Source organism: Daucus carota, chromosome 4, assembly GCF_001625215.2.
Source record: "Daucus carota subsp. sativus chromosome 4, DH1 v3.0, whole genome shotgun sequence".
NCBI lineage: Eukaryota > Viridiplantae > Streptophyta > Magnoliopsida > Apiales > Apiaceae > Daucus > Daucus carota.
The window spans coordinates 48703729-48842809 of NC_030384.2; the positions used below are offsets into that span (position 1 = coordinate 48703729).

The 139081-nt window shown below is 36.3% G+C and overlaps 24 protein-coding genes, 3 long non-coding RNA genes and 2 other non-coding genes across 36 annotated transcripts; 16 read left to right on the plus strand and 13 right to left on the minus strand.

Annotated features, from left to right (window-relative positions):
* Positions 1-4794: 4794 nt before the first annotated feature.
* On the plus strand, positions 4795-8589 carry LOC108216822 (wax ester synthase/diacylglycerol acyltransferase 7). 2 transcript variants are annotated; one of them, XM_064092756.1, is made up of 5 exons: positions 4795-5228; positions 6360-6938; positions 7074-7448; positions 7979-8116; positions 8220-8357. In XM_064092756.1, the coding sequence occupies exons 1-5, from the start codon at positions 5046-5048 to the stop codon at positions 8223-8225; spliced, it is 1281 nt and encodes a 426-aa protein (XP_063948826.1). In that variant the 5' UTR covers positions 4795-5045; the 3' UTR covers positions 8226-8357. The 2 variants fall into 2 exon arrangements, with proteins under 2 accessions (XP_063948826.1, XP_063948825.1); XM_064092755.1 differs by having other exon boundaries at positions 4801-5228; positions 8204-8589.
* Positions 8590-9670: 1081 nt separating this feature from the next.
* LOC108219030 (G-type lectin S-receptor-like serine/threonine-protein kinase At2g19130) lies at positions 9671-12386 on the plus strand. Its single transcript, XM_064091468.1, has one exon. It carries the CDS (start codon positions 9768-9770, stop codon positions 12228-12230), a length of 2463 nt encoding a protein of 820 aa, XP_063947538.1. The 5' UTR covers positions 9671-9767; the 3' UTR covers positions 12231-12386.
* A 1365-nt stretch (positions 12387-13751) lies between these two features.
* On the plus strand, positions 13752-16695 carry LOC108219032 (G-type lectin S-receptor-like serine/threonine-protein kinase At2g19130). Its single transcript, XM_017392268.2, has one exon. It carries the CDS (start codon positions 13972-13974, stop codon positions 16381-16383), a length of 2412 nt encoding a protein of 803 aa, XP_017247757.2. The 5' UTR covers positions 13752-13971; the 3' UTR covers positions 16384-16695.
* A 134-nt stretch (positions 16696-16829) lies between these two features.
* Positions 16830-20291, plus strand: LOC108217508 (G-type lectin S-receptor-like serine/threonine-protein kinase At2g19130). The gene has a single exon (XM_064091469.1). It carries the CDS (start codon positions 18290-18292, stop codon positions 19616-19618), a length of 1329 nt encoding a protein of 442 aa, XP_063947539.1. The 5' UTR covers positions 16830-18289; the 3' UTR covers positions 19619-20291.
* LOC135152320 (G-type lectin S-receptor-like serine/threonine-protein kinase At2g19130) lies at positions 17209-18253 on the plus strand. Its single transcript, XM_064092223.1, has 2 exons — positions 17209-18093; positions 18164-18253. The coding sequence occupies exons 1-2, from the start codon at positions 17209-17211 to the stop codon at positions 18251-18253; spliced, it is 975 nt and encodes a 324-aa protein (XP_063948293.1).
* A 512-nt stretch (positions 20292-20803) lies between the features above and the next one.
* Positions 20804-25175, minus strand: LOC108219033 (uncharacterized). Its single transcript, XR_001806531.1, has 3 exons — positions 24913-25175; positions 24656-24733; positions 20804-21043 (listed from the first exon to the last, which is right to left on the minus strand). It is a non-coding gene; the product is annotated as an uncharacterized LOC108219033 (long non-coding RNA).
* On the plus strand, positions 21660-24482 carry LOC108219031 (G-type lectin S-receptor-like serine/threonine-protein kinase At2g19130). The gene has a single exon (XM_017392267.2). It carries the CDS (start codon positions 21763-21765, stop codon positions 24181-24183), a length of 2421 nt encoding a protein of 806 aa, XP_017247756.2. The 5' UTR covers positions 21660-21762; the 3' UTR covers positions 24184-24482.
* Positions 25176-26089: 914 nt separating the features above from the next.
* On the plus strand, positions 26090-28705 carry LOC135152383 (uncharacterized). The gene is made up of 5 exons (XR_010291476.1): positions 26090-26295; positions 26439-26509; positions 27851-28184; positions 28348-28434; positions 28619-28705. It is a non-coding gene; the product is annotated as an uncharacterized LOC135152383 (long non-coding RNA).
* Positions 28706-28830: 125 nt separating this feature from the next.
* Positions 28831-30729, plus strand: LOC135152321 (uncharacterized). Its single transcript, XM_064092224.1, has 6 exons — positions 28831-28907; positions 29092-29178; positions 29375-29461; positions 29658-29744; positions 29954-30597; positions 30700-30729. Exons 1-6 carry the CDS (start codon positions 28847-28849, stop codon positions 30727-30729), a joined length of 996 nt encoding a protein of 331 aa, XP_063948294.1. The 5' UTR covers positions 28831-28846.
* Positions 30730-33118: 2389 nt separating this feature from the next.
* LOC108216606 (G-type lectin S-receptor-like serine/threonine-protein kinase At2g19130) lies at positions 33119-35727 on the plus strand. The gene has a single exon (XM_017389414.2). The coding sequence runs from the start codon at positions 33176-33178 to the stop codon at positions 35612-35614; it is 2439 nt and encodes an 812-aa protein (XP_017244903.1). The 5' UTR covers positions 33119-33175; the 3' UTR covers positions 35615-35727.
* Positions 35728-36108: 381 nt separating this feature from the next.
* On the plus strand, positions 36109-36965 carry LOC108216607 (uncharacterized). Its single transcript, XM_017389416.2, has one exon. The coding sequence runs from the start codon at positions 36436-36438 to the stop codon at positions 36868-36870; it is 435 nt and encodes a 144-aa protein (XP_017244905.1). The 5' UTR covers positions 36109-36435; the 3' UTR covers positions 36871-36965.
* A 3750-nt stretch (positions 36966-40715) lies between these two features.
* Positions 40716-46157, plus strand: LOC135152322 (uncharacterized). The gene has a single exon (XM_064092225.1). It carries the CDS (start codon positions 40716-40718, stop codon positions 46155-46157), a length of 5442 nt encoding a protein of 1813 aa, XP_063948295.1.
* A 592-nt stretch (positions 46158-46749) lies between these two features.
* Positions 46750-50508, minus strand: LOC135152091 (uncharacterized). The gene is made up of 4 exons (XM_064091797.1): positions 49106-50508; positions 47926-48653; positions 47406-47833; positions 46750-47328 (listed from the first exon to the last, which is right to left on the minus strand). The coding sequence occupies exons 2-4, from the start codon at positions 48647-48649 to the stop codon at positions 46873-46875; spliced, it is 1608 nt and encodes a 535-aa protein (XP_063947867.1). The 5' UTR covers positions 48650-48653; positions 49106-50508; the 3' UTR covers positions 46750-46872.
* On the plus strand, positions 49969-50394 carry LOC108217511 (uncharacterized). The gene has a single exon (XM_017390339.1). It carries the CDS (start codon positions 49969-49971, stop codon positions 50392-50394), a length of 426 nt encoding a protein of 141 aa, XP_017245828.1.
* Positions 50509-53874: 3366 nt separating the features above from the next.
* Positions 53875-58998, plus strand: LOC108218866 (mannan endo-1,4-beta-mannosidase 2). Its single transcript, XM_017392008.2, has 5 exons — positions 53875-54807; positions 55264-55461; positions 57727-57849; positions 57966-58177; positions 58436-58998. The coding sequence occupies exons 1-5, from the start codon at positions 54445-54447 to the stop codon at positions 58830-58832; spliced, it is 1293 nt and encodes a 430-aa protein (XP_017247497.1). The 5' UTR covers positions 53875-54444; the 3' UTR covers positions 58833-58998.
* A 106-nt stretch (positions 58999-59104) lies between these two features.
* LOC108218867 (uncharacterized) lies at positions 59105-60052 on the minus strand. Its single transcript, XM_017392011.2, has one exon. It carries the CDS (start codon positions 59951-59953, stop codon positions 59339-59341), a length of 615 nt encoding a protein of 204 aa, XP_017247500.1. The 5' UTR covers positions 59954-60052; the 3' UTR covers positions 59105-59338.
* A 4221-nt stretch (positions 60053-64273) lies between these two features.
* Positions 64274-68231, plus strand: LOC108215580 (putative ubiquitin-conjugating enzyme E2 38). Its single transcript, XM_017388081.2, has 6 exons — positions 64274-64597; positions 65371-66051; positions 66180-66243; positions 66811-66950; positions 67040-67351; positions 67739-68231. Exons 1-6 carry the CDS (start codon positions 64505-64507, stop codon positions 67964-67966), a joined length of 1518 nt encoding a protein of 505 aa, XP_017243570.1. The 5' UTR covers positions 64274-64504; the 3' UTR covers positions 67967-68231.
* A 319-nt stretch (positions 68232-68550) lies between these two features.
* LOC108218029 (two pore calcium channel protein 1B) lies at positions 68551-72386 on the minus strand. The gene is made up of 7 exons (XM_017390952.2): positions 72229-72386; positions 71685-71831; positions 71432-71539; positions 71134-71229; positions 70606-70736; positions 70472-70532; positions 68551-70382 (listed from the first exon to the last, which is right to left on the minus strand). Exons 1-7 carry the CDS (start codon positions 72325-72327, stop codon positions 68808-68810), a joined length of 2217 nt encoding a protein of 738 aa, XP_017246441.1. The 5' UTR covers positions 72328-72386; the 3' UTR covers positions 68551-68807.
* Positions 72387-73230: 844 nt separating this feature from the next.
* On the minus strand, positions 73231-80091 carry LOC108219173 (two pore calcium channel protein 1B). 3 transcript variants are annotated; one of them, XM_064091777.1, is made up of 8 exons: positions 79841-80091; positions 78825-79654; positions 78064-78210; positions 77826-77933; positions 76717-76812; positions 75557-75687; positions 75179-75239; positions 73231-75044 (listed from the first exon to the last, which is right to left on the minus strand). In XM_064091777.1, exons 2-8 carry the CDS (start codon positions 78951-78953, stop codon positions 73410-73412), a joined length of 2307 nt encoding a protein of 768 aa, XP_063947847.1. In that variant the 5' UTR covers positions 78954-79654; positions 79841-80091; the 3' UTR covers positions 73231-73409. The 3 variants fall into 3 exon arrangements, with proteins under 3 accessions (XP_063947847.1, XP_017247963.1, XP_017247961.1); XM_017392474.2 differs by having other exon boundaries at positions 78825-79047; positions 79513-80091; XM_017392472.2 differs by having other exon boundaries at positions 78825-80091.
* Positions 80092-81110: 1019 nt separating this feature from the next.
* LOC108218449 (callose synthase 12) lies at positions 81111-87706 on the minus strand. Its single transcript, XM_017391380.2, has 2 exons — positions 82237-87706; positions 81111-81337 (listed from the first exon to the last, which is right to left on the minus strand). The coding sequence occupies exon 1, from the start codon at positions 87553-87555 to the stop codon at positions 82243-82245; it is 5313 nt and encodes a 1770-aa protein (XP_017246869.1). The 5' UTR covers positions 87556-87706; the 3' UTR covers positions 81111-81337; positions 82237-82242.
* On the minus strand, positions 84522-84602 carry LOC135152496 (small nucleolar RNA J33). The gene has a single exon (XR_010291671.1). It is a non-coding gene; the product is annotated as a small nucleolar RNA J33 (small nucleolar RNA).
* A 4710-nt stretch (positions 87707-92416) lies between the features above and the next one.
* Positions 92417-95922, minus strand: LOC108218651 (uncharacterized). The gene is made up of 3 exons (XM_017391688.2): positions 95614-95922; positions 94052-94339; positions 92417-93805 (listed from the first exon to the last, which is right to left on the minus strand). The coding sequence occupies exons 1-3, from the start codon at positions 95767-95769 to the stop codon at positions 92654-92656; spliced, it is 1596 nt and encodes a 531-aa protein (XP_017247177.1). The 5' UTR covers positions 95770-95922; the 3' UTR covers positions 92417-92653.
* Positions 95923-96790: 868 nt separating this feature from the next.
* LOC108218653 (uncharacterized) lies at positions 96791-97841 on the minus strand. Its single transcript, XR_010291416.1, has 3 exons — positions 97544-97841; positions 97352-97454; positions 96791-97269 (listed from the first exon to the last, which is right to left on the minus strand). It is a non-coding gene; the product is annotated as an uncharacterized LOC108218653 (transcript).
* A 1035-nt stretch (positions 97842-98876) lies between these two features.
* On the plus strand, positions 98877-100014 carry LOC108218652 (riboflavin synthase). Its single transcript, XM_017391689.2, has one exon. It carries the CDS (start codon positions 98984-98986, stop codon positions 99836-99838), a length of 855 nt encoding a protein of 284 aa, XP_017247178.1. The 5' UTR covers positions 98877-98983; the 3' UTR covers positions 99839-100014.
* A 7812-nt stretch (positions 100015-107826) lies between these two features.
* LOC135152105 (uncharacterized) lies at positions 107827-108749 on the plus strand. The gene is made up of 2 exons (XM_064091926.1): positions 107827-108017; positions 108270-108749. The coding sequence occupies exons 1-2, from the start codon at positions 107925-107927 to the stop codon at positions 108435-108437; spliced, it is 261 nt and encodes an 86-aa protein (XP_063947996.1). The 5' UTR covers positions 107827-107924; the 3' UTR covers positions 108438-108749.
* A 1675-nt stretch (positions 108750-110424) lies between these two features.
* Positions 110425-113056, minus strand: LOC108216529 (GPI-anchored protein LLG2). The gene is made up of 4 exons (XM_017389313.2): positions 112929-113056; positions 111567-111683; positions 111420-111476; positions 110425-111159 (listed from the first exon to the last, which is right to left on the minus strand). Exons 2-4 carry the CDS (start codon positions 111643-111645, stop codon positions 110792-110794), a joined length of 504 nt encoding a protein of 167 aa, XP_017244802.1. The 5' UTR covers positions 111646-111683; positions 112929-113056; the 3' UTR covers positions 110425-110791.
* LOC108216528 (pentatricopeptide repeat-containing protein At2g20710, mitochondrial) lies at positions 112768-115300 on the minus strand. The gene is made up of 2 exons (XM_017389311.2): positions 114886-115300; positions 112768-114213 (listed from the first exon to the last, which is right to left on the minus strand). Exons 1-2 carry the CDS (start codon positions 115162-115164, stop codon positions 112981-112983), a joined length of 1512 nt encoding a protein of 503 aa, XP_017244800.1. The 5' UTR covers positions 115165-115300; the 3' UTR covers positions 112768-112980.
* Positions 115301-121320: 6020 nt separating this feature from the next.
* LOC108215532 (uncharacterized) lies at positions 121321-124131 on the minus strand. Its single transcript, XM_017388012.2, has 4 exons — positions 122394-124131; positions 122024-122287; positions 121770-121889; positions 121321-121618 (listed from the first exon to the last, which is right to left on the minus strand). The coding sequence occupies exons 1-4, from the start codon at positions 123540-123542 to the stop codon at positions 121568-121570; spliced, it is 1584 nt and encodes a 527-aa protein (XP_017243501.1). The 5' UTR covers positions 123543-124131; the 3' UTR covers positions 121321-121567.
* Positions 124132-126857: 2726 nt separating this feature from the next.
* Positions 126858-136841, minus strand: LOC108218342 (uncharacterized). Of its 5 annotated transcripts, none has more exons than XR_010291194.1 (5): positions 135233-136841; positions 134088-135099; positions 133258-133388; positions 127334-130391; positions 126858-126993 (listed from the first exon to the last, which is right to left on the minus strand). It is a non-coding gene; the product is annotated as an uncharacterized LOC108218342 (long non-coding RNA). The 5 variants fall into 5 exon arrangements; XR_010291196.1 differs by having other exon boundaries at positions 127830-130391; positions 135233-136840; XR_010291197.1 differs by having other exon boundaries at positions 126869-126993; positions 127850-130391; positions 135233-136840.
* Between the last annotated feature and the right edge of the window lie 2240 nt (positions 136842-139081).

Sequence of the window (139081 nt, forward strand, 5' to 3'; positions counted from 1 at the left end):
TTGGGAATTTCATAGACAAATGATATATTGATGTGACCACTCTCATTTCTTTCAGTAACGGTCGCCCAATAATGGCATTGTGTGATGAGTCGTGATCCACAATCATAAAATCCATAACCTGAGTGGCTGAGCATGTTCCTTCTCCTAGAGTTACCGGGAGCCGGATTGTCCCTTTCACCTTTACAGCCTCTCCACCGAATCCATAGATGTAGACATCCTCAACTTTCATGTCCTTATCAGGGAGGCCAAGCTTTTGGTAGGTGCCATAATAAAGAATGTTGACAGAGCTACTTATCCCAAGGAGGACAACTCCCTAGACTACAAGGTAGGGTCTTCTTAATTTAACAATGAGATCTACTTGTGCTCAAGGGCGTCCCCCTAAACATAAAGTACCTCTCACTGCCCTTCACAATTATGACAGAATGGACTTTCCTTGGCAAGTGGGCGCGCCCAAAGATATGGCGCGCCCTATCTTTTGACAGGGTTATTTTGAGATTGGACTGATCTTGACTTTCTTGGCCCATGTAGATGCACTTGTATAGATCCAGCCCAATTGCTATTCTTCATAATTTTGCGTATAACAAATACATTTCTGGGTATATTTATTCGCTCAGCTCTATACGCCACAGAACTCCGATCCTTCACTCTCTGAGGGATGTTTAGTTGAAGAGTGGTAAGAAATCGGGTTAAAGTAGTGTGCGGGTGAGATATCATTTATAATATTATGTATTTAGTTGAGTGGTAACATTATTATGGCTGAACTAAAATATTTATGAGTTATTAATTGTAACTAATTTAAAATATTAATAAACTAATATTTATTATATTTTTGGTTCATTAATTTCATTTTATTTTAACACTTTTCATGTAACGATGTAAATAGAGACATAAATAAAAGAAAAAATGGTTATTCGCGAAATCCATATTTCATAATCATCTTTCCATGTCAACTAACTAAGGTAGTGTTTGGGGTTGCTGTTGCAGACAGCAACAGCAGCTTTTTGCTGAAAAGCAGGTGAAAAACTGTTTGGTAAATCAAAAAGCAGCTTTTAGCTGAAAAGCTGCTGTTAGAAAAATCAGGTCCCCCATGCTTTTGGAAAAAGCTGCTTTTCAGCTTTTGCAGAATGCTGTTATAGATTTCATTATAAAACCTCACCAAAAACATTATTTTTTTTATATTATAACTCAAAATAAGTAAATATCAAAAAATTACCAAACAGTTATCTGATTTATACAACATCACTTATTTTACCAGCACTTTTTCTGACAGCACAACAATTTTTAACAGCACTCCCAAACAGACTCTAAATAAACAGTTTAAACGAAATAAGCTATCCGACAGAGAAAAAAAAGAAAAGAAAAAAGAAACAATCCTCTTGTACACTAACATTTATTTATATAGGATTAGAAAATAACAAAGGTCTTTTTACTTGTTGTTGACCCCGCTCGTTCAACGCGTACAAAATTACATAACTCTGATACGCAATTGACAGTTGCATTTGATTGTTTAAAACCCATTTGTATAGACAGTAGTTCTGCTGAAGATTCAGGGAAAGACGGTTAAGCTAATGTGACTGGCTTAGAATGATGTTACTTGACACACTGACCAAATAAAATTGACGAAGCCACCTTATGCTTCTAATTTGAAGAAATTTCGAAGAAAATTCACCAAAAATACACCTAGACAATTATATGATCAGCATATGTGTGTGTGTGTTGAATGATATTAATAATGTATTTTAAATAAAATTGACGAAGCCACCTTATGCTTCTAATTTGAAGAAATTTCGAAGAAAATTCACCAAAAATACACCTAGACAATTATATGATCTGCATATACATGTGTGTGTTTGTTGAATGATATTAATAATGTATTTTACAAAAATTTGTTACATAAAAAAATTACTTTTCATAAATGTTAATGTTATATTATTATTTATAAAAAAAATTAAATGATATTTTAATCATCTAATCAGCACTTGTGGGGAAAAAAATTTCAAAGGCAACACCCAAGAGAAGATTCAGAAGGTTTGAGTTTTTAACACTTACTGTACGTTTTACTACCTTCTAGTTCTAGGAACAACTTTTGTTGTTCATGCAAGAAATTATATTTTGTTCCTATCCGAAAAGCCGATCCCAATAAATACGCGTACACTTTAGCAAAAAAAAAAAAAAAAAAAATAAATAAATACGCGTACACTTGAAATTCATAGCTACGAGAAGTCATGCATGCCCACTCCGATAAAATAAACAAATAAACGTGCATGAAAACTTAAAATCAGTTTATTTTGTAAATAATACTATAGTACGTATATAAATTTCAAAGCAGAAGATAACTGGTCTAATCGGTCGAGGTACCGATTCAGGAATTTATCGGAAATCGGGGATTAATCGGAAGGAAAATCGGGTTTATTTTAATATTAAAATATTATTTAATATTTAGTTATTATTATATTAGCTTTTTAGTAACTAATATATTTACGATATTCATAAACTCTATAATTATTCATATTTAAAGTAATATAATATTTTAATCTCTATAATTTATCATATATACTTCGATTAAGAAATATATGTAAGGATTAATCGGATTTCAAAAATCGAATCGGTGGCCGACCTTGCAGGGGATTTATCGGGGATTAATCGGTTAAATCGGGGATTTTTAGAACACTGACTGAGATATATAAATCTGTGAAGACGAAGCAATAAATAACATATAATAATGACTCTTGTTTAGCTTATCCTATTCACACATTTCGAAAAAAACAATAAGAGAAATGCTACCTTCTCCAAATTTAATCCCAATTTTTTCCTATTGACGCATACATATGATTAATTTTAACTGGGTGGTAAAGAGGATTTCATTCTTATTATTCCTGTTATTATTAGTCGAATTAATGGAACCAATCATATATTATCAATTAGATTTGGAAAAAAAAAATTGAGAATATTTTTTGGGTACCTACTACCTAGCAATTTTCAAATGATAAACATATGTTTTTCTTTTGACTTATTTATGCAAATAAAAAATATTAACTATCCATTAAATATTCAATACTAGTAGACAATATTCTATAAACATGATTTTTTTAAAAATAAGTCTTTATTTTCGACACCAAAGAAAAGAAACATAATTCTACTTGCAAGTTTGAAGAATTCAAGCACAACATATGGATCATTCTGATTACAAGAAACAAAGAAACGGAGTGACCCTAAAGTGAAGCGGTTATAAAAGCAAAACTTATAGGAGTCATTTTAATCAAGATTAATACTAACAATCAATATACTTATATAAAGGAGAAGCGAGGGGCGTGTAGGTGGCGCCTCTCACATCGCTCCGTTCGATTTTTCTAATTTTCTGGAATTTTTGGATGAAAAATATCAAAAATTAGAATTACCTTTTTTAGTTTCGGATATATTAGAAGCAAGTTTCGGAATCTGATTTTGTTTCAGATTATTTATGGAATATAGTAACTTGAAAGTTTTAATCTGATTTTGTTTCAGATTATTTATGGAATATAGTAACTTGAAAATTTTAATCTGATTTTGTTTCAGATTATTTAATTATGGGAAAGAGTAGCACACAAGTCTCTCTGCACCTATAAATACCCCTATAGGTTGTAGGGTTTTCGATTATCTAAACACAACCTGGGGTATAGGTTGTAGGGTTTTGGATTATCTAAACACAACCTACTCTTTTTCTCAATACCACGGTCCTACCTCTCTCTAGCGATAGTTCTCTTGCTCGATTTCTAATTCGGTGGTGTCGTTTTTCTACAACGATAAGTGAAAGCTGTTTATTCGCTATTAAAAAAATAAAAGTTGTTGCAAACAAAGTTAGTTATAGACCACTATGCAACATGGGAGAAGAATATAATCTTGACATGATATTGATGGATGATATCAATAATTTATTTATTTTTACGTAGAAACCCGCAGCTGATGGATGATATCAATAAATTAAACGTGTGTTTGTTGGTTATCCTTTTATAATATTTGTTTTGTTAACCGGACATGTTTGTTGTTAATTTTTTTATAATTTACTTTGTATAGAGGAAAATATTATTCATGCATTATCCGTTGGCTCCGTTCAAGCAACTTTTAAGTGCAACTTTTAAGTGAAGATTGTTTATACAGTATTATAAAATAATGGTTGTTACAAGCAAGGGTAGTTATAGACCACTGTCTCACGAATTTAAGTTAGATGTTTTTGTGCACAATCAATCCAAAAGAATTGGAGGAAGATGACCATGTAAGAACATGATTCAAAAAAAAAACACAAATAAAATTAAGATTCGTCATGCTTTAAATTGTTAATTACGTGTGGAAATTTATTTTCATTTTTTCACCATGAATTATAGTCCAATTTTGCAATTTTATATATTAGTATTGGTATTACATCAAGATTTTTATAATATAAAATTTATTTTATCCTACAAATATTAATTTTGAATCATTAATATATTTTTTATGAACAGCCATAAAATTATTGCATTCTACAAATATTAATATTAAATTATTTAATATAATTTTTATAGGCCGCCGCAACGCGCGGCTTTTCAACTAGTTGATATATATGAAACGGTAAGCCAGAGTTGCAAGGACAAGACAAACACAGTATCCGTTTCAAACTAACAACTCTTATAGTAATATTATATTTTAGTTTAAAAAAAACTAGTGATACAAAATTGTGCAAGTCAGTGGAGCAAAAACATAAAAACTTGGACTTCCATTGCCTCCTCATTTAAGTTTCATCGATAGCAAACAAAAAAGTTGCAGATGATTATGTTGAACAAGAAACTACCATTTCTTTGGTCATCGCTAGCTAGACCGTCCACACACGAAGCAGGAGCGAATGCACACATCACACTTGAATTCTACACTCTTTTATCCTCATGCCATGCCTATATAAATTAGCAACGCCTACACCCACAATTTCTCATATATTGCCTTTTACACTACACCTATAATTTACTCTTAGCCTAGAGCTAAAAGAGCTTATTTGGTTAAGAGCTGATAAATACTTTTTTATTTTTTTCATATTGATGGAGTTTTATGAAGATATGTTTGCTCCGGTGAGTCCCAGTGGACAGTACTTGAACAGCTCGGTGTTATCGCTCACTATAGTTGCGGTTTTGGAGTTTGAAGTTCCGATTCACGATTTACAGACCGTTTCGCTGCTCAAGAATCTGTTTATCCCCATCAACCAACGCTTTTCTTCTATTATGGTACATTCTTAATCAAGGCTACTTCACTCTCATAGCTACGTATACTTATACAAAGTATTAATCACATGCTTTCCTTGTTTTTAATCAATTACTATATGTGTTATTTTATTCAAATCAGTCACGGATGCAAATATTGCAGGCTATTAAGGTACCACCGATGATTAATTTCATATAAAATTATCAGTTTTCATCACTAGACTAGGCTATTAAGAATACTTATTATGCAAAAGAATGTTAGCTAGACTCTCGCATCTTTAAAGTAAACAGTGATGCAGGACGAAACCAACTTGCGTCAACTGAACGTGACTTTTTCATTTTCTGAGCTCATGCGCGCAGAGTTTAATTACTTTGTGCGTCTCTCAAATGCGCTAAACCTATACAAACTTTCGGGGGTAGTTGATACTGCAAGCTTTGGCGCACAGAGTGACATGCAAAATTTACTTAACTTTCTGTTTCTGTGTTACCAAAGTGATTAAAGGCCCCCGAAAGTTATACCTAAACTTCTTACAATGCCATTTTTTCTTTGATTTACGAACCTAAAATTAGGTCTAGCTTGCTCTGCTCTTAATTATTTACCGGCCAAACCAAAAACCTTAACCCGCAATTCAGTTGAATAATATAATATGCAATTAATTAACTTTAACTGATTTTGTATAAAACGTACACTCCTTTTCTTCCCCGAAAGGACACAAGACCTACCATCGATTATATATATTTTATTTTTATATTAGAATAACCTTTCTAGTTTGATATCTATAATTTTTTGTGCACTTGCATGTAAAAAATAAGTTTCGAAAATATCAGTTAAGTTAAAATATTATTTATGACCCACAAAAATATGAGCAGTGTACGTACCCTAAATTCTGTTTTCAATTTTTTTCCGTAAATGCCGTGACAAACAAAATGTACGTACCCTAAATTCTGTTTTCAATTTTTTTCCGTAAATGACGTGACAAACAAATTACTAGTATTAAAAATTTGAAAATATTTTTTGGATACTTAGGATTTTCCTAAAATATTACCCATTTTCAGCTACCCTTCATGCATGTATAATAGATAAAATTAAATTAAATTCATCATAGCTTGAGATAGTATTTTACGTTCACAAATTAAATATATTTGAGATTACAGGTGGGTGAAAAGAACGGCGCAAAGAAATGGAAGAAAGTTGAAGTGAACATCAAAGACCACGTTAGGGTTCCAATATTTCCCGCCGGAAAGTCACCGGAATATTACGAAAAATGTCTCCACGAATACCTATCCAGAATCTCCTTGGAGTCCCTTCCAGAACACCAGCCCCTATGGGAAGTTCACGTCCTTCCTTTCCCCACCACCAAAGCAGCCGGAAACCTAATCTTCAAGCTCCACCACTCCCTCGGCGACGGCTATTCTCTCATCGGAGCTCTTCTTTCGTGCCTCAAAAGAGCCGAGAATCCGGCTCTTCCTTTGACGTTCCCTGCGCGCCGAATATCGAAATCTCATGAAGGTGGCGACGTTAAAAGTATTATGAAGCGTGTGCCTCAAGTTTCGTCATGGATTTTGAACACTGTCATGGATTTTGCATGGAGTGTTCTGAAGAGCAGTGTGCTGAAAGATGACGTGTCGCCGATTCGTTCCGGCGACGTCGGATTGGAGCTTCTTCCCATGGATATTAGTACCATGGAGTTTGATTTGGATTATATCAAGCAAATCAAAACAAGCCTTAAAGTGGTAAAAATAAAACAAATTCATGCACTTTTTTTTTTTTTTTTACATATTGACTGTTTGGTTAATCTTATTTTTCAGAAATATCAGTTCCCTGAAATTTTATGACATTGTTATTATTTGTGACCTATGACTTAACAGACACTGAACGATGTGATCACCGGAGTGATCCTCCTCGGAACGAGGCTATACATGGAAGGTGAAGAGAAGAACTCAGGCGACGCGAATTCTACTGCATTGGTGTTACTTAACACCAGGAACGCGGAAGGCTATAAATCCATAAGTGAAATGGTTAAGCCCAAGGCTACAATGCCCTGGGGAAATCACTTTTCTTTCCTGCACGTTCCGCTCCCTAAATTAAGCAGTCCTTCTCCTGGTCACGATCCCTCCGCCAAATTCGATCCTCTTGATTTCGTGTATGCATCTCACCACATCATCAAACGAAAGAGGAACAATGCAGCTGCTTTGCTCACCGGCGGCTTACTGGATCATGTTCGAAAAATCAAAGGCCCTGAGGTACGTGCTTATTTTCAGAAACTTGAAAATATAATTCTCGGTCCCAAATTATATTTTCCTTGCATATCCTCGTCTACGGTTGGGTTACAAAATTTAAAGGGGCGTTTGGTTCATGATTAATGAGTCTGGTTAACAGGAATCGGAACCTCAACCCACGTGTTAGTGTTTCGATTAGCGGTATAAAATTAGAACCTATTTCTTACACTTTTCTGAGATACTCGTTCTCGTACCCCTCAATTTCATACCCAATCCCCATACCCATCCAAAGGCCCCTAAATATAATATGTATCAGTCTATCAGATTTGGGGGTAATTAAGTGAAACGAGAAGTCTATTTCTTCAACAGGACCAGAGTCGATCATTGGGTGGTATGTCAGAGTCGATAAGTATCTTGTACAAATTATACATGAAATTAATTAGTTTATGAAGACTAATTCACGACAAGTCCCACCTAATTGTGTAATTATGAAGATCTTATGTTTAATGGACACACTAAACTTTGTTAATTATTTTGGTAATAATGTGCGACAGACAACATCTAGATACATATATAATACAATGTCCAACTCGAGCATGGGCATCACCAACTTGATCGGACCACTGGAGCAAATGACTCTGGATGATCATCCCATCAGCGGCTTGTACTTCGCCGTGGCCGGCGTTCCTCAGGTACTTTTTTCGCTAAAAAATGTTCACTAAAAATACGATATGATTCGAACACTCGACATCTTTTTCTCGGATCTTATTAATCTGCAGAGTCTGGAAATAACAGTACTGAGTTACGTGGGAAAGCTGAGAATCACTATTGCAGTGGAGAAAGATTTTATTGATGTGAAGAAGCTCAAGTCCTGCATCCAGGGCTCCCTCGATACCATTTTCGAAGCTGCGGTTCCTATTTGAAATTAATTTGAAGTTGCTTATATATATACGAACAATTTGATAGTCACACCTCGAATGCTTTCAGCAATTATCCTGTTTAATTTGTTGTTACTTCATAAAGAGTGAAGTACTTTTAAATTCTTGATTTGGCATCCAAAATTTGCCCTAAATTGTGTAATTGTAAGTTGTTATATATTATATTGAACCGAGAACATTGTATCATAAATACTTATGCAGCTGATGCTTGCCCTTATATTCTTACATCTGCAATATATTTTTCAATACTTAGGTAGCAATTTTAAGTGTTAAAGATTAAATCGGTTCATTCTCTCATCCTTAATCCAACTAAAAGGTGTATATTGTTAATCTTACAAACTACGGTCCCGATTAAACTTCAAAATTGCTTAAATAATTCTTTCCTAGGTCCCGATTCTTAGTTAGAAATCAGTACTATCTCCGTCCCTTAATATTTTTCCTGTTTGCCTTTGACACGTTTGCCAACACACACTTTTAATCATTAATATCTTTAATTTTGTATTAATATTAAATATAAAAATTTCACCGTATTAAAGTACTCATAAATACGTATCTAACAAGATCACTCATAACTATATTTGGTCTTATAAATTATACGTAAATTAGTAATTTATCTCATGTTATGAACAGTTCCAACATCTCAAATAGGAAAAGAATTTAGAACCAAAGGGAGTAGTATTTATAAAAAAAAACTCAGTTGTCATCCAAAAACTAACAATTACATTTTCTCCTCCCTCCAATCCTAAATCCTGGTTCCGTCACGGGTCGTAGCGGAAAACTAGGGGAGGACATAAAAGCACATATAAAACCAGCTCTAAGGTACTGCATATAACACGACCGTGTACAGAGTACTCCGTTGCCATTAGTTTATGTACAAAAAAAAATGATTCGGATATCAATAGCTCATATTTAAGGGACTGGATCAACAAAAAAAGTGTATGTATATAATATTGATTCGTTTTCATTGACACATGCAGACCAAGTCTTGAGGCATCCCAATATAATTACATCAACTGAGTTCATTTAGTCAGAAATAAGGGTCATCTGCTCAATTTTCAACCTTGGAGCCTGCTTAACAGATGATTTTTAAACTATCTCCAGTCCATTTCCTTATTGTTCAAATGAAACAGCCTGCAAACTGAGAAAAAATGAGTACAATATGTCAACTCTTTGCTATAAAATAACAAACTGAGAAAAAATGAGTACAATATGTCAACTCTTTGCTATAAAATAACACACCACTTGCAGTAAAGTATGCGTGGTTGGGTTTCCTGACAATTTCGTCAAGATTTTATTGAAATTTACTGAAACTACATCATGAATTATGTTACAGAGTTTCTTTCAGGTTTAAATAATGGGTGTTAATTGACTTCAGAAGTTGTTGCTTGACTTTTGAGGTTCATAAATGGATATTGTCTTCATATATGTGCTTGTACCAGATCTCCTCCAGCATTATACTTCTGGAGTTTTATACAATATGTTCCTGGAGTCCAAGAAAACATCCTTGTATGGTTTGCTTATTTTTGTTCTTTTGTTTGAAACGTGTATTTGTGAAGGAACCGATCTTATCACCACAGGTCAGACTCTCTCTGGAAATGAAACAATATCATCCGCAAATGGGACATTTGAGCTAGGTTTCTTCACGCCAGGTAAGTCCCGGAACTATTACATTGGCATATGGTATAAAAATTCTGCTAATAAAACTGTTGTTTGGGTAGCGAATAGAAACCACCCTGTTTCAAATCCTTACAATTCAGAACTAAAGCTCTTCCCAAATGGAAATCTTGCTCTACTAAATGAGTCAAGAATTCAAATTTGGTCCTCAAATTCCACAGCAGAAAAAGATAATTCATCTTTAGCCATCCTTTTTGATAATGGAAATTTTATGACGCGGGATACTCAAGATTCGTCTAATATCATATGGCAAAGTTTTGATTATCCAACAGACAATTGGCTTCCGGGTGGTGGAAAGGTTGGATATAACAAAATTAAAAAGGAAAAGATTTATTTAACTCCTTGGAAAAATGCAGAAAATCCTGCCCCTAGTATTTTCTCACTTGAGGTGGAACCAAATGGAACGAGTCACAATTTGTTCTACAATAGAACAATACAATACTGGTCTACTGGAGACTGGACAGGAAAAAGTTTTGTCCTTGTTCCAGAAATTGACCGTAACCCTTTAATCTCAAATCTTCAATACATTACCAATGTCAATGAGAGTAAGTTCACATATGACATTGGTATTCCTAAAGTTCTCACGCGCTTTATGATTGACACGACGGGACAGCTGAAGCAGTTCATATTCCGAGATGGCCAATGGATTTCATATTGGACGCGGCCAGACCAATGTGAAGTTCTAAAGTATTGTGGTGCTTTTGGGATATGCAATCAGTTGAAAGCGCCTTTCTGTACTTGTTTGAAGGAGTATGAACCAAAGGTGTCAAAAAACTGGGCACTAGGCGATCATACTGATGGGTGCATTAGACCATCTTTTAGATGTGGAGTTGGAAAAGGAAAGGACAAGTTTTATTCAATAAAGAATATGCGATTTTCATTTCAGGATGCAGGGGATTCACACTCGTTGGATGTTGAGAGCGATAAAGAATGCAAGTCTGCTTGCTTGAGTGATTGTTCATGCACTGGTTATGTGTTTAATGGTGGTAAATGCGTGGTTTGGAATGGAGAGGTGTATAATTTACAAGAACTGGCTTCTGATGACAGCAGAGGAAGTGTTTTTCATGTTCGGATTACTAAATCTGGAAGTGACAGAAAGACTAGTGTTTGGATTGTTGTGGGAGCCATCGGAGGGTCCTTTATTTTGCTTGGCATGGTAGCAATGGTTATATTGCAGCTGAGGAAACAAAAAGTGGGAAGATATAATGGGGCAGAAGGGGATCTGACGTTATTCAAGTACAAAGACATCAGTAAATCTACCAAAGACTTCTCAGAAAAGCTGGGTGAAGGCGGGTTTGGAACAGTTTTCAGAGGGACTTTACCAAATTCCAGAGATATAGCAGTTAAAAGGCTGAAGAATTTGAAGCAAGGAGAGAAGCAGTTCCGCACAGAGGTGAGCACAATCGGGCAAATTCAACACATCAACCTTGTTCGCCTTCAAGGATTCTGCATAGAAGGTGAAAAAAGACTTTTAGTTTTTGATTACATGAAGAATGGTTCGCTTGAAAATCACTTGTTTCGCCAAAATTCTGATGTATTTCTAGATTGGAAAGCAAGGTACAACATCATGATTGGAACTGCTAGAGGATTAAATTATCTCCATGAAAAATGCAGGGATTGTATCATACATTGTGATATTAAGCCTGATAACATTTTGTTGGATGAAGAGTTTAATGCCAAAGTTGGTGATTTTGGCCTAGCCAAGCTTCTTGGCCGAGAATTCAGCCGTGTATTGACAACAATAAGAGGAACAAGAGGATATCTTGCACCAGAATGGATTTCAGGCGAGGCCATCACTGCAAAGGCTGATGTTTTCAGCTACGGAAACCTGTTGTTTGAGATCATATCAGGGAGGAGAAATAGGGATTTGTTAGATGATGGTGACTATTTTCCAGCTCTTGTTGCAGAGAAATTAAGCAAAGGGGAGGATGTACTGAACATGTTAGATCAAAAACTAGAAGGTGATGCAGACTCAAGTGAAGTGACCAGAGCTTGCAAAGTGGCTTGTTGGTGCATTCAAGATGATGAAAAGAATAGGCCAGCTATGGGGCTTGTGCTTCAGATTCTAGAGGGAATTTCAGAAGTTGGGATTCCACCGATTCCTCGGTTTCTCCAAGGTTTTATAGGGGATAATAAATTTCAGACCATAGTTTACCAGCATCAGACATTTGATACAACTACATACAATAGTTAGTTCTATGCAGGTTGAGATTCTCTTGCATAAATTAAGCGATGTAATTGCATCTCAGTTATCTTCCTGTTATATATTCATCTTTAGATTACAGGAACGACAAGAACTTTAAGTTGCAGTTTGCATAAATTTATCCAATATATAAAGGGGTGCATACAACTCTGAGAATCATTATAGTATTTTGTCAATGACTATATTATTATATATGGCAGCGAGTCAGGTGATAACAATCTATATGCGAGGACAGTGAGACCAATTGTTCTGCACTCCTTTAAAAAGTGTTGAACACATTATTCACTTTTTAAATACTGTATGTTCTACAGTAGAACAATATTGTTCTCACGCTGAAATGTGTTCTCCACAGAGCGCGACCCTATACATATTACTAATTAGTCTTACTGTTTTAGTACATTTTAAAATATATTTTCGGGGTATTACAACATTTGATATAAAGAATTTGGTAACATACCTAAGTTTCAAAGTCTTGTCCATAGATGATAGATTCCTTGCACAAACCCCACAGCCAGGAAGATAACACGATTCTCTTCAGAATTTCTGTTCATGCAGAAGGTGAATATTTTCAATTTTTTTCTGTACAGTTTTAAATTGTCGATATTTTTAAAATTATATACTAACCCATACCAGAATGCAGGTAACTTTATCAGCTAAACTACAACCATCAAATAACATGGACAACTATACATGATAGTTGATACTGAATGGAAGTTATGATTCTGCAGGGTACATTTTGCTATATATGAGAATATATTAAGGAAAAACAAACTACAATGTCACAGGGCATACCCAGGCAAGACAATCCACAGCAATTGAAGCAAAAATACCCAACTAATCATATTACAAACTTAGACAAGTCTCTAAAATAGACTCCTATTTTCTATAATTCAACTTATAAGTCAATTTTTTACTCATAAATTGTTTTTAGAACTTACAAAACTTATAGTTTTTATAGAGGTTTGGTTCTGAATTTAAAATTTTACAATAAAATTCATCCTTATATGTGCTACTATTTGGTCTTAAACCCTACTGAAACTTCGTTCTTCTTACATCCATGAAAGTCTTGCACTTTGTCTGTGTGTGTAGAAAGAGTGAAAAAACACATTGGGTTGATACAGGAAGTCTTTAGTGGAAAATCAAGAAAAGTGAGGAACATCCTTTCCTTAGACTATGCCACTCAGTTGAAGTATATCAAGTCTTGAGCTAAAAAACATAATTACCTCAACTATGAGGCATATTAGTCAAAGGAAAAGACATCTACATTATCTTCAACCTTAGAACATGCTTAATTAATAAAACTTACACTGCTTGACCTAATGCTCAAGTCTACTTCTTGAATGAAACAAATGAAACAGGCTGCAGACTTCGAAAATTTAAGCATCATTATGTCAATGATTCACTATATAGCAAGAGAAAAATTGATGTTTCAATACTTCTGTCATGATTCATAGGCATTCACAATCAAACGAAAATAAAAAGCCTAAACTAAATCATGACCACTGTGTTTTCAACTTTTCATCACCTTATATCAATATGGCTGAGAATAAAATTGGTTGACTCCCAGAGTCGACGAGTTGTTGGATGACTCCAAGATTTGTTGGTTGACTCCAGAGTTTATAAATATGTAGACAAATGCCTTCAGATCTGTATACCATATCTCTTGCAGTGTTCTTGTCTTATGCAAGACATTCTAAAAATTTAATAATATTGGTGTTTGCTTTCCCTTAAGATGTACTTGAAAACTAAGAGTACATACTTATATCTTCCTATTCTTTTCTCTTTTGTTCTTCTCTTTGAAACTCGCCTGTCTGAAGGAACCAATGTCATTGCCATCGGTCAGACTCTCTCTGGCAATAAGACAATAGTCTCGAAAGAAGGGACATTTGAACTAGGTTTCTTCACGCCAGGTAAGTCCCGAAACTACTACATTGGCATCTGGTATAAAGATTTTGCTAATAAAACTGTTGTTTGGGTAGCAAATCGGAACCACCCTATTTCCAATCCCTTTCATTCAGAACTAAAGCTCTTCCCAAATGGAAATCTTGCTCTACTAAATGAGGCAAGAATTCAAATTTGGTCCTCAAATTCCACAGCCAAAAAACATAATTCAACTTTAGCCATCCTTCTTGATAATGGAAATTTTGTGACACGAGACAGTCAAGAGTCCGCTAATATTATATGGCAGAGTTTTGATTATCCAACAGACACTTGGCTTCCGGGTGGGGGCAAAATTGGATACAACAAACTAAAAAAGGAAAATATTTATTTAAGTTCGTGGCGAAATGCAGAAGATCCTGCCCCTGGTCTTTTCTCATTCGAGGTGGAAACAAATGGAACAGCTCACATGTTGCTATACAATAGGACGAAAAGGTACTGGTATAGTGGTGAATGGACAGGAACAAGCTTTGTTCTTGCTCCAGAAATTCAGCGCAACCCTTATATCTCAAATTTTGGATATTTTTCCAGTGCGAATGAGAGCAAGTTCACTTACGACACTGATAATCCTAAGACCCTCACACGGTTTATGATCGACAAGACGGGGCAGTACAGACAGTTTGCGTGGAGAGAAAGTTTTCCAGAACGTCGATGGGTTGCAAATTGGCTGAGGCCAGAACAATGTGAAGTTCCAAATGTTTGTGGTGCTTTTGCAACATGCAATCAGTTGAAAGCGCCTTCTTGTACTTGTTTGCAAGGGTATGAACCGAGGGTGTCAAAGAATTGGGATTTAGGAGATTATACTGATGGCTGCATTAAAAGGGCTTTCAAATGTGGTGTTGGAGGAGAAGAGGACACGTTTTTGTCTATTAAAGCAACGCGATTTTCATTTCAAGATACAGGGGATTCATTGTCACTGGATGTTGAGAGTGACAAAGAATGCAAGTCTGCTTGCTTAAGAAATTGTTCATGCACTGCCTATGTGTTTGATGGTGATAAATGTGTGGTTTGGATCGGAGAGGTGTATAATCTTCAACAACTGGGTCCTGATGACAAAAGAGGTGGAGTGTTTCGTGTTCGGATAAAGAAATCTGGAAAAGGCAGCAAGATTAGTGTATGGATTGTTGTAGGCGCTGTTGGGGGATTCTTTGCTTTTCTTGGCATGGTAACAGTGGCTATATTGCAGCTGAGGAAATGGAAAGTGGGTAAATATAATGGGTCAGCAGGGGATCTGGTATTGTTCAAGTACAAAGACATCAAAAAATCTACCAAAGACTTCTCAGAAAAGCTGGGAGAAGGCGGTTTTGGGGCAGTTTTCAGGGGTTCTTTACCGGATTCCAGAGCGATAGCAGTTAAAAGGCTGAAGAATTCGAAGCAAGGAGAGAAGCAGTTCCGCGCAGAGGTGAGCACAATCGGGCAGATTCAACATATCAACCTTGTTCGCCTTCAAGGATTCTGCATAGAAGGTGAAAAAAGACTTTTAGTGTTTGATTACATGAAGAATGGTTCTCTTGAAAATCACTTGTTTCGCCAAAATTCCAATGTTTTTCTAGAATGGAAAGCAAGGTACAACATTATGATCGGAACTGCTAGAGGGTTAAATTATCTCCACGAGAAATGCAGGGACTGTATCATACATTGTGACATTAAGCCTGATAACATATTGTTGGATGATGAGTATAATGCCAAAGTTGCTGATTTCGGCCTAGCTAAGCTTCTTGGCCGAGAGTTTAGCCGAGTCTTGACAACAATAAGAGGAACACGAGGATATCTTGCACCAGAATGGATTTCAGGTGAGGCCATTACCGTAAAGGCGGATGTTTTTAGCTATGGAAAGCTTTTGTTTGAGATCATATCAGGGAGGAGAAATATGGAGTTGTTGGACGATGGTGACTATTTCCCGGCTCTAGTAGCAAAGAAATTAAGTGAAGGAGAAGAAGGGGTAATGCAATTCTTAGATCAAAAATTGCAAGGTGTAGCAGATCCAAGTGAAGTGCTTAGAGCCTGCAGAGTGGCTTGTTGGTGCATTCAAGATGATGAGAAGAATAGACCAAGTATGGGGCTTGTGATTCAGTTTCTAGAGGGAATTATAGAAATTGAAATTCCTCCATTCCCTCGGTTTCTCCATGGTTTTACGAAAGATACTGCAGATCACACCATTGTTTTTCATCAATGGACATCCGAAACAACTTCTTCTAGTAGTTAGAAACATGTTTCATCTTTGTTATTTGTCTTGTGAGATATTTATATCTTTAATTATAATGGTGGATGAACGTTAGATTGCAGGTTCAAAGTATTCATCTGAGAAGAAATGAGCAATAAACTTTCAATTTGATTTGTACGATCACCACATAGCTTTCACTAGTTGTGCACACTATATATCTTTTACAGAGGATCATAAGAATTATGGTCTTATAGTAGATATCATACATCGCTGACTACATTGGCTGTTTTTATAAGATTTGTACAGAACTTCTCAATATATATAGTAGTGGGTACAGAGAATTTGGTAATATACCATTGAAGAAATTTATTCGAGTCCCAGGACAGTTTGCCTCTGAAGTATTCTGCTACAGTGGAAGGTCTTTGTACAAAGAACCTGCAATGGGAACTGATTATCTACCACAATCAACATCAAGCAAAGCAAAGAGATTTGGTTCATTGGTTGTCAAGTCCAAAATGATGTACCTTTTAGTCATCTTGTGGCCTTTAAGAACAAAACCCCACTTGGTTAGACTAACATGCAACTCAGTTGAAGTATATACCTAGGCCAAAGTCAGGCAGGCTATATTTGAGGAGAGTGCCTCAAATGTCATTGCCAAGATATTTGCTTGCACCAAGAGGCAGACTTGTCAAAAGCAGAGATCCACCACTCATTTTCCAATAGCTGTTATTTGACTCCAACTTTATATATAACTTAATATTTTTATACTTCAACGTCTTATATTAGTAGCATTCTTCTGTTCTCTGTCATGTGTAACACATTTTGAATAAAAATCCACTTCTTGGTGTTTGTTTGTTCTTTGATAGGATGAAGCTGGAGAGAAAGAAAACATCCTTATACCTTCTTGCACTGCACCTTGCTCTTGTGTTTGAAACAATCACTTGTCAAAGACCCGATGTCATTGCCAGCGGTCAGACTCTTTCGGGCAACCATACGTTATCCTCCAAAGATGGCACATTTGAGCTTGGTTTCTTCACACCAGGTAAGTCCAGAAACTATTACATAGGCATATGGTATAAAAATTTTGTTGACAAAACTGTTGTGTGGGTGGCAAACAGAAACCACCCGGTCACCAATCCTTACGATTCAGAATTAAAACTCTTCCCAGATGGAAATCTTGCTCTACTGAATGAGTCAAAAATTCGAATTTGGTCCTCAAATTCCACTGCAAGAAAAGATAATGCAACTTTAGCCATACTTCTTAATAATGGAAATCTTTTGATCCGAGATGATCAAGATATTTCTGATATCATATGGCAAAGTTTCGATTACCCAACAGACACTTGGCTTCCGGGTGGTAAAATTGGGTATAACAAAAGAAAAAAGGAGAAGATCTATCTTACTTCGTGGCGAAATGCAGAAGATCCTGCTCCTAGTGTTTTCTCACTTGAGGTGGAAACTAATGAAACAAGTCTCGTATTAGTTTACAATAAGACTAAACAGTACTTCACTACTGGCTCATGGACGGGAAGATATTTTGTGTCTGTTCCAGAAATTCAGAGTAATCCTTATGTCTTAAATTTCGGATATATTTCTGATGTCAACGAGAGCAAGTTCACTTATGACCTTATCCCCAAGACCCTCACGCGGTTTATGATCGACGTGACAGGACAGTTTAGGCAGTTTGCATGGAGAGAAAATTACCCAGAACATCGATGGGGAGGGAACTGGTTGCGACCAGAACAATGTGAGGTTCCAAGATTTTGTGGTGCTTTTAGCACATGCAATCAATTAAAAGCACCTTCTTGTAATTGTTTGCAAGGATATGAACCGAAGTTGGCTGAGAGTTGGGCATTGGGAGATTATACGGATGGGTGCACTAGGATATCACCTCTGCATTGTAGTGATGTAGGGGAAGTAGAAGACACGTTTTTTTTTTCTGAAGGCAATGCGATTTTCAACCCAGGATACAGGGGATTCACGTTCTTTAGGCGTAAAGAGTGACAAAGAATGTAGGTCTGCTTGCTTGAGTAATTGTTCATGCACTGGTTATGTCTTTGATGATGGCAAATGCGTGGTTTGGGATGGAGAGGTGTATAATATCCAACAACTAGCTTCTGGTGACAACAGGGAAAGAGTTTTTCATGTTCGCGTCAAAGAGTCCGGAAAGACCAGCAAGATGAGGGTTTGGATTGTTATAGGAGCTGTTGGGGTCCTCTTTGTTTTGCTCGGCATAGTAACATTAGTTATCCTGCAGCTGATGAAACGGAAAGTAGGAAGGTATAATGGGGAGGCAGGGGATCTGATATTGTTCAAGTACAAAGACATCAAAAAGGCGACGAAGGAATTTTCAGAAAAACTGGGTGAAGGCGGATTTGGCTCGGTTTTTAAGGGTACTTTGCCAGACTCCAGAGGTATAGCAGTTAAAGTTCTTAAGAATTTGAGGCAAGGGGAGAAACAGTTCCGCGCAGAAGTGAGCACAATTGGGCAAATTCAACATATCAACCTTGTCCGCCTTAAAGGATTTTGCATAGAAGATGATAAAAGACTTTTAGTATTGGAATACATGAAGAATGGTTCTCTTGAACATCACTTGTTTCGCGAAAATTCTAATGTTTCTCTAGATTGGAAAGCAAGGTACAACATTATGATTGGAACTGCTAGAGGCTTGAAGTATCTCCATGAAAAGTGCAGGGATTGTATTATACATTGTGACATTAAGCCTGATAACATCTTGTTGGACGACGAGTTTAATGCCAAAGTTGGTGATTTTGGCCTAGCTAAGCTTATTGGCCGAGACTGTAGCCGAGTCTTGACAACAATAAGAGGAACAAGAGGATATCTTGCACCGGAATGGATTTCAGGCGAGGCCATCACTGCAAAGGCAGATGTCTTTAGCTACGGAAAGCTGTTGTTTGAGATCATATCAGGGAGGAGAAACATGGAGTTGTTAGATGATGGTGACTATTTTCCCGCTCTAGTTGCAGACAAAATAAGCAAAGGGGAAGAAGTATTGATGCAGTTCTTAGATCAAAAACTGAAAGGTAAAGCCAATTCAATTGAACTTACGCGAGCTTGCAAAGTAGCTTGTTGGTGCATTCAAGATGATGAGAAGAATAGGCCAACTATGGGGCTTGTGATTCAGATTCTAGAGGGAATTTCAGAAGTAGGGATTCCTCCATTTCCCTGGTTTCTCCGAGGTTTTGCAAAGGATAATGAATATCAAAGCATAGTTCACGAGCCTTATACATTCTACACAACTTCATCCAATAATTAGACATATCTGCATGTTTTATCAGCTATTCTACTTTGGCAAAGGCCTAGCCAAGCTTATATAGGGATTTCAGAAAGTTATGATTCCTGCATTTCCCTGTTTCTCCTAGTATTACGGAGATAGTATACACTAATTTATACCATCACTGTGCATTCAACAGAACTTCCATCAGTTAGATATATGCTTGTATATGTCCTATTTTCGCAAGAATTAGTAACAAACAAATTCTATTTACAAGTCGAATTGCTTCTGCGTGCATATAGCAATACAATTGCACCATCAGTCACCTTTCCTGTAAGATATCTTTCTGATTGCAATAAGAATTTCAGGCAGCGGGAAGTTAACACGCTTACCTATTAGCGGGTGTTTGGATCGTTAGCTGGAACAAGAATCGGGAATGAGAATAAAGAGTATGAAAATGCGGGGCATGGGAATGGGTATTCAAAGGAGAGTGTAAGGAATGACTTAGCCTCGAAGTGGAATTGGGTTCTCATTCCAAGTCACATAATTAATAATCCAGACACCAACAGATTGTGATTGTTTGGATTGGAATTCTCAATCCATGTCACAAATTTTATAATCCAAATACCAACAAATGGGTTTAAGATTTCAATTCCCGTTAACAGGAGATTCCGATTTACATTAACGGGGCTCATTAACTATGAACCAAACTCATTTGTCCAGCATAGTTTTTCTTAGTCCCTGATCACTGTATCTAAATGCTAAAGTAATCAACAGAGTTCATTTCGAGGAGGGGATAGGAATCCTGGTCTTCAGATCAGGGAATGAGCAACTTTCTTCAAGTCCAAAATGCTACTCCCTCTGTTTTTTTTATATGACGCTTGACTTTTTGCACACATCTCAATGTGCTTTGACCGGGCACTTAAATATATTATTTTTTAAATTTTCTTTTTCCGAATTAAACTATTTTTTACCTACTTTTATTCAAAACAAGAAAATTTAAAAAATAATAATTTTAAGGGCCCGGTCAAAGCACATTGAGATGTGTGCAAAAAGTCAAGCGTCATATAAAAAAAACAGAGGGAGTACTATTTTGGCAAACTCAAAGAAATTTATTATGTGCGAATAATTAACTAGGATGTTAAGCACCAGAAATTGAAGTAACATCCCAATATGTAATTTAATGACAATAACATATAATTTGCTACCACCTGTGCTGTTCAAAGATACTCCAAGAAATGTTCATATATTTATGACATATTGTAATATCAAATGTTATAAAAATTATAAAATCTGGAAGAAAAAAGAAAAAACTCTGGGAATAACAATTTCCAATATTTGTTATTGTCGGTAAAATTGAAGCCAGAGTAAGCAAAGAAGATAAAGCAGTCATATCCAAACCAGCATGCTAATCAACACTGCTGCACTAGTAGTAACTCCGAATTCTTGATTTATAAACACATCAACCTGAATAAGAAAAAGATGGTAACAAGATATACAACATCTGTGCCAGAGTGTTTGGCCCAGCTCAAGTCGCAATTAGTTTATTCAAAGTTATTAGTCAACTTTCATTCAAGTCATGATTTGACAAATTGAAAATCATAAATGTTTCAGTGACTCATTCAAATGTAGAACACTGGCCGACTAAGGCTGCTAAGGTAGTGTTTGCATGGGCTTAAAGTCGAGTTTTTGGACTTATAAGTAAGAAACGGTTTATTTTTTGTAAAGAATATTTCAATTCCGACTTATGAATCAGAGTCGAAGAAATTAAAAATCATAACTCTTTAAATGACTTATTTTTATTTTTGAAATTTTGATTTTACAAACATGTAAAGAATCATTTTAAAAGATGATTTATCCTAATTTATTATTATGTTAAATATATTATATACCCGATAAGTTGTAAATATCAAAAAATCAAAAAATTATATAAATGTATAGATTAAAAATTATTTTTTACTTATAAATAACTTTTAATTTATAAATAATAAGTACTCTTTTTAAATTTAGTCAAGCTGCCCTAATTCACTCAGCAAGTTGCAAAGCCCCTGTCTTTATACGTTGGAAAGTTCCTACAGTTTTATATACTACTGTACATATCCTTGCGATATCTCTCTTCTCACAGGTAACGCATTATTAACTTTTCTATCTCTCGTGTTTGTTTTCTTACAAGCAGGAGACCTAAAATGGGCTTGACCAAGAAAAGAACTCTGAATCTACTTGTGTCGCTCCTTTATGTTCTTTGCTTCCAACCTCATCTTCATGAAGGAACCGATGTCATTGCCAACGGTCAGACTCTCTCCGGCAACCAAACCATATCCTCGGAAGGTGGGATATTTGAACTAGGTTTCTTCACACCAGGTCGGTCCAAAAAATATTATATTGGTATATGGTATAAGAATTTTGGTAATAAAACTATTGTGTGGGTAGCAAATAGAAAGCACCCTGTTTTCAATCCTTTTGATTCTCAACTAAAACTATTCCCAAATGGAAATCTTGCTCTGTTGAATGAGTCAAGAATCCAAATTTGGTCCTCGAATTCTGCCGTGAAAAGATATAATTCATCCGTAGCCATCCTTCTTGACAGTGGAAATTTTGTTATACGAGATAATCAAGATTCCTCTGACATTATATGGCAAAGTTTTGATTACCCAACAGACACTTGGCTTCCGGGTGGTAAAATTGGATATAACAGATTAAAAAAGGAGAATATCTATCTTACTTCGTGGCGAAATGCTAAAGATCCTTCCCCTGGTCATTACTCACTTAAGGTGAACACAGATGCACTCGATGTTGAAGAATATTCACTTTTTAGCGATGGGACAGCACTATTTTCTTCAGGTGCATGGACAGGGTCGAATTTTGAGTTTGTTCCCGATTTCGACTGGAACCCTTTTATCTCAAATTTTACATATATTTCGGACGCCAATGAGAACGTGTTCACGTATGAAGTTGCTATTCCTAAAAGAGTCACGCGATTTATGATCGACACGGAAGGGAAACTTAAGCAGTTCGTGTGTCGGGGTGATTTCCCAGAATGCCACTGGGATCTGTTTTGGGACTGGCCAAACACAAAGTGTGATGTTATGAACTTTTGTGGTGCTTTTGGAACATGCAATGAGGGGAAAGTGTTTCCATGTGATTGTTTGCCAGGATATGAAAGAGTGTCGAATGATTGGAAAAATGAAAATTATAGTGATGGATGCATTAGGAAATCCCGTCTAGAATGTGGAGTTGGAGGAGGAAGTGAGGACACATTTTTATCTACAATCGTGCAATTTCCAAACTCATCATATACAGAAAACTCACCGTCTTTGGATGTTAAGAGTTATGAAGAATGCTGGTCTGCTTGTTTGAGAAATTGTACATGCACCGGCTACGTATATGACGCAGTTAGCGTTACATGTGTGATTTGGAATGGTGAGGTGTACAATGTCAAATTGACTTCTTTTACTTTTAACAGAATTATTTTCAATGTTCGGATTGCAAAGTCAGGAAAAGCTAGGAAGATTAGTGTTTGGATTTTTGTAGCAGCTTCAGGGGGGTTCATTATTTTGCTTGCTGCAGTAATATTATATATCTTGCAGCAGTGGAAACGAAAAATGGGAATATATGATGGGGCAGCAGAGGATTTGATGGTGTTCAAGTACAAGTATATTAGAAAATCAACCAAGAACTTCTCAGAAAAACTGGGTGAAGGCGGGTTTGGGTCAGTTTTCAAAGGCACTTTACCAAACTCCAGAGCTATAGCAGTTAAAAGGTTGAAGAATTTGAAGCAGGGAGAGAAGCAGTTCCGCGCAGAGGTGAGCACAATCGGGCAAATTCAACATATCAACCTTGTTCGCCTTCAAGGATTCTGCATAGAAGGTGAAAAAAGACTTTTGGTGTTTGATTACATGAAGAATGGTTCGCTTGAAAATCACTTGTTTCGCCAAAATTCCAATGTTTTTCTAGAATGGAAAGCAAGGTACAACATCATGATCGGAACTGCTAGAGGGTTGCATTATCTCCACGAAAAGTGCAGGGATTGTATCATACATTGTGATATTAAGCCTGATAACATTTTGTTGGATGATGAGTTTAATGCGAAAGTTGCTGATTTCGGCCTAGCCAAGCTTCTTGGCCGAGAGTTTAGCCGAGTCTTGACAACAATAAGAGGAACACGAGGATATCTTGCACCAGAATGGATTTCGGGTGAGGCCATCACTGTAAAAGCAGATGTTTTTAGCTACGGAAAGCTTTTGTTTGAGATCATATCAGGGAGGAGAAATATGGAGTTGTTAGATGATGGTGACTATTTCCCGGCTCTAGTTGCAAAGAAATTAAGTGAAGGAGAAGAAGCGGTAATGCAATTCTTGGATCAAAAATTGCAAGGTGAAGCAGATCCAAGCGAAGTGCTTAGAGCCTGCAGAGTGGCTTGTTGGTGCATTCAAGATGATGAGAAGAATAGACCAAGTATGGGGCTTGTGATTCAGTTTCTAGAGGGAATTATAGAAGTTGAGATTCCTCCATTTCCTCGGTTTCTCCATGGTTTTACAAAGGATACTGCAGATCACTCCATAATTTACGATCAATGGACATCTGAAACAACTTCATCTAGTAGATAGAAACATGTTTTTTATTTGTTGTTCCATTCTGGCAAAGACCACGAATGGGGATAATCATTCTGCTCAACAAAATTTCTGAAGTCAAGATTCCTCCACTTCCACGGTGTCCTCAACACTTCAGTGATTAGTATCAACCCGTGATTTAAGAGCACTACACATTCGACACAACTTCATCCAGTTGTTAGCTATGTGTTTGTGTTCGTTCTATTTTAGAGCAAGTTTTTTGTACTCCAATGACAATGACAGTTTAAGCACTTATTTTGGCAACACAAAAACCTCGAAAGATATTTCCTAATGGTTGCGCGAACACACACACATAAAACTTGAAGATAATAATAAAAGGAAACATCCCAATATTCATAATGATTACCAGATATCATATTTTGCTGACTACATCTGCTATTTATACAAGAGTTTACCGAACTTCTCAAAAGATATATTAGTAGTGAGTACAGAGAATTTAGCGGCATACCTAAAGTGCACTCTCTTGTCCATTCATCTCTTGCAAAACCACCACAACCAGGAGTGGAAAGAGTAATCTTGAAAACATCTGTGAGGGTAAAAAAAAATTGCATTACAAATCAGCAAGGTCTAGATTAAAAAGTGCAATTAAACTCAAACACGAGAAAATAAATGTCATGCACATTAACAAAAGATTATTTACCACAATTAACATCAAGACAAAGCAAAGAGATTTGTTGATTGGTTGTCAAGTCCAAAATGATGTACCTTTTAGTCATCTCGTGGCCTTGAAAAACAAAACCCCACTTACTTCGACTAACATGCATCTCAGTTGAAGTATATACCTAATACCTGGTTTTCAAGTTTAGCACAACTTCAAAAATCATCTTCGTATCTAGGGCTCTTAATCAAATTTTGGGGGGATTACCCGTACTATAAATTGTGTCAAGACATCCCAAGTGCTCATTGTCTTACTTCCCTGAGTTCCCTTGATTTTTGAAGAAAACCCTCCCCGTCCCTAATTCTTTTGACTCAGGATCTTAAACAGAATTTTGGGTATTCAATTATAATATTAAGTTATATCACAAATCTGTTGATAATCAATCAAAAATTAAAATTATGTTTGAAAATTCGATGTTGTTCAATTAATATTACTTGCTTTTGACCTGTGCGAAGCACGAGCGATTATATATTTCGTAATTTATTATTTATAATTTAAATTTTAATATTATTTGGGAATTGATAAATAAGCTCCATATCTTACTATTTAAGCTCCAATTTTAAAATTTATACCATATTTACCCATACTTTCTGCACATGTTTCCCTCATATTGTAGGTGTTAATGCATGAAAAAATAGAATTGGAGCTTAAATAGTAACATTTGGAGCTTATTTATCAATTCCCTTATTTTATTAGTATTTTAGTATTAATGGATTGAATTTTAATTAAATTGTATTATTCAACTGACTATATATATATATAGTACATTTAATCCGAATTTAATACACGTAGATTTAAAAATAAAAAAATCAGAAAATTCAAATATTTTCCAAACGTAGGCGATCGTGTAATCATCAATATATATATATAAAGGAGGATGCGGGCGTCTCTAGGATGGCTCGATTCAGTATTCTGATTTTTCTTGAATTTCAGAGAGAAAAAATATATTTATAATTCAAAAAATCAGGTTCCAGAATTCTAAAGGTAATACAATTCTTTTCTTATCGGATTCCAAAGGTAATACACTTCTTTTTTATCGAATTTTAAAGGTAATACAATTCTTTTTTATCGAATTCTAAAAGTAATAAAATTCTTTATATATTTATATATTGAAGATTTATAACATAACTAAAATTTTATCTTCAATTTTATTTTATTAAAGTTTCCACATAAATTTGTATCAAATATGTATACAAACTTATTTTTTCGCAGGGCCCGTCATTCTTCCTTTTTCTACTAATATTGTAATTTTGTCTACTTCATAATGTAGATTGAGGCATGTGATCCTGCAAGCGGTTCACTTTATTACTATAATGAAAAGTCTGGGATAAGTCAATGGGAAAGACCTGTTGATTCTTCTTTGAACTTGGAACCACCAGCTTCTTCGCCTGTTCCTGCCGATTGGCAAGTGCTATTTGATGAAACAACTGGTATGTGATGCACCTGGTCAGTTTTATTGGAATATGAATTTTAGATAATCTTTATGTGAGAAAATATTGATTGAAGAGACTTAAGTTTGCAGCAAGCATAGTCTAAAATCACCACCTGTTCCTACTCTACTTCTAATTTCTAGATGGATATAACTTGCTCTGACTTGGCACCGGAGATCACCTGCCACCGATTGCTCAACATTATAAAACACCCGTAAGTTTTCTGCTCATAATAATCTCTATGTTTTTCTCAATCAATTTAAAGGTTTGTTGAATGTTGGTTACTGCAAGCTGTTTGTGTAATTGTCTAGGTTAGCTTAATGTCTAGGTTAGCTTAACATTGATTATTTCCGGCCTCTGGGAATCGATTCTACAAGACAGTTTAACAGAAGTTTGGAACAAAGTGAGGATATTATTTGTTAAAAAGAGAGTTATTTATCTGAAATACATGATATGTTTAGTTCCTGCGATAACTCTAGCACACATGTATTTAAACACTAAAACAGGGATACCACAGGCCATACCAGAGGCCTCTCTATTTGTGTGATTCTGTAAGTCAGCAAAATCAAGTTTTTATTAACCTCGAAAAGATATTTACTAAAGACCGAGATGAATGTCGTAAAGAGGTAAAACCATATAGAACTATGGTCCATGTAGCTGCTATCTATTGATAATAACTACTTACACAATAGCACTCTATTTAAAAACTGAAAGGGACTAAGGAACCCGGCCTCCTATTATCCAGACACCCACTTACAGCTTCAAATCTAAAGCATTGATCATTTATTTTTTTGTATAAGCATATCCCTGTATATAATCTTTGTCTACAAAATAATGAATGTACACAAAAGCTGGTCAGAAGTCTCAAGCCGTATAAATGGATGACATCCTTATCTCATAAGGTAACCAACAAACGCTTTTCTGAGTTGAAAAGTTTCCGACCCACCTAATCAATCTTTCCAGTTTGCCTTTGCGCCTTGCAACAACCGTTCTTCCTTCACTTAATCCCTGAGAGTTCAGTAAAAGTGTGAGCAACCTTATTAGACTTCTAAATTATGAATCACAATCTCAAAGCTGATGTTTAAAATAAAAATAACTAGATAGAATCTTATGTACATATTATATTAGGCTTTATTTACATTATGTTCTTTAACAATTTATTCAACAGTTTAATCCCCAATGTCCGTTACTTGGTCAGTGATGTATCTGATTAATCTGTCATACCAATGCTGGCATATTAAGAAAAGAAGATCCTCTACTAATGATGCTCACAACTGCAGAAACTGAGCAAATACAACACTTCAGACAGGGCTCTGCCATGTGTCAGTTTTTAATTATTCTGAACTTTTAAGGTTTAAAAACTAAATGCTGCATCATGTACTCATAATAAATATTGTATTTTGACATGCCCATCGTGCCATGTTGTCATTCATGTTGTGTTGTGAAATTGCAATAGATCTTCCTGTTATTCGATTATATTGCTTGCTCAGTTATGATCAGTGTTACAGTATGGCAGAGCATTTTTCTGACCATATTTTTAGCTTATTTTTTACAGAATACGGAATTTTTACATTCAACTATGGATGGATATGATATCTCCACACAAACGCAACATTTGCGAAGACATATCTCAGCTTTAGCACGCCAAGAAAGGATTCTTAAAATGCAGATTAAGAAGCATCCATCACGTGCCAATCATAACAAAACGCTCATAGAGAAGAAGATATGCAAGCATTCACGATTTAGACGGAAAATTTCACTCATCCAGAATAGATTCAAAAATAACCTGCAACAACGCATCAGTTCCATGGATATAATTGTCAAATACTACACACGTACAATGAGGGCAATGATTCTTCAGACTCCTACTGAATCATTTGAAAGAAATGGTAAAGTCAACAAACTATAAATTTCTTTTCAGTTGCAAGCTTATATATTAACATAAAAAATTGTATAATTCTAGAAAATAATTGTAATAAAAATAATTATAAATAAATATCAGCATACATGAGCAGAACATATATTTAACTATCCTCTCCAAATTTTTAACAGATGATATTAGTCAAAAGTCTACCCCAATGGAAGTGAATTCTATACGGATTGAAGCAAATCCATCCAGGACTGCAAATAGATTCAATGGTCAGTTTTAAACAAGTTCTGTTGGTATTGTAGTTATTTATAAATTTCTTTTCGGTTGCAAGCTTATATGTGAACATATCTTTGTATAATTTTAGAAACTAATAGTCATAAAAATAACTATAAATGAATATAAACATACGTGATTAGAACGTGTATTAAAATATCCTCTTTAAATTTATTGCAGAAAATATTGGACAAAATTCTACCCAAAGGGAACTGGAGTCTACACTACCGAAAGCAAATACATCCAGGACTGCCCCTAGATTCAATGGTCAGTTTTAAATAATAATTCTAGAAAATAATAGTATAATAAAAATAACTATAAACAAATATCAGCATACAGGAGTAGGACATGTATTTAACAATCCTCTTCAAATTTTTAACAGATGACATTGGACAAAATTCTACCCCAATGGAAGTGGATTCTATACTGCCTGAAGCAAATCCATCTATGACTGCAAATAGATTCAATGGTCAGTTTTAAACAAGTTCTGTTGGTATTATAATTATTTATAAATTTCTTTTCGGTTGCAAGCTTATATGTGAATATATCTTTGTATAATTTTAGAAACTAATAGTCACAAAAATAACTATAAATGAATATAAACATACATGATTAGAACGTGTATTTAAGTATCCTCTTTAAATTTATTGCAGAAAATATTGGACAAAATTCTACCCAAATGGAACTGGAATCTACACTACTGGAAGCAGATACATCCAGGACTGCACATAGATTCAATGGTCAGTTTAAACAAGTTTTTTAACCGGTCTTTGCGGCCATTTATTATAGTTATTGAATGTATGCTCTTGCTTCTGTATCACATATAGTACCCAATATTATTAAATGTAATATAAAAATATTGATGTATCTACAAGTTTTTTTGTAATTCAATTTGTAGTCTAATTTAATTAAGTATCCTCTTTAAATTTATTGCAGAAAATATTGGACGAAATTCTACCCAAATGGAACTGGAGTCTACACTACCGGAAGCAGATACATCCGAGACTGCACATAGATTCAATGGTCAGTTTAAACAAGTTTTTTAACCGGTCTTTGCAGCCATTTATTATAGTTATTGAATGTATGCTCTTGCTTCTGTATCACATATAGTACCCAATATTATTAAATGTAATATAAAAATATTGATGTATCTACAAGTTTTTTTGTAATTCAATTTGTAGGCTAATTTAATTAAGTATCCTCTTTAAATTTATTGCAGAAAATATTGGACAAAATTCTACCCAAATGGAACTGGAGTCTACACTACCGGAAGCAAATACATCCGAGACTGCACATAGATTCAATGGTCAGTTTAAACAAGTTTTTTAACCGGTCTTTGCAGCCATTTATTATAGTTATTGAATGTATGCTCTTGATTCTATATCACATATAGTACCCAATATTATTAAATGTAATATAAAAATACTGATGTATCTACAAGTTTTTTTGTAATTCAATTTGTAGGCTAATTTAATTAACATGTACTCATAATATTCTCATTCCATCAATCAACAGGGGTTTACAAAAAGCCATGGAACTTTGGACCACCTACATATGTATGCACATATTGTGGTGCCATGTTATGGTATGAAGAACGGATTGAAGAAACACGCACTCATTTACAACCAAAGTTTACATTTTGTTGCATGGAAGGACGTGTGCAGATACCATTACTTAGGCAACCACCAGAATTACTCAAGTACTTGCAATCACCTGAATCTGGAAAGAAGGGAATCAAATTCATGGAAAACATAAGGGCTTATAACTGCATGTTTGCAATGACATCTTTGGGAGTCCGAGTCGACAGTGCTATAAATAGAAGGAGAGGTCCGTTTGTGTTTCGAGCAAGTGGTGTAAATATTCATTTTATTGGTTCATTAATCCCGGAAAAAGATCAACGACCAAAATATGCACAGCTCTATATCTACGACACTGAAAATGAAGTTAGAAATAGAATAGCAACAATGCAAAAGAATGGTCCCAATGAAGACATTGATGAAGAAATTGTCTCTCAAATATCTAGAATGCTGGATGAAAAAAATCATTTGGTTGAATCCTTCAGGAAGGCTCGAGACAGATATAAAAATGGACCAGAAACTTCCTTTCAATTGCGAATTCCTGGCAGAGCGGCTCAAACTGATTTTGATCTAAATTATACTGTAATATTCAATTTTATCATAAAAATAAAAATTATGGATTAATATTGTTTTTGACGGGAGGGCAGTTCGAACTAATTTTATTATTAGTATTGTGTTTGACAGGATGACCATTTCAAAAGAATTTTATACTGATTATAATATTTTTTTATTGGTGTGTTTGACCAAAAGATGACTCAAAATAATTTTTATGCTATTATAATATTAATTCGCATCAAAATTTATAACGCCGGCGCGAAGCGCGGCTTTATTCACTAGTACATTTAAAAGGTTCAATAATCTAATCAATCGAATTTCAAACATAATTTTGTAATTTTGGTTTTTTTTACAACAATAACTTTTAAGATTCGAGTTAGAAAGAGTTATGTAATGGTTCGTGTTTATATTGAAATAGAACACCTTAAAGTTAAAAAGATTTATCTGAAGATTCTTGTTAAAAAAAGATATTCAAAATTATAGATTTATAATTTTATTTATAACATCATTATAATTTTTTTAATGAAATATTATATGATAATGTATTGTTATGAGTGTTTTTAGTATTTGAAACTGTTTAACGATATCATACTAATAAACTTCACATTTGTAGATTTGTAGTACCAAAAGGAGAGTACTAAATCAAAAAATATATCTAAAATCTTGGACTACAAACTATACCATGTTGACTTATTATAGTATAGTATAGATTTAAAATCCATTAAAATGGTGCTTAAATGCTGATTCATTGATATTCAATTAGAATTGTTTAAAATCCATTAAAATTTCATAACATTCAAATACTTATAGGTATTTTTAAACTTAATAAAATGATGAATTTTATAGAATTGTTTAGAGTATTTTAAGATATTTTAAATCTCATCATAATCCTTGAAATTTTAAAACATTGTGCTTAAATTCTAAATTATTTGCATTAATCCTACAATATCTTATTTAGAATTCGCTTAGAACGAAATCAAATACATACCATTAAAATTCATAAAATATATTAAATATATTAAAATTCCGGTTCCATGCCCCTGTATTACTTATCATGCTAGTATAACTTAGTGGAAATTACTATCGCCGCATTTTATATGGAATTTCATAAAATTGTCCAACTTTTCAAGATTAGTTTAATTTTTGTATTCTAAAATAATGATGTTTGTTAATTTTTTTAAAGGATGGTCAGATTTTATATTCATTTAATGAAAGAGTGGCTATTTATCAGGTTACAAATTGACATGAGTCATTCCTTTAAAAGACAAAAATAAAATTTGACCATCAATTTATGAATTTAAAATTTCAATCACTTTTTTGAAATTCAGTGAAAAATATAGTTATCACTCAGTATTTTAATAAAATATCTTATGAAATTATATTCTTCACTATTTGTTCGATATATAATTATAAATAAATTATCAATATAAACAAATTTGAACGGTAAAAATATCCGCCAAAATCAGACAGCTATGAGGATGTTTGGTGAGACTTATTATAAACTCACCTTTTGGACTTCTAAGTGAAAATAGCTTATTTGTATCATTCGTATAACGAATACATAAACTAATTTCTGATTTATAATTTAGTATTTGATGGGTTGAAAATTTTAACCTTTTTTAATAACCTATTCCACTTTGTATCTATAAATATGTATAGGACCACTTTAAAAAAATAATTTATAATAATTAATTATTGCATTAATAATTTATTATATCTCAATAAATTATAAATATCAAAAATTTTTGTTAACTTCCAAAAATTATCTATAATTCTCTTCGAACTACTTGGGGGCTAGATTAGTCTACGGTCTACCATCTACGTGTGGAAACAAGGCACTAGTGATGAATTGGAGGCATAAAATTCAAATGTGGAGCTTTCTTGTGGTGTGCGCGCGGAGAAGTATGAAAATGTTTATTAAAGGGCCAAACTTTGGTAAGTTTAAAATAATTATTTTTTGCTTTAAGTATAAAAAATAAATAAAAGTCAGAATCAAGTTAATGTTTATAAATAATTAAATTATTTAGGAAATAATCAGAAGTCCTGAAACAAAGTCTCTAGTAATCCTAACTTCTTTTGAGTGCTTCTTTATTTTTTATACAAACGTGCAAATGAGTGTTTCCAATTTATAAATCCAGAAGTCGGCTTATAATTGTCAGCCAAACACCACCTAAATATTATTCTTTTGTAAGTTAATTTGTGATTTATGAAACATAATGCGAGAAGTTCAAAATTCTAACTCTTTTAGTAATTTATTTTTATTTTTGAAAATTTGAGTTTACAAATATGTAAAGAATCATTTTAAAAGATAATTTATCACTTTTTATTATTATATTAAAAATATTTATATTCTATAAATTAAAAATATCAAAAATTGTACATACAAATAAATTAAAATAATTTTTAACTTATAAAGAACTCCTAAATTATAAATAATTAATTATTTTCAAGTAAATCAAACCGCCCTAATTCACTCCAAAAGTTCCAAGTCAACAAGGAGTTTAAGTTCCCGGCCTTTATACGTTGGAAATGAGTTCCTTCACTTTTATATACTACCACATTTTCTTGCGATCATACATATTCTCTTCTCGCAGGTAAGGCATTAATGACTTTTCTACGCTGCTCTGGTGTATGTTTTCTTACAAGCAGGAGACCTCAGATGGGCTTGACCAAAAAAACAACTCTGAATCTACTTGTTTTGCTCCTTTCTGTCCTTTGCTTTGAACCTCATCTTCATGAAGGAGCCGATGTCATTGGCATCGGTCAGACTCTCTCCGGCAACCAAACGATATCCTCTAAAGGTGAGACATTTGAACTAGGTTTCTTCACACCAGGTCAGTCCAAAAAATATTATATTGGTATATGGTATAAGAATTTTGGTAATAAAACTGTTGTGTGGGTAGCAAATAGAAACCACCCTGTTTTCAATCCTTATGATTCTCAACTGAAACTATTCCCAAATGGAAATCTTGCTCTGTTGAATGACTCAAGAATCCAAATTTGGTCCTCGAATTCTACCGTGAAAAGATATAATTCATCTGTAGCGATCCTTCTTGACAGTGGAAATTTTGTTATACGAGATAATCAAGATTCCTCTGATATTATATGGCAAAGTTTCGATTACCCAACAGACACCTGGCTTCCGGGTGGTAAAATTGGCTATAACTTCAATATAAAAAAGGAAAAGATTTATTTAACTTCGTGGCGAAATGCTGAAGATCCTGCCCCTGGTCGTTACTCACTTGAGCTGAACTCAGGTGCACTCGGGGTTCAAGATTATAAACTTTATGGCGATATGACATCTTCTTCAGGTGCATGGAGAGGATTGGATTATGAGTTATTTCCCGATTTTATCTCAAATTTTACGTATACTTCGGACGCTAATGAGAACGTGTTCACGTATGAAGTTGCTATTCCAAAAAGAGTCACGCGATTTATGATCGACACGGAAGGGAAAGTTAAGCAGTTCGTGTGTCGGGGTGATTTCCCGGCATGTCACTGGGATCTGCTTTGGGACTGGCCAAACACAAAGTGTGATGTTTTGTACTTTTGTGGTACTTTTGAAACATGCAATGAGGGGAAAGTGTTTCCATGTGATTGTTTGCCAGGATATGAAAGAGTGTGGGATGGAGATTATAGTAGCTGCATTAGGAAATCCCGTCTAGAATGTGGTGTTGGAGGAGGAAGTGAGGACACATTTTTATCTATTATTGTGCAATATCCATCCTCATCATCTACAAAATACTCACACTTTTTGTATGTTAAGAGTGATGAAGAATGCGAGTCTGCCTGTTTGAGGACTTGTACATGCACCGGCTACTACTACGTATCAGACGGTAAATGTGTGATTATGAATGACGAGGTTTACAATATCAAATTGCCTTCTGTTGATATGTATGGAATTTCTTATAGAGTTCGGATTGCAAAGTCTGGAAAAGCAAGCAAGACTAGTGTTTGGATTGTTGTAGCAGCTTCAGGGGGGTTCATTATTTTGCTTGCTGCAGTAATATTATATATCTTGCAGCAGTGGAAACGAAAAATGGGAATATATGATGGGGCAGCAGAGGATTTGATGGTGTTCAAGTACAAGTATATCAGAAAATCAACCAAGAACTTCTCAGAAAAGCTGGGGGAAGGCGGGTTTGGGTCAGTTTTGAAAGGCACTTTACCAAACTCCAAAGCTATAGCAGTTAAAATGCTAAAGAATTTGAAGCAGGGAGAGAAGCAGTTCCGTGCAGAGGTGAGCAAAATCGGGCAAATTCAACATATCAACCTTGTTCGCCTTCAAGGATTCTGCATACAAGGTGAAAAAAGACTTTTGGTGTTTGATTACATGAAGAATGGTTCGCTTGAAAATCACTTGTTTCGCCAAAATTCCAATGTTTTTCTAGATTGGAAAGCAAGGTACAACATTATGATCGGAACTGCTAGAGGGTTAAATTATCTCCACGAGAAATGCAGGGACTGTATCATACATTGTGACATTAAGCCTGATAACATATTGTTGGATGATGAGTATAATGCCAGAATTGCTGATTTCGGCCTAGCCAAGCTTCTTGGCCGAGAGTTTAGCCGAGTGTTGACAACAATAAGAGGAACACGAGGATATCTTGCACCAGAATGGATTTCGGGTGAGGCCATCACGGTAAAAGCAGATGTTTTTAGCTATGGAAAGCTTCTGTTTGAGATCATATCAGGGAGGAGGAACATGGAGTTGTTAGATGATGGTGACTACTTCCCCGCTCTAATTGCAGACAAAATAAGTAAGGGCGAAGAAGTACTAATGCAGTTCTTAGATCATAAATTGGAAGGTAAAGCAGATTCGAACGAAGTAACGAGAGCATGCAAAGTGGCTTGTTGGTGCATTCAAGATGATGAGAAGAATAGGCCGACTATGGGACTTGTGATTCAGATACTCGAAGGAATCTCAGAAGTCGAAAATCCTCCATTTCCTCAGTTTCTCCGAGGTTTTACCAAGTATAATCAAACTGAATCCATAGTTTACCAGCACTTCACATCCAGCGCAACTTCATCGGAAGGCTAGATCGATGTTTGTTTTTGTTTTTCTATCTTAGCAAAAATGATAGCATAACTATTTCCAGTATGCAAGTTGATTTTGCGTAATATAACAATAAAGTTGGACCTCTGTTATCTTTCTTCAAGTATTCATCACTACGAGTGAATTTTAGATGCTGGAGACCATGAATCATCCAAGACAAAAGAGGTGATACGCTCACTGTATGGAAAATTTAGCTGTAAAAATAATTTGCGGGAGGGGATGTATTAAAAATTGAATAACCAGATTTAATTTGTAGGATGAGTCCCTACCACACAATAATGATAATTCTTAAATTAGTAATAAATTTTTATTAATTATAATTTTATTAATAATAATGACCCTCGTCACAAAAAATTTCACCAACAAAAAACTTTCATCTAAAAATACTCATTATTTAGTGCGACTAGAAAGACTTTGAATAAATATGCATTAAATTTGGTGCAAGTTGGCAGCGAGAAATAGTGGGTCAAGTGTATGTAATAATGCAACACACGCATCCAATTTCACATTTCCCAACGCCATCTTACATCCTGTCATCCCACGAATCCCCTCGTGAACGCCCCTCTGCATAATCTCCCATCCCCACCTCAGATCATTCGTAAATCCATCTTTCATCATGGCTAATATGCTTCTTCAAATTCGGTAAACAAATTTATCACACATTGTGCAGAGCCAAGATTCTAAATCCGCATCACTATTTCTTTCATAATTTTTGTAACAACTCGAGCTTCAAGTTGTTCAGACAATCACCAACTTATATTATACTCTCCGTCTCTTTTTAGTTGTCACGTTCAACATCGTATTCAATGAATTCTTCTGGCTTCTTCGTAATATGCCTGCTCCATTCGGCATTATCAGTATCTTGCGGCGCGCTCATAATGTTTTATCTGAACGAAATATCCGCATTCGGTCACGGCACTGAAACCGCTTCGAAACTCATGGGATCAACGCCGCATGATCAGCTATTGAAGCAGATCTCCGACTCGTTCGCGGGGCTGCTTCTTGTGGCGATGGGATTTTTGCTCTTCATGGTTGCGTTTGTCAAGGACAGGGAGTTTCAGAACTTCTTTGCGAAAGGGTGTGTGCTTGTTCATGTTTCGATGGCTCTGTGGAGAGTGTTCTTCGAGAGGAGGCTCGAAGAGTTGGCTCATGCGTGGCCGAGACAGCTGGTTGGGGATTTTTTGCTGGCGCTTTCGTGGGTTTTCTTTCTTGCGTACTCTTGGAGGGAGAAGTATGATTAGATTAGATCGACTTGACAATGTAAATGCATTGTGAGCTCCTGTGTTTCGAGTTGTATATTGATGTTTTTACGAATAAATTATGTTCTTGCATTCTATATTTTTGATCGATGTGATTAGGGATTTACGGGTTTTTTTTGGTTGTGCTCGAGAACAATGTTATATGTCGAATTATAGATGTGGATTTAAATTTAAATAATATTAAATAAATAATAACTAATTAGTTCTTTAAATATTTACCGGTCGTACAAAATTTTATTTTTTTCATCGTCAAACCGAACTGAACAGACTTCCAACTTTTGCAACCTCACTGTTATCGACGGACATGGTGGAGTGAAAATGGATGGGAGCATACACAGACAAAAAAAAAAAAGGTGCAACACTTGTATGGTAATGAAGTGCATTTTAAATAAAACTGCATCAACTCCAATACAATGCTATAGTTGGTTCTATTGCTATATTATAGCATCAGAAGTAAAGAAACTTAACTCCAAATGGATGCTATATTTGGATGCATCCTTGGTTCTATATTTGAAACCAAAGATGGATCCATTCATGTTGCCACATCATCAATAACTAGATGCATCCTTGGAGGGAATAATAAAATGTATAGAAGTTAGGTAAAAGTTAATGAGTTGGTTAAATTTGAAACTAATTATAGAACTTAATATTTGAATGCAAGTTTTATTTTAACACTTTTTGGTGTTATATTATAACAATAACAATAGATATATAACATTTAGCATTGGACTTGCTCTTAGATCTGAACTTGCTTTGCTATAGTGATCAAGATTATCTCATCTTCTTCTTCTTCTTTTGCTGAATTACTTCATCTTGATTACTGGTGTCAGTGATTGTAGTCGTCTGGTGTTGTCTAGTCCATTCAAGGCCCAGCAATATCTGCTACACAATGGCAGCTATCAAGCGGCTCATTAAAGATCTGTGAGGATGATATGTTGATCCAACTCAACTCGCTCATCAATTCACGGACCAAGTCGGACATGGCTAAAATCTAAAATCGGAGTATTTCATTTAATATTGTACTTCAATAAATATAATGTTCGCTATTGTTAATGAATCTAGGTTAATCTGAGGTTTTCATTTAACTTGATGAACAATTATGTTTGAACTCGAGCTCGTTAACGGTTCCGAGTTGAACCGAGCATTAATAAATGAATTCAAACTCGTTCGAGTTCGGGTCTGCTCCGAGCAGTCAAGCTTAGATTACAGCCCTCGTACAGAGGCTTCAGGATCATGACATAAGCCTGCAATAATATATCGGAAGTGGGCCTCCCCGGTTTCACCATGATATGCAGGAGAGAGTGAATAATACATGGGATTTGGTTGTTCAGTCGGAAACAGGGAATCTTCAGCGGACGATGAAGAAAAGGAAAAGAAAGGTTTGGCCAAAAAAAGATGTTCTTCACACAACTCAATCCAAACACAAAGCAAGATAGATTGATTGCTTTGGTCCAAAAGTCCAAAACCATGTACCTTGTGCTCATATCGTAGACTCTTTCAACTGCTCCCTCTTAGATTCACGCAATTTTATTTTCACCCCCTTTCATCCTTTCTCTCAGACAATATTTACTGTTATTACCGCGTACAATCACTGTTCTCTGTTCCCCGAAGTTACAGTCCAACTTATGTCAACAGCGATTGAACATCACGTTCCGTTGGAGAGTGCAAAATTTTAATTAGGAGTAAATCATTAAAATATAAAATGATTGTCATTTATGATGAATTTACAAAAATTGTTATTTAATTTATAAATCAATGACTAATTTTGATTTTTAGTATAAATTAATAGTTATTTTTCTAAAAGAAGAAAATAATACTTGTCTATTGGAGTAACAGTTAATTTTAAATTTTTATCATTAAGTTGGTGTAAAATATGATCGCCCCTCTCGAAACTTAATTTATTATCCCGATAAAAAAATATTAAGACTACGTTTGGAGTCCAAATATAAGTGTGCGAGATTAATTATTACGTTCGTTGAACGTTACAGCAGAAACCGAGTAGGAACATTCCTAAATCCTCAACTCATTATGATAATGTATCTCGAATATAGACCGTGTTTTTTTTAACTAAAATAGTTGAAAGTTCAAACATTGTTTATTAATTTTATAATAACGTTAAGTATGGGGCTAGACTATGTCAACGGTCGACGACTTGTGTCAAGATTTCCTCCTCTCTGATTTTCGGTTGTTGCGGCGTTGCCGTCCGTCTTGAAAGTTGAATATCAGCTCTTAAGACTAATTTATGTCACTGTTGGTGGCCTTCGTCTTTATTCGAAATCAATTTGAATCATTAAGGTTCTTTTAATAAACATATTTTTTTAATATATATAATTTTTCTAAAAAAAAATTACATTGTCCATGTGAACCAAAGTTATAATAGCATTTTATAATATGTCGTTAAATTGAACACGTAATACATACATAAAATTTGCTGAATTTGTAAGATGTTTTGTTTCGATAATAATGACTATATTGATTGACAATGTTTTAAAATTATTATGTTATTATTATAATTTTGAATTACTAAAAATATATCTAATATTTTAATATGATAATAGATTATGCGGCATTTGTTGCACTTCGACAAATTTATTCATTCACAGGGTATAACCAAAATGATAGATAAGGGAAGTGTAGCGTTGACGTGTAAGATTTCATATATTTTTTTTATAAAAAATGCTACATGCACATACTCTAAAAAAGTGTTTTCAGATATTTTTTCCAAATCTAATAGATAATGTATGATTGATTTCACTTGGCTAATAATAATGGACTCCGTATACATATAAACTGTCCAAGTAAAATTAAATATGCGTCTGTAAGTTAGAAAAAAATTGAACTGTCCAATCAAAATTAAATATGCGTCGGTAAGTTAGAAAAAAATATTGAGAACATAATTTTGAATACGTGCTATTATATATATTTTTTTATATTCTAACTTGTCTTTTAATCAAGAATATTGCAAGATTCAAGTTGCTCTCAACAACTTACAATAATCAACATTCTTAAATTCCAACAAATTCTCCATAAATAATCGTAGTTAAGGACGGCAACAAGACAACTGAATCCAACCCTCTTTTATAAAATAAAGACCATGACTACTGAACATAGATAAATTTTTGGAAGCATTTCCTTTTTCAAATTGAAAAATCAGTTTCTTATATTATTCAATCGTTTTTTTCGGTTGCTTAATTTTACATGTACAGGAACTTATTATGCACGTGTTGAAGGCTGAGCGTGGTCTTAGACTCTTATATCATGCTATGCGATTATTCAATACACACACAGACACCTAGTTCATCAAACAGTGCCAAAAAAACACAGCCGAGCAGAAAATAAAGAGCACCAAAATCAATCATATTTTTCACCATGGCACAAATTATCACAAAACAAGATGTTGGGTTATAAGCCTTTCGGCCCAATCCATTACGGCCCAAAGCAGGTCCAGCCCACCGTTTGAACTTAAACGTTACTATGGCAACGGTCGAGGCGAGAGAATCCCGCCTCCTTTACTCATCATAACTTCCCTCCCGCATCGGGCGGGAACGTTACATAGCAGGGCTCCTCCTCCTCCTATAAAAAGTGGGTAAATCAGTGGTAAAATTCATTCACAACTTTATACATTCTTACATACTCGCTTGCAGTTCTCTAAACCCTTCCTAGAGCCACTAATTTATTCTCACACCGGAGGTGAATCGGGGGGACAAACCCTCGCATTCTTCTCTGTTTCAGGTCATACTTCGGCTTTGGTATCCGGCAGAACTTTGGCTCTAACATTGGCGCCGTCTGTGGGACACTGCAAGTAGAATTTCTCATAAATCAACACCATGACAAACACCACCGAACAAACCACTGGAAATACCTCCAACCCAAACCCAGGTTTCGACTTTGGCAATAGTCCCGAAGGGCTGTTGCCCACCCCCGAAGAACAACAGCAGATGCTGTTGAAATGGCGAGAAGAGCAGGCTGCTAAAGCCCAATCTTCCAAGACCAAGGAGCAAGAAGCTGCCCGACTAGCCAAGAAGAGGGAAGCCGACGAACTCCGGCTGAAGGCCCTCCAGCTACAAAGGGAAGAGATTGAGCTCCAAGAGAGAGCCCTCCGAGAGGCCTTGGAGGCCGAAGGAGATCGAGTGCCGGAAGGCGAAGGAAATAAGAAGAGGAATCGGGAAGACCAAGACGGGTCTTCGGACTCCGAGTCGCATTCCCGAGGGCCTCGTCACAGGCATGTCACACCTTCGGATACCGAAGGAGAGGAAGGTCCCCACGTTAGGGACCGACTTCGCCGAATGGAGAAGGCCATGTTTGGGGACAAGACGTTGACCCATGAGCCAGTGATAGTCGAGGAGATCGAGCAATATCGGCCGCCCCCGGGTAGACAGTTCCCGAAGATGAATGAATTTAACGGGAAGGGCGACCCGATCGATCACTGCGACAAATACGAGTCCCTGATGACTGGAATGGGACATTGTGACATCATGCTATGCAAGATGTTTAAGACCTACCTGAAGGGATCCGCTACGATGTGGTACCGATCCCTACGACCAAGGTCGGTCAGTTCTTATGATCAATTGAAACGCAAGTTTTTGAGGCACTACTCTCACTTGTGCCGAAGAGAGAAGGATACAGAAGCCCTAATTCATTGCCGACAGAGACCCAATGAGGAGTTGGGCGACTACTTGGCCAGGTTCAAGGAAGAAGCTGGGATGGTCACTAATCTGGATAAGGTGAAGGCTGCAGGGTTCCTGACGGCCGGTCTGGATCCGGTGAAGGGTAAGAAGCTCCGATCATCTTTGTATGATATACCCCCTAAATCGCTGAATGACATCTATTTGCGGGGAGAAAGCATCAGAAGGAAGATGGAATCCATCGGGGGACACAAGAGCGATCGGAAAGATGATCGGTACAGTTCCCGTTCGGACGGCAGGGGAAAAAGGAATGATAGCCACCGAGGCAGGAGAGATGAAAGGGATGAAAAGCTGGATCGGGGGGCCGAACGAAGGAGAGATAGAGACAGCACTGTGTTCACTCCTCTGAATACATCTGTCTCCAAGATTCTTAACGAAATTAAAGGAAAACCAGGATTCGTTCGGCCGCCGAAGATGAAGATCCCAGATTACAAGAAAAACTCTGATAAGTATTGCGACTATCATCGTGACAACGGGCACAATACCGATGAATGCTACCACCTGAAGAAGTTAATAGAGAGGATGGTCAAGGCTGGAGATTTGAACCAGTATGTTAAGGATCTGAGGGATCGGTTGGGTCCCAAAGAAGATAAAGGGAAGGCGCCCGAAGAAGGTGAGAGGTACAGAGGTGAGGTCCGAACGATTTTCGGGGGAACAATTCTGGACCGAAGTAGCAAAACGGCTAAGAAGAAGTACGCCCGACAGGTCTACAACCTCTATAGCATCAACTCCACCAAACAGTCGTATCCTATAATGTTTTCACAAGAAGATTATGAGGATGTTATGCTGCCGCACGAGGATCCGTTGGTCATTAATCCCGTGATCGGCCAAAACAAGATCTGGAAGGTTCTGGTTGACGGGGGAAGTTCTGTTAACGTCCTCTACTACAACACCTACCAGAAGATGAACCTGGAAGGCAAGCAGATCGATACCTGCTATGAGGCACCCCTCTATGGCTTCGGCAATCAGCCGGTCCCGATCGAAGGTACGATCCACTTGCCCCTATTGCTCGGTAAATCCCCTTATACTGTGGAAAAACAGGTCAAGTTTTATGTGGTCCGAGTTGAGAGTCCCTTCAATGCCATCTTGGGGAGACCTGTTCTCACTGCTTTCGAAGCCATTGCCTCTATTCCCCATCTTAAGTTGAAGTTCCCGACCGAAAAGGGGGTGGGAGAGATGAGAGGTGATCAGAAGGCAGCTAGGATCATTATGCTGGAAGACTTGGAGAAAGAAAAGGATCTAGGTGGCGCCGAAGGAAACAAACGGCGCCGAACCGAAGATGGTCCTGGGGGCAGCGGCCATGCCCTCCATATTGAGTTGGAGAAGTTTGGAAATGATCTCTCAAACCCGATAGCCGAACCGGGCACCGAAACCGAAGAGGTGGAATTATATGCAGGGTGCTCGGGAAAAATGGTTCGGATCGGTAAAGATATGGAGCCAGGGTTGAAGGAAAAAGTGATTGATGTGGTCCGTCGCTACCATGATGTCTTTGCCTGGGGACCCGAGGATATGCCAGGGTTGGATGAGTCGATCGCTCGGCACAGGCTAAATGTTCATCCTCAGGCTGTGCCCGTGAAGCAGAAGAAGAGGAACTTCGCGGTGGAGAGGCAAAAAGTGATTGAGGCCGAAGTGGAGAAGTTACTGGAGGCCAAGTTCATCGAAGAAATCGAGTATCCAGAGTGGTTGGCAAATGTGGTGGTGGTCAAAAAGTCAAACAACAAGTGGAGAATGTGTGTCGATTATACCGACCTCAACAAGAATTGCCCGAAGGATCACTATCCTTTGCCGAACATCGATCAGCTGATAGATGCCACCTCTGGCTATCAAATACTCAGCTTTTTGGATGCATTCTCAGGGTATCATCAGATCGCCATGGATGCCGAGGATATTCCGAAGACAGCATTCATCACCCCGAAGGGAACCTATGCTTACATCAAGATGCCCTTCGGCCTGAAAAATGCGGGGGCCACTTTTCAAAGGATGGTGAACAAAGTCTTCGCCGATCAGATAGGCCGAAACATGGAATGTTACGTAGATGATATGATAGTGAAGTCCTTATTTCAAGATCACGCCGATGACCTCAAGGAATGCTTCGAGACCCTAAGACGGAACAACATGAAGATCAACCCCGCCAAGTGCACCTTCGGGGTTTGTAGTGGCAAGTTCCTAGGGTACATGGTCAGCGCAAGGGGGATCGAGGCGAATCCCGAGAAGATAAAGGCAGTGATAGAAATGGAAGCCCCGAAGACCATTCGGGACATTCAGAAGCTAACGGGGCGACTGGCAGCCCTCCGAAGGTTCATCTCTCGGTCGGCAGAAAAGGCGCTCCCCTTCTTTGAAGTTTTGAAGGGAGCCAAGAATTTTGAGTGGGGGCCGAACTGCATAAAGGCCTTCGAAGAAATAAAGGAATATCTGGTTAAAGCCCCTCTGCTGCTGAGGCCCGATCCGAAGGAGACCCTCCAGTTGTACTTGGCAGTAAGTGACCGAACCCTTGGTGCGGTCTTGGTAAAGGAGCACGAGAAAAACCAACATCCGGTCTTCTATGTGTCTCATATGCTGAGGGATGCCGAAACCCGATACCCGAATGCCGAGAAGTTCGCATATGGGCTGGTCATGGCCTCGCGAAAATTGCGACACTATTTTCAAGGGCGAACGATACAAGTGGTCACCGACCAACCTCTGAAGAAGATTCTCAGCCGACCGGAGGCTTCGGGCAGAGTCGTCGCCTGGTCTGTAGAATTGGGGGAATACGACTTAGAGTATGTTCCCCGAACAGCCATTAAAGCCCAAGCCTTGGTTGACTTCATGGTAGAGTGCCGTTTTTCCGGGCCGACGGACTTGGAACCGAAGGAACAGCTCATTCGGACTCCTGGTAGGTGGAAGTTGTTTGTGGATGGGTCGGTGGCCGGGTCAAAATGTGGGGCCGGATTGATCCTTTCTAGTCCCGATGGATTTGAGATTTGTCAAGCCATCCGGTTCACTTTCCCTTTGACCAACAATGAGGCCGAGTACGAAGCCCTCTTGGCAGGAGTGGGTCTAGCCAAAAATCTGGAGGTAAGGCACTTGAGGGCTTTCAGCGACTCCATGCTGGTTGTCAAGCACTTTTCTGGGGAGTATGAACAGAAAGAGCCCCGAACGAAGGCTTACGCCGCTAAAGTACGCGAACAAACTCAGTTTTTCGAAACATTTGAATTGAGCGCCATCGGTCGGGAAGACAATGGCCGCGCCGATGCTCTCTCTCGATTAGCCTCGGCCGAAACACAGAATTTGACGGGGTCCATCTACTTGACGGAGGTAAAAATGCCTTCGGTCGACAAGAAAGCTTGCCTGGAAATTCATCAAGGCATAAATTGGATGACCCCCATCAGAGCATACTTGGAAAAAGGGTTCTTGCCCTTAGAGAAGAAGGAAGCCCAAAAGATAAAGTACCGAGCAGCTAGCTACACACTGATCGGGGGCCGACTCTTTAGGCGATCAGTCTCTCAGCCGCTGCTCCGATGCTTAGATCCAGAAGAACAACTTCTAGCCCTGGAGACAGTTCATGAAGGCATCTGCGGCGAGCACCTGGCCGGCCGATCCCTAGCCCTAAAGATACTCCGACAGGGATTCTTTTGGCCGACCATCAGAGAAGATGCAGCCAACTATTCAAAGAAATGCCGACAGTGTCAAATCCACAGCAATGTTCCGAAGCAACCCCCGGAAGAAATGACTTCGGTCCTCAGCCCAATCCCTTTCTCCATGTGGGCCATCGACATAGTCGGAATCCTACCAACCAGCACCCGGCAAGCCAAACATTGCATAGTGGCCATTGACTACATGACAAAGTGGGTCGAAGCCCGACCGCTCTCAGCTATCACCGAACAGGCTGCCAAGAAATTCTTCCTGGAGCAGATAATTGTGAGGTTTGGCATACCGATGGTGTGTGTGTCCGATAACGGCACCCAGTTTGTTGGGAAAAAGTTCAAGGAATTCTTGGCCAGCTTCGGCATTCAACAGAGGTTCAGCTCGGTCGGTCACCCCCAAGGAAACGGGGCGATCGAGGCAGCAAACAAGATCATCTTCCACGGAATCAAGAAGCGCCTTGGAGAAGCTAAGGGACTATGGGCCGAAGAGCTCCCTTGGGTCCTGTGGGCATACCGAACCACTCCTCGCTCTTCGACAGGAGAAACCCCATTTCGGTTAGCTTACGGGACCGACTCGCTTGTCCCGGTTGAGGTTGGCCTGGAATCTTACCGAACCCAGGTCTTCAATCCTGATACCAATGAATATGGCCTCCGAGGCAACCTGGATCTCTTAGAAGAAGAAAGAGAAGCCGCCCATCAGAGGAACGTCCGATACCAACAGCAAGCATCTCAATATTATGATTCGGGTATCCGAAAACGTTCTTTCAGAGTTGGGGACATGGTTCTCCGAGACTTGGCTACTTCCATGCCGACGAAGCAAGGAAAGCTTATGCCAAACTGGGAAGGCCCCCACACTGTTGTTGAGATAGTTCGGCCGGGAACGTACAAACTTGCCACTCCAGATGGAAGCCCCATTAAGAACACCTGGCATGCTTCCCAGCTCCGGAAATATTATCAGTAAGGCTTCCCGCCCGAATATTTTACTTTCAGTAATACATTACAATTATGTAATTGTTTCCTTTCCAATGAATAAAAACTCCTACTTCAAATTTTTTGAGTAATTTCAACTTGTTTAACACTCCGACCGATCCCGTAACTAGGGGCAACCTGATCAAAATTACGGGACCAAAGGAGTTATCCTTGATTTAACTTAATATTTGCACGATTGTTTTTATCTACAATGGGGCCGATCGAATACATAACTTAAAGATAATAACAATCCCCAAATATTGGGGGATCGAGGCATTGTGCTGAAGCCAATTTTTAAGGCTAAAGACGCACATTTCCGAATTCAATTAGTGTGTATCGAGATTTGTCGGTCAGACGTAAAACTGAGACCGAACGGTCAAAGACGTACATATAAAAAAAAAAATATATATATATCGAACATGTATTGAAACCCTTCGGTTTAAGACATACATACAGTCGCAAAAAAGCTTACTGGTCGGCCTAAAGGTTGCGACAACAAAAGTATGGAGACCGACCGGTCGAAGACATACACTATCTAAGACATACATCAGAAACAAAAACATGTATGGAGATAAAACCAAGTATGAAAAGCAAGCCCGAAGGCAAAATTAATTAGAAGCCCGAAGGCGAAATATTTATACAAAGCCCGAAGGCAGATCGTTTTTACAAATAATGGCCCGAAGGCCAATGAAAGTACAAAATTAGAATTACTCCGAGTAGTCAGTCTCGGGATCGGATGAAACAACAAGGGGTTCGTCCGGATCCTCACGGCCGACCGGATCAGAAGCTCCTTCGTCCAAAAGTAACTTGTGATCCAAGCCTTCCTTGTGAGCCCGACGGACCGCCTCGTCATATCCAATGTCGAGGAACCGATCCTCGGTCTTCTCAAGAAGCTTCCTCGTCTTCTTCTCCTTCTTTCGGGCAGCCTTCAACGCCAGGTTGCGGCGCTGAACCCTCCTGGTCAGAGTATCGACTTGCCCCTTCAGACGGCCTTCCGACTCCCGAAGGTCCTTCAGGTCCTGGTGGGCAGCATCCAGCTCCGTCTTCAGGGCCGCCAGGGTATCTTCAGCTAGATTGGCTCGAATAGTAAGGGCGTTCACCCCAGCCATCTGCTTCTGCATGTCCTGGACCTTATCAGTCACCGCCGCCGCCCAAGGAGAAGCCTGCACATAAATGGACAAGTTAAAAAAGATATACCGGGCCCATAAAGTGGAAGGGACTAAAGGATGAGAACACTTACCAGAGATAGGAAGCACATCAGCTGCTCGCACGCTTGCAGAGCAGTCGCCGACTCATAGGTCCCCCGGTCGGCCGGCAACATTTGCGATCGGCAGAGATCGCCCGCAACTTCCTTGATCCGATCAGGAGCCTGGATCGCAATCGAATCGGTCGCCAAAACCGACCACTCCGGAATGTAAGGCCGGACCTCCGATGAACCGTCCGGCCTGTTCCTCTTCCTAGAGGCTTCGGCGGCCGGAATCTCCACCACCTCGGAGGCTTTCTCAACCGTCCCCTCCGCACGACCAACCTCCGGGGTCTTCTCCTTCGCCACATCCGCCTGGACTATGGCACCAACTGTTGTTTCGCCGCGGGCCTTTGCTTCGGCCTCCTTCTTTGCCGCCATGGCCTTCGCCGTCTTCCTCTTCAGGGCTTCGGTTCGGGAAGACACTGCACAAAGAAGACAGCGTTAAAACAATAAACAGGTACAAATCAAGTGATCAACTATCGAGGGAAAAGCAAAGAAGAAATAGAAAGACTACCGTCACTACCCCAAAGAGTGAAGAGCCACTCCTTCTCCCGACTGGTCGACAGCAGAATCCGGTTCGGCTCCTGGACTTTGTTCAATTTCTCAAAGTCCTCCAGGTCCTTACCGACCAGAGGGGGAGTGGTGATGATGGAGGGGTCTACCTCCCTCCACAGAGAGAACTTGTGGATCGAGTGACCCCCCAGGTAGAACCACCGTTCGTGGGTACCCTTGTTGCTCGAGTTGGTTTCACACCAATTCGGTCGGCCGGTCTTGCGGCCGATGGTATAAAAGCCATTGCTCTTGGCGTTTTTCTTGAAATCATGATGATTCCAGAAGAGAGCTGGCCGAGGAGACACGCCGGCCATCAGACACCGATGCTGGAATACGTTTATGTACGTAAATCCGTTCGGGTCCAACTGGCCTAAGGCGATCCCCGTCTGCTTCAGAAGTTTCTTCAGCAGGGGGAGCATCGGGAGCCGAAAGCCGCACTTAAAGGCGTTTTCGGAGATGCCCACACACTTGTGCCCTTCTTCCGACTCAGGTGTTTGGTAGATACAATCGCTCTCTATGGCTGGATAAATATCCCACGACCGATGTATCTGGTACTTTATCCGAAACGACTTCAGATCCGCTTCGGTCAGTAAGGAAGGAAAGTTGGCCATAGGAAACTTCAGCACATCGCTAAAGTGATCCGCGGCCGAATAAGACGTCCCGACTATGTCACCCGACCGATCCATTTGCCTGCAAACGAGAGAAGGCAAACATGAGCCATGTACTCGGAAAGAAAGAAAAAGAAGAAAAAGAAGCAAGCCCGAGTACAGAGGGCCGAATCGGGTCGGGCCAGCAGGACTCGACTAACCTAACCCTAGAAAGCCGACTCAGGCAACAAACATTCAAAACTCAAACAAGAATTAAAGCACAAATAACACAATAAGTGGAGGAAGCGACGGCGACAAGTCACCGGTTATAAACTCAGAGACCGCCGGAAAACCCCTACTGCGATCCTGATCTACGACTACCAGTACAATGCAAGCACATAACAAGAACAAAAAACCCCCCAAAAATCGGTAAGCCGGCGGGACAACTCCTACCAGGAAAGAAAATACGCAAAGCAACAAAATACAGTGCACTAACATCTAGCAGCATCCTAAACATAAAGGATGATAACTGACAAAGAGGGGAGAACAACTTACTTGTCGTAGAAGAGATGTGGAGAAAACGGGTGAAAGAAGCCGGAAAAAGAACCACCGCCGGTTAACAACTATCGCCTGGGAGCAAGAAGCTTGAGAGAATGGAGAGTTGAGAGGAAAACAAGAGGATATTGGAAATATGAAAAGAAACGGGTGGTAATGATTTGTATTTATAAACGAATTGTGAAAAGGCGCGCCCTATTAATGGCACCCTTTGGAATGCACGGCCCAGATTCAGCGCGTATCTCGAGGCCACGCCATCCGGCGCCCAAACGACACCACGCGTCCATCGGACCAAGCATTTTGAAATCAGACCGAAACAACTGCTCAGCTCCCACTACAGCCTCACCCTGTCGGTCGGTCAAAGACAACTTAGGCTTCGGCCGCGTTTGAAACCCGACCGAAGCCTGGGGACATGTTGGGTTATAAGCCTTTCGGCCCAATCCATTACGGCCCAAAGCAGGTCCAGCCCACCGTTTGAACTTAAACGTTACTATGGCAACGGTCGAGGCGAGAGAATCCCGCCTCCTTTACTCATCATAACTTCCCTCCCGCATCGGGCGGGAACGTTACATAGCAGGGCTCCTCCTCCTCCTATAAAAAGTGGGTAAATCAGTGGTAAAATTCATTCACAACTTTATACATTCTTACATACTCGCTTGCAGTTCTCTAAACCCTTCCTAGAGCCACTAATTTATTCTCACACCGGAGGTGAATCGGGGGGACAAACCCTCGCATTCTTCTCTGTTTCAGGTCATACTTCGGCTTTGGTATCCGGCAGAACTTTGGCTCTAACACAAGATAAACCCACAACACAACAATCTCCATGTTCGATCACAAACAATCAAACCATGTTCATAAGAATCATGAGCAAGCGAAGAACATGGGCCTTTCTATTCGTTTCCGTATATTCATTACTCTTATCTTCTTCTTGGAATCTCCTCAAATCCGTGCTTTCTTGGTACGACTCTTCTGCTTCGAATTCGGGTAACGCATTTGGGTGGCCCGCGTTGTACGCTTCTGTGGCTTTGGGTGCTATTTTTGGCCTTCTTGCAATGGCTGCTGCGCTGGCCGTGGCAGTTCCGGCCACGCTGATGACGTGGATAACTGTGCTTGTTTTGTTGACTTTTTGTGGCAAGCCGAGGAAAGCTTTGGTCGTTGAGGGCAAGAAGTTGACTGGCGAAATTTCTCGTCTTGTGCTGAGAGTTTTGATTAGAGAAGGCAAGTTCGTAGCGGCTGTTTGTGCTGTTTTGGGCTATTTTGCTCTCGTTCGGAATATCAAAGAATCGTGATCAGCTCTAGTGTTACATATATATTTTTTTTTTAATGTAGTAGGATTTGACTATATGTTTGTAACTAATTAATACATAAAAGTAACAATTATAGAATTCGGGAATTCGACGTTTTTTTTTCTTTTTTTTGAACAATTTAAAAGTGTTCCTAACAGTAAAATTCGGATTCTGGGATAATATGAAGATATTGTGTGACCGTTTGAGTAAACTTAAAATAAGTGTTTTTTTGCTTGAAATAGATAAATGGAGTAGAAGTTAGAAGTAAGATAAGATGATTAAAGTGTTCGTAACAATAAAAACAGTACGAATAAATTTTTCTAATTTATAAACCGAAATTTCCGGCTTAAAAATGGCTGCCAACCACGGATGGCAATTGAGTTGGGTTTGATTTTGTTTTTACCTTTACTCGGGATCTAACGAAAAATAGGATTCCAAAATTCAATAAGTAGATCGAATGATGTAAAAAGCAGGTAAGCAAACATAATAACGTAGCAGCAAAGAGTGTGTACCAAATAGGCTTAAATTTTACTTCACCATTGAAGTTTGTCATAAAATACACAGTAACCATTTAACTTTCAAAAAGTCCGGTTCGATCATTAGAGTTTATGGTTGTGTATATTTCGACAATTGAGGGAATATTTTAGACCAGACCGGGAGAGAGTGGAGTGTACCTGCGGGTAGAGAGAGTGAGTGGTAGATTGCTAGGTAGAGACTTATGTCAGCTCTTTCTTTCTGTATCTTCGATTCTTCGTGTATACATGCAATAACGCGAAGTTTAGCAGCAACTTCAGCTAGAGCTCTTTTCCTCTCTCCACATTATTTTATTTTCAATATTCCATTTTTAATAATTTATAAATAAAAATTATATGAACAGAAATTTTAGTTATAATCAGATGAACTCATAGAAATAATTCAAGTTCCATCCAAAAAATTTATTAATGTCGAAATTACACTCCTTTTTTTGAAAGAACACTCCTTAAATCTCCGAATAACATATATTGTATCATATAAAAATTTAAATTAATAATTATAAATCTGGTTCATAGTTCTAATGTTATATAATCTCACAGTCAAAAGATTGCAAATGTGATGAGAAGCAAGAGTTTACAAGGCCGTGTAAAAAATTGCTACAGTAAAAATTACGCTTTTTAATATTTTCGGTTTTTAATTTTATTTGTTTGAATTCACAAATTCCTAAAATGAAAAACTGTAATTTTCCTTTTTAGATATTTTATTGTATTTTTTTCAAATGTATCTTTTATCTTAATTTATTATTATTATTAGACAAAGTGAGTATTTTTAAGCAAATTTTTATCCATAAGCTTTGTAATTTATTTTGCAAATTTCAACTAAATTTGTAACTATTATATTTCATCTTAAAAAATTGTCACTCATAGTGAAGTAATCATAATGAGAATAAAGATCTTAAAATAATTTTATGATGTTTTCTTTGAGATTAAAACAAAATTAATTATTATTAAATAATTACTCATAAATAAAGCTACATAAAATAGATATGTATAAACACTGTTTATGGTTCTTATGTTTCTTCTCGATTACAACCCACTATTTTATTCAATTTTTAAATATCATATCATCAAGCTCATTCATGATTCATTTTCATTGAACCGCGAGTGGAGTACACACCCTCCGATTCACACACACGATGACCATTTGTTATAGTCTGGTAATCTGTAGTGTGCAAGCTATCGAGTTTTTTACTTTAATGGCTGCTGTGTATAAACTCGCAAAGTTTGATGGTTTTCTTAAAAATAAGCCTACCAAATATCATTGGACTGTTTGGACCACAGTGGCGTTTTCTCTCTTGTAGTATAGTGGAGAGCATCATGAGCTTGTCTGATCTTTACCGAACAGACTTTGCGTTACTTTTTGTAATTTACAAGTGTGTTTTCCATTATCGTTTTGATCAAAATAATGTTCTGGATAAATTATGAATGTTTTGGTATTATTATATATAAGTTATATAAGTTATGAGTTGTGAGTAAAATATTCTCATATCTTTATATTATTTTGAAATTCATCTGTCCAAGAAACACAACGCTGAATAATAATATATTTGTAGTTAGTTGAGAAAAAAATTGTAATTACTATTTATTTATGATACTTTCTATATTTCCTAAATTTAGGTGATTATGAATTTCAGAGTATCAAGCTCAATTCTATAAATTTTAACTAGTTATTGTGGCCAATTAATCGAAATGCTCTTAGATTCTAATTTCATTAGTTTTCGAGATTTCAATAAAATATCGTGTATCGAAAAAGAAAGGGGGACAAAGTACAAATAACGGATATGGTTATTCCAAAATCCAAAATGAGCCACGTATAACTTCAAAACTATAATCCCGAGTCCCGACAACCCAGCTTTAAAAAAAGGCCAACATAATTCACTACATTGGGCCATTTTGTTCCAGAGTGGACCAAATTATAAGAGCTGATCCAGTGGTGGCTAGAGACTGGATCACGAGATCCACAGTCCATGCTTGTCATAATTTCTAAAATAAATAAATAGAGAAGCCTCTAATAATATTTTCTTAATAGAAAAATATTAGGCGCAACGTCGCACAAGCAAGGGACCAAACGCCAACCACGGGTCCTGACTCGTGATGTTTATTTGATTTGTGAAGTTGAACTATAATACAAGTCTTGAGTATAAGACTCGTCCGAACCATCTAATCTGCATATATATACATCAAGGAAAGTTCATCTTCTCCATGCATTTTTCTGAGAAATATAGGGGTTTGTCTTATTTAAAAAAAATATTTACAATTTATAATAAATGATGAATGTTCAAAAATAAATGAACGAGACAACAGAAAATAATAGTATAAGTTACACAAACAATCATCATTATGCATTAAGGTAAAAACCCTTATTTTGAGATTAAATTGTGCTTTAGGTTAAATTCATTTATAATGTCCCTATGGTTCATAATCACTGTCATGACATGCTAACCAATGAAAAAGAAAGACGATAATGTACTAAACATAGTAACAGAAACAAAGGATCCGAGGGATGGTCCATGTAATTAAATAAAACATAGTAATCGACTTCTTAGATTTACTTAATTATAATAAAAGTTTCAAAGTCTTCAAGAAAATCCAAGTGACTAAGAAACATCAGATCTTATTAGAGCATCTCCAAGAGCCTCCTTGTTGGCTCCTAAATATAATATAAAAAATGTGGCTCTTAGCAATTTAGGAGAAAGTTAAGAGTGTAAACTCCAACAATACTCTCTATATCTCTTCTCTATTTCATATTTTATTCATATATTGGGCTCCACTACAACAAAAGAGAGTGAAAGATGGAGGTGAATTGGAGGGAAAGATTTTTTTATTGTAAAAAAATAAGTTAGGAGCCATGTGGTGGCTCTTAACTTTGAGGAGAGAGGAGAGAGAAACAAGAGGCTCTTAAGATTTAAGAGCCACTTAAGAGTCTCTTGGAGCAACATTTTTCCTCTCCCTCCTCAAATCTCAAGTTAGGAGCCTAAATGAAGAGCCTCTTGGAGATGCTCTTAGCAGCTATCATCATTTGAATATTACCATCTCACCTATTCAACCTTAGAGTCTTCACCCAATTAAGTTTTATAGGTATTGTGTATTGTGTTGTCATATGTTAGGTGTACTTTCTCATCTATCTGGGCTCACCCCACCTCAAAAGTCTCGATTTTGACGTTATAATCTTCATTTTTGTTACGTTTTAATCATTTCTAGCTCAGAAATTCACATTCTCTGGCCCCCTTTATTTTTTTCTATTTTTATAGACCTAGTTGGTCCTGGAAATGGTGCAGATTTAGCTGAATGGGCGTTTGATTTTTGGAGTTTAGTTGTGTTTTCTTGTTGTTTTTGGCTGCTTTGTGTTGATTTGGGATCTGGGTTTGCTCAAAGATTTTGTTTTTATGTGGGTTTTCCGTTGATTTTGGAACTATATAGATCCAAGGCTCAAACCCTAATGAGTTCTTGAAAGTTTTTCTTTTTTGAGTTTTTAGGTCAAAGGGTCTCCAAGATTTCTTGTTTGTAAAGAATAGGGAAAATGGTGGCAGGAAATAATCTGTTTTACCCAATTGTTGGATTTGCATCATGTGTTGCTTTTATATACATGTCTTTTGGGGACTTGTGGGTTGATATTCATGGTGAAGCTGAGCAGCCGTTGAGTTTTGTGGAAAGAAATGGGACACATTTTATGTTGGACGGCAGGATATTTTACATTAATGGGTGGAATTCATACTGGTTTATGGACCATGCTGTGAATTCGTATAGCAAACCAAGAATCAAGCAAATGTTGCAAGCAGGTGCGAAGATGGGTCTCACGGTGTGTCGAACTTGGGCTTTTAATGATGGTGACTACAATGCACTCCAGATTTCCCCTGGTCAATTTGATGAGCAAGTATTCAGGGTAAATATTTGTGTATCTACTGTTGATTAAATGTGTTTTACTTATTTGAATGTTACTTTCCAATATGTGGTGCACTAATAATTTATATATGTGTTAAGGGGTATGTTAAAAATTTGTTTCTCTGCAACTTGGGAATGTGTAATATGATTTAATCTTAATTTTTGGAGTAACGAAAGATTGTTAAAATTATATTACATCATTTGTTTGGAGTTATTTTTAAAAATCCATACCACTATACCAGCAGTAATTTTTGGATTTGTTGCTGTTGTCGGATAACCATCCTGTGCTTTTAAAATGACATAAGGTATTAACAGCAGTTTCTAACTTCCATGACGTGTCAATTCTGATGGAGGTTTCATTTCATTTAACTGTTATTTGGACCAACTGTATATATGTCCCACTAATTGTCAAAATAGCTATAAAAGAATGTTGCTCAATGCTTAAATATTTTTGCAGGCCCTAGATTATGTCATTGCAGAAGCCAAGCAACAAAAGATCAGGCTTCTGCTTGCTATAGTCAATAACTTACAAGCTTATGGAGGCAAGACTCAATATGTTAAGTGGGCATGGGAAGAAGGCCTTGGTTTAAGTGCCTCTAATGATTCGTTCTTCTATGATCCATCCATTCGTCGTTATTTTAAACACTATATCAAGGTAATATTTTGTTTTATATCATTCTTCATTATATTTAATTGTTACTCTGTACTATTTAAGTCACTACTAATTAATCAAATGATATAAATAAAGCGCACACGCGCGCGCACACACACACACACACATATATATATTGTATTTAAGTTCCTAGTATTTCCCCTGCGAGTTGTGTTTGATGCGTATATTATATCCATGTTACTGCTAGTATAAGCTTAAGAATTTAGGTGCTATTGCTAAAATTTGAATGTGATTTAAAACATCAATTTAGTGGGGTTCAAATTCTAATTACAGTTAATCTAAGATTATAACATCAGATCTTCCACAAAGATGTCATAGCTAGATTACACAAATTCCTGGTATATGGAATTGGATCACTTAATTTTATTCCCACATTGGCACATTGCAAATATGATACCAAAGTGGCGCTTCAGTACTAATAGAGTCAAATGAAGGTTTTGTAGCTATTGACTTGGTGACAGTGAATGGGAGTAATTACATGCATGTGCAGATTTTACCATCACTATATGTTTACAAATGCAGTTTCGCATTTAAATATCTGTGTATCATGAAACTTTCTTCTTTTAGATGCCAAAGTTGACCGGAACTTCAACATTCGGTAAAGGATTTTTCCTCTAATAAATTGTTTCGCTACTGAATGTACTTGGCTTCTCAAATGTCCATGTAATCTCTAGCAGAGCCATTACTTTCCAGAAGAAAGTGTATATATAATCTCCCTTTAATCTTTATGCACCTTTATTGTCGATAAAGACGCTGCATCACTGCATATTAAGGCATATTTCTCAACTAAGCATATAAACCAAATTAACATATAGGCACTGCATCTCAGAATCGAACACAGAGAAATAATAAGATTTGTGTGGCTTTATATTCGCCTCTTAGTAGAATAAAATCATATCTTACAAATAAAAATGGTCAAGCATGACAATGGACAACTATCCACAACAATAAGTATTATTTTGTCCCTTCTTGCATGGAAGCAAGTACCATGACAACTAAAGCTGCCATCTGCTTCTCATTCAATTCTTTCTAACCTTGCCAACATATACATCCTCTATTGTCGCCTCAAGTACCACTTGCAACTTCCTCTCCTTACTCAGCAGTCAACACCAAGAAACAAGCCAGAAAACCAACTGCAGAAACAAAATCCGCTTTCCACTTGGAACTCTTTGGTCCAAGGCTATTCCTGCGGTGATAACAGTGATGATCTTTTATTGCGAGTTTAAGATTATGGAAATTCTTTATGGAGTAATGATTATTGACTAGGTCACAAGAATTTAAAAGGTCAATTAACTTCAAATTTTAATGCATTTTTACAATAGAGGACAAGTGCTTTTAATTAAGGGGTTTGAATGGGGATGATACTGAGAGAACTATGGATGAGTTTAGGAGTGTATATATATGTTGGGTGATCAGGTTTCAAAACTTTGGCAAGCTGGTCCAGAAAGTTCATGGATTTTCAAAAAATGGTTTATACAAGTATGCTGGATGGTTGGTTTCAGAGATCTGGGCTTATGTTCTGGGTGAGAAGGAATGTAGAGTGTTAAATATAGGAAGGTGGTAAGAGATTGTGATGAGCAACAACAGGGGATGGTGGTGGTTAAGTGGGAAGCTCTTTCATTAATTTCTAATTAGAAATTCATAATATTTGTGCAGTAGGACATCAGGTCCTGCCACCCCATTGAATTTTAATGCAACATATAAATTTGAACCTAATTAGAAAAATTAAATGACCTATACCTTGACTAAAATAATTGGAGAAGTAGTCCCTGAAGCCAAAGGTTATGTTTGTTTGATAGGCAAAAGTATAAAATAGGGTGATAATCCTTTAAATTTTGAATCTCATGTTTGTTTTGCAAAATTTGTTGAGATATTCTAATCCAGGGATTAACGGGATAAATAAGAGAGGAGAGGATTAGTTAATAATTGGTCTAGACTAAGTATTTTGAGAAATTAACTCTATTTAAAGAAAAATGCCCTTAAATATTTAATTTAACTTGCTTGTTTTATTGAAAGAAGGCCAGAAGGGTATGATTGTCCTTAAATATTTAAGAGCTCTAATTTTGCCTCCATATATTAATCACATGCAGCGAATACTTGCCTTTGTCCCCTTCCAACCCAATGTTTTAGCTAGTTATTTCACACTTTTTTGCACATCTTATAATTTTGGTGTGCTTGATAAATTACTGTGAGGATCCTGACACGTTGAAGTATTTCCCTGATTTTTGCCAACTCATACTTGCGCAGACTGTTCTGACAAGAAAGAATACGATCACTGGAATTGAGTACAGAGATGATCCGACCATTTTTGGATGGGAGTTGATTAATGAGCCCAGGTGCATCACTGATGCATCAGGCGACACCCTTCAAGTAAGCAATAGAATCTGAAGATATACTTGACTACTGATAGAGTAGCTATGACTAGTGGGATATATAACATAGCCATGAAATGATATTTAATATATATTGGTTTCATGTTGTCACAGGAATGGATAGAAGAGATGTCATCTTTTGTGAAAGCAATTGACAAGAAGCATTTATTAACTGTGGGCCTTGAAGGATTTTATGGCCCTAAAAGTCCGAAAAATTCAACTCAAAATCCAGAATTTTGGGCAGCAGACCTTGGGACTGATTTTATTCGCAACTCAATGCCTTCAACCATAGACTTTGCGTCTGTTCATATATATCCTGACCACTGGTATTTTTATACAAAACTTTCAGTTTAATTTGCCTGCATCCGATGTTAAACAAAGTGTTATTTCTGGACATTACCTAGCTATAAAAACTTGTCGGTCATGAGCTCTAAATTTTTTGCTCGTCATTTTCTTTAAGTCTTTCAAATCAAATTTTTGAGCACACTAGAGTATCCTTGGTATTGTAGTTCACTTTAAGTTGGCAGGGCTCATATTTACAGTTACACCTGTCTATAAGCGATCTGATCTGTTTCTTTGTGTAGGACTCATGTGGAAGATTTAGAGTACAAACTAAATTTTGTGTCTAGATGGATGCGTTCTCACATTGAAGATGGTGACAAAGAACTCAAGAAACCTGTGATGTTCACTGAATTTGGATTATCCAGTCAAAACAAAGGTTTTAACCCAGCTCAGCGAGATAGATTCTACAAAATTGTTTTCGATCTCATATATGAATCTGCTAAGAAGAAAGGATCCGGAGCAGGGTCTTTTGCCTGGCAGTTCTTTGTTGGAGGAATGGAAGAATACAACGATGAATTTGGGATTGTACCGTGGGAGAGACGATCCACATATAAACTGATAACCGAACAATCATGCAGACTGGCAAGAATCGGAGGAGCACTTCCCTGGCAAAGTGAGTACCTCAAGAAAGTATGTTGACGTTGATTGTAAACTAGATGGAATATGTGGGTTGATTTGAGATCACCCAAGGGAGGAAGATTACAGTTAATTTTGTACCACTTCTTTATATATAGAGGTAGATATAATATGTAACACGAATCATGAATCAAGATGAGAAACATATACTCAGATTTTCATCTCTCAACAGTTGTGCATGCTAGCAAAGTCATATTTTCATGTAATTCACTATTAGTATGGATGAGAGAAGCACAAAAAAGCACAAACTGAAAATTTAATTGAAAGAAAAGATATAAAGCAAAACACAAATCCTGTAGTTCATTATATATCTAACAAATTCATCCAGGCAATACATCAAACACCTTTAAACAAGTTGAAAAAACCCTAATATAAACCCAAAAATTCATCACATCTCTAGGAATCTCATTCAGGCAATCATCAAACACTAATAAAACCCTAACATAAACCCTGTAATTCATCACGACTCTAAAAATCTTATTCGGGCAATTCATCAAACACCTAAGCTTCTAACCACGTTTCGCCAATCTCGGCGAAACCCTGACCCCAGTCTCCCCATTCCCCTTGCTCTCCCCCTTTTTCTTTAACTTCTTCCCCTTCAATTTCAACTTCTCAGCCACCGATCCCTCCGATCCAGCTTTTCGAGACCTCGTCGCCACACGATCAGCTCCAGCTTTCTCCTTTTTCATCCCACACTCCTCCGCGACTTTCTCGAAATCATCCACCAGCTTCCTCACCGCACCGGGCTTCACGTTCTCTTCATCACTCTCCTCATCCACCAAAAACCTCCGTTTCCTCTTCACCACAAACGGAGCCGGCGGCGCCTCCGGCGAACTTTCCGGCGAAAAATTCGCAACCACGTCCTCCTTCGCCTTCTTCCTCTCCGATCTCTCGTGCTCCGCTTTGATCTTACTCACACTCCCTTCAATACGCCCCTGGAAACGGAGCCGCTTCCCATTCAATCCCCCCATCGACCAGTGCGCTTCCTCCGCCCACGACATCAGCGAGTCGAGAACCGGCGCCGGCGGGTCAACTCGCTCCTCGCTGAACTTGACGTCGGTGTAGTAGCGAGGGCGGGGAAGGCCACTACCGTAGAACTTTCCGGGACCTAGGGCTACAACCATGGCTACCACTAATTGATTGAATTCGCAGCTCTGAGAGAGATCTGTGTGTATATGTGTGTAATAGCAGCGATTGTGTTTTATGGTTGGTGCAGCAGTATCGTTGGGGGTTTATAGATGGATTTTGGCGGGAATTATGCCGCGTAAAATTTACGCGAGCTTGTGGGCGGGAGATTGGTTTTGTTATTCTAGCTATACGATTCGATTTATTATTTACACACTATATTATATAAATATTTTTATGTTAAATAAATTATTTAATTTTAATATTAATGTTTCTCTATCATAAATTATTTTATTATCTTATATTAATTAATTAAGTAAAATTTTAAAATTTTCAATATACGTAAATAATATAAAATTTGTATATTTATTTTATGATAAATACGTTTATTTCATTAATTATCTTATAGATATCTTCAATACATATTATTATTATTATTGATTAACAATCCGAAAATCAAGTTTAAATCTGATACATTAAAGATATACAAATAATCAACTTATCCGAAGTTAGATCAGCAAAAAGAATTGGATCACTGCTGCACCACAATTTAGATAATTTACTGCAAATTGAATATTTGGATCAGATTTGTCTCTGATGACGCAATGCAAAGAACATGTTATTAGTTGAAAAGAATACATTTTTCTGATTAATTAAATTATAAAGATAATCTTATAATATATTAAACCGTTGTGTTTCGCTGACGTGGCCCGGCAACAGCACAACGTTTTTATTATGGTGTTTGTGTTAAATATTTCTAATTGAAAACTTTTTGTTTTGATCTAGAGTTATTAGTTATTTCTTTTATTAATTTAAAATTCATTAACACTATAATTTTGTTTACTATTGTCTGCACTTCATTTTAGATAAAAATTTAAATTATAAAGCTTAATTCAGCAAGAGAATATTATAAAAAAATGATTATAGATATTTATTTAAATTTTAACCATCCTAAAAATTAGTGGTAGAAAATCAAGATAACAAGTAAAAGGAGGGGAAGGAAGCGTCTTAATATTATTCTATGCCACTCGGGTGGGAAAGTGATATTTTATCGAGGCAAGAGGAGGGCATTTTTTTCAAATGGGCCCACAGTGTCGTTGCTATGAAATTACCTACCCTTTTCTCTGCGTTCCTGGTAGGCCCATTTTCCTTCCGGACCAAGGCTCTAATATTACTGGATACGAGTAATAGTTACTAGTACTAGTATTCTAATGAGCCACTTTTATGGTTTGGTGACAATTGTCTTTACCTGCCGTAAGCCGTATTGTATAAGCCCTGTTTGGCTGAGCTTTTTAAACATTTTTGAACTTGCCAGACAGAAATTCATATCATTTTTGATTTGTATGATAAATTTATAATTAAATCATAATTTTGTTGTGATTTATTTTTATTTTTAAGATTTGATTTTATAATATATAAAATATCGTATTAAAAGATAATTTAACATTTTTTGTTATTATATTAATAATTTCTATACCGAATAAATCATAAACAATAAATATCTAAACATATAAAAATAAAAATTACATCACATCTATAATATACTATTAAAGCCGAAATATTAAAAGTTTGGTCGGTCGGTACGCGGGCTTTTATACGGACTTTTATAACTATACTATTAAAGCCGAAATATTAAAAGTTTGGTCGGTCGGTACGCGGGCTTTTATACGGACTTTTATAATTAGCGGGCTTCAAACTATATTAGTGGGCTTCAAACAATATATAAACAAATCGAAACATAACGGGCTTTTATACGGACTTTTATAAATTGCGGGCTTCAAACAAAATTAGTGGGCTTCAAACAAATATAAACAAATCAAAATATAAAATAAATATACGATCAAAACATAAAACAAATAAAAAACCTATTTGACTATACCAAAACTAAAGTCAAACCTCAAAAAATACTATACTGTTAAAGCCGAAACATTAAAAATTTGATCGGACGGTACACAGGCTTTTATACGAACTTTTATAATTAGCGGGCTTCAAACAAAATTAGTGGTTTCAAACAAAATATAAACAAATCAAAATATAAAACAAATATAAGATCAAAATATAAAACAAATATAGCGCATATTTGACTATACCAAAAACTAAAGTCAAACCTTAAAAAATATATACGCATATATACTATACTATTAAAGCCGAAACATTGAAAGTTTGGTCAGTCAGTACCTGGGCCAAAATACGGGGCCATCTATATACCAATTATTCTTTTTAACTAAAATATGTTATTTTTTTATATTTTCTAACTAAAAAAACTCCATTCTTTAAAACAACATCGAAAAATATAGTAATTACCTTTTTAACAACCTACGTTATCTTTTTTACATATTCTGACTAAAAAAACGGATCTTCTACGATTAACACGGGATACATATATCATAATTTTATTCTCACAATAATATTAGTTTATTATACTATTAAAGCCGAAACATTAAAAGTTTAATCGGTCGGTACTTGGGCCAAAATATGGGCTACTTATATAATCAATTATCTTTTTAACTAAATCTATTATCTTTTTTTATATGTTCTAACTAAAAGAACTCAATTTTCTAAAAATAATATTGGACAACATGGCAACTACTGTTTTTAACTAAAACACATTATCTTTTTCAGAATCTTAACTTAAAAATCGATTTTCCAAAAATAACACATGCAACATTCATATAAAAAAGATATTATATATCTATATTATTATACTATTAAAGCCGAAACATTAAAAATTCGGTTAGTCGGTACTTGGGTCAAAATACGGGCCTATCTATATACCAATTATTCTTTTCAATTAAAATATGTTATCTTTTTTTATATTTTCTAACTGAAAAAACTCCACCATTTAAAATAATATCAAGTTACAAACACTACAACAACTAGCCTCTAAAAATATATTTCTTTTGGTGTGCTAAGCTAAGAGGTTGTGTGGAGAGAGTTTGTACAATATGTGTCAAGAGTGTGTGTTACAATTGTGAGAACACACATGGGGTATTTATAGGTTTTTCATAAACCAACCATGGTTAACGAGTTGGTCCTGGACGAATTGAGTTCGTCCTGGATGAATTTAATTTAACTGTGGTTAGTTAAATTGAACTTGCGCCAGAACAAATACAATTGCTGAACTTGCGCCAAAATACATATATATTTATATATGTATAAAGAACTTGCGCTTGGCAAGAGAGGTCAAAGATTGCGCCTTTGACTTGGTCAAAGGTTGCGCTTTGACCAAGCTTGCGCCACCACAGTGCTTAAATATAGTAATATTGTAAATCTATAACATACTATTATACTGTTAAATCCGAAACATGAAAAGTTCAATTAGTCGGTAGGTCAGTCGAGTTCGGTGAGCCGGTTGGTATTCGACTCACGAACCTCTTTAATTTATAACATGTTATAATATATTTTTTATTATCTATTAAACCAAAACATTTAGGTTAGTATGATGGATTGGTATTTGGTTTTAAGTGTCTTTTTAACTTAATATGTTCCATACTATATATTAATTATCAATAACGAAATATTAAAAGATTGACCGGTTGATTTATATCTGATTTTATAGATCTCCATAAATTAATATAACATGAAAAAAAAACGTATTTTAACATTCTTCGTAAAATATATATGTTCGATCTAATTTTTAATAAGCCATTTGACGAAATTAACTGTTAAGAATTTATCATCTGTTAAATAAAAAAATTATTTAATGATATTATTCTATCATAATTTTATTCTCACAATAATATTAGTTTAAGTTAAAATAGATACGATAAAATAGCAAATATTATAATCGCCCGTGCATTGCACGGGTTATAAGCTAGTTTATAATTAATTTCTCATTTATAAATAATAAACACTTTCTTAAGTTACGTCAAACGATTTCATAACTGAACAATAATTTAACTTTCGAGCTACCACTAATTGATATTTATATTATTTAAAAAATTTCATCAACCAACACACATATAATTAGGTGAGATTTTATGTAAATAATTTAATTCCTAATTCTGGCATCGCATTTGCATGATACAAATTGTTCTGCCGATGACAAAAATATTTGTGATCGAAAGGGTACAATTTTTGGTTCAGAAGTACAAAAAATAGCTATCCGTTTTCTTTCTCCTTTTGCTTTTTCTCCATTCGTTTGTTTGCGATAGAGACGTGCTACATTTAATAATCTCAGCGAAAGTGCCTGACACTTCAGCATAGACTGTAACGTAGGTAAACACTACACTCTCCTGTCGTAGCGTATGATAACAAACCTTCACCTCCGGCGCACGATAGCTTGGTTCCTAATTAAGGCGCGAATTAAGCTCTATCCTCTCTCTATCAGTCTCTCTCTCTAACCCCTTTTGCAAAGTCGCTGTTTATTTTTCTCCGCATTCCTCTCTCTACAATTCTATCGTACGCAACACCTCTCTCTCTCTCTCTCTCTCTCTCTCTCTCTCTCTCTCTCTCTCTCTCTCTCTCTCTCTCTCTCTCTCTCTCTCTCTCGTATAAATACAATTAAATAAATACAGCTCTGAGTACAAGTGCTTAGAATTCCGATCAAAATGGAGGACTCGACGGTGATCGACGTCGGAATCGCAGCAGTCGCTAATTCGGACTCCGTATCTTCCGATTCTACGGCAATTACGCATAATGAGGTATCAGTCACTCACTCACTCAAAACCTTAGCTTTCATTTATATAATCAATTGTTTGTTAATTGCTTAGTTTACTGTTCATGATCGCTTGTTTCAGACCTAATTTTCCGAACGTTTTACTTGTTAGTTTACGGATTATGCTAATTTGATCAATTTTTGCTCTGTCCTTGTCTTGATTGATGCTTGTTTTGATCGTTTTTCGTTTCTAGGGTTTTTGTCTTATTTCGGAAAATGTATTACACTCACAGAGACTACTTTGTAACTGTATGTGTAAATTTGTGTTTACGTTCTTGTGAACACCTGTTGTATGTGTCAATATGTTTGGAATTAGTGATAGTGGCTAATCTTGAGGAGCTTCGGTTAGTCGCACAATTACACAGGTTCATGTTCATAGGCAAATTAATTAAGCATACAAACTAGGTAGTGGCAAATTAATTAATTAAGCAAATTAATTAGAGACGGGCATCTTGTTTGTACTTTTAGTGAATTGTGTTATATGCGCTATAAATTCTATTCTATGTTTGGATGTTTATGTTAAATATTACCATATAGTATTTGATGAATACTGTGTATAGTATGGTGATTTCCAAAGGTTTGTGGAGTTAGTTGTTGAAAAGCTGGTAGTGGATTACAGTCTACAAGACTCTACAGCTATCATTGATATATGCACAAATTATTGTTTTTGTTAGATCTATCGTGCTTATGAATTTTACAATATATTTTCGCGATATCATATTTTCAAGCTTGTAAACTACTACATAAATTCTTTAACAGGAACAGACTGGAACAGAACTCGGGAACTTAACTGCTAGCATTGTGGGGTCAACATCTGCCACTCCTAGTTCAGTTTATATTCATGATTCTATTTTTGATATGTCATGCAATGGTGATGAAAACAATGGAGATGACAAAGAAGGAGGTGGCAATGACAGAGATGAAAATGATGATGATGGATCTTATATTTCTGATTATGATGACAATGACGATTATATGTTCGAAAATGATGATGATAATGACGATGATTATTTGAATATGCAAGCACAATTTGACAATGTGGATTTGCCTCCCGGAGTTGAGGCTTCAGTTTCTTGGATCAAGGGTGCTACCTCAAGCATGAATGCCAGCAAGGACTCCATGGTCCCCCATTTTGGGTCAGGGTCAGAGGCAAAGACATCTGTTGCTTTAGTCTCTGGTGTACCTAATTTTGTTCTTGAGAATATTGGTGCAAGCAGTTCAACATTGCATGTAGGGTCAGGTCCTGATGTGAAGGAGGAAGCAGCAGAAGAACATTGTGTTACGGAAGATGAAGCAGAAAGAGAAGAAGATGCTATGAAAACTGAAGCAGAAAAAGAACATGATGTGATGAAGAACCATGACTGGTTTAAAAGATTTGATACTGTAAATGATTTTGTAGATCATCACTATAGCGCAGTTGGCTTTGAAGGGCAACAGCAGGTGCTTTTTAACACTACCATGCAACTCATCTTTTGGTATCTTAGTGCAGAGCACCCATTTTTCCTTCTTTCATACATACAATTCATGTTCATGCATACTTAAATGTATTGTATATATCTTTACTGTAGCCTTCCAAGACTTGGACAAAGAAAATTCATGATGAGTGGAAAATGTTGGAGAAGGGTTTACCTGGTGAGTACTTATGTTTAGCCAGACATTCAGGTTCATGCAGGCTAGTAGTATCCAAAAATATCCTGAATATATTTTATTGTAAACAAGAAACTTGCTAAAAAGCTGCAGTATATCTCTTAATTCAAGTCTTAGACAACTTGTTTATGATTTGAGCTCGTGCATGGTATCCGAACTTATTTTACAGTTACACATCTTGCAAGATACTTTAATAAATTCTGGCATTACAGATAGCAGTCTCACATGAACATTAAATCAAAATATTGGTATAAGTGCACTTTTTTTTTTTTTTTTTAATATTACCAAAGATTGCTGCAGTACACCAGTACCTTTACCCATTCTTCTTTTTTGTGCAAATTGTATCGACTTGGGTTTCCTTGCACACGAGAGTACCACTGGCACAGAATGAGTCGATGTTTGTTTTTGCTTTGCAATCTATAGTGTTTGTAAAGCGGACCATATAATATGCTTTGTTATTATGTACTCTGTTATTATAGCAGATAATTTTTTTCCGTAGCGGAGTATTAAATTTCTTAATCTTTAGTATTTGCATTTTTTATTCTTTCACAGATACGATATATGTTAGAGTGTACGAAACTAGGATGGATCTTTTGAGGGCTATCATTATAGGGCCTGCAGGCACTCCTTACCACGATGGGCTTTTCGTCTTTGATGTTCTATTCCCCCCTAACTACCCAGACGTTCCACCAGTATGTACTATTTACTGTGTATATATATAACATTTTGACATTTATATATTTGCTTCCAATTTGTAAACGTTTTGTCTTGACATCTTTAGATGGTATACTACTATTCTGGTGGCCTTCGATTGAATCCAAACTTGTATGATTGTGGAAAAGTCTGCCTTAGTCTTTTAAACACGTGGACTGGTGAAGGGAATGAGAAATGGATGCCAAAGACATCTACAATGCTGCAGGTCTTGGTGTCTATACAAGCTTTAATATTGAACGAGGAGCCCTTTTTTAATGAACCTGGGTACGATGGTATGTATACTGGAGAGGAAGGAAGGAGGAGATCCAAGGAATACAGTGAAAGTGCCTTCATTATGTCACTGAAAACAATGATGTATACGCTTAGGAGGCCCCCAAAGGTAATCTGTACTTTTTCTTTCGCCATTTTCTGTTACCGTTATATATGGATGTGTTTCTTCATGAACAGGATACAGATACAATGTTATTAATTATTCAGCCATTGGTCCTATTTTCTTAATTGCAGCTCAATATTAATTATGTAGTGAAATACAAGTTATGATTACTTTGACGGGCCTGTGGTTAACAAAAATTGAAATTTCGTCTTCTTATGTTACTGTTTGGTTGAGGGGTTCACTTGAAAACTCTTTTCCATTATTTGTGCAACTCATTCCCCATATACCCCATGGGATTCTAAATCACATGATCCCATTTCTCATGAAGAAAACAAGATTTCGGATCAGCCAATTTGTGAACACCTGTTGCTAAGTTTTATAACTGCAATGCAGCATTTCGAGGACTTTGTTGCTGGCCATTTCCGCACCAATGCACGGCGCATCTTATTGGCCTGTAAAGCTTACACGGAAGGAGCAGCGATAGGATCACTTGGGAACAATGTCCAGGTGGAAAGCTCACAAAGTTTCAAGGAGGCTGTAGCCAAAATGATGAATAGCCTGGTTTCGATCTTCGCAAGAAATGGATCTAAGGATTGTGAGGAGTTCCGGCATTCAGGCTGATAATTATTTTGCTTGGAACTTGGTATCATGTTGACACTAATGCCTTCAATATCTTTAGGACGTTAAAAACATTTTACCGGCTTATTTAAGGTTTTACTGCACAGTGCATAGTAGCATTTTGTGCAGAGGAAAGGGTAAATAGCATGGTTAAAAACGATTGGTTGTAGATCTTTGCATTACATCTCTAATTGGAAGGGATTAGACATTTGCATCATGGAAGCCCCCCTTTTATCATCAATAATATCTTGTATATATGATTCGGAAACTGTATGTTTGTGCCTTACTTTTTGCAAATATTTTTCTTTTTGAATCCAAAAATGTATCCATAGGTGCAGGTCTGGGGGTATAAATTTTTTTTTTTCTTTTCCCAAAACTGTTTTCAAAAGATTAGGCAACTTGCTTTTATAGCTTTTCCTTTTTTTTTGTGTGTAGGAAGGTATAGAAGTCTGGAATTATTGATATCCAACATAGAAAATGTTTGGGGGGTATAGCACTTTCTTCCTAAATTATTTGACCCGTGTAAACCCCAGAAAGCCTAACATTCAGGAACGAGGGGATTACAAGTAGCTAATCAAAGTTGCTGATACAGCAAGAGTATTCATTAAGGTTATGAACAAGGCATGTCAAATTGCAGCTCCTGACATTTGCTAATCGTAAAATAAAATATAAAACTATATTACAGATACATATGGTGGTGATCAAGTTCATTATTCAATAGAATCAATACAAGCTATAATAAACCACAAAAATTCTACCAAGCCAACGACTCTGAACACTAACTATACTCTGTGATCACAGATATGAATTCAAAACTTGTAGTATGCGTCTACGGCAACGCAATTCAAACACCGTAATACTGTGCCTGCGCGTGTTGATCCAGCTCCGGGCTCAACATATGACGAAGGAGAATGTCGACCTTACGGGTTGGTGTTTTCATTTTGGCATATCGTCTTCTTGACTCCTTCCTTACACTTACCTCGTCCCTGTCATCCTTACTTACACTTACCTCGTCCCTGTCATCCTTATCCGCCTCTTCTAACTCCATACGAGCAAAGAATGCATCCAACACGAAGGCGACTACCAAATCCAGAAGCAGCAGAACGGTTACTAGATAGAAGCTCACAAAGTACGCGTAAGACCAGGCAGAGTCTGTCAGCTGTTTATAGCTCTGCATCCATGCTTGCCAGTTTACAGTCACTAGGAGATTAAACAGTGTCACCATTCCACTCGGGTAGTCATTGAAATTGAAAACCAGATAGTCATTATCTGCAAGAGGCGTCTCTGCCAAACGCGCGTTTCCAGAATTGACAAGCCCGCCAAAGATCTGCACCCCTAAAGAGCAGTACATGCATAGCACACAGAAGATGGTTCCCAGGTAAGGCATTAAACTCGGGATCAGATTGAGGAATGTGGCAACAAAGGCTCGGTAACGAGGAACAAAAAGCAAGAGCCTTATGAGTCGCAGCATCCTGGCAATGAGGAGATAGCGAATCCATTGTCCATTTGAGAGAAATAGCAGTCTTTCTGGAGAAACAAAAGTTGCTGTTTCGAAGATCACTATGAGCATTGTGATGATGAAGTCGAAACGATTCTGACCAGCCCTCCAGTAGTTTTCAAACCCTAAAGAGTAGACTTTTAGCAGCATTTCTAGGAAATACAACCACCCGAACACAAACTCAACTTGTTCCCAGAATTTCTGCCCAGATTTGTCTTGAATGTCAAGAGTTGTTTCGACAACAACAGTAACAACGTTCAGTATCAGGATAAAGATGACTACATATCGGAATCTAGGACCCCGGACAAAGGCTTTCAGCTTCTGAGACAAGGGTGCGCGATAAAATTGGAATTTCTCTAACCAAGGCACGGAATCCCCCTTCTGAAATATTACTGCTATGGCATGACAAATATCGGTGAATTCTACCAAACTAATCTTAGAGTCATTGGTATTATCCAATTCACGGAATATGAGCCCATAATCTTCTTCTGGGATATTCGGCAATGTACTGTATCTGCTCAGTTCCTTGAACAAATGACTACATTGTTCTTTGTCCAAATATCCAAAATCATTTTCATCTATGAGATTAAAGGCTTTTTTCAGAATCGCATTCGTTTTAAGATCCCTTGCAACAACTTGTTTGGCTAGCTGACCCTTAAAGCTCGTGTACACAACAGCAAGGATCAAGTTGGTGACGAAGTAAACAGCCACGAGCATGTAGAGAATGAAGAACAGGGAATACCAGCGCGATTCTTTGTACGCGGGAATCCAGACATCTGGATTGTTGGCTGTGGTAAACAGGATGAACATATGATATGTTGTTGCACCATACGAGGTGAATACTTGTCTTCCTTGTTCCGTGTTCTCAAAGACGACATAGGCTAACCAACTCGAGAAGAGCAGAAACAGAAGTCCTAAAAGCTGCAATTGGCATACATAAGACAGATAGCATCAGTGTTTATACAAAGATGGATAAAACACATTAAGATAGATGTGTAGTGGAGACGTACCACGACGTTAAAGAATGTGGCGATCATTCCTGCAAGGACAAGTAAGGTCTTTCGCAGAACCCTGGAGTAGATATTAAGAAACGATGAGCAATCTATCTCTACTTAAAAAAAAATGTTGTGTAAGTGACTTATACCTGATGTTTAATATGAAAAAAACAACCCGGATATAAGGAGCTATTCGGAATGGAAGAGAATTCAATGCCACCGGAGACAGATAAAGCCCATAAATGAATATATCAATGACCAAGATTAGCAGGAAGATGATCTGAGAAATGCGCAGAAAGGTACAATCAGTAGCAGACAGAAAACTTTAAAAGAAACCAGTACAAGGCATAAGTGGCCTGAACAAGATTTCGTAGAGGTCACAAAAGTCAAGTCCAAAACTTCATTGCCTAAACAATACAATAAGTCTTAATTCTAAGAAGATGTGACTGAATAACATCTGCTCAGACTCGGGTCTGGACCTCCGGACACTGACACATGTTCAAGATTGGACTTAAAAAATTATCTTCACTTGCAACTCAAATAATAATAGACAAGTATATTGGAGGGAAGAATAATCTCGAAAAATCCATAATACTAGGATAATCAAGAAACAGAACACAGACTTCAGGTGTTTGGAAAACCATAAATTGCAGGGGTTGTGATAGTAGAGTACTTGCCTTTGCTTTATGAAGATTATTCTTCCAGTAGAGATTAAACCCTTCATATGAAACCGGAAAGATCACATGAGCTGTGAGAATAACCAGAGTAATTCCCTGCATAAAAAAGCGGAACTCATGCATTATAACAGAAGATTAAGAAACCAAACTTGTGAATACATGAAATTTAAAAGGTCTGCAAGTGTTGTCCCTGGTGACTTTATAAAAACATAAATCATTACCAAATGAATCGCCTCTGATATACTATACAGGTACTCGGGATGATGAAGATACCTTAAAATTTATATGGCAAGTTTACCTCGTATATAAGAGATGCGGCCTCATTTAAGTGAGGCAGCTGTCCCAGAAAGTAGTAATCCCTGTTATGGCATGAAACTGCTAAATCCTGGCCGCACCACAATGGTTTCTGTGAATCAAAGTTCAGATAAACAGCATATAACTATGCCAACTCGATGAAAATATACTGACAATGAATAAATGAAGCTTATGACTTGAACTCCACTGGCATATATAGCCCAAACACTATAGAGGTGTGTAAGATCTTGACAAACCTCCAGGAAGTTGAGATACAACAAAGCAAAACTGTTGAGGAACCATATCCAATTAAAATGAATAAAGAAAAAGTAATATTTCACTGCATCTGCAAAGGTTAAATGATCATCAAGAATCTCTTCTGGTATTCCCATGCCACCTTCAGCCTGAAAAGAACATGTAACATATTAGAAATTTTCGATAGTGATTCCAGTATCACTTCTGGGAAACGACCAATTATAAGACACAAGACTTTAGTGTATTTTTATATTATGGCACCAAAATTCATGGTCTTGAAACAGAAAATTAAGGTGCATTCAGAAAACTAGTTTTATCAGTCATCCCAGGAGTGATATACTTTCTATTTCTTCTGCTTCGTTAGAATATAATATGATCCTGGCACCAAAAATTTTTTGGGCTTTCGACTGAGGGGGAATGTTAAAATATAATCTGATCCTCGTAAGCCCTCCTCCCAACGTCTCGAGGTTTTGGGAGAATTGGTCACTTAACATGCTTTACTATATCTTAGAGGTTATTGAGCTAAAAACAAAGTTAGTATCTTACGAGATCAATGAGTGCAGCAGCTTTCTGATAAAGAGTACCATGAGCAATGGCATCGGATCTCCGACCAATGGCGGGTGACGATAGCAGTGGCCTCTCCATCTTCTTCTCAGCTCGCTCTGTCTCTGTTATTACAAGCTGTAATATACAACTACAATGACCATATATATATAGATGCTACTTGGAGTATATAAATGCATGTAAATTATCATATTTAATACAACTCACTCAATGCAATTAAACAAGTGATTTTTGTTAGTTAGAGACTTGACTTTATACGAAATACCAAGAAACAATACATAACTATACAGAGAAACACTGGATCCATGCAATGGGAGTATAATTTAGGGATGCATGACGCGGTGAAGAAGGCGTCATTTAGTAGGTGTCGAAGGTTGAATACAGGGTAAACGTTCAAAGTAGAGGTTGTTAAAGTTACCTGCTGCATATTGTACTATAATAGTCATCAGAGCACCAACTGCACGTACAAGTAATATAGACTCGCAGCCCGCAGGGGTGTAATCCAGCCGAACCGAACAGTGCCGGGTTTGAGCTCGAGTCTTTAATTTCAAGCTAGAAGCTCGGATCGTAAAAAGTTCGAGTCGAAAACTCAAATCGATTTCACCAAATATTGATAAAAACTCGAAATATGATCTGTCCGGCTCAATTAAATATAAATAAAATATTAAATATTAATATAAATATAAATATATGTTTACGATTATAAAAATTAAAATTAATAGAGACTCGATAAGGCTCGCGGAATTTATGAGCTTAGTAATTTGAAGCTCGAACTTGGCTCGGTAAAGAATTCGAAAAGCTTAAGCTCGGCTCGATTGTTATCGAGCCGAACTCGAGTAGTCCACGAACTGTTTGAGTGCCGAATTCGAATATTTTACGAGCCGAACTCGAATAACTCACGAACTGTTTGACTCATTAACACCCCTTGAGACTCTGACCGAAACCGAAGCTTCTTGGATTCTGAGGGATATTTCTCAAGAAATTTGCAAATATTTAAGTTTAGCTCAATTACAATTCAGAAAAGATACACATTGACAAGAAGATTCATAAAATTTCATGGTCTGTAGTTCATATGCCAAATCAGTTTGTATATGAAAATTGAACACAATCATAAGCATTGCATACTTTGTTCTCCTAATATAGTGTATGATATGAAGGATGAACTAAGCATTGGAGCACTCTGCATGCTCCTTCAACTCTTCATGCTCCTTCAACTCGGAGCTCAGCATACGATGGAGCAGCATTTCAACTCTCTGACTTCGTGTTTTCGTGCCAGCATAACGTCTTCTTGGCTCCCTTCCTTCGTTTTTCTTGCCCTTGTCATCATCCTTCCCTTTACCTTTCTTGTCCTCACCATTATCCTTTCCTTCACTTGTATTGTTCTCGTTGTTAAGTTTCTCCTCGTCTTCTAGATCCATTTCAGCAAAGAATGCCTCCAAGACAAATGCTACTACCAAATTCAGAAGTAGAAGAACAGTTACCAGATAGAAGCTAACAAAGTATATGTAAGACCATGCAGAATATGTCAGTTCTTTGTAGCTCTGCATCCATATTTGCCAGTTTCCCATCACTAACAAATTAAATAGTGTCACCATACCACTTTGGTAGTCATTAAAATTGAAAAGTAGATAGTCGCTATCTGCAAGATCCGTCTCGGCCAAACGAAGGTTGCCAGCATTGACCAACCCGCCAAAGAGCTGCACCCCGAAAGAGCAATACACGCATAGAACACAGAATATAGTGCCTAGGTACGGCATTAAACTTGGTATCAGAGTGAGAAATGTTGAAACAAAGGCTCGGTAACGACCAACAAAAATTAAAAGCCTTATTAGTCTTAACATCCTTGCAATAAGTAGGTAGCGAATCCATTCTCTATTTAGGAGAAATGGCAAAGACAGAAAAGTTGCTGTTTCGATGATAACTATAACCATAGTGATCACGAAGTCAAAACGATTTTGACCATCCCTCCAATAGTTTTCGAACCCATGTGTGTAGAGTTTTAGCAGCAATTCCAGAAAATACAACCACCCAAAGACAACCTCAAGCTGTTCCCAGAACCTCTGCCCAGAGCTGTCTTGTATGTCAAGAGTTGTTTCAATAACAACAGTGATAATATTCAGCATCAAAACAAATTTTACCACGTATTCGAAGCTGGAGCTGACAACAAAGTTTCTCAACATCTTGGATAAGTCTGTGTGATAGAATCGGAAGCCGAATAACCAAGGCCGACAATTCTCCTTTTGAAACCTTACTGCTATGGCATTGCAAATATCAGTGAATTCTTCAAAAGATATCTGGGAGTCACGTTTGGTATCATTACCACATCCATCATCCAACTCGTCAAATATTAATCCAAAATCTTCTTCTGAGATCTCCGGCAATGTCCTGTATCTGCTGAGTTCTTTCAACAAAAGACTGCACTGATCTTTGTTTAAATAGTTAAAATCCTGGTCAACAATGAAATCAAAGGCCTTCTTGAGAATTCTATCCCTCATACTATCCTTTGCAACAATTTGTTTGGCTAGCTGACCCTTAAAGCTATCGTACACAACAGCCAGGACCAAGTTGGTGACGAAGTACACACCCAAGAGCACGTAAAGAATGAAGAACAGGGAATACCAACGTGATGCTTTGTATGCAGGAATCCAGACATCGGGATTGTTGGATGTTGTGAACAAGATAAACATGTGATATGTGGTTGCACCGAACGAGGTAAATGTCATTTTTCCTTGCGCTGTATCCTCAAATATGACATATGCTAACCAACTTGAAAACAGCAAGAAAAGAAGTCCTAAAAGCTGCAATTGGTTAAATCACTCTTTTAAACTTTTTTAAAACAAAACAATGCAACGATACTGATATTTCTTTGATTACATTTATGGTACCATAACTAATTAATATAAAGATGTAGAAGTAAAGAGTAAAGACGTACCAAAACATTAAGATATGTAATAATCATTCCAGCAACAACAACTAAGGTGTCTCGTAGATCCCTGTAGTGGAAAATTAAAAAAAAAATATCAGAAATCATCAGTGGCATGTTCAGATTAATAAGAAACATCTTCCACTATGTATTTTCACATATTAAAAATATTGTACGAAAATGAAAAATTTAAATTAGAGTAGTCTGTTTGTAGAAGTCATGGCTACTATCAGATGGATTTCTGGAGAAGACGTTGCAAAAGGTTGTAAATCTCTGAAGATGAACTGCTAAATATCAGTTATGAAGTATTGATAATTTCTACATCTCTTAGGCATATCATGGAATCATGAAAAATCTCTAATTAATTCTAGATTTAGGCACTTATACCTGATGTTCAAAATGAAAAAGGCAACCCGTATATAAGGCGCTATCCTGAATGGGAGATAATATATTGCCACCGGAGATAGATAAAGCACATATATGAAGATATCAGCGACCAGGAATAGCAGGAAAATGATCTGAGAAATCAATAAAAAGGTACAACCAATGTTAAGCAAGGAAGTTTTTTAAAGATAAACTAGTACCACATATGAGTGGCCAGAGAAGAATCATGGAAAACTGGAAGTCACAAAAGTGAAGCTTGAAACTCCATCGCCTACAATATAATAAATACTTATTCTACTCGGACATGCTTTACTTGATGACTGAATAACAGTGCAGTATGTGATATTCACAAATTTTGTACTCTAAAAGCATGTTGAGACCATGAGAAAGGATCTAAGATCTGAAACTCTTTCGTGCTAAAGTAGATACTTTCATTCAATACTCAAAAAGTATAAATAATTTGAAGTAGACTTCTTAACTTGCTGCATATATATGAACAAGCTTATGTATTGAGGATAGATCATGGGTGATTTAATTTTGGTCATCCTCTATTCCAAGAAAGACTTTAATCAACGCAGAAAGACTGTACCACAAGCTAACTACAATATGCAGTGAATGGGTGTAATCTTCATATTAAAATTTGACAAAATTTTGTAAAGTATGTAGAAATATAAGAGAGTAGATTTTTGAAAATGAAGGTTGCACACTCAACACCATAGTCCTCATTATCAGTGGACAACTAAAACTAATTTGCACGGATAATATCTAGATCTTCCTATTTGGCACCTTATACTTTACCAACATTGGCTCATATATCACTAAAATTTTAAAATATTTTTGTGACAGATTGCATTTTAACTTAATTACCAAACACCAGAATGAGTTGCTTGTATATTTTCAAGGCAACACCTGAAACGGATAAAAGCAAGCCAATTACTATGTTTATACTAAACCAGCTTTGTTATGTCCGATGAAGCCCAATTAAGCCCTCCACGACCTACTCATAAATGTAAATTGTGACTGAATATACAACAAACAATTATTTTCAAACAGAAACTACTTGTATTTTTTCTAAAAATAAAAATTAAATATTAGCACAGTCAAGAAATGCAAAGAGATCCGGGGTTCAGAGAAGATATAGGCCGATGCAGCTGAGTACTTACCTTTAGTTTATTGAGATTCCTTTTGAAGTAGAGATTGAATCCTTCGTATGAAATTGGAAAGAACATATGTACTATGAGAATAGCAAGAGTAATTCCCTGGATAGATATGCAGAAATTCATGCATTAAATTTCAAATTCAAATTGTTATCACGTGATAGGAGAAGAAAGGCATGCAATAGTCATCTCATACTAGTGAACTAGAGCAGAGGGCCTTTCCGACGAATTTTGAAGTTAACATGCCCAAAACAGCAAACTATGGGAAAAAAATATATCCAGCACTTAGAACAACATACTTTACATGTGTTATCTGTTGATAAAATTAATCAAAATGTTGGTAAGGCTTCATACTCTGCTATAGATCAGCTATAATTACTCAAGTACTATAATGCTGTGTGTAAGAGAGTGAGGTCACTATGCATGGGGGAGTTGTTGCTATAAAGAAATTGAAAAAATTTCTTGGTATAAACAAATTTGGTTGCGTTTTTGCCCCCACGCGTTATAAAAAAATGTTCTAGTTATAACTCAAAGAATAGTTGTGTTCCTGTGCTTATTTTGCATATGACTAGTCAGCTATTACCCATCTGACAAATTCATGTCGTGTACTGAAATTCTAATAACTTGCGTTCTGATGTGCTAAAAGGGATCAATTAATAATAATGTGTCAAAAAGGGCCAACACCACAATTATTTGCCCTTTTTAAATGCTCATACAGATGTCCACATTACACTATTCTAATTTATCACATTCCGATATAAGTCTTTTATACAAACTTCTAAACGATAGGGCAGCATGTTAGCATAAGATAGCAACAATAAACTTGACTGCCTTGGCAGCACAGTAGACCAGTTATTACATTCTGGATTTCTGGTCTATGTTACATCTTGACCGAGTCGGAGCAAGAGTTAAATTTGAAGCCCGATTTGAACTAATTGCGTACTTATCTTGTTATCTGCTTGTACGAAGACAAATTCTGGTTTGTAAAGCTATTAATAACTACTTTGGTGAAAGTAGTTATTAACTACTTTTAATGCATTTGAGGGTGTATTCTTGATTTCCTATGAGCCACAATTCCACATATGAGTGTTTTGGCAAATTCATAAAGATCATACCTCGTATATAAGAGAACCGGCCCCATTTAAGTAAGGCAGCTGTCCAAGAAAGTAGTAATCCCTATCATCGCAAGATGTTTCTAAATTCTGGCTGCACCACAATGGTTTCTGCAAGAATATAATTACGCCGACTTGATGAATATATATTGGCAGTGAATAAATGAAGCATGTAAATAATAATAGCAAGTATAGCACCATATAAGGAAAAAAATTAACAGCACAAAAAAACTTGACCAACCTCCAAAAAGTTGAGCAATAACAGCGCAAAATAATTTAAGGTCCAGATGAGATCAAACCGGATGAAAAGAAAGTAATATTTCGTCGCATCTGCAAAGTTTGATTCATCATAAAGAATCTCCTCTGGTAATCCCATGCCATCTTCTGCCTGAAAAAGTGAAAAAGGGGGTGCATGTACCATATTATTGGAATTTACATAGTAGTCAAGTTAGTTTCACTTCTGGGAAAAATGACCCGTCTAGCATAGTTTATTGCAAGTATGCTTGTTACAGTGCGTCTGATGCACATACATTAATTGATTCTCTAACAATCACAAGAGATACTACCTCCGTCCCTGATTAGCCGAGATTGTTGATTTTGAGCACGTAATTTAAAATGTACTTTATCTAGTATGTCCAGGGTCAATGTGCAGAATCAACTTGAACTCCTAAATTTTGTGATTTGGGTCATTTGACCAAAACTTAATGCTCCCTCATGAAATTTTAGATCTGATATGTTGCTGTAATTCATAATTCCTGTTTAATGATTTTGGCTAAGAACTCAGTAGTATCATTCTATCCAAAATCGAAACCACAATTTGCATCATAAATCAAAACCACTCCATCACAATTCACAAACACATATACAAGACAATTCAGTAAAGAGCCACCTTAGCTTGAAACCTCACGGAAGCCATCGGTTCTATTATGCAATATTCTACAACATACATGATACCAGAGAAAACAGGAGAATAGTAAGTGAAGTGAAGTGAGAAGCAGATACCAGATCAATGAGTGCAGCAGCTTTCTCATAGGGAGAACCATTCACAATGGCATCAGGTCCCCGCTTAAACGCAGACGACCGTTCCAGACTCCGTTTGCTAAGTAGTGAACGTCCATCCAAGTTCTTCATCTTCTTCTTGTGCTTATTCTACTCTCTCTGTTTACACAACTATCATACCATATACAATGCAGACTAGCAGGAGCATATCTGTAGCATCTGGTGACTAAATGTGCATTATAATAACATATTGGATCAATGTTCAACAAAATCCGGATCCAAACCGCTTAAAATAATCAAATGTTTCATATATTAATAACGTGTGATCAACTGCAAAAGACTTGATTGGTGCAAGCTGAGAAAGGTACAACTACAAGTGGCCAAAAAAAATAATAAAAATGGTTTCATATTTAATCTGTTTCCATTAAATTAGTATTGTACTGTTATCAGCTTCATTACTTGGCATTTAATTATTTGACACAGCATAAACTATTTGTTAATGGTGTGCTCATTCTGTAGATTAGTTGGGGATTGGGTTAAATAGCTAAATCATCACCGGAAGATACTACTAAAGTTTTCACTTGAATCCCTGTCCCAAAAAAGTTTTCAGTCAAACACTTGAACGAGTAAAATATTTCATATGGGTTTCTGCCGTCAGTTCCGTTAACGGAAGTTGGATGGGGTTGCTGACCTGGCATTGCCCTCATTCATTTGTGCATTCTCCATTTCTCCTCTCCCATTTGTTCATTGTCATCACACAGGTTCAACATGCACAGCTTCTGGCGGTGAATCAGCCGTGCTCCATGAACGAAACACATGGATCCTGCAAATTCCTGTCAAAGCAACACTTCTAACTAACTCAATTACATCACTATCATGCACCAACAATCTGAATCCTTCGTCCGGAGAAACATCAACTGGAAAATACAATTTATCCTCGTCACTAACTAATGATAAATTGTATTTTCTCCGGATAAATTGTATTTTCCCTAATTTATGACTTCCCTAATTTCACTCACAATTTCCCTAATTTGTCTAACGCTTAGCTTCTGCACTTCCGTTCTTTTAAACACCTTCGACTTTCGACCACTATACCGGTACTTCGAGCTTCCACTCTTAATCGATCTTCACAAATTTATGAAACCCTAAGTTCGCCCCCAATTTCTCTTTGCCATCTCTATCTCGATGAACCGATATGAACTGCGTTCTTTCTGTTTTAGGTTCTGGGTTTAGTTGGATCTAACGGGTCGGGTCAATTATTTGGGGCATTGCCTACGTGACAGACAGCTGGCGATGATATGGCAAGTCAATCCGTCGAAGTCAAAGCTCACTTAACGGTCGTGAGATTTTTCTATTTTACGGTATTAAGTGTGATAATTTTTAGTTTGAATATTGGTAGTGTTTATAAGCCTGATTTTTATTTAAGTTTATAAATTGGAAACACTTATTTCTATGATTGTGTAAAAAGTCGAGAATTAAAAGAAGTTAAAATTATGATTGTGTAAAAAATTGAGAATTAAAAGAAGTTAAAAGAAGTTAGGATTATCATATTTTGTTTCAAGATTTCTATTTATTTTCTAAGTAATTTAATCATTTATAGATCTTAATTTGCTTCCGACTTGTATTTTATTTTTTTCTTAAAGAAAAAATATTTATTTTTTATGAGATTGAAAACTTTTTTGGAATTGTGAATCAAGCGAAAACTTTAATATATTAAAGTGATGATTTAGTTATTTAATCTGGGATTGGAGATTTGTTGAGGTGGTGGATTGCGATTATTTTTATTGCAGAGAGGTTAAAATATCGTATCTTATTTACTGAAAAGAAAAATTGTCATAAAATAAAATATCATTTACGTAACAGTGTAGAGATATTATTTTGGTATCTAAATATGCTGCGATATGATTTTATATACACAAGCACCTTTCGAGTTTAAAATTTAATTTAAAAATATATTTACCCATACACTTATCGGCTATTTATTTCGATTTCTGTGCAGTGCTACAGATTTGTTAGAATTAAAACAAATTCAAGATTTCAAAAAGCAAATTAGCTAAAGAGGAAAGATTTCAAAAAAATAAATAAATAATAGTAATATTTATACTAGAAGATAGAGTGACCCGCACATGACAGAGTCAGAGACAAGGAAACAGCATTAGACTTGAAATATTATAACAATAATCTCTTCTGACCAGATCCAGCTTCTGTACTAATGTAAATTTTTATATATAAAAAAACAACAAAAATTGTTTTAAAATAATAAAAAAAAAGGAGGTACATGAGAGATGATGAAGCTTCTGAAACAGCATACTGAATTTTCTATATTAAAAAGAATAACAGGATTAGAGGGAAAATCTAAATTTAAACAGTGGTCTCATATTACACCTCAGCTTTGCAAATCCAAAATATGATGATTTCTTTAATGTTGTTACCTCTGCTCTGTACAAATCTCAATCTCTACACAATAAAAGAACATATGGTCAAACAGCCTCTCCACCTCAATGCCAGATTTCAGCCTGCACAATCCACCAACATTGAAAATGTCAATTTATTATATAAAATTATAGGAATGAAACGGTCAATATTTATGCCGCGGCTTTGATGAATGTAATGCAATTGGAAAAATTAAACTGGCCGGGTCTTGACAACACTTAGATTTCATAGTCAAACAGGAAAAAACCGTTGATGCCATTTGAAACCAATTCAGAATGAAAATAGATCAAAGTTCACAGTTCCTGAATGGTTTAACCAAGGAAAACAAGTTATCGCGATTTCTAGATGTTGTGAGAACATACAGTGATGAAAAGGTGATTTAAATGTGCCTAACACATGGATGCTAAAAAGGTGCATTATCGACATCTAAGGACTTCTCTGAAACTGAAATATTTGGACCTGTGTTACTGGGATTCGCTAGAAGTTCTCAACATAGATATGTGTTCGAGTGAAGGAGTCTGGCATTAACATGAAAGATAAGTGCGTGCAAAGATTTTGCAGATATAGGAGCAGTTGATTAACAACAAACAAAATGTTCAAAGAAAGAGACACACAATCAATAAGATTTCAGATTTTAATAGGAGGGGGGAAAATAAGCTTAAACCTACTTCATTAGCAACAACGTTAAATAATAATAGGATGTATGGCCTATTAAATAATGGAACACGTCAAATGTATCAGAGTGACCTAAATTGACCTAGTTGTCCTAACAGAGCGCAGGACAAAAAGCTAATCCCAAAAAACATATAAGAGCAACCGAGGAACATTTGAAATGGATATTAAAACTTCGTTATTTCAAAAAGTTCAAAGACTGCGAATAATAGTTATCAAAAGGATATCAAGTAAATTTATCACAGGTATTTGTAGAACAGTATAACAAAAACTGAGGAAATTTCCAAGGGAAAAGAAAGCCAAGACTGACCTCAAATCACATATCAGAAGATTTTTTTCCTGTCACGATCTTGGTTATCTGCAATCCCCTACTAAATGCTTCATTAAATAAAATCCTTGTTTGCATAGACTGGAATCCAGGCAACCATGATAGCACCGCCACAGGGGTCATAACAATCACTCCAAACAATATATCATACAAGCGAGCAACAGAAACAACAGTTTCCCAAATCATAGTATTCTCCAAAAAGGGTCGCAACACTTGAGCTATCGAAATAAAACCCCAACCTGTGGGTAAAAATGCCAACAGACTAGTGAAAATATCCACAAATTTGAACTCGGTGAACTGGAGCAAGGCAATGATCACAAGCACAAAAATGATTATAAGGAGAAACTGAACCAATCGATAATAGATATGTTCTCTTGCAGCATATTTATCCCGAGCATAAGCTACAGTAGAGTAAACTGCAAGTGCCATGCCCACATAGATCCACGAAAGCAAGTAAACAAATATGCTGTTGCTCCCATCAGAAATACCAAGTTGGTATACAATCCCATACTGAAAAAAGAAAAACCGCAGGTCCAAAATAATTTCCAGAAATTTTCCCCAAAGACCTGTTGTTCTCAAGTGATCCTGCTCCTCATACCACCATCTTTCCCAGCCCTGATCAGCTTTAGCAAACACACCACCGCGGAACCATATCCAGTTCATGAAATCATCAAAGTCATACACCGTTTTCAACCAATCAAAACCAGATGGATTGAACAAGAAAGGGGCCATCATCCATGAAATCACTAGGAACCAACTTGAGATGGTCAACGCAATGTAAACAAAAGTTCCTTTAGCTACAGCACTGTAAGAGGCATACACTACAAGTATCAGCCCAAGCTCAATAGCCTTTACAAAGTGGCTACGCGCATAAAGTCTATAGTTTTCAGCAAAGCTTTTGTGCTCCACCACGAAACCACGACCAGTTGCCCTGTACTTTGCACCACCATGAAGAATAGTTCGGCCAAAATAGTGAGCCCGAGTTCCCATGGAAAATGTGAAAAATACAGATGACAGCTGAAGTTGCATAGTTATAAAATCCCAAATTGCTGAAAGAAAACCATGCTCCAAAGAATTTTCTACTATCATTGGCAACGCAGTGAACAGGCCAAGTTGGAGAATGAACTGTTGGTTTAATATAGCACCAAGTGCTTTATTGTCCGCAGCATCATCTGCTGCATTAGAACTCTCAATCCCACTTAAAGCAAGATAAAGCCGACCCCACAGGAATGCATAAACAGTGAGGATGATCATTGTTGTACTCAGGAAAAACCCTACAGTAGTGTAGAAAAATGATAGCATTCTGAAAAAATCCAGCCTATGTCCCAACCTATAGACCTCTCTGCTAAGAACCTGCTCCCCATTTCCACTAGCAACTTTGGCTTCAAACATCGCAATTTGATTCAGTCCAACATCCCTCCCCTTGCCAACTTGCACGTATTCATGATGAGTAACATTCCCACCTCGCAATGTGCAGCTGAAGCCTGCAAATATGTCCTCACTGATATTGATCACCCTTGACGCTTTGCTTATTCCTCCCCTAGTTAAGAACCAGAATCTATCAAATACATCCGGATGACCATAGTGCATGCGTATTTTAAGGGGGTTCGCCAAAACACGTTGTCCCAATGTGACAAAACTAGTCTCCTGGGCTGACATAAACCAAGCAAGCGAGGAGACAGAACCAGTAAATATGTGTTCCCGGACTCCCAAAATAGTCGGCTTTCTCAAACCATAATAGTGCCTGTACTCCTCCAGAAGATTTCGCATTTTAAGTGCCTCCTCGAAATAGCTGTCCTGGTTCATATCAATGGTCTGAACTGCATCTCCTCTAGTAAAGATAAGAGCATGGTTTTGATTCTCTGGCTTTCCCTCCCCAAGCTTTAATGGACCAGGTAACTTAACTCTATATATCTCCACTTCCTTCTCCAACTGTTGGTCATATTTTACCAAAACAGAGTAATAATCCGGATCAGGCCTCCCTGAGGGAACCACGTCGACATAAGCAACCCGAAGAGCCTCGTTGTTTTTCATCAGATACAATATATCTTCAGCATGGGGGTCCTTCTTCGCCTTTTGGGTCCCATATATCTGGCAGGCAACCACATAGGTGTATTTCATCAGAGCAGTACCATACTCATGGCCTTTAAACAACAAGTTAACTGTACTGTCTGCCCTACTCAGGCTTCTTGCAGATTGCGACCTTTCTGAGTTGAAACTATCTAAGCTACGGCTACGCCCCATCGAAGCAAGTTCCCGCGACCCTTCCCTGATATCCATCTCTGAAGCAGAATCCAGAAAAGCGAGCATTTTGAGAGCACGATAGTAATACATCATTCCCCTCACAGTACGGGCCAGTGTCTGGCCTCGGTATGACGCCCAAAGGCGCAGGTCTCTGAGCTTGTCAGTCCATATCTCACCATTTTTAGCCAAACCTTCTCGTCGCATTCTCTCCAAGAAATTCTCCCATTCATCAGCATAAATTGTCTGCAAGTAATACAAGGTGGAAATACCATCTTCATTTTCAGTTCGAAGGTTTTCCTTACTATATAGCACTTCTTCATTGTAATACGGGGTCAAAACACTGAAAGCCATCATTTTCTCGACTTGGGGAGCATGAGGCATGTTCATAAACAATGAGTTACTGAAAAAGGCAATACGACGTCTAGCCTCTAGATTTTTCGGGACGTTATTCATCGAATCCCGAGATGTCAGAATAGTGTGAAGGCGTCGAGCTTGCCGGTAAAAAGTTTCATGATCTGTATCTGGCAATTCAATAGCATTCTCAAATAGCAACCTGTCACCCGAAACTGCCCTTCTTGGAGCCAAACCATCCTCCCTCAGCTGATCTGCATTCCTTTTTTCTTTAAAAAAATCTCGAATAGCAGTCTCATACAGGGCCTGCAGAATGTTCACAATCTTGTTGACATCTTTAGTAGGCTTGATTATCAGGTCGAGGAGGATGATCAGCTTTGCATGAATCCGGGGAAGTGCCTTCAGATTGAATGTTTTTGTAAACTTTTCATTCTGCAACGAGTGATCAATTTCTTGAAATAAGACCGTAACAATAGAATGTTCCTCCACGTCATATTTAATAATATGCAGCAACAAGTGCTTAACACAGTCATAAGTTTCAATGACAGCACAACGCCTGTACTCATACTTGCAAATTTTGTACCAGAGCCACTTATCAGGAGCATCTACTAACTCCTTGGCTTGGCTTAGAGCGAGAAGCAGCTCATTGCAGAGAAGCAAACATGGCCATCGAATGACCCTAACATTCCAGGTATCCTGTGGCAACTCCAACAACTCCACCTCCTTATCACTTAAGATATCTTCTTCCCTAAATGTCAAGATTATCTCGTTCCATATCAATGCAAATTTGTTTGCTTCTACCTGGCTCGATTCAAGCTTCTTAAAGGGTCGGCCAAGGCCATACCTTAGCTTCAACCTGTTAATTGCATCCCGAAACTTGCTCTTGAGACTTCCCCTGGCATTCAATAGTTGTTCCTCAGGCATGAGATTGAACTGAATCGCACTAGCAAAGAATTGGAATCTTAATCTCAACTGCTGCATGTTTCGGATCTCGCCCAAGTGCTGGAACAACCCAACTCCTGCACCAACAAATGACGAGTATATGGAGTACCAAATCTGTATATCCATTAAGTATATTAACACCACTGGAAGCCACAATATTCCAACAGCAAATCTGTTGCTTTTCCCAAAGAACTGGTGCCACTCATAAGTCACATCTTTCATATCCAGTAAGGCCTGTGTCGGGTTAACCATCGGTTTGATCTGCAAAAAGTAACTGAAGCAAAATTTTGTGGCAAGGACAACAATCCAGAACAAAGTATACTTCACATTGTCCATAAGTCCTTCTCTAAGGCCTCTCCCCACAAATGACCGGCTCTGAAACCACCATGACAACACGTAAAAGATCCTCCAATTTCGATTCTCGATGAAATTTCTGATCCACGGTACTATAAAAAGCGAAAGTGCCAGAAGTTCCGGGATGACATATACTAATGCAATCTCAAGAAAAGTAACCACCTGATTGTTCACCTCATGTTTTTCCCATTTCCCATATTTATTCTTCTCCTTCACTATCCTCCCATAGAAAACACCAAAGATTAGAATCCATATAGCAGCAACAACACTCTTCAACACCATCCTCACACCAAGCCCCATAGTCTCCCTCGTAACTAAACTATACTGCATTCCAGCATCAAGAATTGACTGCAAGAACCTCAACCCACTCCACGTAATAAACACAGTCAAAAGCGTAACCTGAACACTCCTCTCCTCCAATGCCTGCCACGGATACTCCCTCTCCTCCCACGCCACAATAATCGCAGCCTGAAGAAACAAAATCAACATAATCCAAAGCTTATCGAAACTCCTAAACAAATTCCAAAATGACCTCTGCTCCACAAACCCCGTCTTCCCTACCCTCTTCCCACCCCTAACATCTGCCACAAAAAAATTACTCCCCCGATCAAGTGGCCAATTCAACTTATCGAAACACCTCCTACTCCAAAAGTACTCATTGATATCATCATAATTCCTCCAATTCGAATGAGGGGCAGTCCCATTCCTACTATTCTCTACCTCAGCCTTAATCGTATCATAAATAGGCGTAACAATCTTTATCAAGAACGCATTCTCCCCCGACACACTAGGCAAAATCGGCCTCCCCGTATTCTCATCAATGTAATCCTCAAGAATCTTATTAAGCTCCATACTCAAATTATGAAAAATAAAACAAATACATTCTGGCATAAATCTCAAATTCGCAGACTCGCCCCAAATAAGCAAGTAGAGAGATACATACAAAAGCTCGCGCCTTTGATCGGAGTGGGCCCCACGGGAGCTATCGGAGATCCAGATGTTTGGCTTCCGCCCAAGAAACGAGCACCAATCAGAGTAGTTCTTGAGCAATTTCCGGCGAAAACGTCGGAGCACAGTGGGGTCCAGTGAATCGATATTGTCGGGGGGTGGGGTCAGGCGCATCTGAGCGTTGGCCAAGTGAAGGACTATGTGCTCGCGCTGGTTGCGAACGTTGTCGTTTTGGAAGCCGAAAAAAGCGCCGAGCCAGTCGAGGAGGTCCATGTGGGGGAGCCATGGCGCAAAGGGAGGTTTGCGGAGGTCTCCGACGGCGCGTAGGGCGGCGGCGGCGGCGCGTACTTCGGGGAAGCGGAGAGAGGGGTGGTCAGCTAGTAGGTCGTGGATGGGGATGATGTTGTAGGGTTGGGGCGGGTTCGGGTCGGGCCGGGTCTGACCAGGTCGTCGGACATTCATAGCATCAGTAATCAATAGTGAGAGAGAGAGAGAGTTGAGCAAATAGGGAGAGAGATTTAAGCAGAGAGACTGGGGCTTACAGAGAGAGAGAGAGAGAGAGATTTGAAATTTGTGTAAATCTGGAGAGAGAGGGGGGGGAGGGGGGGTAACGTGCAAAAGTGAAGGTGGGGGAAGTATGGACGAGCAGACAAAAAAAGGAAAAATTGAAACGAAGCGAAAGCGGAAAGAAGAGAGATGGGCCCGTGTAACGCGTGGATACAGTGTGGGTATATACTGTTTGTTAAAAGCTAGCTAATGGTTTTTCAAATCTCACAATACGCCGTGTTTTCAGAAGAATCAAGCTGCACTCAAACGCACCTCCATTACATAAATTAAATATATATTCTTATAAATACTAGCCTTTTAACCCGGTCGAAGCACGGGCGGGTATATATAAAGATTGAGCAATCTAATCAATCGAATTTCAAACATAATTTTGTAATCTTAGTTTTTTTGACAACAATAACTTTTAAGATTAGAGTTAGAAAGAGTTATGTAATGATTCGTGTTTATATTGAAATAGAACACGTTAAAGTTAAAAAGAATTATATGAAGGTTCTTGTTAAAAAAAAAAAAATCAAAATTGTATATTTATAATTTTTTTTATAACATCATTATAATTTTTTTAATGAAATATTATATGATAATGTATTGTTATGAGTGTTTTTAGTATTTGAAACTGTTTAACAATATAATACTAATGGACTCCACATTTGTAGACTTGTAGTACCAAAAGGAGGGTACCAAACCAAAAAATCAATATGGCGCCTCGTGAAAGATATAAAAAAAATTGTTTCAGATTCATTGATATGGTATATATCTTGGCATAAATTAATCTGATTCTGTTTCAGATTATTTATGGAAGTGGCGCCTCTCAGATAGCTCCGTTCTATTTTTCTAATTTTCCGGAATTTTTGGGTGAAAGATATAAAAAAAATTGTTTCAGATTCATTGATATGGTATATATCTTGGCATAAATTAATCTGATTCTGTTTTAGATTATTTATGGAATATAATAAATTGAAAGTATTAGTCTGATTTTATTTCAGATTATTTATGGAATATAGTAGCTTGCAAGTTTTTTAATCTGATTCTATTTCAGATTATTTGATTATGGAAAAGAGTAGCGCACAAGTTTCTCGGCACCTATAAATACCCTCATAGGTTGTAGGGTTTTGGATCATCTAAACACAACCTACACTGTCTCTCAATATCACAGTTAAGGGTGTGCATTCGGTTCGGTTAACCGAAAACCGAACCGAATAACCAAAATAATTTCGGTTCGGTTAATCGAAATTTATATTTCGGTTCGGTTTTCGGTAGCCAAATTTTCAATTTTCGGTTATCCGGTTTTTTAACCGCGGTTTCATAGAATTTCAGTTTCGGTTAACCGAAATAAATTTCGGTTTCGGTTAACCGAATGCACACCCCTAATTACAATGATATATGTTTGTTGTTGATTCTTTTATAATACTTATATAAAGGAGAAGCGAGGGGCGTGTAGGTGGCGCCTCTCAGATAGCTCCGTTCTATTTTTCTAATTTTTCGGATTTTTTGGGTGAAAGATATAAAAAAAAATTGTTTCAGATTCATTGATATGGTATATATCTTGGCATAAATTAATCTGATTCTGTTTCAGATTATTTATGGAATATAATAAATTGAAAGTATTAGTCTGATTTTATTTCAGATTATTTATGGAATATAGTAGCTTGCAAGTTTTTTAATCTGATTTTATTTCAGATTATTTGATTATGGAAAAGAGTAGCGCACAAGTTTCTCGGCACCTATAAATACCCTCATAGGTTGTAGGGTTTTGGATCATCTAAACACAACCTACACTGTCTCTCAATATCACAGTTAAGGGTGTGCATTCGGTTCGGTTAACCGAAAACCGAACCGAATAACCAAAATAATTTCGGTTCGGTTAATCGAAATTTATATTTCGGTTCGGTTTTCGGTAGCCAAATTTTCAATTTTCGGTTATCCGGTTTTTTAACCGCGGTTTCATAGAATTTCAGTTTCGGTTAACCGAAATAAATTTCGGTTTCGGTTAACCGAATGCACACCCCTAATTACAATGATATATGTTTGTTGTTGATTCTTTTATAATATTTGTTTTGGTCATCGGACGTATTTGTTGTTGTTTGCAAGCTTACGGTCTGTTTTATTGATGTCATCAGTCAGTATAGTCGTATGCTTTTTATATGCAAGTAGTGGTGTATATGTCTAAGAAGTAGTGTTTGGAAAAGTTAATGACAATGATAGTCAAAAACAAAACTTTTCAAAAAGAAAAACACAATTAAAATTAAGATTCGTCGTGCTTTAAATCGTTAATTACATGTAGAAACTTATTATCATTTTTTCACATATAAATTATAGTCCAATTTTGCAATTTTAAAAATTAATATTGGTATTGCATCGAGATGTTTATAATATAAAATTTATTTTATTTTATAAATATTAGTTTTGAATCATTAATATAATTTTTATAAGTCGCCGCAAATTGATTTTATTCTATAAATATTAATTTTGAATCATTAATGTATAGGCCGCCGCAACGCGCGGATTCTCAACTAGTATAACTAAAATTTTGGATTACAAATTATACTCATGTTTGCTTATTATAGTATAGTATAGATTACTACCAATATCAGGCGAGTTTAAATGGTAGTATAAATTATTAACTTAAAAGCGTAAATTGCACCAAACAAAAACAAGCCTAATATAGGAAAAAAGAGTTGACGCGCACATGCTACCCTCCGGCTCGGAGTTATTTAGAGAAGGCCACATGCATCATCCAAATATTTTCTCTGTTTTTCCCGCTTAATTAAATTATGCTGGTCCCCACCAAAAACACAACTTCGTAAAAATATTACACAAAAAAACTTCTATAAACTACAACGCCATTTACTCATTTTATTTTCCAACTTTGCTAATTAAGTTTGTTTAAGCAACTTACACAATTAATTGTTTTAAAAGGAAAGGTAAAATTCTGTTTTTGAAAATCTGATAACATGAGTGAGCAGCGGGTCCCATTTGCAACGGCCAAAATCAGTGGCTCGAATTATTTTTGTTTAACGGGCAGATACCTAAGCTAAAACTTAGTAGTAATTTCTACCGCTTGTTTAAAAAAACAGAATAGACATTCAGATCTGGACGTTGGATTTAGACGATTATGAGAAGTTAATAATAATAATTGAAAACTTAACTCAAATTTTAGTTGACCAAACAAAACAAACAAGAAGCTGCGTAGTACTCCTACTTGGTTAAAGAATATTAAGACCCATTTCGCAATCTCAATGTAATTGACATGTTGTTGCCTTGCCATTAGAGCAAGTCCAACAGCTGCCCTATTTAGTGTCCTAAGTCATAATATAGGGCATTTGATGAAAAAACTTGATCCAACAATGTCCTAGTGATGCCCTATATCACTAGGACAACCCATTCAAGCCCTATTTTTGAGGCACTCTCTCTCCTTGCCCTATCCCATATTTTATAATAAATTATTACCAACACTCTCTTTCTCTCTCTATTTTATATTATGTTTTAATGATGAAAGTGAACTTTTAATAATAAAATATTAAACATATAGTTTAATATATGTGCCTTATTTTCACTATATGTTTAATATTTTATTATTAAAAGTTCACTTTCATCATTAAAACATAATATAAAATAGAGAGAGAAAGAGAGTGTTGGTAATAATTTATTATAAAATATGGGATAGGGCAAGGAGAGAGTGCCTCAAAAATAGGGCTTGAATGGGTTGTCCTAGTGATATAGGGCATCACTAGGACACTGTTGGATCAAGTTTTTTCATCAAATGCCCTATATTATGACTTAGGACAATAAATAGGGCACCTGTTGGACTTGCTCTTAGTCATCAATCAATCTATGTAGATGTAGGCAGCTATTTGAATGCAAGACGTGTAAATTTCGGATCATTTACCATTCCATTTTATAATGATAAAGAGCGAAGAAATTTATACTACTCCTAATGGCTAATAATGAGGGGAGGACAAATAAGGGAAACAGCGATGGGCGATGGGGCTGTGGAGGTTGTCAAGTGTCAACAACGATGTAGTTTCATTGAGATGAATGGTTCATAAATTAGATAGTCTATACATATACGGTATTTTGACTCTGCTCATTTTATGAAAATAAAATTTTATTTTTCAAAAAAATTATATCTAAAATTAAGTACTTTGTCCCTCTTATTTCGAAAAAAAGGAAAAAGTACTCTGTCCCACTAATTATTTACGTTTCGCGATTGAGAGGCTAGACATCATGACTCATATAAAGTATAGTTTCACTCCTTATTTTTAAATTTTATTTATTTGAATAAAAATTTAATATACAATTTTTCCCCAGAAAAAATGAAATCTTAAAACAAAATTATATATATGAGCATTAAAATGTGTGCACGGTCCGGAGGATTTATATAAAATATGTTTCATACATCTCATTTAGATATATAAATACTTATTTTCAAAAAATATAAATTCATTTTTTTTTTCTGAAAGTGGAAATATGAAAAATAAGAAGCATCAATCGTTTTTCATACATACCCATTTCATAATAGCTTTCTTTCGTTTTTTGAATCCCCATTTTTAATTTAGAAAGTCTGTGGGTAGCAGTTTAGTTGGTATGTTACGCAATTGGATCGTTGTGATAACGAGTTTGATGCCCTGAATTTATATCAGAATACACCCCAAATTTTTCATGCAAATGATAACTTCTCCCTCGACCCCCACCCACATACATATATATATGGTGGATTGTGGACAAGAGTAACAACAATCATATGACAAAAACACCAGAAAACAGAACTCACGAATATATACAGTGGGCCAGACAAGTGCCACATTTCATGTTACAAGCACCCAATGAACATACTAAATAATTTTTAAATATCCAAACATTCCCTGGTCCAAATATGTATACCAAGATACCGTGCCAATTACATCAACTTTATTTGAAACAGCATACATAGACTAAAAAGACGTCATGATTGTCTCTGCAATCGGCTGAATACGAGTAGTAGGAATAATGTTGCTTACCCGGACCATCCTGTCTGAGAACCACCCCCGGAAGGATGCACATTCAACCTGTCCAGCACGGCATTGAAATCAACAGGTTGGCCACTTTCCTCTAGCCTCTGAATTACACTTGCTACATGCTCTCCTCTATATCCCATGCTCACCAATTTCTCAACCAGTTCATTGTAGGGATGGTTGCGCATAAATTGTGGAGGGCGAGGCATCATATTAGTGCTGCTATTAGGTTGCTGATTCTGAGAATAACCACCTTGAGGGAAATGAGACTGGCTTGAATGTTGCTGCCTTCCCCCTTCAGCATCATACATCATGTACGCATTTCCAGAGGACAGTGTTTGGTGTGGTCCAGAAGCAGCATACCCCTCACCTGGCTGTGCTCCAAAAGAAGCCTTCAGATGCTGATGTGGAGGCGGCTGCTGCTGTGGCTGTGGCTGAGCTGGTCTACCAACCCCACCATAGCCATAAGGCATGACATCTGCACGGCTTGGAACAGGTTGAGACATCCCTGAATATGGCAGTTGCATTGATATGCTGTTTGGAAGGGTCTCGGGAGGAGTCGCCGCTTGACTGGGCATATAGTTAGGAGGATAAACAGCAGGAGATGTTGGCCTTATCTGAGGCTGCATTGATGTTTGCGGGTGTTGTTGACCTTGCTGGGTCATCTGCTGGGGCCACTGCTGCTGGTACTGAGGTAAAGAGTGATTTTGTGGTGTTTGATTCACTTGAGATTGTGCGGGTTGTGGTTGAGTTTGATACTGGGAATTAGATGGAAGATATTGACCATGAGATGGCTGCATAGAAGACGGCAAGTTTGGTAATTGCACTGGAGGTAAATAATAACCCTGAGCAGGAGTCACATTTGGAGGTGGCTGTTGCGGCATGGGCTGCTGGTGATGCTCCACAGGTCTGGAGGGAACTGAAGGTTGCGGAGGTATTTGACTGGGTAAAGCAAGAGCTAGTTGTTGTCCACGGGCGTCTGATGTATTGTCGTTCTTCTTAGGTTCAGAAGCAGGTGGAGATGCTCGTTCCTCTCCCTGCTGGGAATGGGTTGCCGAATTGGACTCTTTCTGTGCAAGCTGAATTTTTGCAAGTTCTTTCTGGGTTTCAGCAAGCTCCTGTTTGTCTCTTAGAATCTGGACTGACCTGTGGACCTGTAATGACAACATGTATGAGTCTTATTGAACAATTCGAGAACTTTAAGCCATTTAAACTATCAAAAACACATCAACAAGAAGCAGCAGCAGATTGCTTCAAATACAAAGCAATTGAGCTATGCAGCATACCTTGACATCATAGTTTCAAAATGAAGGAACAAAAATATTCATCATAATTAGTGTGATCTTGCTAGAACTTCTGTATAGATACTACTATACAAATGTGAAAAGTAAAAATGTTACCTCTTGAAGATGCTTCTCAAGAAATTTGAGCTTCGAATCTGCCTCCCCGTTATCACGAGCTAACTCGGATCGCATTTCACCAATAGATTTATCAAGATTATAGCAGTATAGTTCCAACTGGGATAGTCTGGAACTGATCCCCTCCAGAAAACGCATCAGATTGTCAGCATACTTTTTCATAGTCAATTCAACAGTTGCAATAACATCCTGGTTGATAGATTCTTCTGGAGGACTGTAAGAGGAAGCAGGATACACAGCAGATTTTGCCATTCTACTTTTGTGAAATTCCTGCTTCAACATTATAGCAACATTTAGTATAACTCCAACAAGCAGTTGACTTAATTATAGAAATATATAGAAGGAATTATCTTATTCGATAGCTTACACTTACTAAAAATAATAACAGGGTGAAAAGATTAGTAGGAAGTGTCCAGCCATAGAGAAAACAAAAATAAGCATGTGCAGAGATAAATAAGATTGAGGGTCAGTGTCTCATGAAATTAAAATATATATATACGTATATAAAGCATTTCTAGCACATAGCTGAAAGCATCACATCCTTCAAACAAGTGCAAAACTAACCTTGATATCTGAATAAAAATAAAATGAATATCCACACATTGGTATAAAATTATAAGCTTTCCTAAATTATGGTAAATAATGATCTGGGTATGGCCTAAGAAGTTGTCCATCCAGAGTAAAATAAAGTATGTACATTCATTGGGGAAAAGCATGTACATATAGGAATATAATCCATATAGTATCCATAAATCTTTTTGTAAGGTTTAACACAGAAAACAGTCTGCGAAACTCAATATACCATAAAGAGACTAAAAAAAACTAACTAGCGAAGCAAACTTGTACATTATATGAAACTGAATGATAGGAAATTAAAGAACTTATTGGTTCATCTAGACACGGGACCAAACAAACCAATCAACAAAATCAGCTACCATTAAAACAAAAACATATACGAGACAAAATTGGCAAGAATCTAGCCAACGTCACTCATTACACTCAACAAAGTGACATGATCAACATATCCATATAACTCAAGTTCAATTTCATAACACAAACTAGTTGGTAGTTGCGTTCTTAGGTATAAAACATATACAAAACAAATACTATAACGACTGATTAAACAACCAACACCTTCACCCTCACAGTTAGAACACGTTATCAATTGTGTATTCACAAACAACCTGTCGGAAATCCAAAAACTAAGGTACACCGACACACTTTTGATTTGAACTATACTTGCAATATTTCGCACCCGAAACAATTCAAACCAGCTTCTAACAATCAAGTCAATACTCGAAACTTCACAAAAACTAAATTAAATCCCGAATCTCCTATCAGCTAAAAATTCAACCAACCACAAAGCAATTCAATCAATTTGATCATTTTAAACAAAACCCACAAACATCAAGATCAAGAAAGCTAATTTTCACACGCCCCCACATCAAATTACAAAGCAAAAACACAAAAAAATAATAATCAAAACCCTAACAAAAATAAACATAATTGACCAAAAAAATCAGGAAAAAGAATTAGGGTTTGACCTTGGAAGAATTGGCACCGACAGGATCGGAGGAGTGGACGCCGTTGGAATTTTCTTGATTAGCGTAATCTTCGTAAGAGCAAAGAATATCATCGGAAGCGAAATCGTAGCCTTTTGGACCCGAATTGTTCCGACCCGAAGAAGATCCGGATGCCATGGGAAGAGCTTCGTTGATCGTTAGCTGTGAGGTGTGAAATTGAAGAAATTTAAGGGAAATTAAGCCCAGAAAATAGTGGTCTTGTAGAGAGATAAAGGCTATCAAGATGGATAGAGATGAAAAAAGTGCGTGTATATATTATGTAATCAACCTGTAGGGAGAGAAATGTGATCAAATTATATTAATTTAATGTATATGCATTTAATTTACTAATATTTTTTTTAATAAGCTACTAATATATTAATTTGATATGTATATGTCATAAGTATATATATATTTTTTATTTATATGTATATATTTTATTTTATTTCTGCCTATTTTATTATTTTCAATTTATTATAAAATAATAATAAATATTATTAATTTATTTATTTGGTTATTCTGAAATTGAGATCCAGCTTGCAAGTAGCTTCAAAGTTGATTAGGATACCGATAGCGATTAGCAATGATTGACTTCTGAATTGTACATTTCCAATTTCCTACCAACACTTGTCTCTTTTTCTATTCCTGTAATATGGTCAAAGAAATTTTTAGTCCAAAATATTTGTTCAATTTTCAATACAAATATATTCACATTATTCCAAAATTATCAAGAAAGTTGTATAACAATTAATGACGGTTGGGGTACAAGTGAGAAATATCTCATTAATATTTTCTTAATATCTATATTTTTTAAAAGGGGCATGTATGGTGGGACGGATGAGATTTTTTTAGGATATATTTCTTAAAATTTTTATCGAAGTTTTGGAAATGAATTCTGAGAACTATTTCAACAAATTTTGTTTGATATTTATTATAATTTTAATAACTCAAATGATATCTTGTTAAAAATTAATAAAAAAATGATATAATTCGATGACCATTTTAATATTTTTTATAGTTTTTGTGTTACAAGACCACTTTAACAAGGAAGAAAAACCTTCCCATACGGCATATGCTAATGCTAGCATCTTCGGGGATTGATGAACATATTTATTCATCATTGGCACCTTGCTAATAGTTGATTTATTTATAATTCGTATGAATGGGAACCTTGGTCATGACATCCTCGAATACCGGATGCTTTGTGATCCTTGGTGCTGAATTCTTGTTACAAGTCAGTAAAAATATGTGGCCGCTGATGCTCAAGTTATAAACTCCACATTCATCACAAAATCATAATCAACCCATAGATCTAAAAAATATAAACTAAAAAATAATAATGCTGATTCAGTTGCTACTGTGTTACATTACATGTGAGAAGATAGCCCCCTTTGCCGAATTTAAAGATGATTATATATGTAAGGAATGGTGAAAGAGGGAGTAAAAAGAATACAACACAAGCAGTAAATACACGACAATTCCTACAAAACCAGCAGCCAAACCTGCAGTAACTTGGTCACAGTACTTGTGAAACTGACCACATATCGGTAACCAACCAGCATGATAATTCCCTTTTTTCCCCACATGTGCTATGGCTAATGCTGCTGATATGCTTGTACTCAGTAACATTATCACAACCTGTCATTAAATTACCAAAACCTGAATTAGCGAAAAGGGATGAGACGGAAGAATCATATTTTCAAGTTTCATTTATGCTTACGACGTCAGGGACTACAATGAATCGCCAGAAAGAGTTGTCTAGAGGTAGAAACAGCAGCAGGAGACCGTAGATGCTTGCAATTACATTTGCAATTACAAAGTACCTTGTTATGATAATAGAAAAAGAACATATTTATATTAGACCAGTTAAGATAGTTGTTTAATGTAGAATCAGGAAAAAGAAGAAGCTTACTTTAAAGCTGGTGAATCACTGTACTTGGCTTCGAAAGAGATGGTGAAGATCCTAGCTTTTTCATGGCTCGTAGCTGTGATAATGGCAGCCAAAAAAGTCGCGATCAATGCTAGAAGCCTTGGAAAGAGAATGGCATATTTCTTGAGATGTTTTTTCTTGGTCTCCATGGTCAGAGTTTCATTCAGTATGTTCTGAAATTACTGGATTCAAGAATTTTAGTTTTAAGAAAAATGTAAGCTAACAGATGTGTTTGGTGCACAACTATGGCATGGAATAGTGCTGCAACTTTTCACACATATCTGTATGCTTGTGTTAGTTGAGAAACTCAACTATTTGTCACACCAAAATTTCTACTTTTCATCTGAATTCAAGACTTTCAACTAAATAGTTTATTAAGTAACACTATACTGAAAATTTGCATTGCAGCACAGTTCCCTGCCAAGACAAACAAAATTTAACAGTAAAGTTTTTAACAAAAACAAATCAAATTTTCACCAAAATTTATCGGCACAAGCACTGATTTTTTTTTTCTGCCAAGTAAAACTAAAGTAATGTATCGTTTCAGCAGTAACATGTTGATGAGTTTTAAGCTGGTGATTAGATATAATAATAGACTCGTATAAGCCTACATTTTTTTTTCATGAATTTACAAATAAATATTGATAATTATTATTCTCAAAGCAATTTCTTTGAATCTTTAGAATTATTTGTAATATTGGGTTTACTCAAATGTCTCATGACTCACAGGTGTCCACGAAAGCTCGATGAAATCACTTAAATTATTATATATTTTTTCAATCAAATTTCTTAAAAAAAATAATATAAAACATGATAGAGTAGGGGTCACTTTTTGATGCATCACTGGTAGAATTATTATGTGACTGATAAAACATAAAAATAATAAGAAGTTCAAATCTTATTATATTAATTTTGTCAATTTTTAAAATATTCATCAAAAATATATAGTCCTTTTGAATTCTATACACTTTTCTTTTCGGGATGTCCCATTCAATTCTATACATTTCAAAACTTCCCCAAAACAGTAAACTTTTATAATATAAAAATCCTACCCACCCACTAACTTCATCTACTTTTCACAATTTATCACTTAAATTTTACCTACTTTTTTTTCTCTTTCTCATTACTTTACATTACTTTATACACTTTTCTTAATCTTCATGCCTAAATGTATATATCTTGAAGGGACAGAGGGAGAGTACTGATTTAAATAATTTAAACGAGATCTGGTTTGAGAGCGGGGAGTCAACGACCAAATGTAAGGACGTAACGGATGGTCGGTATAAACCTCTTTATAATAGTATTTATTATTCAAAATACAAACACGTTACAAAATTAATATTTGCCTAAATATTGTCTTTTAAACACCTGTGTAATAATCAAAACCTAAAATCTTGTCTTTCTTCAAGCACCTGTAAAACTATGGCTATTTCTTCATCTTCCACCTTTGCGTCTAAAACCCTAAAATTTTCTGCACCAAAAGCTTCAATTTTGAACCTCCATTACTCTCCCCCATCCAAAACTTATCTCAAATCCAATCTGAATTTTACCTTAAAGCCCCCATCTTTGTCTCTTTCCTTCAATCCCCACAAAGTCAAACCCCCAATCAAGAAAAGTCAACGCAATGGATTTGAAGTCAATTCCTTGTTCACTGGCATTGTTGAAGAAATGGGTGAAATTAAAGAGCTCGGGGTCTCGAAAATTGATGGTGGGTTTGATATGAAAATTAAAGGGAAGGTGGTTCTTGAAGATGTTAATTTGGGTGACAGCATTGCTGTGAATGGTACTTGTTTAACAGTTACGCATTTTGATAAAAAATTGAGTGAATTTACAGTGGGGTTGGCTCCGGAGACATTGAGGCTAACTTCGTTGATTGAGCTTGAGGCAGGTTCAGTTGTAAATTTGGAGAGGGCGGTGAAGCCGTCGACTCGAATGGGGGGGCATTTTGTGCAAGGCCATGTGGATGGGACTGGGGAGATTGTGGGGAAAGAAGTGGAGGGGGATTCTTTGTGGATTAAGGTTAAGACGACACCAGAGATTTTGAAGTACATTGTGCCGAAAGGGTATATTACGGTGGATGGAACTAGTTTGACTGTAGTGAAGCTGTTTGATGAGGAGGACTGCTTTAATTTTATGTTGGTGGAGTATACTCAGCAGAATGTGGTGATACCATTGAAGAAAGTTGGGCAGAAGGTGAATTTGGAGGTTGATATACTTGGTAAGTATGTGGAGAGGCTACTAAGTAGTGGTTTTGTTGGTGCTATGAAATCGGCGTGATGATTTGAAGTTGAAATTGCCACGTGGTTGTTTACGAAGAATAAATTAAGGTCCTCTGTAAGTGCAATGTACTCTCGAAACTGTTAATTTGCAATTATGTGAGCTAGTTGGTTTATGTGTAATTTCATTGTTTTTGATGATTGGTAATATGAATAAGAATATATGCATCTTGATCCTGGTTGAGACTTGAGATACTATATTATAGTTATTCAGTTTACATCATGATGATCTGTAAAATGTTACCCTGATACGGTATAATACCTCATGTGATAAATAATATATTGCTAATTAGGGGTAAATGTTACATTTAATGGAATTCTGAGTATATGTGGCAGATGTTAATGATACAAATGGAGGAAGCACCAAGGGCATATCTTGTGTACTTTACAGGGTTAGCAAGTGAATGTCTCTGTGTATGTATATGATAGTCTAGAATTTTGTACTGTAATGGCTAGCAGTTGATTTCATTGAAGAAGCACTACATAGAATATGTACTTGTGTAGGAGTAGAATGAACCCGGTCTCTTTCTTACTGCCGTACAACTCTTGTCATATGTATAATAAGCCTTTATCCTTAAGAGCCAAGCTGTAGCTAGAACTAAGCCCAGCTATACTTGCTCACGAATATCACGCAGTCTACAACTTGTCCGTAATTCGACAAGCTAACTCTAAATAAGCAGTCTAGCATAAACTGCTACAGGTTCTGTGTTGTCCATAATTTGACAACCTAACTCTAAATAAGCAGTCTAGCATAAACTGCTACAGGTTCTGTTCATGCTTTCATTGAGTGTCTAGCTTATATATGTTAGTTTCTCAGAGCAACTCCATTGCCAAAGGGATTGTATCTTTATCGAATTGGTGCTAGTGTAGTTATAGATTAACAGGAGGACTGCCTTGTCTGGGCAATGTATCTTCTGAGAATTAGCACGTAGGTATATTTTTATAGGTATTGTGCAGAAAAACCCATAGCCCTTGAAAAGGCCTATAAAATTGGATTGAAATTTTCTTATATTGGCTTTGGAAGCCCATTAACTACAGTATTATAGGGTCTCCTTGTTATCTAATTAATAACTTTGATGATTATCTTATAAATTAGGGATCAAAAACTTGTCTTTCAGAGTGATTTCAATTAGATAAGCTTGTATAGCTTTAAAGTCCTGTAATTTAAAAAGATTATTCGAGAGTTTTATGTTGATTACTGGAATCCTTAGTTCTCTGTGGAAGATCTATTACTGGCAATAGTTCCAAATCAGTAATGACCAACTTATGTCCCCATCAATTGTCACAACAAAAATGATGTATAGGTGTGTGAATAGTTTTAGAAACCACAGCACTTCGAATCGATCGATGACTCTTTTGTTATTTTTGTATATATTAGGTTTGATTTTTACCTCTCTTTACTCTAAATAATTGGGACATATGGACAATTTTAAGTTTTCCCCAATTTTTCTCTTGGCAAGGTTATATAGCCAATTAAATAATGAATGATGCCAGTAGCAAGTAGCACCAGTCGGAGATGAAATTGAGAAATGGTCTAGAGATTATCTGATATGGTGCATTTTCATGTTTAGATGCCATTGATTGTACCATATGTAGGAGTGGTATTATAAAATTTTACAACTTTGGAAGGAAGGGCGACTATAAGATGCTCATGGGTTCACTTGACATCAATTGGCCTTTTTGCTCTGTCAATAGGTGTTTGTTTTTCCTTCTAATTTTTATGCGAGGATGAGATAACTGAAAACACCCTAATAAAAGAGTTTAGACCATGGAATCAAGAATTGTTAGAGTTTTGAAGTTATATGTGAGAGTAATGTTTTCTTCTCCCAAAACTTCCCAGTGAAGTGGTGATAAGAGATTTAAGAGCCAAAGTTTAATGTGCTCATTTCTCACCAAATATCTTTCTCCTTCAGATTGGTGTATCACAGGAATTGTTGTTGCAATCTCCTTTCTTTGACAAAATCAAAATTTCCCAGTCTTTTAATGAAGAGAAAAAACAGTAACCACTGAATAAAGGAGCGTATCTGCAAAATCATGGCATTACAATATTTTCTGCAACTGTCATAACTCATAAACCAGTAAAATTATAAATTGTCACCTGAAGTTTCAGGAAATTACAACTCATCCCGGAATGTCCAGAAAACAGTAGTTTAGCTCCTGTAATTTACAATTTGCACTTCTACCCCTGAAAGTTTTGAGATTGCAGTTCACTCTCTGAGCTTTTGATAACTCAACTGCTTCCAGTTGTGCATGTCTAATACGAACACCACATAATATAGCAGCAAAGTTTTATGTCAAAAATAGATGATATTGTAAAACCCTGCGACTTTGTAAGTAGAAGTTCAATATATATGCAGATGCCCTGATTGTATTCCACTTTGTAATACTAATAATTAGTAGTCCAAGACTCGAGATTAAAGGAGTCAACCTTATATATTAGCTCTACCACTATAATACATATCCGTTATACTTTACTTTCTAATTATAATAAAACTAATTAATCAACTAACAAATGATGTTACACTTAAATCATTTGATATATATATAAAATTACGAAACCACCCATTAATACTTCTGTATCCCTCTTCTCTTACTGGCTAAAGGGTTATCTGTTTTAGCCTATTAGGAGATGAAACAACCCTTCCTTTTACCATTTTCATTCTCTCAGTAATTCGAGGACATGTATATGTTGCATTTGCAAGTACTTCTCTTCGATCCAGAGTTGTTAGAAAATGTGAAACAAGAGTTGTACAATGTTACCAAATTAGTGAAACTGATACAACAAATCCATGCATGAAATTTGAAGTAGCTGGTGGTCCTTGTTGGCCGGCTTTATGAGGTCATCTCTGAGATCTAAGTTTAAGAAAGATGCATACACAAGTGGACAGAGCTTATGGACAATATAATACAAATAAGATTGGAGAAACATCTTGTAAAGTATCAAATGTGACAGAAAAGTTTATTTTCAAATGTTAAAGTGCTGAGCTCAGGGAAGGAAAGTATATGTATTTAGGTGGCTGTTATCATCTTAGAGGAGCTGATACCATAAACTAATTTTTGCGGAGTCAGATTGCAATCTGTAAAACCTACGCTATTATTGCCTGTACCATTGATGTTGTCACTGTCCCCTGCGGGGCAGTATATAATTTAAAGGCGATTTTATTCTCTCGGGTATTCTATTACAGTTTGCCTTGAGGTTGATTAAAAATTCTTAATTGCAAGTTTTCACACACAAATATTACCTCCACTACTAAAGGTCTAAAGCTATTGGCTATCTTATATGAATATAGTATTGGCTCACTACTCATATACCAATAATATTACATAGTTAATCTTAATTGGTAGATGATGCTTACGAACAGGGTACTATATTCACTAATTCTGCTAGATCACAGACCATGGACTACATGTGCAGTGCAAATCCCATGAATGTTTTAAAGTGATTATTATTTAGTTTGTGCCAGCAGCTTGTAGCTCTGTAAACTAACAGTTGCGTATGTTCTCTTGCCACCCTGTATCAACATCACATGTCTTTCTTCTTGCTTCTTTTCTCGTTTGTTGCTAAATAACATCACATGCCTTTCTTAATCTGCTCGACATATTGTCCCCGGCTGCCTACTTTCTTTTCTTTATAGTATTTATAGTTGTCTGTGTTCTTCCGCGTCCTTTCCTCCTGGGAGAGGAATCTGATTGGTGTCTTGGAAGCGTAGAAATGATTTTTCTATTATGGGTTTGGTAATTCTCTATGCATTACTATTATATGTACTAGGAGTACTCCCTAATCATAGGATTAATGTATTTGCATGTTACTATGATTTCACTTTTGATGTGAACTTTTAGTTTTTATTAACAAGGTTCATGTCTTTGTGATTTGAGGGGGAATTTATTATTTATGGTTGACCTCACCAGTTTTCTGTTATTGCTTGTTATATCGAGTAATAGTAGGTTATCGGAGTTGTGTTAAAAGCATGAAGCATAGGGTCATCAGGTGAATCACTTCGGCTCGGGCTGGGGTAAAAGCATGAAGCAGGGTCATCGAGTGATCACTTCGGCTCGATGCACATCCCCAGTGTAACAATGAATTTACTTGAAATTTAGATGATAACTTGTTTCATACAGAACTGTAGCAATGTCTTGGGACAATAAAATGAGACCTAGTATACTTCACAGGTTACTTGAAATTTTTCCCATCTCACTAGTCCTTATGTAGCTTCTCCGATCCCACTGGTTCTTATGTAGCTCTGTCCTCAATATTCTCACAGTATAATATGGATACGACGGCAATAATCATCTCAAAGATGAGCGCCCGTGTTCCACTCTTCAACCCGAAAAATGGGATTTCGAGTGATGAGGAGTGCTAAATGGACCGTTTCTCAACAGATACAAATATGTTTATACATGTATGCACAACATCCTTTGTCCCTTTGTGACCAAAGCACAAGTTGCATTATTAACATTATGGTGAAATGAAAGGGGTGGCATTATGATGCGCAAGTGCACCACACATAGGACATCTTCTGCCATGATAATTGAATGATAAAGCCATCCATTAGCCAGGCTAACCCTTCCTGTGCCAGTCGTATATATCTACTCCATCTCCTTTATGCATCCAAATCCATCTTTCGGTTGACCAACTTTTACTAGAAAAATCTTCTTCTTTTCTTCTGTCAAGTCATTAACTTTTCGAGTACAGCCCACTTCTGTGAGAACATTTCCACATAATTAGGGGTGCTGACCATCCAAAACCCGAAAAGACACCACCAGGCTCGAAACTACACAAAACAGATTCGATTCGATTAATTGATCTGGAATTTTTTCTTCTTCTTCTTTTTTTTTTTTTTGAGAGCAGGAATTTTTTCTTCTAATTGAGATATAGATGATGCTTCTAAGAGGTTGTTTGGTTGGTTCGTAGAGTATTATGAAGTTGGAAAGAGGAATCGAGTTAAGGTGTATTAATATTATATACTTTTGTACTGTTGATTATTCTTGTAAAAAATAATAATAGAAATATTTTTATTATATATTTTTACATCATTGATTATTCTTATATAAAATATTAATATTTAATTATTTTAATAGAGACAAAAAATTAAAAATGAAATTGATTCTCGAACTCGTTATCAAAAACTTATATATCGGGGATTTGAAATATGAGTTTGAAATTTTGATTTTTGCAATCAAATGACAGATTCCACGTAATTATGAGTGACAGGCAGCGGTTTTCTATCTTCCAAAACCCGAAAAACACGACACGGGCGACAGTAGCACGTAACCCGAAACCCGAAAAACACGATGCGGCTCGAAACAATCAATTTGATTAATTGATCCAAAAAATTTACTTCTAGTTCGGATATAAATGATGCCTCTGCAAATAATATTTAGGAAATATTAAGATCGTTAAATATTTGTGGAACGGTGACTTGAGACTTGTATAAACAACAACCGGTCGGTCAGTGATTTGTCATTTCCACCACCTGTAGTGTTTTTGAGATGGGATAGTGATAGCTTAGAAGCTCTATGCCTTGCTTTCTTTTCCTTTAAATTGTTATCATCTGCCCTTTTCTCAGTTACGGGCTAATCTTTGTTTAGCCGACAATTATATAAAGAAAAGTTGGTGTTAATTATGTCATTAATTAACTGTAAAATGGGTGGTTGAGGTGATTATACTAGTTGGTTGGTCATTAGATGGACGATCATGTTATATCAATTTGAATATGATTGCTACATGAATAAAATATCTTTTGGTGGTTTTTTAAGCCAATGAAATTGACCCTAATACACTGTACTAATCGTGCTTAATTACGTAGAAGTAGCAAACATGATTTGTGTGATATACTTATCTATGACAGGGATGTTGATCTGCTTTTAACGTATGGCAACAAATTTTTATCCTTCCTACTCCCGGACTTATTTTCGATAAATTTAAATATTCGAAATCCTGAAAAATAGAGGAATATTTGATATTTTTAATTAAATATGATTAATCGGATGATTCAGAACGGATCGTGCCAGATTAGCTACAATCCGATCCGTAGAAACATGATTTGTCCGGTCGGTGAAAGCATGATCTGTGACCGTTCGTGTGAGCAGGCAGTCCGATTCTGTTCTGTTTAGCTAATCCGATCCTAGTTTGTGGGTGATTTGATTCGACTCCGATTTGATTCTGTGAGCAGGCGGTCCGATTCGATTCTGTTTAGCTAATCCGATCCTAGTTTGTGGGTGATTTGATTCGACTCTGATTTGATTCTATGAGCAGGCGATCCGATTCGATTCTGTTTAGCTAATCCGATCCTAATTTGTGGGTGATTTGATTCGACTCTGATTTTTATATAACAAATTTGTATATGGTTTCAATATTAAACGGTCCGATTCGTTCAAGTATGGTACAAATTGGTTTTTACGAGTTTTTTTACAGATTCGTTCTAATTCGATAATGTCAGAACCGCTCGCTTGACCGGTTCTATCCGTAATATTTGCGGAACGGTTTATGATGATGATCTTCCAGAGAGGTGGTTGAATGAGGTAAGGGCCATAACTGACTCCACCAGCTTATTGGGAGGAACAGCCCAACAGCAGCAGCTTAGTTGGAATATCGAGAATCACAGGTTCAACTTGTGAAGATGGTGTAAAGGCGTGCGTGGCGTCATCGTATCCATACACCTGGCACCTTGTTATTGGGTAGCAACTCGAAAATATCAGGGCCTGATTGAATGATATGGTAGCTGCTACATCACTTTTTTCTTTCTTCATTTCAAATTTCAATTCCCGAGATGCTGCGGAAAACCTTGCTCATTTTTCTTGCTTTTTTCAATCTTTACCCCCTACCCTCTTCCACATTGCTGTGCGGGATTGAGTCCGGTTGCTATTACTTGAATAAATAATACTCCCTCCATTCCGATTTAGATTTAGATGAGCTTTTTGCTCATTTCACACATATTAAGAGATATTAAACGATTGTTTTTTTTTCATCTTTACCCATATTTATTTTAGCTAGTGGTACATTGGAATGATAAATAAGAGAGGGTAAGGATGGAAAATGGTTGATAAATATGCATTGAAAGGAGAGAAGCTCAACTATTTTGGGATAAATTTTTTTCCAAAGGCTCGTCTAATTTGGGATGGAGGGAGTATTATTATTATTTCCAAAATATTTTATTATAATAAATTTAAAATATAAATTTAGATAATCATAAGTTTCAGAAAACAACATATTTTTAGTTGGTCGTTTACTTAGAAATTAAAGTATTTTCCGATTAATTTCCAAGATCAAAATTTTTCTGAATTATAACTTTTCGCCAAAACTTAGTTAATAATATATAATTTGTTTCATTCGTGCTAAAAAATAGTTAGATCGTGTATACATAAACGCCTAATTAAAATCAATAATAAAATTTATGTATGTCCCACATTTGTAGTGTTTGTTTGATCTATTTTACATAAAAGAACTTTACACAGTATGTTTTGTAAAAAACTAAAAATAAACACCACACATAATTTGTTGCTTGCCCAAAATAATACAATCTAATTGCGTATACGTTTATGTTACTAATTATACTAGTAAAATGTAATTATTCTTAAGTTGAGGTTTATCATCTGAACGACTTATACTTTCTTACCACTACAAAAGCGCCAAGTGTTAATTCTTTATCAGGCAATTATGTAAGTGATTAAGGTTTATCCTCTGTTGGCCCAGGTCCTGGGTTCGACTCTGGCTCACCTCGAGAATATCTTAGAATAGATACTCAAATTGTAAGGCTATAAGCCACATTAGTCAAAAAAAAAAAAACAAAGTCAAAAACGAAAATGTGGAGAATATACATAGCACAAAACATCAAAGAACCGTGCACTCAGAAACGGACCATACAGAGTACAGACGTTAATCAAAAATTAACGCAACCCCCGCGCCTAATATTCTAATTAGCACAGGAAAAGTATAGTCCGTAATTGCCTGTCTGTCAATCTCTTACTAATATAAATAGCCGTCAAACACACAGACTCTTCACTATTACCCATCTCCCAGCTTTCTTCTTGTTCTTGTTCTCTCTTAACAACTCATTCTTAGACACCAAAATTCTCCAGCTAGATCCATGAAGAAATCCGGGTTCTTCGTGGCTGCTTCCGCCGCCGTCGTGTCCTCATACTCTTCTTCCTCCGATTCCAAGATTCACTTCTCCCGTCAGGTAAAAAGTCTTAAACAAGAACTCGAGAAATCATGAGAACTAAATATTCATAACAAATATTCAGTTCTCGTGATTTTGAATCGCGTCTGAATGTTATGACACATCATGACATTCAGAGTTTTATAAGAACTAAAAACTCGAAAATCATGAAAATTAAATATTCACGACAAATATTTAGTTCTCATGATTTTGAATCGAAGAACGAAATTTTGTGATGATAAAATTAACGAATTTTTATGATTTGGATCACAGGAAGATCATGTGTCGGGAGGATATACGGATGAGTTTTCTTGCACAACACAAACACAAGAAGAGCAGAAACAGAAGCAGATCAAGAACAGCAAGAGCTCGGACGATAAATTCGCGCCGAGGTTCGATGGATTGAGGTTTATCGAAACTCTGGTCACCGCTCACAGATAATATTTGTCACTTGTCATGAACTTTTCATCTCCAAAAAAAAAAAAGAAAAAGAAATGGTTGATTGAGTGAATCATCCCCCCAATTAAATCATATTTAACTGATTTATTACTTAATATTATATTTAGACAGTTTTTACTGTTTATATGAATCACTACTTGCTTGTCTTACATGGCTGTGGTAGTGAAAATGATTCCTCCAATCATATTATTGTTACACAGATACAATATTTCTGCTGTAATTTCATTTTTGAAATTTTACCTCTCTGTATTTTCATTATCATTAGTCAATGGAACCATTCTCTCTTAGCTCTAATTTGACCTTAATTTTCCTTAATTGTGTATCTTGTCTATTAAATTTTGCTATCTAAATAGTAAATAAATAGGCAAATATACATGAATTAGAGATATGCTAATATGGTGGTATTAAAACAAGTTGCAAAGAAAATGAAGTATTTATCCACGGCTGTAATTGAATTGCGTGGAAGTGACGAAGCACGGCTTTTGGCTGCCTCTTTCAGCTACCTCTCGTTTCTTTCTTAATTTCTAAGGATTTTTTTTTTTTTTTTAAGTTTTGACAGTCGTCACCAACTGGAAGTTGCCCATTCTATACTTGGACATAATTCGGGGGTTATAATTAAAATCGATAATTTTAACATCAAAACAAAAACTAGTCGCTTTTTCCTCGGAGAGCAGAAAAATTAGTGTTCAAATTTAACAAATTATGACATAAAACTATAAAATTCAATAAAAAAATGTAAAATTACATTGCACAAATTTATGATTAATTACAACTACACAAATCTCGATAACATATAAATTTTTAAATACAACTAGACATGCGAAATTACAACCGCACAAGTCCGCACAAGTTTATGATCAACTATAATCGCATAAATTTTAAAACTATGAAATCACAACTATATAGATCTATGATCTAAGGGGCCGTTCGGCTTTTAAGCCTCATTTTAAATGCTTCTCTTACGTTGCCAAACGGTACGTAAATAAGTTGGAGCAACTTTTCTCCCAAATAAGCAATAAGTTCGGGTTGCCAAACACCCACTATGATTAATTATAACCACACAAATTTCAAAAATAATATAATTGATTAATTAAGACAAAACCTTTATAATGATGTACTACCTCCATCCCAAATTAGATGACCCCGTTGACTTTGGGCACGTAACTTTAGGTGCATTGACCGTCTACTTCCAAAATTTATTTTTTTATTTTTTCTTTTGTAAATAAAAATTTCATATTTAAATATTTATTTGCAAAAATAAAATTTTAAAAATAAGTCATGTAGCTATGCGGTCAATGAACCTTAAACTGTGTGCCCAAAGTCAACGGGGTCATCTAATTTGGGATGGAGGGAGTAATAAATATAAAAGAGGAAACTTTTCCTGATAGCAAGGAGGCTTGATTAGCTGTTTTTACGAAAAGACTCCCATTAAACGGTCCAAAATTGCAGCTATCTATTTTGGCGTTTGGCATAGAAAGCAAAGCACCGTTCACACACACGCGGTGCGGTGCCTCTCCACTTGAAGTATAAAATGATTTGTATAGGCGCAGACAATATAGATTTCAGAATATACTCCAAGCAATTCCCATAAAATTGTATATATATATAGCTATAATAAGCTATGTTTTTTCTTCCTTTTCTCCTTTCGGTTGAGAATATTAGCTTGTTCACTTTAACTTGCAAAAGACAGGCATGTCATGCCCTTTCTATGTACCCAAGTTGCAACAAACTAATCAATTTCAAACATTCACCTCTACTTTCATGAGAAATGAGCAAACATATTGCGTATAGATCCAGCAATGATTTTGTTAAATATATCATTTGCCAACCTTAGAGCATCTTTAACACTTAAAACCCGGGAAATTCTTAAATAAAATGTAGATAAGATGTAATAGGATAAAGTTTATCGAAAATCTCTAAACATTTTGCCGAAAGAAAACTCTTGTTTATAATTTCGGTCAATGTAGGTATTTTAACTATATATTATTGGGTATATTCAGGTTTATAGCAGAATTCAATATCGTTTGAGTCGGGCTGTTTGCGAAGAGCTCGAGCTTGAACTTGTTTAAAAAGACCCGACCCGGCTCGATCTCGTATACGAGCCAAACTCGAAAAAGATTTCATACCCGTTTTGTTTTTTCAAAATTTTGATCTCTCGACATCCAGTAAAAAAGAGGTGATCTTGATAGAACAAGAGATCTTTCGTGATCAGAATAAGCGAAAGATTTTGATTCCAAGGAGGGTTACATCTCATACATAAATTCGGAATCGACCCAAAAAAATAGGAAAATAAATAAAGTGGGTCTAATTTTGATGTAACATATGTACTTATCTCTTTAGAACAAGTTGAATATCAAGATGAGGAAGGAAGCTGCAGAAATGATCAGCCCGGCTGATTTCTCTGCTGCAGCAGCGCCCGAAGATTGCTGCTGCTTCTGTTTCGCCTGCATGACTTCGTCGCAGTTGAGTCCTTCCTTGTCGTCGTGACACAGATTGGCGAAAAGGCCAGGTGGATATTTGCCGTAGAGATTAATGTAACTGAACAAGGTTGTGGCACAGTCATTTTTCATGTCATTTAACTTCTCGCTGTGAGGACAAGCTAGTTCCTTAAAAGCACCACAACATGGTTTAGCTTGGTAGTTCGGACCTTTACATTGGCTTGTAATGATGGTGTAGTTCTGATTCTCAAAGTCTATGTCACAAGCTGAAAACAAAATGCAGGTTTTTAGAACCAGGGCTCTCATATGAATTTACGCAGGCTAGCAACCAATGTAGCTTACATCGAAAATACCCATGTTTTCAAACTTATTTTCAAAAATACGGTTCAAGGTTGTAACACAATTGATTTTCAGGTTACTGACGTTGCGAATGAGGTTGCACCGTATTTTTGAAAATAATTTCTGCAACTTGGGTATTCTTGAAAAAAAAACAGTTCACGGGAAATATAATCAGGGAAATAATTACCTGCTTTTTGCTGAAGGAGGGAACGTTCTGGCAGCACCCGGGGTCTGAATATATGACCTGCATGATCAAACAGATAAAATGTCAGGCGATTTTAGTTCCGAGACATAAATCTGGGTATAAATGCATGGTTGTAAAAATCGGGATTACTTGACAGGGTGGTGGTTGAAGAGGCAAAGCCGGAGAGGAGGAAGAAGAGAAGCAAATGCAAGAATGGTGGGGATGCCATTGTTGTCTTTTCTTCTCTTCTTCTCTGGTTTGATCAATCTGATGATTGGGAAAAAAATAAACTGCCTTAATTATCTCACATTATTTACAAACTTAATATGGAACGTTCGTTAAAAACTTCTGGACATTTTTACGATTATATGGCTTAGAATTGCGAGATAACAAGATTGTAGGGGGGAAATTAGAGTAGGGAAACTTTGGGAAGAATTGCATTTCTAGCTCATAATAATATGTAACATCAAATTTGTTTTGGTCTTAAGTTCTCTGTTTTTTTTTGTTATTCTGAACTACCGGTTATTTTATTTGATTACCCGAGTGGACAAACAACTATTGTAAAAAAATAAAATAATACAATAATAAAAATTGAAAAAATGAGGAGAATATTGCATGAATCAAGTTCTAGGTGAAAAAAATTGTTAAAAGTATATGCACCTAAATCAGCTTAAGCATAAAAGAAGTCATTCCTTCGATTTATTATATTTTGTTCCAATTCATTTTCATATAATTGATCTTGACAAAAAAAAAAAAAATTAAGATCAAGTTCAAGTTTTTTTTTTCCAATTTTTTTATATTTCGATACTATTTATTTTAATATAGTTGATCCGGATAAAAGAAAAAAAAGCTTAAGAGCAAGTTCAGAAACTTCCGTCTACAACCATGTCCTACTTTTAGATAGCCAATAATCAATCCCTATTTCTCTTTTTTTGGAATAAACAATAATTTTTTTTCTTTCTACACTCTTGATCCCCATATTTATACCTCCTGCATCCTCACTATTTCTCTTTACAAATTCAAATATATTATTAAAATAAAAATGGGAGAGAATATAGAGATTGTTGTCGGAATTGACATATAAATTTATGATCCTAAATCACCAAGATTCTTTGATTTATAATATATACCGAGAGAATGTAGTAGGACAGTACTGGATTTGATCCTAAATTACTACGGAAAGAATGTAGCAGGACATTATTAGACTTGCCCTAAGCACGCCGTCAGATTTTCAAAATTTAATTTAAAATTGGATGAAAATTAAACTCCACAACCACAATGAGGTATTTGGTTTTTGTCATTAATACCAAGGAACATCAAGAGAAGTACGTATTCTGGATGGGAACACATGTAAAGAACAAGAAAGTTGCAAGGAAGTCGATTGTTCTTTCTGCCAACAGTAACACATTTGTGTTGACATTGTGTTGGACACTACAGTTCTAATGAAACAAGAAAACTGGAGAAAGAAAAGGTATGTTGAACATATTAAATGCTCATGAGGAGAACACATACCGGGGAAGAAATTAGCTCCCCATCACAAATAACAGTGATCATATATGTTAACCTAATCCCGGCTTTCTTCTCCTACTTCAAGTAAGTCTTCCTCCAAAGTGTATTCATCACCTTCATTTGGATCAAATGTTTTGAGATTTGCGTTTGTTTCCTCTTTAGAATATGTAGCTAATCTCTCAAAGACATGTGCATAGTCATGACCTCGTTCTGCAAGCAATCTTTTGATATGCTCTATCCTATCCAGATCCCCCCTTTCTTTTAAGTATATCAGACATGTATCTAGTACAGGAAAGTATAGTTTCGACCCAGGTTCAGAAGCCAAGATCGATTTATTCAGTGCTTCTACTGCTTTTTCCATTTGCTTCTGTTTTTGATAACCAAATGCCACACGTGTCCATGTGCCCGTGTTTGGTTCGTTCCCATTTTTTAAGAGCCTCTGGCAAAGTGATTCAGCCTTTTCCATTAGACCCTTCTTGCAGTAAGCAGAAATGAGAAAATTCGGAAGTTTATTATCAAAAGTAGTGTTTTTCACTTCCCATTCATCATATACTTTTTGTGCACCATCTAGATCATCCATCTTTGCTAGAGAGCTCATCATGCAAAGATAGCCCAAATTGTAAAATCTACAATGACTCTTGTACATCTTCCAAATGCGTTGCACATCTTCTTTATTGCCCATGCGAGCATACATGGTCATATAAATCTCATAAGCATTTTTCCTTGAGCTGACTTTGACAAGTTGCTCTGATTTTTTTAACGATTCTAGAGCCTTTACCTTGTTACCAGACCGTAAGTAACCTTTAGTTGCCACAACATATGCATTCCAGTCCATAGTGACTAACGGATCAGCTTCCATCTTTGTTAAAAGCTTCTCCAATTGGTCTATATCCAACACATCTGCATATGCATTTAATAAAGTATTATATGTGAATTTGTTGAACTTAATATCAATGTCTTCCATCTCTTGCATTAGAGAATCGAGCTTGTCCAGCTTCTTGAAATGTGAATATAATTTTAACATCACATTGTACGACAGTGTTGTTTTCATATAATTCAACCCTCTCATTGACTGCATAACAGCTTCGGCTTTATCCAATAATTTTGCATCAGCATAGCAAACCAGTAGAGCTCCACAAGTCCGGAAGTCTTTTGAAGAGATTGGCAGACTAATATAAAAATCCTCTGCTTGTTTAACACCATGAACCTTTGATATTAGATGCAGTTGTATTGCAACATCTGCCGATGATAGATCAAGAAAACTTTTGCCACTCATCCATTGAGATATCTGTTATACGAACACGAAACATAATCAGAAGCTAACATATAGCTAGATCAATAACCTCAACAAAAAGAAACAAGTCTAACCAGATAGGCAAACGTTGACGAAAAATAATAATGTACACAAACTTAAGGTATATAAACCATGGATATCTATGCCAACTTCCGAATACACCACCAGCCTATATTGTCATGTCCAGGTGTGATTTCTGAGGTAAAAGTTGAGCCGCTTAACTACCACTTCTCGTGTTAAATGTAACAACGAGTGTTCTAACCGTTACTTGCCTTTATCATGATTCATGGCCAAAAAGACAAGACCTCGCCAGAGTGAATTTTACACTTATGTTTCAACTACTTGTCATATCTTTGGCAAATCTACTCCCGAGTTACAATTTCACAGAATAGAGCATTTTGTAACAATTCGCATAAAAGTGACCTCGTATAACATAAACCACATTACTAAACATTTTCCTATAATAAAACATTCCGTAAAGAACCAAAAAGCTACAATTTTGAATAAAACCATACACATTTCACCGCCACACACAAAACACCCTTCAATTATATCAATACAGTGAATACACACATACGAAAAAAATCCAACTTTGACAACAATGTGGCTAAATTTACTAATACAATTCACATAATTACACTGCAATTATCAAAAAAGAAAGAGGACCTGAAGAGCATGTCTACTACGCCTGAATTTCCTCAACTGCCTGATGATTCTTCGAAGCTCTTCCGCGGAAATGCTCCTTTGTTCTTCGACCCATTGGTCTAAAACTGGGATCATTGAAACTTTTGGGTCATGGGCTTTCGTGATTCTGCTGAATAAACTAGTCGCACGTGACGACGTCGTTTCGATAGTCTTAGTAGTTAGGGTTCTTGAAGGCTCTGTTTTGAAAACCCTATTGAGAATTGAAATGGCCCGGGATTGAGATAGCTTCTTTATCATCATGGTTGTTGAGTTCTTGATTTGATAAAGCTGTGAACTTTACTATTTTATACAAGGGTTTAGAGAGACTCGGAAATTAGGGTTAAAGCATCAGAAATTGAGCTTTGGGTTTTTTTCACGGCCGTGACTAGTGAGCAACTTCGGATTTGATTTTTTTTTTTTTTGAATAAAAGAGAACTTGCATTAATAAATCAAATCCAACTCCAGTACACGCATAAGGAAATTTGGCGGAGTGACATACCACTCCCCAATGTCTGTCATAGAACAAGCAGCTTGTGCAAGCACATGAGCTACATTATTCGCAGAACGATAAGCAAAATTTACTAGCACGGGATTTATGTGCTTAATTAAGTGGACACAATCTAGTACAATAGTACCAAACAAAGCTCTTCCCAGACTTCCATTACAAGCATCAGCAAGGGAGTATGAGTCTGTTTCAAACATGCAGTGTGTATATCCGCGTGCAATGACCCATGAGAGAGCTTCTTTTAAACCAATAGCCTCAGCTTCTCGAGGCTTCCAAGCACCTGGTATCTTCAAACATCGAGCACCAATGAAGCAACCTCGATCATCCCTAATCACAGCTCCCACTCCAATAGTTCCGTCCAGAAAAACAGCCGCATCAATATTTATCTTCAACCATCCAGTTGGTGGTGGAGACCAAACTCGATCACCAACTTCCCCTCTAATTTTCCTACTTTCTTCCTTAATCTGAGCTTCCGTCCATTCTCGAAGCAGGTGGGTAGCAATATTTTTAACTCCAAAAACCGAACCATTCACATGATCCCAAACCCACCTGTTTCGACGATTCCATATACTCCAACAGAGCATGGCAATCTCTACACACTGATCCTTTGTACCTTGTTCAAACACCCTTTGAAGAACTGCACTTGGTGTCTCGTAAGAAAAACAATTCACCAAGTGAGCCATTCCTGCCGTAAGCCACACTGTTTTTGCAAAATCACATAAAAACATGACATGGACGCTTGTTTCTGCTTCACGATGACACCATGGACAACCAGCCTCAATATTCACATGTTTCATAACCAATGCGGCATTAGTTGGTAGACACCCCTTACATAGTCTCCATACTAAATGTGTTACTTTACTAGGAAGTTTCATAGCCCAGATCTTTTTCCACAATTTCGAATGATCATCACTACACTCCCCTTGCAATCTCCTATAACAGCTTCTAACCGTAAAATCACCTTTCTCATCCAACAACCAATACCAAGAATCGATATTAACATGTATAGATAAAGGAATACGTTTAATTAGAGCACTGTCTCTGTCATCAAATAGATCATCTATCACTTCAATATCCCATTTTCTTTCATCAGCCATCATTAAGTTACTAACCTTGGTACTGGCTAATTGAGCATATTCAGAGGTACTCACATAGCCATTTCCCTCATCTGGCAGCCAAGGAACACGCCATACCATCGTATCCTCTCCATCACCAATCTTTCGCCGAGCACCAGCTCTAACTGCCTCTAACGATGCAAAAATCCCACGCCAGACATAGCTGGGATTATGTCCAAGCTCTGCATTCAACAAATTTGTTTTTGAGTAGTATTTAGCTTTCATGACTGCGCTAACTAACGGGTTAGCTTCTGTAAGAAGTCTCCATCCCTGTTTAGCTAACATGGCCAGATTAAACTTCTTTAGCTCTTTTAACCCCAAACCTCCGTATTCTTTTGGCACACATAAACGTTTCCACGTGATCCATTTTACACCTCTGCCATTTGACCCTCCCCATAAAAATGCATTCATTTTTCTTTCAATCTCATCACATATTGAATCAGGGATTAAGAACAGACTCATCCAGAAATTTGGAGTTGTTTGTGCTGATGATTTAACCAGTGTCAACTTCCCAGCTTTGGACAACTCTTTATTACACCATGCTTGCAGCTTTCCTTGTATTTTATCACTAATAAAACCAAACGCCTCCTTCTTGCTTCTTCCCACATACATAGGCATACCAAGATACTTTCCTGGTCTTGCCTTCTCATTCACCCCCAGAATTTCACAGATTTGTACGCGTTCTGTTGCACATGTGTTGGGACTAAAAACTATATCAGACTTACCATAATTTACCATCTGTCCCGATAACCTTTCATATTTTTGCAAAATGCTCTGCATATGTTGTGCTTCCATGTGCGTAGCTTTAAAGAATAAGTAACAATCATCTGCAAAAAGCAGATGAGTTATTCTTGGAGCACCTCGAGCCACTTTACAGCCATGAATCAAGCCACTCTCTTCATACTTACGAAGAATCCCTGTCAACCCTTCAGCACAAATAATGTATAAGTACGGGGAGATTGGATCTCCCTGTCTAATACCTCGATAAGGACGCACATCTCCAAACATTTTACCATCCCTCACAAAACTATAAGTTACCGTCCTCACTAGCTGCATGACTCGACATATCCAGACCTGAGGAAACCCAAATTTGGCCATCATCAACTCAATATACTTCCATTCTAACCTGTCATATGCCTTAGATACATCAATTTTTAAACCTGCCACCCCATCTGCTCCTTGTGTTTTTCTATGAATATGGTGGTTCATTTCAAATGCAAGCAACGCATTATCCGTAAGCAGGCGTCCTTCTATGAATGCACTTTGATTATTTGAAATAATCAAACTTAAACATGGTTTCAATCTATTGGCCATAACTTTAGAGATAATACGCATTAAGACATTGCAAAGTGATATAGGACGCAAATCAGAGACCTGTTTTGGATGCTTCACCTTCGGAATAAGACACACAAGGGTCCTGTTTATCTCATCAGGCAACTCACCATGATCAAAATATTGCCTACAAAATGCAACGACATCTTTACTCACCACGTTCCAATAGGTTTGAAAGAAACACGGGTTGAGGCCATCAATCCCTGGTGATTTCTCAGGATACATGGCAAATACAGCTTCTCGAACTTCTTCCTCCGTTATGCCTTGCACTAGATCTTGAGATTGCTCCTCTGTTATGCGTTTGAAATTGATTCTCTCTGGCATTTGTTCGTCTGTTTCAGTGTTCGTGAATATGTTCTCAAAATACTTAACAATAGTATCTTGAATCCCATCCTCAGTATCCTGCCACTCTCCATTAGCATCCTTTAACTTTCTAATTTTGTTATGTTCTTTTCTCACAGATGCAAATTTATGGAAAAAACGTGTGTTATTATCTCCATCCTTGAGCCAATACTGTTTAGCTCTCTGACGCCAAAAAATTTCCTGCTTCTCTAATAACTTCAAATAATTCCACCGAGCTTCATTATACTTTCGGACCCCATTTACATCCCTTCTTGATCTCAGATTTCGCATTTCCCTTCGATAATTAGTCAGCTTGCTTTTCAAATTTTTTATCAATCCTCCACCCCATTCTTCCAGTCTCATACAACACATAGCTAATTTACTCATTAGACCATTTGTTCCCTCACTATGCCAACATTCTTGCACAATATTCCGACATTCTTTTTCTTGAATCCACATGTTTTCAAACCGAAACCGCTTACCACGAGGCATATATACTTGTTTGTTTAACTGAAGGCATAACGGCATATGATCCGACGTAGATACTTCATGCACTCGAACCTCTGCATTTGGAAATAACTCACTCCATGCTTTGTTTGCAAGACCCCTATCCAATCTTTCAACTACCCATCTATCAGTCCCTCTGAACCGTTCCCAAGTAAACTTGTCCCCTGTATACCCCAAATCAAACAAGCCACAATCACTTACAGCTTCCGAGAAACCATTCAACAAAGCACGAGGATGACACTGACCTCCTTTCTTTTCATCAGCTGTCATTAAGTCATTAAAATCACCAATAATACACCATGGCAACATAGACTCCGTGGCCAAATTTCGCAACATATTCCACGCCTCGGTCCTTCTACCCCGTTCGGGAAAACCGTAGTAACCTGTATAGCGCCATCTGCCCAGTTGATCATGCACCACCTCAAAATCAATGAAATTATGACAACTATTAACCACTGTAATACCTCCCTCATTCTTCCAAAGTAACGCCACCCCTCCTCCATGTCCATGTGCATCAACAGCAAAACAACCTGTGAACCCTATTTGTCTTTTTATTTTTTCCACTCTATCTTTTTTACACAACGTCTCACTTAAAAATATAATACTGGGCCTATAAAAATTATTTATTTCTTTCAACAATCTAACTGCCTGTGAGTTGCCCAGCCCACGACAGTTCCAAGCAATGAGACTCATAATTCTTGGCGGGCCTGAACCACAGGACCCGCCATTTGCAAGTTTAAAGACACGTTTTTTTGATTTTCAAAATTTGAACCATCCTGATTTCCCTCCTTGACTTCTTCCACCTTATCTTCTATTCTCTTTCTCTTTGAGTCAAACACGATCTCATCACTTTCCATATTATCACCCCCCAAATCCCTGTTGTTATTATGTGATTCAGTTATTTGCGCAATCAAATCCCCTTCCTTCATCCTAAAATCACGCACCTTAACTGCAATCCCACCACTATCCCCGTGAATTTCTCTAACGACTCCATCCACCTCCATGAACCTTGCTTGCTCCTTGCCGCCACCATGGCCGGCGGTTGACATTGATCCCCTGTTATCCATCGCCGTCCACGAGCTACTCCCATCACTCGTATTCCTCAACCATCTCGCACCAGTATTAAGTTTTGCAGTATTTTTTGACGGGGCACGCAACCACACACCATAAGCTTTATCAATTACCTTGTCTGGGTTCTCGTAGATGATGTTGCAATCTCGCTCCGAGTGTCCCAGAATGCCACAAACGAAACAAAAAGTCCCCAATCTCTCATACTTAAAATTTATCCAATTCCAACTATCCCCCTCTCTCTTTATTTTCAATCTTCTTTTCAATGGCTTTTCTACATTTATCATCACTCTAATACGTGCAAAAGGTTTCCAGGCTCCATCAAGTGTGTTTGTATCCATACGTATAAACTTCCCTATTGATGCACCAACACTCCTCAATATATTTTCAGATAGCAAACCCCTTGGGATGTCATAAACTTGCACCCACATTTCCACATACTGCAACTTAACTGTATTTGGATCCTCACCATTTGCTAACTGATGTAGAACCAGAGTAGCTTGTTCAAAGGACCAAGGCCCTCCATCAATGACCTTTTGAATATCCATTTTATGAAAGAAAACAAATGAGTAACGCATCCCGCCTATGTCATGCACCTCCATACCCTCCTTTGGCCTCCATAACGTGGCCATTATGTTCTGCATAGCATGAAAATTAATATTCTTTTCTGTTAGGAACTTACCAATCAACACATAGGTTTGTTTCTGCTCTACTATCTCCGTATTTGCCACTACTATTCCACCTTCATCCTCCTCATCAATAACAAGCCCCGCATACATATCCTCCAAAGATTTCTCCTGTCGTGCCATTCCTACAGTTTGCTAAACAAAGTTTTAGAAAGCTTTTGAGATGAATTTGAGAGAATAATTAACCCCAAAAAGATTTGGATAGCGTAAAGCAAAACTCAGAAAAAAGGAAACTGTCAAGATTGACAGAGAGAAAAAACTGTCATGCTGACAGACTCATTAACTGAGTATAGATTAGGATTTAAATAATAAAGTTATTATAAATAGAAATTATTTCAGGATTATCTCATTTCTTATTTTGCATAATGTTCTTTTACTTTTAAACGGGCCCCCTTTTTGGAACGGCCAAGTAGACACATAATCTCAGATTTTTATAGATAAATATAATTTTGTGAACTCAACCAGAACATCACATGATAACATGCATGTTTGGCAAAAAAAAATCGTAACAAAATAAAGATATAATATTATAAAAATATATATTACATAACATTTTTGGAAATAAATAATAAAAATGTATTTTATATTCCTTATTCAATAAAAATAGATACCATATTTAATCAACCTTTTCCTGAAAATAGGTTCTTAGAATATCAAATTCAAACCTCCATACTATTATATCATCCTATGCAGGCTCATCCATAATCGACACTTCAGGTTCTGAGCAGAAGTTCTGATTTTTGCACAAATACTTTATTTGTCTCATGAATCAAAAAGATCAAGGTGATCAAGCAAAATCTGCAGACAGCATGCTAGGTTTTATATATACTTCGAACAGAAGCTGGCATATAAAGAAAAGCAGTGGAGTGCAACAGAACCATGTATATAACATTGAAACTGTTAAGTATGTCTCAGTTTTCCACCATGTATATAATGTTGAACCCGTTAAGTATGTCTCAGTTTCCCACCAAACTTACGTAATTACAAGATATACATAACTAGAATTAATCAAGTTCAGCTTGCAAGTATCTCAACCCTACTGTGTACTGCAAAATAAGAGTTGCTTCAATTTCACAAACATCTAGCCCCAACTATGAACAATCCAAACTCTACTCATCAGCCCGGTAAAAGCGCAGCAACTTTAAAGATGATATCTCCTCCTATAATCAAACGAGTGACAATAAATCATCAGTGAAGCTATAACTTATTTTTTATGCCAACACCAAACACCTTTAAAACGATAGCACACGTGATAATATCATATCATGGAACATTTATTACAATGGCAAAAGCAACGACTGAAATTCAAACCTGAACTGCTTCTTCAGACTGGGATGGGAAACTAAAGCCCAACGAGCAATTCTGCAACTCTTCAGGGTTTTTTATCCATGCTCTGCGTGCATCTGTAATTTTGATTTTAAATTTGAACATCTGAAACAACAGAGAAAGGCTCCAAACATAAGATTGTAGTTGAATATGAGAACTCGGGAGGATTACAGATATTAATTTGTACAAAATCAGAGGAGCAGATGTATATAAACAGGGGTAAAGTTTGATTTAAAAACCTCAGAGAGAGAAACAGGTGGCTTCTCCAGTTCATCTCCGTGAATATCTATACCCGAGCCTTGACATTCTGGACAGAACACTGAGTATATTTTCTTCCCGATAAATTTTATATCACCGTCCTTTGCTAGCTCTTTCCTTTTAACTCCAGCCTTTTTCCGACCTCTCTGTTTCACTTCTGAACCAGCAGTTTGATTGTTATGAATTTCTAACTCAGAGAGAAGTATCCAGTGCACAAGGCAGGATATATGGAATACATGAAATGCCTGCAGATAGAAGTATATTACAAAATATGGAAGAAACAATATGAAACGAGACACTGTTAAACAGATTAAAAAGACTGGTAAAAAAAATTCATGGCAAAAAATTTACCCCATTGACATTTCTGCTACTACAGACGAGTCTGCCTGTCTTCATGTTCATAAGAGTTGCCACATCTTTACCAGGGAGCACTTTGTGTTGACAAATATCGCACATTCTTTCTGCAGCTACACGTTGCTGCTTTCTCAGTTCTTTCCGCACAGTTTTGCTCGATATAACACTCGACTCCATAAGCTGACCATCACTTTTACCCAAAGTCAATTTCATACTTGAATTATTTGAAGATAGATTTTCTTCACCAGAAGAATCATATTGACTGCTTCCCAAAGACTCGCTAATGTCTTCTGGATCAGAAAGTGATTTCCTCTTCCTCTTGGTAGCCCTGCCACTTACTTGCTGAGGACCAGGTAAAAGAAAGTGTTGCACATCAGGGAACAACGCCTTCCGACCTAAATCATAGTCATACGGGAAGGTCACAACTGCAAAGTCATGCTCAGGTATAAAGATATCTTCATTTTCAAGATCATTCTTTCCCAACCACTCACACCACAATCTACTAATATCCTTGGAAATCCCTTCTTTGTTGCAGAATCTAGCAGCAATTTTAGCCACGCCAATGAACCTCACATGTAAATCACAAATTTCATCTTTGTGCAAAACACCAGCAATGACTAAATCCTCAGTTTCATTACCATTACAGTTCCCACTAGAATCCTTGTCACCATCTGAGTAAACTGCTTCCGAATCAGACCTGTCTGGAGACTCTAGCCTAAAAGACCCCGGACTCTTCTTACCGTCATGAGGAACTATTGCAAGGTTATTATTTACCTCAATTTCATCAATTTCTATAAAACTAAACCTATCAGAATTTGAATCCTTCGACTTCTCAACTTGATCAGACAAATCATGAAAGAAATACACACCATCATTAAATGGCCAGGGATTTGGTTTTAGCAAGGTAGCTTTCGCAGCATCACAGCGTATTTTGTGAAGATTACCTCTCAAGTGATCATACAATACAGAATCACTGTAACACGGAGCCAAACACAACACACAAAAGAACACAGTCCTCTTATTATCTTCCCTTAACTCAACATAACTATGTCCCTGTCTCCTAACATTCTCAAGAGTCTTTCTAGCTAATTGTTCCCTTAAAGTAGACGCATTTGACTTTGGCAACTCTAATTCCCTTCCAGCCATCGACAATACCTAAACTATCAAATCCTAAAACCTAACACAATCACAAAACAACTAAAACAAAGAACCCTAAAGAACCCGAATTCTGAAAACTTCTCCACGAGCCAAATTAGCAACTTCCAACATCTAACATTCACAAAACAAAAATCCAAGAAATACCCAGATACCAAAACTACAAATCTTGAAGATTAAACAAACTGGGTCACCACACTTTCAAGTTTCAAGTAATAATCAAGAATTAACCCAAGAAAGCCCTAATGATAAAAACTTTCTAACAAGAAATAGGCCTAAACTTACACGTGGGAGTTGTGCTTTGTATAAAAATAACAAAAGGGAATCTTCGTAGGTCAATTTGTTCAACAGCAAGAACTTGTACAACCCTAAGCAAGAACTCACACAAACAAGCTTCTTCCATGGCCATCTCCATTGCAATTCTTCAAGAACGCACGAAATTCCACACTTTTTACAGGATTTCAAGATCAATATAACCAAGATTTGGGTTTTTTTGTATGTATAATTCTGTGTTGTGTGTATACGTTGAGGGTTGTTTAAGGAGTAATTGTTAATAAAAGCAAGCAGTTTGAGAACGTGTAAGAAGTTTGATGAGAGAGGAGACTTTTATAGGACAGAGAAACGGGTGGCGCGGATCATGTGATGACAAGGGAAATGGACGGTGCGGATGATTATAATAGGGTGTCTGGTAATTAAGCCCCCTTTTTTTGGTGATTTTGAAGTAGATTAATTAATAATTAGTCCTCTCATTTTATCAAATAATACTCCTAAAGAATATGCGTTTAATTTGCTGCGGAAGATGCTGTTTGTGGATATAAGTTTCAAGAGCATATCCAAGAGTCTTATTGTTGACTTCTAAATATAATATAAAAAATACGACTCTTAGTAATTTAGGACAGAGTTAAGAGTGTAAACTCCAACAATACTTTCTACATCTCTTCTCTATTTCATATTTTATTCATATATTGGGCTCCACTATAACAAAAGAGATGGAAAGATGGAGGTGAATTGGAGAGAAAAATTTTTTTATTGTGAAAAAATAAGTTAGAGCAACTCCAGCAGCTTCCCTATTTGGAGTCTTAAACCAAAATATTAGGAATATGGGAAATAATCCACTCCAACAGTATCTTAGTGATCCACTAGCCATGCTTTATCTTTAGGTAACCTCTCTCCTCTCCTAAATTTTATTTTATAATAAATTTTGAATACAAACATGTTCTCTCTCTTCACCTATTACAATAATGGTAACTTTTAATAATAAAATAGTATATAGGGAATGAATATAAGGAATATTGTTGGAGGTGAGAATAGCTATTATTATCTTAAGTCACTAGGATCCAATATTTTATATTATATTTAAGGAATGGGCTAAGATGCTGCTGGAGATGCTCTTAGGAGCAATGTCGTAGCTCTTAACTTTGAGGAGAGAGGAGAGAGAAATAAGAGGCTCTTAGTGATTTAAGAGCCACTTAAGAGTCTCTTGGAGCAACATTTTTCCTCTCCTTCTTCAAATCTCAAGTTGGGAGTCTAAATGAAGAGACTCTTGGAGATGCTCTAACACTACGAATCTTGGATATTCTATTTTTCTAAGAAAACCATCTTCGGATTTCTGTTTAAGTTGTTGTTCTTTTTATTTTTTAACAAGTATATAAGTAATTAGTTAATTTATTAATTTGAGGCAAAATTGAGTAGTTAATTCTGAAATTTAGGATCAAGATGTTTTACTTGTGTTGTTTTCTTGTAATACCAGTCGAATGTTACCAATATCTGAGATACTTGTGCAAACATATAATCACTGACTTTATTTTTTTTGATATACAAATTTAAAAAGAAATAAGGATCATCGTTTGAAGTGTCTGTGCTGACATATGACAGCCAATTTTATCGACAACACTGATAACTCGAAGCAACAAAATGACAAAAATTAATTACCTATTTTGTCAAGAACCATCATCTTTTCTAAAACAAACGCCTTTCTTATTATTTTTTTTCCCATTAATAAAAAACTAAACCCTCTTCTATATCTATAAGGTAGAACTTAAAAGCATGTATTTTCTCTACAAAAACCCACAAGGGCAGTTTCAAATGGTTTATACAATTCCATATCCGACGGAGTCAACATACCCATGGTCCATGGACTGCATTACTCCATTGCTCGCTAATGAGCAGAAATGTCCAATATTATTATATCTGAAATCAATGAACATGAGATTCTGGGAACAAAACAGAGCACATCAAAGAGATCTAGATGCAGTATGGAATGATTAGTGAGGAACAAAACAATCGGAACTGAAAATTTCTGTAAAGATTCACATCTCAAACTAGAAAATAAGAAGTGTGAAACAAATGAAAAGAAGAATAAATGAACAAGGCAAAGACAGAAACAATCAATTAATCAATCGAAAGCATCAGATGCTGAACATCATCAGCCTCCAAATAAACCAACAAAAAGAAACTCCCTATCAGCCAAAAAAACACAAGCAAACAGGCTAGCCTGATCTAATGTTCTTGAGCTTGAGCCAGCCTTTCTTGCAAGATTCACCGACAACCTTGGCTCCCTTGTTGAGATAATGCTTCATCTCCTTAGCTCTCTCTTTCACCTGCTTCTCGAAACCACCCATCTTCCTTCCTTTCTTCTAGAGAGAGATAGACAAACTTGAAAACAAACACAGATAATTTTAGGGTTGGGGAGTTGTGGGCATTGGTGGGGTTTATATTGTTAAAAAAGAGTGTGGAAACTTACAATAACAGCTAGCTTCTCAAAAGTGACAGCTACCACCACCCCACCTTCAATTATACCACTCACTATCCTCCCTCTTTTCTATTCTTTATTTCATGACATTACCGTTAATTCCGTTAGGCCTACATCCACTTTGCATGCCGAGCCTAAAATTTAAAACTTTCCCACCTTAATCAATTGAATTCTCCTAAGCATTACACAGTTACTGTATTATTTTGTTGTTTTTAATAACTTTGTCTGTCAAAAAGACCCTTGACCACTAGAACTTCCAGCAGCTTACTTGAGTCTAATTATTTTTATAGATGACAGCCTGATTCTACTTGCTTTTTGCCCACATTATTTCAAAATTTGCCACCGCAAACCTCGTGAGAAGGAACATAAATAACAGACTACAGTAGTACTATATTAACAAAGGACAAAAAGCATGCATCATTCTCTTTTTTAAATCTTGAACTCGAATTCTCAAATAATTTCCCAACTCAGCTGTGCGGGACCACTAATCTACTAGGATTTCTTATAATTAAAACAAAATGTTGAAGTGTTAAATCTACCTGGACATCACCTTGTATTCCTTGCGTTGGAACATGCTTGTTCTTTCGCTGTTCATTCATATCATCCTATGCATGTTTCCTTCCCCAGAACAATATATGACTATCTGTATCTTTGAAAGAAAGAATCTAAATCCCTTTTGTACTTTAAAATCTGCAAAATCACAAACAAACACTATGAAATCTGGTTAAATCATCACCGAAATATTTATGTGTTCAGAGATTCTCTTCAAACAGAGTTATTAAATACAAAACTTCTTTCAAGAAAACATTAACTAATAGAAAAGGTGAACACACCTTCAAGCCTTCTAGGCTAGATATGTAAAATACAATTCACAAGTCTCTGCATTAACATTGTTTACTACAAATCTACCAGTCAAGAGGATAAAATAACAATTCATCTTGCATCAACTTCATACAAAAGAAAAATACTGATTTTTTTTAAAGAATAATAGAAGCAAAGCTGAACAGTGCAAGAAGTAAAATATAAGTACCATGACAGCCCGTGCTTGCATGCTGATTCCATATGATAGCAATATTTATATAGTTTTTAGTGTTTGATTTTGTTCATGAAAATATTAGACCTTAGAGCCATCAGCAAGTTTGACAAGTACAATCCTGCCATCAAAAAATAAAAGCTTTTAACTATGTTCAGTCATGCAGAACCAAGATAATGCACTAAGAATAACACAGTGGTGTGAGAAATATCAGCACCCTAAATGTTTAACTATAGGAACATAACAGAAGTATTTAGATTCATAAAAACTCACAACAAATGGTTGCTGCTTATTTAATATATATCAGCCAGTATTTCAAGCTAGTGGTCTAACACATTATGTGCACTGCTAATTAAACAGTCAGAGAATAGATTTATCACTTAAAATAGTTGTAGTACATTCCATTAAAACCAAATATAATCATTGTCATGCATATATTAGTTCACTCGAAAGGAGAAAACAACAGAAAGATTGAACAGTTGTTAAAACAGACCAGAGATCAAGGCACTAAACTCAAACTTGATAACCGCCACGGAGACGTGGGACGAGGTGAAGAGTAGACTCCTTCTGGATATTATAGTCTGCCAAAGTTCTTCAATCCATTAATTGCTTCCCAGCAAAAATATAAGTTATTGAGAGACTTTGCTGATTTGGAGATCCCCTCCTTGTCCTGAATCTTTGCCTTCACAATATCAATGGTATCTGAGCTCTTTACCTCAAGTGTGATCATCTTCCCAGTAAGTGTCTTTACAAAAATTTGCTTATGCATTCAAAATTTAACATGCTTATGCAGGCCGGTCTCAAGTACATACCTCATAATTTACCCTTTGATATTTCTCCTATGCGGGTATTAACACCTCATAAAGATTCTTGTTGGTGGTTATTAGTTGCTCTGTGTGTTTAAGTAGATAGGCAAGATAGCAAGGCCACTTCTTTTTTATTTGGAAGCTAGATTGTGTAAATCAAACCAACACTATTTGCCACAGAACATTCACCTTATCTAGAAAATGACCTAATCTGTATATGCTTTTATATATGCATACACACTTCATAGATCTTCTATTTCAAGTGGTAAAATATTTAGGCTGGTTTGTAATTTCTTCTTTGTGAATGTGTTGGACTACATGTTAGGCATATAAGTAGGCAAGGCAAGGAAGGTGGTTACGGACAAACAGGTAATTGTACCATTGGTCCATCCCTGCACATCATGGCGGAACCTAAACAACTCTCTTAACTGCTAAAAGCGCATTAGGAATTCAGAGATGAGTCACAGTGTTCTGGAGGCGCTATTCTTGTGGATTAAATTATTAGGTCATGATCTTAATTTATTGCTTGTAAATCATAAATCAGTATAAGAGAAGTACAGGAAACAAGGCCAAGGAGAGGCACTGCTACGTGCAGCAATTGAGAAATGCATAGCTAGAGATGTCCACTGAATATCACTTCAAGTAGACCTGTCAAGAACTGCTGCCTTGAATCTTCACAAGTACTTTGGCTTCCAAGTTGATAGTCTTGTGGAACGACACTACTCTTGTGGAACATAATCGTAAGACTAAATTTTTAGCAAAACAAAATTAATCATGAGAAAAATATAAGATGCATCAATGGGGAAGAAACACATAATAAACAAAAAAATAGTAAACAATACACACCTTGGATCATAAACATCAACAAACATCAACAAATGCGACAAGTTCAATCCTGTCATCAGGACAATAAGAGCTTTTTAGCTCTGTTTAGCATATCATACAGAACAAATATAATGTGACAAGAATAATACAACAATCTAGGAGATCTCAGTACCATGATTGAATAAATGTGACAACTGTCTGTGGCATATCATGCAGAACAGAGATGATGTAACAAGAATAATACAACAATCTAGGAGATCTCAGTACCATGATTGTATAACTGTAAGAACAGAAGAGTTCTGATCAATGAAAACTCATTCTACAAAATGAATAAATTGCAATCGAACCAGAGGATCAACAGATGCTTGCTGCTCTTCAAGCACATTATGTGCACTGCCAGCTGAAAAGTGAGTGAACAGAAGTAACTGAATATAGATTTAACACTTAAAGTGTAGTAGCAGTCATCAATACCAAATATAATCATTGTCATGCAAATATTAGCTACTTAACAAAAGGAAGCAACAACATAAAGATAGAACAGTTGTTAACATAGACCAGACATCAAGACACTGAACTCAGACTTGATAACCCCCATAGAGACAGAGGACAAGGTGAAGAGAAGACACCTTCGGGATATTATAGCCTGCCAAAATTCTTCCATGCTCCAACTGCTTCCCAGCAAAAATAAGCCTCTGCTGATCTGGAGGGATCCCCTCCTCCTGAATCTATGCCTTCACATTATCAATGGTATCTGAGCTCTAAACCTTAAGTGTAATCGTCTTTACAAAAATTTGCATTCCACCACGAAGATGAAGAACCAAGTGAAGTGTTGACTCCTTTTGGATGTTGAAATCCGTTAGTGTACGACCATCCTCATGCTGCTTACCTGCAAATATCAATCTCTACTGGTCTAGGGGAATACCTTCCTTATCTTGGATCTTAGCCTTGACTTGATAGTGTCGGAGCTCTCAACCTCCAACATAATGGTCTTACCGGTAAGGGTTTTCACAAAAATTTGCATTCCACCACCGAGTCAAAGAAGATGGCCATCCTCAAGCTGTTTAGCCGCAAATATCAGCCTCTGCTGGTCCAGGGATCCCTTTCATTATCCTTAACATTATCATTTATGTCTGATTGTCCGATTTCTCAACCTCGAGAGTAATAGTCTTGCTTGTCAGAGTCTTAACAAAGATCTGCATCCCTCTTCTAAGCCGAAGAACCCAAATGTAGAGTCGATTCCTTCTAAATATCATAATCAAGCGAAGGTTCATCGATCCTCCAGCTGTTTCCCAGCAAAGATCAACCTCTGCTGATACTGAGAGATCAGCTCCTTTTCCTATAGACTTAGCATCATCCGTCGTACAGAACTTTCGACCTCGAGAGTAATAGCATTGCCACTAAGCCTTTTTAACAAAATTTTGCATCTGTACAATTAGCGAACAACAATCAGAAACCACATAAACATATAACACATAGATATCAATCCCGAAAAAATCGGATCAGATCAAAACACTAAAACGTAACGCGAAACAAAACAGTAACACTATAACACAATAATTGGTATTGGTAGAGCGACAATATTTAATGAGAAACGATTATATCAATTTGAAGCGTAAAACCCTGCATGATACGATTACAAGAAATAAACCCTCGAAAAAATATCAAAATAAAAATGAAACTATATATAACCACATACAAATCGAAACTAAGCTGTAAATTATAAATTAGATTAAATTAGATTAAGGGGCATACTTGATTTGTGAAGTGTGGAGACCAGAGAGTAATTGAAGAAGCGAATTTGGGACGATGCAATAATTTGCATGGTTATATATAGGGTTTGCTTTTGCTTACCAGTAACGCTACGCGCCTCGCGTTACACGCGGCTTTTTTGGGTGGCTTAGCTGTAACGCTACGTTTTCACGTGTTACATACAGGTCCACGCGTTAAGCAGACGCACGATAAACATGCGTTATTGCCCCCTGTCTTCGAAGTATTTTTGTTATTTTAAATAAATATTTATTAGTTTATAAGAAAAAAACTAATGCAACAAATTGAAATAATTGAATTATGATATTATTCGAAATCAATCAGGTTTTAGTATTAATGTGTCGCACATGATTGATATTACATGTCATATTTATTTAACATCATTATTTAACTATTTGATATATAAAACCACTTTTTATATATTATTTAATATTTAACATTATATATTTCATATATATTGGAATTATATGACAATACATCGCGGGGTGTACAAATGTGTCATTAACCTTTTATGTTAAATTAAAAATACAGCGTAGAGTGTACTTTACGGTGTACTTTTTTAATATTGTATATCTAAATATATTAATTAATTATTTTTTAACGGAAAGAGATAATTCAATAAATAACAGCAACAAACATATAATTGATTAACACGCATGTCTTCAAAAAACTCTCACTAGGGAGGGAAATCAAACTATAATTATAACAAACGAGAGAGAATCCAACTACAAACTAAAACGATTAGATATGCACCGTGAACCTATACTAAAAGATAATCGATCCATTCACAAATCCAAAAAACCCTCTGCAAGTGAATAAGAACGAAAATCGAAAAATTCGCTTATATAGATCTAAGAAAACTTTGCCCAAAGAGGGAGATTTATTAAGAAAATCAATAAAACAATCAAGAAAAACCAAAAAACAAGGAATTAAACAGAAAGATTTGGGACTTTCTGCAGGAAAACCGGTGGAAGTCCCGTCGGAATGAGAAAAGAGGGAGGATGCGGCGAGAGAGAAGAGAGAAAAAAAACTAGGGTTTTGTGGCTATATTAATTAATTTAATTAATTATCAAAATACAAATACAATATATTATCTTATTTTATTTTAATGTTATTAACCTTAGAGACTATTAAAATAATAATAAATTATTAAAAATTATAATAAAAAATACCAGACACAGGACGAGTTTTAAACTACGAAAGTCTATATAGTATACACTATACAGGGTTTGCTTTTGCGTACCGGTAACGCTACGCGGTATTTACGCACGTTTTTTTTGTTGTTGGCTTAGCTGTAACGCGAGGTACTCACGCGTCACAACTTGCATACAGTCTCTTCGCGTTAAGCTTACGCACGATGCACAGGCGTTATTCCCCTGTCCTCGAATAATTTCTACTATTTTTAATAATTAATTATTAGTTTATAAGATAAAAACAATGCAAAAATCGAAAGAAAATGAATTACGCTATTTCCTCACCCATCGAAAGCTGAAACGGTACTCTATAGTCTATCCCGCCTTGAACGTAAACGTGGGAATGAGATTCCCACATAAATTCATTAAATTAATTTTTGACTTAAAAAATTATAATATATTTTCAATGATATAATTAAAATTAAAATTATTTAATAAATTAGATATTATATTATTTTTATTTTTAAATAATAATTTAGATATCAATTCAAATTTATATTTAATTATAGTAAAATAAATATAAAACTAGATTTGTAATAATTATTTTGCATAACTTAATGCGGAAACATTTTATCAATAAAATATAGAAAATATATTCAGTATTGTTATTTATATATTACTAGTATATATATATATATATATATATATATATATATATAATATAAACATAATTTTTATATTACATATAACAATTATTTTTTTAAAAAAAGAAGACGCCAATCCCCGACTCATCTCCAAACTTTTTTATAATTTTTCTCCCAGGTGTATTAAAAATTGGACGATTCAAAGTCAAGCATCAAAGAACAACATTATTAAAATATTCCGAAACAAACCAAACAACAAATAGCAACCGTGTTAAAACATCGGAAACAAACCAAAGAACTAAGAGCAAGAGCATTAGATGGATAAAGACAATAACACTATGTACTGCCTAGTTTAGCATATATCTATGATGCCTGCAGTAACAACAATAATAATGGCAAAAACATAAGAAAGAAAGTTTGTAATTAATGTACAAAGATAGATCATAAGTAGTAAAATAGAAGTAAAGCAGTGATTAGTGACTAGTTTACATGTTGAAGAAACACACCTTAAACAATAGCTTCTCTAGGGATCCTTCAAATTCTATAAGAACAATGTCCTTGTATAATGTTTCTATAATGACACTGTAGATCTGACTGGAAAGTCAAATTGTTTCCACTTTGGTAAGTTGTTCATGCAAAATAATTATTTATGGAAGTGAATCGTTATTACAGACGATCTACTAATCTACTAGAATTTCTTATAATCATATACAAGTGCTGAAGTGTTAAATCTACCTGGACATTACCTTCTATTCCTTGTGTTAGAATATGCTTGTTCTTTCGCTGTTCATTCATATGCATGTTTCCTTCCCCAGAACATTATATGCCCATCTGTATCTTTTGAAACAAAGAACTAAATGCCTTCTGTACTTCGAATCTGCAAAATTACAAACAAAACACTATGAAATCTGGTTAAACCATAGTAAGAGATTTTCTTCAGACAAAGTTATAATATACAAAAACTTCTATCAAGAAACATTAACTGATAGAACAGGTGAACACACCTTCAAGCCTTCTAGGCAAGATATCTAAAATGCAATCCACAAATCTCTGCATCAACATTATTTTCGACAATACATGTGACTGAAGGATAAAAAACCATCGACTAGTCAAGAGGATTAGCAAATTTGACAAGTACAATCCCGACATCAGGGCAATAGAAGCTTTCAACTCTGTTTAGTCATGCAGAACGAAGATAATGAACTAAGAATAACACAAAGGTGTGAGAATTGAGAAATTTCAGTACCCTAATTGTTTAACTGTAAGAACAGAAGTATTTAGATTAATAAAAACTCATTCTGCATAATGAAGAAATTATGTAGATAACAGATGATTGCTGCTTATTTAATATATATCAGCTAGTGGTCTAACACATTATGTACACTGCTAATTAAACAGTCAGAGAATAGATTTAACTGAACATAAATTTATCACTTAGAATAGTTGTGGTACACTCCATTAAAACAAAATATAATCATTGTCATGCAAATATTAGTTCACTTGACAAAAGGAGAAAACAACAGAAAGATTGAACATTTGTTAATACAGACCAGAGATCAAGACCCTGAACTTAAACTTGATAACCACCACGAAGAAGGGGACGAGGTGAAGAGTAGAGTCCTTCTGGATATTATAGTCTGCCAAAGTTCTTCCATCCTCCAACTGCTTCCCAGCAAAAATAAGCCTTCGCTGATCTGGAGGGATCTCCTCCTTATCCTGACTCTTTGCCATCACATTATCAATGGTACAAAAATTTGCTTACGCATTTAAAATTAACATGCTTATGCAAGCCGGTCTCAAGTACATACCTTACAATTTAACCTTTCGATATTTCTCCTATGCGGGTATCAGCACCTCATAAAACATTCTTGTTGGTGGTTATTAGAGCTCTGTGTGTTTAAGTAGATAGGCAAGATAGCAAGGCCCTTTCTTTTTTATTTGGAAGCTAGATTGTGTAAATCAACCCAACACTATTTGTCACAGAACATTCAAGTTATCTAGAAAATAACCTCATCTGTATATGCTTATATATGCACACAGACTTCATATATCTTCTATTTCAAGTGGTAAAATTTTTAGGCTGGCTTGTAATTTCTTCTTTGTAAATGTGTTGAACCACAATGTTAGGCATATAAGTAGGCAAGGTAAGGAAAGTGGTTACAGACTAACAGGTAATTGTACCGTTGGTCCATCCCTGCACATTATGGCGGAACCTAAACAACTTCTTAACTACTAGAAGCGCATTAGGAAGTCATATATATAGATGACCTAAACAACTTCTTAACTGCTAAAAGCACATTAGGAAGTCATATAGATGAGTCATAGTGTTCTGGATGCGCTATTCTTGTGGATTGAATTATTAGGTAACGATCTTATTTTATTGCTTGTAAATCATAAATCGGTAAAAGAAAAGTACAGGAGACAAGGCCAAGGAGAGGCACTGCTACATGCAGCAATAGAGAAATGCAGAGCTAGAAATGTCCGCCGAATATCACTTCATGTAGACCCGTCAAGAACTGCTGCCTTGAATCTTTACAAGAAATTTGGTTTCCAAGTTGATAGTCTTGTGGAATGATACTAGTACTCTTCTGGAACAGTATCATAAGAATTAAAAAATTTAGCAATGCAAAATTAATCATGAGAAAAAATAAGGGAACAATGCATCAATCAGGAGGAAACAAATAATATGCAAAAAATAGTAAACAATACAATAATACATACCTTGGATCATAAACATCACAAGTTCAATCCTGCCGTCATCCGACGAGAGCTTTTTAGCTCTGTTTAACATATCATACAGAACAAAAATAATGTGACAAGGATAATGCAACAATCTAGGATATCTCAGTACCCTAATTGAATAAGTGTGGCAACTGTCTAGCATATCATGCAGAATAGAGATAATGTAACAAGAATAATAAAACAATCTAGGAGATTTCAGTACCCTGATTGTATAACTGTGAGAACAGAAGAGTTCTGATCAATGAAAACTCATTCTACAAAATGAAGAAATTGTAATAGACCAGAGGATCAACAGATCCTTGCTGCTCGTCAAGCACATTATGAGCACTACTAACTGAAAAGTGAGAGAACAAAATAAACTGAATATAGATTTAACACTTAAAGTGTTGTAGCAGTCATCAATACCAAATATAATCATTGTCATGCAAATATTAGCTCACTTGACAAAAGGAAGGAACAACAGAAAGATAGAACAGTTGTTAACACAGACCAGACATCAAGACACTGAACTCAGACTTGATAACCACCACCGAGACAGAGGACAAGGTGAAGAGTATAATCCTTCAGGATATTATAGTCTGCCAAAATTCTTCTTCTTCCATGCTTCAACTGCTTCCCAGCAAAACTCTGCTGATCTGGAGGGATCTCCTCCTTATCCTGACTCTTTGACTTCACATTATTAATGGTTTCTGAGCTCTAAACCTCAAGTGTGATCGTCTTCCCAGTAAGTGTCTTTACAAAAATTCGCATTCCACCTCGAAGATAAAGAACCAAGTGAAGTGTTGACTCCTTTATGATGTTTTACTCCACTAGTCTACGACCATCCTCAAGTTGTTTACCAGCAAATATCAGCCTCTGCTGGTCCGGGGGAATCCTTCCTTATCCTTAAAATTATCAATTAAGTCTGAGCTCTCAACCTCAAGAGTAATAGTCTTTCCTGTCAGAGTCTTAACGAAGTCGATTCCTTCTGCATATTATAATCAGCCAAGGTTCATCCATCCTCAAGCTGTTTCCCCAGCAAAAATCAACCTCTGCTGATCCAGAGGGATCCCCTCCTCCTGGCTCTTTGCCTTAGCATTATCCATTTAATCAGAACTTTCGACCTCGAGCGTAATAGTCTTGCCACTAAGCGTTTTTAACAAAAATCTTATCAGTACAATTAGCGAACAACAATTAGACACCACAGAAACAAAAATCACACAGCAGTCGATATCCGAAAGACAACATAGAACACATTATCAAAGCACTAAACCCTGGAAAACAACAAAATAAACACTCTACAAACCAATTCATAGCAATTGAACAGGTAAACAAATAGATAGCAATTCCAAAAAAAATCTGATGAGATCAAGACACTCAAACATTACGCAAAGAAAAACAATAACACTATAACACAATAATTGGTTTAGCGACAAACATTGGATTGTACGATTAAAGTAATAAACCCTAGAAAAAAGATCAAAAAAAATGAAACTATATTTAACCACATACTGTCACAAATCGAAACTAGACTATGAATAAAAGTAAGTAAGAGACATTCCTGATTTCTGAAGTGTGGAGACCAGAGAGTGAAGAAGCGAATTTGGGACGATGTAGTAATTTGCATGTTTATATACAGGGGTTTGCTTTTGCTTACTAGTAACGCTACGCGTCACGCGTTACACGTTTTTTTGTTGGCTTAGCTGTAACGCGAAGTTTTCACGCGTTACAACTTAGAGCATCTCCAAGAGCCTCCTTGTTGGCTCCTAAATATAATATAAAAAATGTGGCTCTTAGTAATTTAGGAAAAAGTTAAGAGTGTAAACTCCAACAATACTCTCTACATCTCTTCTCTATTTCATATTTTATTCATATATTGGGCTCCACTATAACAAAAGAGAGGGAAAGATGGAGGTTGATTGGAGGGAATGATTTTTTTATTGTGAAAAAATAAGTTAGGAACCATGTGGTGGCTCTTAACTTTGAGGAGAGAGGAGAGAGAAACAAGAGGCTCTTAAGATTTAAGAGCCACTTAAGAGTCTCTTGGAGCAACATTTTGCTTCTCCCTCCTCAAATCTCAAGTTAGGAGTCTAAATGAAGAGCCTCTTGGAGATGCTCTTACAATCTTACATACAGCTCTACGCGTTCAGCTTACGCACGATAAGCACGCGTTATTGCCTCCTGTCCTCTCTGAAATCTTTTTGCTATTTAAATAAATAGTGAATAAATCCGCGCTTCGCGGCCGCGTTATAAATATTGATACGAATTAATATTATAATAATATAAAAATTATTTTGAGTCATCTTCCCGTTAAACATATCACTAATAAAAAATATTTTAATTAATATAAAAATATGTTTAAGTGGTCATCTTGTCAAACACAATACTAATAATAAAATTAGTTCGAACCCCCCTCCCGTCAAAGACAATATTAATCGATAATTATTAATTTTATGATAAAATTAAATATTATAATTTAGATCAAAATTAGTTTGAGCCACTTTCTTGTCAAACACAATACTAATAAAAAACATTACTCCCTCCGTCCCTTTTTAGTTGTCACATTTCTATTTTTGTTGGTCAAATTGACTAACTTTTGATCAAAGATTGCATGTCACTCTTTCATTATTTTAAAAAACTGAAAATTACATCTTAAAGTAGATTAAAAGTTATTTCAAGTGATATATTTTTTTTATTTTTTCATTTGATAAAATATTAATAAATTTCAGTCAAACTTTGGTCAATTTGACCGGCACAAACCCAAATGTGACAACTAAAAAGGGGTGGAGGGAGTATAATTTAGAAATTCGTCTGAGTCGCCTTGCTGTCAAACACAACACTAATAGAAATTATTCTAATTATGATAAAATTAAATATTATAATTGGATAAAAATTATTTTGAACCGTAGTTCCGTTTTAACAAAAAAATATATTATAACATATATAAAAAATCAATTTAGCCACTTTCCCGTCAAACATAATACTAATAGAAGATTTATTATTATTTAGATAAAAATTAGTTTGGGCAGCCTTCCGTGTCCGTCAAACAAAATACTAATCAAGAATCATTTGCAGTATCATAAAATCAATATATGATTCTTATTTTATATATCCTATTTTAATTGTTAATTATTTTTATTTTATAATTCCTACTTATTAGTAAAATATTATTATTCTTTTAGGGTTCTAATTTTTTTGCTATTAGTTTTTTTCATGATTATTATCTTTACAATCCTTTATTTTTAATTAAAAATTTAAGAAAATTATAAATCCTTTATTTTCTATTAGAAATTTAAGAAAATTGTAAGACTAAATGAAAATAAAAATTGTATGTATTACCTTACAAATCTTAAATAGAAATTGCATTTTATCTATGATTTTTAGTTTAAATAAATATAATCCTATTCTTTTTAGGATTCCTAAATAAGAAAAGAATTGTATTACCTTTAAAATCCAAAAAGAAAAGAATTGTATTAAATTTTGGAAGCCTTGAACTAAATTTTTTTAATTATAATTATATTTTTATCCGAAATTTAAGAAAATTGTAAGAAAAGAATTTAATTATTTTTAGAATCCAATAAAAAAAAAGAATTGTATTACCTTTTTTTTTAACCTAGGAACCCGCAGCCACGCACTGCGTAAAGATCACAGGTTCGACATACAAGTCCCCTCTTTTAACCAGCTGAACCAACTCTTGCGGGCGAATTGTATCACCTTTAAGATCATTGAACTTGATTTTTCAAATTATAATTTTATTCTCTGTCCAAAATTCAAAAAAAATTATAAGACTGAATCGAACATATTGGTTATAAGTTCATGCATACTATTTGAATGAGGCTGCGAAGATCT

Excerpts from the sequence above, each read along its gene's own strand:
- LOC135152322 (XM_064092225.1), top strand. The coding sequence starts at position 40,716 with ATGACAAACACCACCGAACAAACCACTGGAAATACCTCCAACCCAAAC.
- LOC108217511 (XM_017390339.1), top strand. The coding sequence starts at position 49,969 with ATGAGCAAGCGAAGAACATGGGCCTTTCTATTCGTTTCCGTATATTCA.
- LOC108219173 (XM_064091777.1), bottom strand. The coding sequence starts at position 78,953 with ATGAAGAACTTGGATGGACGTTCACTACTTAGCAAACGGAGTCTGGAA. Across the intron at positions 78,211-78,824 it reads CTGCTGCACTCATTGATCTG|GCAGAAGATGGCATGGGATT; the intron begins GTATCTGCTTCT and ends TCACTTTTTCAG. Across the intron at positions 77,934-78,063 it reads TATTGCTCAACTTTTTGGAG|AAACCATTGTGGTGCAGCCA; the intron begins GTTGGTCAAGTT and ends ATATTCTTGCAG.
- LOC108218866 (XM_017392008.2), top strand. The coding sequence starts at position 54,445 with ATGGTGGCAGGAAATAATCTGTTTTACCCAATTGTTGGATTTGCATCA. Across the intron at positions 55,462-57,726 it reads ATTTTAAACACTATATCAAG|ACTGTTCTGACAAGAAAGAA; the intron begins GTAATATTTTGT and ends ATACTTGCGCAG. Across the intron at positions 58,178-58,435 it reads CATATATATCCTGACCACTG|GACTCATGTGGAAGATTTAG; the intron begins GTATTTTTATAC and ends TTCTTTGTGTAG.
- LOC108216607 (XM_017389416.2), top strand. The coding sequence starts at position 36,436 with ATGAATTCTTCTGGCTTCTTCGTAATATGCCTGCTCCATTCGGCATTA.
- LOC108218449 (XM_017391380.2), bottom strand. The coding sequence starts at position 87,555 with ATGAATGTCCGACGACCTGGTCAGACCCGGCCCGACCCGAACCCGCCC.
- LOC108215580 (XM_017388081.2), top strand. The coding sequence starts at position 64,505 with ATGGAGGACTCGACGGTGATCGACGTCGGAATCGCAGCAGTCGCTAAT. Across the intron at positions 66,244-66,810 it reads GTTGGAGAAGGGTTTACCTG|ATACGATATATGTTAGAGTG; the intron begins GTGAGTACTTAT and ends ATTCTTTCACAG. Across the intron at positions 67,352-67,738 it reads CGCTTAGGAGGCCCCCAAAG|CATTTCGAGGACTTTGTTGC; the intron begins GTAATCTGTACT and ends ACTGCAATGCAG.
- LOC135152091 (XM_064091797.1), bottom strand. The coding sequence starts at position 48,649 with ATGGATCGGTCGGGTGACATAGTCGGGACGTCTTATTCGGCCGCGGAT. Across the intron at positions 47,834-47,925 it reads CACTCTTTGGGGTAGTGACG|TGTCTTCCCGAACCGAAGCC; the intron begins GTAGTCTTTCTA and ends TTCTTTGTGCAG. Across the intron at positions 47,329-47,405 it reads TGATGTGCTTCCTATCTCTG|GCTTCTCCTTGGGCGGCGGC; the intron begins GTAAGTGTTCTC and ends ATTTATGTGCAG.
- LOC108219031 (XM_017392267.2), top strand. The coding sequence starts at position 21,763 with ATGGGCTTGACCAAGAAAAGAACTCTGAATCTACTTGTGTCGCTCCTT.
- LOC108218029 (XM_017390952.2), bottom strand. The coding sequence starts at position 72,327 with ATGGAGAGGCCACTGCTATCGTCACCCGCCATTGGTCGGAGATCCGAT. Across the intron at positions 71,540-71,684 it reads TGTATCTCAACTTCCTGGAG|AAACCATTGTGGTGCGGCCA; the intron begins GTTTGTCAAGAT and ends TTTGATTCACAG. Across the intron at positions 70,533-70,605 it reads TTTTTCATATTAAACATCAG|GGTTCTGCGAAAGACCTTAC; the intron begins GTATAAGTCACT and ends TATCTACTCCAG.
- LOC108218867 (XM_017392011.2), bottom strand. The coding sequence starts at position 59,953 with ATGGTTGTAGCCCTAGGTCCCGGAAAGTTCTACGGTAGTGGCCTTCCC.
- LOC108218652 (XM_017391689.2), top strand. The coding sequence starts at position 98,984 with ATGGCTATTTCTTCATCTTCCACCTTTGCGTCTAAAACCCTAAAATTT.
- LOC108217508 (XM_064091469.1), top strand. The coding sequence starts at position 18,290 with ATGCGATTTTCAACCCAGGATACAGGGGATTCACGTTCTTTAGGCGTA.
- LOC108219032 (XM_017392268.2), top strand. The coding sequence starts at position 13,972 with ATGTACTTGAAAACTAAGAGTACATACTTATATCTTCCTATTCTTTTC.
- LOC135152320 (XM_064092223.1), top strand. The coding sequence starts at position 17,209 with ATGAAGCTGGAGAGAAAGAAAACATCCTTATACCTTCTTGCACTGCAC. Across the intron at positions 18,094-18,163 it reads TGCGACCAGAACAATGTGAG|GATATGAACCGAAGTTGGCT; the intron begins GTTCCAAGATTT and ends ATTGTTTGCAAG.
- LOC108216606 (XM_017389414.2), top strand. The coding sequence starts at position 33,176 with ATGACTTTTCTACGCTGCTCTGGTGTATGTTTTCTTACAAGCAGGAGA.
- LOC108219030 (XM_064091468.1), top strand. The coding sequence starts at position 9,768 with ATGGATATTGTCTTCATATATGTGCTTGTACCAGATCTCCTCCAGCAT.
- LOC108216529 (XM_017389313.2), bottom strand. The coding sequence starts at position 111,645 with ATGGCATCCCCACCATTCTTGCATTTGCTTCTCTTCTTCCTCCTCTCC. Across the intron at positions 111,477-111,566 it reads TTCAACCACCACCCTGTCAA|GTCATATATTCAGACCCCGG; the intron begins GTAATCCCGATT and ends TTGATCATGCAG. Across the intron at positions 111,160-111,419 it reads CCTCCTTCAGCAAAAAGCAG|CTTGTGACATAGACTTTGAG; the intron begins GTAATTATTTCC and ends TTTTGTTTTCAG.
- LOC108218651 (XM_017391688.2), bottom strand. The coding sequence starts at position 95,769 with ATGGCATCCGGATCTTCTTCGGGTCGGAACAATTCGGGTCCAAAAGGC. Across the intron at positions 94,340-95,613 it reads TCGGTGCCAATTCTTCCAAG|GAATTTCACAAAAGTAGAAT; the intron begins GTCAAACCCTAA and ends ATGTTGAAGCAG. Across the intron at positions 93,806-94,051 it reads TTGAGAAGCATCTTCAAGAG|GTCCACAGGTCAGTCCAGAT; the intron begins GTAACATTTTTA and ends TTGTCATTACAG.
- LOC108216528 (XM_017389311.2), bottom strand. The coding sequence starts at position 115,164 with ATGATGATAAAGAAGCTATCTCAATCCCGGGCCATTTCAATTCTCAAT. Across the intron at positions 114,214-114,885 it reads GTAGTAGACATGCTCTTCAG|ATATCTCAATGGATGAGTGG; the intron begins GTCCTCTTTCTT and ends TTCGTATAACAG.
- LOC108216822 (XM_064092755.1), top strand. The coding sequence starts at position 5,046 with ATGGAGTTTTATGAAGATATGTTTGCTCCGGTGAGTCCCAGTGGACAG. Across the intron at positions 5,229-6,359 it reads AACGCTTTTCTTCTATTATG|GTGGGTGAAAAGAACGGCGC; the intron begins GTACATTCTTAA and ends TTGAGATTACAG. Across the intron at positions 7,449-7,978 it reads GAAAAATCAAAGGCCCTGAG|ACAACATCTAGATACATATA; the intron begins GTACGTGCTTAT and ends AATGTGCGACAG.
- LOC108215532 (XM_017388012.2), bottom strand. The coding sequence starts at position 123,542 with ATGGCTGGAAGGGAATTAGAGTTGCCAAAGTCAAATGCGTCTACTTTA. Across the intron at positions 121,890-122,023 it reads CACCTGTTTCTCTCTCTGAG|ATGTTCAAATTTAAAATCAA; the intron begins GTTTTTAAATCA and ends CTGTTGTTTCAG. Across the intron at positions 121,619-121,769 it reads AGTCTGAAGAAGCAGTTCAG|GAGGAGATATCATCTTTAAA; the intron begins GTTTGAATTTCA and ends GTTTGATTATAG.
- LOC135152105 (XM_064091926.1), top strand. The coding sequence starts at position 107,925 with ATGAAGAAATCCGGGTTCTTCGTGGCTGCTTCCGCCGCCGTCGTGTCC. Across the intron at positions 108,018-108,269 it reads AGATTCACTTCTCCCGTCAG|GAAGATCATGTGTCGGGAGG; the intron begins GTAAAAAGTCTT and ends TTTGGATCACAG.
- LOC135152321 (XM_064092224.1), top strand. The coding sequence starts at position 28,847 with ATGGAAGTGGATTCTATACTGCCTGAAGCAAATCCATCTATGACTGCA. Across the intron at positions 28,908-29,091 it reads GACTGCAAATAGATTCAATG|AAAATATTGGACAAAATTCT; the intron begins GTCAGTTTTAAA and ends AATTTATTGCAG. Across the intron at positions 29,745-29,953 it reads GACTGCACATAGATTCAATG|GGGTTTACAAAAAGCCATGG; the intron begins GTCAGTTTAAAC and ends ATCAATCAACAG.